This window comes from Electrophorus electricus, chromosome 4, assembly GCF_041902795.1.
Source record: "Electrophorus electricus isolate QZ-2024a chromosome 4, ASM4190279v1, whole genome shotgun sequence".
In the NCBI taxonomy this organism is placed as follows: Eukaryota; Metazoa; Chordata; class Actinopteri; order Gymnotiformes; family Gymnotidae; genus Electrophorus; species Electrophorus electricus.
Window position 1 is genome coordinate 11124798 of NC_137500.1, and position 144179 is coordinate 11268976.

Sequence of the window (144179 nt, forward strand, 5' to 3'; positions counted from 1 at the left end):
TGTATAAAATATTTGTTTTGTCTTTACTATATTTGTAAGGATTCTTTATAAACATTGGTTTATGCGTACACACTTGTATAGACATAATCATGTCCTGCCACATTTTCCGAAGAACAATTAATTCCTTTTATTAGTATTCATTAGTCTTTTCAGGAAAGAAACATTTACGTAGTCTGTATAAACATTGAAATCATCTCCCACTCCTATGAAAACATTGTTTTCCCCGAAACAGCATCTAGTGTCAGTCTTTTGTTCTTTTTCATGTATACTATTCACATTAATGTATAAATAACAGAAATAATACAGATTCTTAAGATATTTATGCAGTATTTCAAAGCAATAAAATGTGACATAGCAGACTGTGGAAGGATAAGTGTGAAATAAGTAGCCTACGGTGAAGCATTAAATTACATTTGCTGAATGGCCACAATGAAATCTAACTATGAATCTGTATGACCTAAAACTTTTTTTTGTAACTATTTGTAATTTGGCTGATTCAGTGAATGCACTAAACCAACAGTATGTCAACTGAGTTAAGAAACAGGACGAGAGTGAGAGTAATGAATGAAATAGGAATGAAAGTGAATTAAATGGAATGTGAGAGTGATGTTGATTATTGATAAAAAAAAAAAAAAAAAAACTAAATTGGTTCACAATGTTTTTGCTTATACTGTAGGTAGTAGCAGCCTTTATTATCCAGTGGCCTTTACTGGAAAATGACATGGGCAGCTCCAGACTATGCACTGTAAATAATATTATTTTCTAATGTTTTCTCATGACATTGAACTGCTTTTAATGCTTTGGTGAGAATGCAGTGTGATTTTATTGTATTTTATCATAATTTTATAGTAATCAGTATTCATTATATTTGTTGGGTTTTTTTTTTCCTCTTTTGGTCTCAATACTTTTAATGTTGTATTGGTATGTAACTTTAATTCTATAACTTTAGTTATAGATGAATTTGTCTTCATTAATTATAACTAAGTTTTTTCATAACAGATTTCAATTATGCAAAACTATACTCCTTTTTAATTGTTGGTATTTCATGATTAGGATAATCAAAACAAATCACATTTTTATATTTCATTTTAGATCTTATCCTGTTCAAGTCTTTGGCTTAAAGCACAGTGTGCACTAAAGTTTGAAACAACATACTTAAACATTTCTTACTCATTCACATGGCCCTTTGAAATTTTAATACTTTTCTTTTGTCACCATTTCAAGACAACCTTTGTCTTCTTATTATGAAAGTGTACTGACCTTTATAATATGAATGCACAACAATTTGATGATTAAATTTCTGAAAGCTGAAAAGATACATTTTGCTCATTATTAAATGTATATTATATATTTAAATGTATTATATATATATATATATATATATATATATATATATATATATATATATATATATATAACACACACACAGCACTGTGAAAAAGTTTTAGGCAGGTGTGAAAAAATGCTGTAAACTAGGAATCCTTTCAAACATACAAATAATAATTTTTTTTATTTTTTATCAATTTCCAAAATGCAAAGTGAGCGAACAAAAGAAAAATCTAAATCAAATCAATATTTGGTGTTATTACCCTTTGCCTTCAAACCAGCATCCATTCTTATAGGTACACTAAATCAGGGATTTTGTAGGATTATAGTCAGGTGTATGATCAACCAATTATACCAAACAGGTGCTAATGATCATCAATTTCACATGTAGGTTGAAACACAGTGATTAACTGAAACATAAACAGCTGTGTATAAGGCTTAAAACTGGGTGAGGAACAGTCAAACTCTGCTACCAAGGTGAAGTTGCGGAAGTCACAGGTCATACACCATGGCTGACTGAGCACAGCAATAAGACACAGAGCCTTGATCTCAACATCATCAAGTCTGTCTGGGATTACATGAAGACACAGAAGGATCTGAGGAAACCTACATCCATTTCTCTTCAGTTCGTTCATTGCATTTTGTTAATTGATAAACTATTAACACTTCCATTTTTGAAAGGATTCTTAATTTAGAGCATTTTTCACACCTAAAAACTTTTGCACAGTACTCTGTGTGTGTGTGTGTGTGTGTGTGTGGGGGGGGGGGGTTCATGTTTTACACTATATGGGGCAGGTCTGGAAGAAGTATTAAATAATACATTCTCAAGGTTGGGAAATTTCTTTTTATTTGTGATTGAAATGTTTAGAGGAGAATTTCATATTAATTCATATTAATGGACCACTTTCTAAATATTGGCAATAACAGGACATTGACTCAGACTGTCTTATCATTAGTCTTTCTCAGGAGAGGGGTTTGTTTCATAAACCTATTAATAATACCTTTAAGGTTATTTGTTTTTATGTTTATTGATTGATTGAATGAAGGGAGACCTATAGTCCAGGCCCTGGAGAGGACATGAAACGTATTTGTTCTTCATGTGTCCATTTCTTCAATGTTCTCATCTGTTGCCCATTTCATCTCTGAATGATTTTTGAATATTTTCTGCAGAAGCATTCTCTTACCACATGCTTCTTTAATTTTTTCAGCTCATTTCCTCTTTTAGTGGCATTTTTTTCAGTGAAACACAAAATGTTAGTGCATAATGTTACAGTGCTAAGGAATCATAATACATCATTTTGTGTTCAACACTTAAGATATACACAGAACACAGTTATACCATTTTCTTCTTTTGTTTTTTTTTAACAGAGAGAGGCAGCATTTTAATTCACTTATTAGGTAGTAGAATATGTGCATATTTGAAGTTTGCCATTAAATTTAGACTAAATTTGGGCTGCCATATCAGATTTTCACTACACGATTTCATGATAAGGATATTATCATGATAGCTATAGAAAATCTGAACAAAATATGTACAAGATGCTTCCCCTTTAAAAGAAACTGAATTGATAAAGCCCTGATTATGCAGCTGCTTGGTGTCTGAGTAACGAGAGAGAGAGCTGCATATGAGCAGGCTACTGCTTCTTTAGCATTAGACTTTTGTGTAGTGCACACATGACCTGTCTGTCTAATATATACTAGTTAAACATCAGTGTAATGTTTATTAGCCTATAATGAGAGATATGATATTAGCCTATGTTGCATGATCTGGTACTGAACGTTCATTACTTGTCTCAGTGTTTCTGGTAGTATTTCCATGTATAGTTGGTTTAGTATTGTTCATAATTGAAACACTTGCTCAGGTCAATTTTGGTGGTATTAGTTATTAAACTCAGTGGCAATCTACTAATCATAGCTTTAATGCTAACCAATCATAAATTATACAATTGTTTTCATCTTTCTTGTATAATTTCAGACCATAATATGGCTCAGTTTTCACTACCATGTATGAAAATCATGCATGGTTTCAAGTCTAGTACATTTTTTTTGTAATGGCCCGAGTGCCGCAGGGGAAGGAGCAGGGCGCACAAACGTCTCTCGATGAAGACAGAAATTTATTTACACTAGCAGAGACATGAAGAAACAATAAATGTTATGGCACTCACATAAAAGAAACAGTGCAGTGTGATACAATCAATGAATGCTAAACAAGCACAAAAACATATGCATGAGCACAAAGCATAAACATGAGCAAGACCATGAACATTGATGCTAACACCTACAATGACCAACAAACTACATACATGTTCTTTTTTGGATATTTGCCTTGCCCTTCTGTACTGCTACCACTATCTGATCCCAGCATTTTTTACCCTCACTTGTCTGACCTCAGATTCCTGCCTCTGGCCCTTGTCTGGTTTGTCTAGTAAAATGTCCTGCACATGTGTCCCTCTTCTGTGTCTGAGTCTAATTCATTACAGAATACTTTGCCTTCTGTGGATCTAGCAGGGCTGCATGAAATGTAACACACTCTTCAGGCACAAGGACTCATTGGTTCTTTTGAGACACATCTCTACCAGCTACACTGTGCTGTGGAAAGCTTGACCAAAGCTTGCAGAATGAGAGCCACTCTCTCTCCTGTCTCACCTGCTGCCACTGCTGCTACCCATTCTGAGTTCTGCAAAGGCATGGATTCACCTTTATGGCTTGCCCTCCCAGATAAGTTTGATTGAACCCATGGCCAATGTAAAGGATTCTTACTTCAGTGCTACCTGTATTTTAGCCACAGCCAAGGAGTGATCCCCATGGACATGTCTAAGATAATCTTCATAATATGACTACTGGTAAGACTCTCACATGGGCCACTGCTATTTGGGAGGCTCAGACTCCAGACACACAAACCTACTCAAGCTTTGAGAGGCTGTTTAGAGTTGTTCCAGCCCTCTCATAATGGTAAAGACCCAGGTGAGCAGTTACTCCATCACAGCCAGTGGACAAAACTGCGGTTTCCAGACCCTGGCTCCCCGAAGTTGGCCTGTAAGGATAATCAAGCTACACTGTCTGATCTTATTAATATGTCCATCCACCTGGATAATCTTATTTGATCAAGAAGAAACCTCTCTAGTCCCGCTGCTTCTCATCTGAAAGAGATGATTCATCACAGCTACCCAGAGGCTATGGAAATAGGCAGAGCTCATTTGACTCCAGAGGAAAGGAATAAGAAATGACAAGACGGACTCTGCCTTTATTATGGTAACCCCAGTTAGTTCTGTTTCAGCTGTCCGTTTAGCTCTAACCCACTGACTTTATTGCAGGTGAGTAGTGCAAGTTTTCCATCTCCGTCTGATAAGTATTTGTCAGTCGTGGTCAGACTATGTTGGGCTAACTCTTCTTTTTTCTTTCAGCCCTAGTCGACTCTGAAGCAGTCAGAAACTTTATTTATTTGGATTTGGCACTATCATAGGGAATCCCTTTAGTCAAACACAAACCTGTCATTTCCGTAAAGGGAATTTATGGTTGACCATTGGGTACAGGAAAAATAACACAATCCACTATCCCACTTACTCTTACAGTGTGCATTTACATTCTGAAACTCCCTGCTGGCAGTTAAGGAACTGTTTTTGCCAATGTTTAGTCACACAATGTTTAGTTCAAGTGACCCATGTAATGTAGTTCTTCCTTGAGTATGATGATTTTAATAAAAGTCAGGCATCCAAACTAAATCCCCACTGTCCTTCTGTTGTGCTATTGACCTCTTTGGAGGTACCACTCCCTCTAGAAGTCAGGTTTACTGTCTATCTCTCCCAAAGATCCAAGCCATGGAGAAATAAGTTCAGGAGACATTAGTGTTTGGTTACATAAGACCCTCAAACTCTCTTTTTCTTAATTGAAAAGAAAGACAAAGGACTTTGTGTCCACGTATAGATTACTGGGGTCTTAATGCCATCACCATTAAAAACATGCTACCCTCTCCCTCTAGTGCCTACTGCAATAGAACAAGTTCATGAAGCTAAATTATTCTCTAAGCTGGATCTTCTCAGTACCCATAACCTGGTATGTGAAGGACATGAATGGAAACCTGCTTTTGTCACCACAGTTGGACACTATGAGTACCAGGTGATTCCATACAGTTCAGTTAACACCCCTCCAATTTCAAGACATTCATTCACATCTTTTTTCCCCATCATTTAGGTATTTGGATGCTGGAGATGAAATTTCAGTCATGCCCCACATTTCCTGATTCTCCAGGGTCTTGTCAGATGAAATGAACTATGAACAATGCATATACATTAAATTACGTTTACATTTATGGCATTTGGCAGATGCTCTTATCCAGAGCAACTTACAAAAGTGCTTTATCATTAACTCATAGCATGTATCATAGCCAGTACAGTAGGTTATAGTTCAAGATACCATTGAACTGGAAAAAGGTTGAAATAGGGATCAATGCTAATGCATACAATTGCAAAACACATATAAACTCTATCTCAGATAATGATAAGTGCAATAACAAACAATACCCTACAATAAATACTAGTGTTTCAGTTACTCAACATGTGCAGGATCAATGATCATTTAATTATTTCACAAATAGATGAGTCTTCAGTCTGCATTTGAAGACCCCAAGGGAACACAAAAGTGGATTGTGTCCTAGACATCTCCAAAGTGCCCAAAAACTTCACAAATGCACAAAAACAAATGCACAAAAAGTCATCAGTCACTATCAAGAGTGTGTTTGTTAAAACATCACAACAATGTCCGACAACTTACAAAAAGACAATATTAGTTTCATTATAGCTTCATTGCTAAAATAGTAAATAATAATAGCTTCATTGCTATTAGCTTAATTGCTAATAGGCTACAAGGTTAAGATAGGGAAAATACTTTAATACTGTAAATTCATTAACACTTTAATACGCCTTCTGTGTTCCAGTCTTTAGTTAATGATGTATTTCTTGAGATGCTGAATAAATGCTAGTTTATATAGATGACAGTTTAGTATAGTCTGAAACCTCTGAGGACCACATTCACCATGTACAGCAAGTGCTCAATAGACTCAAAGAGAGTAATTTTATGTCAAACTCAAAAATGTCCCTTACATTGTACAGGGGTGACGTTCCTGGACTATATGCTGATTGAACACTGTGTCAGTATGAACAATCACAAAATCAAGGCAGTGATCAACTGGCTTCAGCCTCATACTATCAAAGAACTTCAATGGTTTCTTCAATTTTTTTGCCGCTTCATACAGGGATTCAGAACTACAATGGCTTCACAATTTTTTTGCCGCTTCATACAGGGATTCAGCACTTTAGCTGCCCTGCTCAAAAACCTCCTCAAAGAAAAATTGCAATCTATGATGGACATATGCTGCAAACACAGCATTCTCTCAGCTCAAAAAAACATTTCACTACTGCCCCAATCTCTGTCATCCCTTTGTAGTTGAGGGGTATACTTCTAAGGTGGGTGGAGCATTGTTGTTGAAACGATGGGGATCCCCCACTAAGCTCCACCCATGTGCTTTCTATTCCTGTAAACTCACTCCTACAGAGCAAAACTATGACAACAGTGAATTACTTGCCATGAAGACTGTGTTTGAAGAATGGCGGCACTGTTTAGATGGAGCCCAGTTTCCTATTCTGGTTCTCACCGATCACTGAAATTTGGAATATAATATATAAGATACTAAATGGCTTAATCTCAGACAGGCAGAAACAACAAGCTGACTGACACTGGAGATGTACCCCTATGTACCAGCCAGACAAGGAAGTATGGCTCTCCACACAAAATCCTCATTTTTGTTTAAAGAGTGCTTGGAAAAAATAAGTCAAAATAAATAAAATGATTTTTTAAAATAATTAAAATAATACAAAATAATGAAAATATGATCCTTCTGGACATATGCTTTCCAATTATATGTCTATCAAGTCTGTAGACCAATTAGGTGATGAGATTTGTGATGACACAAATCTAAGAAGGCAAAATGTAAACAAGGAGCTTGCCTCAGAAAGATGCATGTGGCTGAAGTAAAGAGACAATGCCAAATTCTATTTGGCAACAGCAAGCCAAACAATAAAATGTAAAATTTTAAAAGTCTTTAAAATCGCTTTCAAACAAGACCAGAAACCAAATAAGAAAGTATTTTATGGTGTTGAAGAGATTCTGGCAGAGTTGGGATGGGGATTTGTTGGAGACGGAGAGCTATGATTGAGCTGAGGAGGATACATTTCTCGACAGAGAGGACCTGTTCTTGTTCAAGTATGTAACATTTTCTTTGAAGCTGATGTTTGTTGACCAACTCATACAAACACATATACACGTATTTTATTAAGCATTTTGATAAAATCAAAAGCTTTGCATTTATTATTGTCACTTATGTAATATCTTTGTATATTCTTGTAGGAATGATTCTGGATCAGATGTGGAGTGGGCGCCTCCAATTCAAACAAAGAATTGCAGATATTCCTTCACCTTTCTGTATCCCCCCCCCGCCCCTAACACCCCTCTACCCCACTCCACCCCCACCCTACCACCTATACAGGACACTTATAGGTGCGTGTCATGAGTTTGTCAAGGAAAGTTTCCATTTGCACTTTTTTTCTGCAGTAAAGTTTGTTATTTATATTTTGTAGAGGTAAGGGGACTTTGAAAACTTTGGAAAAGAGGCAGATTCTCCAAAATGACACTTGGAGAAGCTGCCTGTGCACTGTCTACTCCAGCTTGAATAACTTAAAATCAGTAAAAGCAGACCCATAGCGACACGTTTCAAAAGCAGAAAGTGTTGGGGAACATGAACTCTTCACTTTGTAGTGAACAAAATCTAGTCTCTGAGGTCTAATTTGTTTATGGTATGTTTTAATTTGTCCCATGATTAGACAGGTTTGATTTATGGATGTAATATGCTGACTGGCTATTTGGCAATAAAGGGGATTTGTGCATCTGAAGATTGAGTGGTTGTTGCCCTATCTGAAGCCAGGTAGATAAAATTTTTAAAGTTGTAATGTGTGGCCAAATAGGCATTATTATGAGAAAGACTAAACTATTAATGTATCCACAACCATTTTCTATATTATAGGAACCCAGAAACCTGAACCCCTTACCTTATGGTCAATAATTTTCATATTGATCAGAATGAGAAGTTAGTTATATTCAGTGTCACAAATGTTATGGCAGTGGAGGGGTTTAACAACAAAATATTTACTCATTGTCATGCTCCCTGCCTCAACTCCTTTGTCCATGTGATGGTTGTGGCTATGTTTCTTCTTTCGTTCTGTCTTCTTGTGCATGCCTACATGTGGTCTTTACTTCCACCTTTCCACATATTGCTACGCCCCTCGTTAGCTCTTTCACTTCACCTGTGTCTTGTTTCATTCTCAAAAAAGGATGCAGCGAGTTTGGGAGGATATGGTGAAGCTGAATGTGCTCTAAAAGGGGGCTTTTATAGGGAGCACACACACACATACAGAAGACTTGCTACCAAAATTTACATTAACAGTCTTGGTAGGTAAGGACACGTTTCCTCGTTGTTGTTACAGTGCGCTCAGCACCCAGAAGGAGGGACACTGGACCTGCCCTGGTCCCAATCACCTGATTATTAACACTGTGCACCTGTTCCTAGTTTCTCTACCGCTCTATGTAAGCCTGCAGGTTCTCTCCTCCAGTGCTACACATTGCTATCCACTCTAAGCCATGAGAGTGCCTGTTGCCGCTTTGGACTATGTACTCTGAGTTTCTTTGTTTGTTTTTTCTTTGTCACTCACCTTCTGTGCCTGATGCTATAGAGAATAAAAATTCCTCACAACTGCACACGCTTCTTGCTGCCATTTTGTTCACTAATGTGGTGATTTGTTTGTCCACATCAATTTGTTGCAGATCTTTCATTTCTAAAAGTAGTTGTTGGTGTTTAATTATGAGTTGTTATTATGTATCAATGTTTTTGTAAATAAAAATTAAAAGTGCAAGGCCAATAAAAGCACCATATTATTTGAGGGAAGGGAATTCCATCAAAATCTCTCTTGTAGAATGTGAGGAGACAGGTCCTCCAGTACTCCCTTGTCTTCTTTATCCATTCATGAAGAAGTGCCATGTTTTGCCAAACTCTGTTTACCTCATCAAACACTGCCTTGACATATTTTATGGTTGTTTCCTCATCCCCCACTTCTTAATTTTCACCAAAATCATTGAGTTACATGAATTTACAAAACTGACAATAACAGAAAACTTATTGTGGATCTAAAAAGGATCCACAATAAGTTTGCTCTAACAACGATCTCTTCTCTTAAACTTACAGAAGGCCTTCTCTGTAGATTAAGTGGTATTTGGCCAGAGCCTGGAACCCCAAATTTGCCCTTCATCCTACCCATGTCACGGAACGCTCCGCCCCCCAAGAGTCACGTGGTATGATCCGCCGCGTGCAGGGCGATTCACGTGTCTATTATTTGTAACCACGCCCCCCGGGACTACACGGACCTGAACAGAGTTTAGTGCTGAATGTTTGTCTGTCTATTTAAACCCCTGTCAGTGTGTGCACCCTCGTTGGTCATTGGCGCTACTTTGTGTGATCGTCGATATATGTACACATCGCTGTAGCCGTAACGGCTGTTTGTGTCATCACCATTTTATGTTTGTTGTTAACAATTGAGTATACTGCCAATGTGAATCGTAGCTTGGACTGAACAAAATAAAAATAAATAAATAAACAAATAAAACAACATAGTTACTTTCTTACTAAGCCTGGATTGTTGACAAGGAAACATTTGAAGTTCTGTGATTGTTTCTCTAGCTATCTGTAATGCACGAAGGTAACTAGTGATGAAACAGTATTTTACTAAATACTAGATAAATGTTTACTACATGGGATAACGTTTATAAGCATATGTTAAAAAGACAGTATTTTTTATTATTTTAATGGGTTTTTGTATGCGTTTACGCTTCACTTTTTTTTGTCATCTAATATTTTCATTAATAGTTTAAGGTTTTTTTTTAATTAAATTCATTTGTAGTTTCTCAAACATGCATGTATGAACTTAATATTTTATAAAGATGATTTATATTCTAATAATACCACAAGTTTTAAAATAAAAGTTTAGCTAGTTAACACTTTAAAAAGTAAGCATACAGCCCTAGTTTTGGACAGTGCTAACCCAGCTCAGTACTTGACTTGTAATTGCAAGGTTGCTGGTTCAAGCCTCAGCACTGCCAAGTTGCCACTGTTGGGCCCCTGAGCAAGGCCCTTAATTCCTCAAGTTGTACTATGTCATAATTTTTTTTTTTTTGGATAAAGATGTCAGCTAAATGCCATTAAATATAAAACATTTTTTTTATAGTTTTGCCAACTAGCATTTGTTTTCTCTTCTTGACTACCTCATATGGTTCTCCTGAATTTCCACAACCTGAATTTTTACAGCCTGAATTTTTACAACCAGAACTTTAATGACCTGCATTATTTTACTTACATATTTAATCCATGAATTCCTTATTACCTTATTTTTTAACACACGATTTTTTTTTTACCTGAAATTTTGGTTACCTGACTTTTTTTAAAACTGAAATGTCAAGAACTGAATTTCAAATATCAAAACTTTTGCTGCTAAAATTTTCAATAACACTAAATTTCTCAAATTCTTTTTAAGAACCATGATTTCTGCTTCAGGTTCTGGTGACACTGATTGAAAACCATAACTCTCTCATGCCAGGCATCTTCCATGCAGCAGACTGCCATACCTGCTGAGACACCTGCCCCTTTGGCACTAAGCTCAGTCAATCAGCTCGATGTCTGCAACCCTCTGTCCTCTCTGCTCAAAGCAGAGGAGGAAAAAGTGGATGCGAAGGATCAGTATGAGGGCAGTAGCTCCAAATTTTTCATCTGAGGAAGATGATGAATTCATGGACTTCCTATTGCCCCCCCCCCCCCCCCCCCCACCTCAGTGCAGTGGAAGTCAACAGTAGAGGAGACAGGAGAGGCACCATCCTTCCCGCACTGGAGTGTTGACCCACAAGATGTGCTACCACATGTGTCAGCGGGACTGGAAATTGCGTGGCCTGTGGTGAAAGTTGAGCCTACTGAATCATGCTATGAAGGGAAAAGTCTGCCCAGGGCAAAAAGAGCAGTGATACAATGCTACCTCACCTTCTCTGTTCCCAAAGGTTACCAGTGTTAGAAAGAGATGTTTTTCTAATATCTGTCAGTTCATTGCAAAACAAAATAAAGATCAGTATGTTACAAAACATAGCAATGCCAAGAGTTTAAAGTATCAAAGCACATCAAAACCCTGCCTAAGAGAGTTTTCAAGCTCTCAGGTGAGGTGGACCACACATAAACTTTCACTATGCACACCACTCACACATACACGGTGCAGGACACTCTGCAACCACAGGAGGGGATCAGTGCTTCATGGATAGACATGCTGGAGCACTTGCACTGCATCACGCTAGATACTGAAAACACTGCAGTACAGTTACAGATTGCAGTTTGCCACACGTTCCCCAGATTTCAAAGGGATTATTTATTCCCAGGTGAGGGAAGAATCAGCCTGTCTTTTTCTGGAAGAAACTTATTGCTGGAGAAAGTATCTATAAGAGTGGTTCTGCCCGCGTAAAGCTTGAGTGGCTTCTACTCAAGGTACTTTGTGTTATCCCAAAGAAAGGCTTCCAGGCTGCAGGCCATTCTAGATTTATGCACTCTGAACAAACTTGACAGGAAAAGTTCAGAATGCTTACTCACACATGCAACTGGTTTACGTACAGTGCCCTCTGTTCTTTTATATACACAACCAGAGTGCACTGCTCAGGATAGGTACTTTGGCTCATGAATGGCCTCAGACAATGCTGTATCTTAGCTTATCCATAGCTCTACAACTTTAGTCAGAGAGAGGTTGGAAGGCTTGTCTGTCATGCTCATTAGCTCACAGTGGCCAGGGAAGCACTGGCTGGTAGACATTGTGCAGCTTTTCCATGGCATGCCTTGAACTCTCCTGCTGCAATGGCATCTGCTAACTCAGACACAGGGAGATATTTATCACCCCCATTCAGAGCATATGGTTTTGAGGGCTTGGCCTGTGAATGCTTTAACGTGGGTGTGATGGGCTTAGCTCCTGGTGTGGTGAACACTATTCTATATGGTATAGAGCCTCATCCACTCGTTCACTTTATGTGCATTAGTGGTGGGCTTTTCGATCCTGCAATTTATGTCTGGGGACTTGAAAGTGTTATTACAGGCAAACCCCACGTTCGCTACTGAGTGCTGATTGGTTGGTGAGCTGACGCTGGGATCTCAGAAATATGTCCTATTGCCAAAACCCGTTTGCTGAAAGAAAATAAATATACTATTTTAGTGTAATGCATACATTTACAAAATTAAAGGAAGAGCCTCTAGAAATTCTCTGGTTATGTCTCTACTAGTTCACACAAAACGTAGAATGGGAAAAAAAAATACGCCTACCATGGCGCCACATCCCATGTCGCACTTTCTTAGCTAAACGCTAGTGGTTGACTTCAATTCCTCACTTGTGACGTGTAGACTGTGTGCAAACAAAACAATACTCGACGTACCGAATATTTTTTTAACTTGAAAGGTCCTCATCACTATGTAATTTGTCATGTTGTGACAGGTTATTATAATATTTTTGAATAATGACATTTGGGATATTAAATGTGTAAATCTGTAATATTAAAACATTGCAGTGGTTGGATACATTGACATGTAAACAATTTCGAATTAGCAAAATCTCCCGATAGGTTTGTAATGAGGATCTCTAAAATGCACCAACACAGCTGTCTAGACACGCCCAACGAGTGCGTGGGAGGCGTTTCCCTACTGCCCGAACAGACAGTTTACTGCATCTGCACTGGAAATTGCCCGAAGTAAAGACGCAAAACAACCTCCAGATCTACACGGTTGAATACGACATTAGTTTCAGTTTAACGGTCCTGCAGCCGTGAGCTATACATTAAAAGGTATTTTTTCTCTTCCACTTTCACTTAGAACTTACGAATGTGTAATAGGTCAATTTCTGGACAACCTAACCTTGTCTGTATTGAGTTGTTTTCCTTTTTGCCAACTCTCCAAATATTTCAGTACGTAATTCAGGGTAATTCCACTCTGAATATTGTTTTTGTTTTAGATCCCAATCATAGCTATCGCAGTGTGCAAAATGGTGAACTGTGGCTTGGTGACCAGCAAAAATGAGCCAGGTACGAACTCGAGAATTAAGTTGTCTTCGCTGCTAAAAGATATTTATACTTATTTGTTTTAAAGCCCCAAGGAATAAAAAGGTCAGTGGCGCTCATAGACGTCTGGCAGCAAGAACGTTCATTCTGCCTAGGTGATAGTCAGCGAATTTAGGTGAAGTCAAGCTGAAACTAGCAGTTCTGAAACTGCAATCAAACATGGCCTAATCAGTGGTAGCAATGATTTTCAATGGAAAGTAGCCAAAGCCTTCTCAAACGTCGCTAGATGTGGTTAAATTACGTCATTTTCACGTCAGTTTGCTCATATCATGTTGTTGTTTTTTTCCAGAACTGGGGCCGTCAGAGAGACTAGATTTTTTTTTTCTTCTGTTGGGCATGTATTATATTGACAAGGTCTAGAGCAATTATATGAAATATTACAAAAGTAAATAAAATAAAGTAAAAAAACCCTTTGTACCAATTGTTCGTTAATAATGCAGTCTATTTTTTTATTTTTTATTTTTATCTCCAGCGGCTATTTGGAAAGTGAGCCATCTTTACAAATAATTACAAATTTTAAGTTTGGGAAAAAAAATCATTGTTAATTTGACAAACTTCCCCATGTGTAGTTGCTCTTATTCTTTCAAGAGTAACCCAGAGTAACACTACAAAACATTTGTCATCTAAAACAATCTCTGTCTTAAGTAATTGAATTTCAACTGATTCCTGACCTGCCCATCCTGCTTATCTTGTAGAATGGTTCAAGTTGTCTGCATCAGCTAACTAAGCTGTGTGTGTGTTTCCTTATCAGTCACTCTGAAGAGCATAGAAGTGAATCTGCAGGCTCAGGGGCATGTAGCTACAGTCAGCTCCACCCTGCAGTATGTGAATGAGGAGCAAGGCCCCGTGGAGGCTCTTTTTGTGTTCCCTATGCCTGCAGAGGCTGCTCTGTGCCACTTCAGTGCCAAGATTGCAGACCAGGAGGTTGTGGCTGAGGTGCAGGAGAAAGAGAAGGTGAGTCAGAGAGGATGAGGAATAGAGTGATCAGGGAAACATGGCTGCATTCCTGCACTGATGCATTTTCAAAGCTCATCAGGCCAAAGTGGAGTGAAGAAAATCCTACACAAAACTAGAGCTTCCATTAACATGGGCTGTTGGTTGCTCCTTGTGTTTGGTTAACTTCTGTTTTTTACTGGTTCCAAGGAGGAATTGTGCAAGTCCTGATACGAGATAGTTAATAGATTCTTACAATGTATAGGAAATCAATGAGTTTGCACTTGGACACACTTTAGTTTGAGCGGTTTCTGGCATTACCTTGGATATCTGGGCTTAAGCTATAGTGTAGCACGTGGGAGGTGGAGCGCGAACACACTTGCAAGGTGCCGGCGCCTTGGACATGAAACGGAACTCACTGACATAGGGAAGCTATAATAGAAGGAACAGATGGAATAGAATAACTAAATAATTGTTATTAAACATGACACAGACTAACAAAATAAAACAGAACAAAAACAGGCTAACAGGGTGAGGGTGAGAACTAGGTAACAAGGGAATTAAACACTAAGGAAAGACTAACAAAGAACAATGAAGAGGTATAAAACTAGAACATGCAGGGAGAACACTGAACTGGACTATATGACATAAAGGAAGTAATAAACCACCATTCACAATGGCCTGCTCAGAGTAGAATTTGTCTTCATAACATTCTTCTCATGCTAAAAAGGCATGCAAAATGATAAGGTTGAACTGGTTTTTTAAGGGTGTGTTTTGTCTCCATGGCAGGCGCGAGAGCTGTACGATGATTCTCTGAGCTCAGGCGAGCAGGCCTTCTTATTGGAGGAGAGTGAAGAGAGCGTAGATGTGTTCCGGCTGAGCGTGGGGTGCCTACCTCCGGGCCAGAGTGCTGCAGTCACCTTTGTCTATGTAACCGAGCTCTCCGTGCAGGCTGACCACTCCCTTCGCTTCTGTCTGCCGGTAGTCCTCAACCCCCGCTATTCCCCACCAGGTACCAAACACAAACTCCTCGCTCTGCTTTCAGGTCACATAAATGAATTATGAGATGAGCACATGAACACGTGTAAAATGGGTGTCCTGTATACAGTAGATGATAAGAGTTGTATCTGTTGTCCTTATGTTGTTAAAGAATAGCTGCCAAAATGTTGTCCACAAGTACTCATTTAATTTATAGCCAGTCCTGATCAAAACCCAAACGCATATCATATTGTATGCATTCCTGAATGACACATCTGGTATTGAGCACATGACAAAAGCAATCTCTGCTACACAACTAACTTAATTAAGGTAAGGCCATAGGGTAATTTATAGCACCACATAGTTCCAGTATATAGTAATTTGCCTCAATAATATAATTTCTAATTAATCTGCTCTTTATCATAAATCTCAAAAGCTGACTTTTACCATGGTTTCTCTGGTTTTTCTCTTAGGTGCGAGTGATGGTATAGTGTCAGAGATAACACCAGGATCTGCACAGATTCCTTACTCACTCTCTCTTACTGCACATCTGAGTTCTCCAAATCCAATCGCTAAAGTCGAATCCAAATGTCCTCTTAAGCCCGTGGAGTTCCTCAACGCAGATCACACACAAGCAAAGGTACGTGCGTGTGTGCATGCCTGTGTGTGAGCGTGCGTGTGTGTGTGTGCGCAAGTGAGAAAGTTCATTTTATTAGAGCAAGTACATATCTTGACACAAGTTAACAATAATTTAGGTGTAGCCTGAAAGCTTTACTGACCTATTTATTTACTTAAATGTGGTTGCAAAATAAATGTTCCTCTCACTACTGTTGTGATGTGTTTGTCACACATTCACTCATTACAAGTCCTTGTGAGATGTAGAAATGTGATTGGGGTGAAGGTGGCTTTATTGCCCGTTATTTCATTGTTAGTGTTTTTGTAATAAGTTGCTGTTATATACAGTGTTGGTTACTGTTTTATTATACAGCTTTCAATCTAGTCATTTTCTAAAAGCAAATTACATTTGCTTATAGTGTCGGCAATATGGAGGGAAGGTTTTGATGTTTTTGGTTTTGTCTTCTCTTTGTGCATTTGTGTGCATGGTTGTGTGTGTGTGTTCAGGTAAGCCTGTGTGCAGGTCATAAATTTGACAGAGATGTCGAGCTGTTTCTGTATTATCAGAATACCCATCAGCCCACTGCTATAGTGGAGGCTGGAGTACCCACAGCTCAGCCAGGTACACCTGAACCAATATTTATACAGAAACTAATCCTTTAAAAATGTTTAGTCTCAATGTCAATTAAACAGAAAAGAAGCTGCTTAATTTAGATTTGTTGAATTGTTTTACACAGTATAAAAATTGTTTAAATCTGTGAAACTATGGTCAACAAAATGTTATTTTATTTACATAATTGGTTGTCTTAATTATGTTTTAAAATATTATGCAGAATGTAACATTTCTTACATGAATGTTTTGGGTGGTTTGTCCTCAATATAGTCTTATACATAGAGGAGAAAGCATTTTAGGATCTACCTTAAGCTAAATATCTGAAAGGAGATATCTTTTGAGTTTGTGTATACCAAAGTTACTTTTGGGATACTGTTTGGCAATTGTCATTTAATGTTTTCCTTTAACGCAACAGAGCTATAATCCACATGTAAAACAGTGTAGGAAAATCCTGGTGTTTTATTATTCACAGACTTCTGTCTTCGTCATCGTTTATGTCATTATCTGTCTGTCTACTTACTTATTTCTTGTTTCCTTTCCATAACACTTCTTTCAACTTTTCTTTCTGAAGGGTCTCTTATGGGAGATTCTGTAGTCATGCTAAGTTTGTATCCAGAATTCCCTGAGGCAGTCACATCAATGGTGTCATCTTGTGGCGAGTTTGTGTTTGTAATGGATAGGTCTGGCAGTATGAGCTGCGAGATGCATAACGGGCTAAATGCAGAAGAGCGTATCAAGAGTGCCAGAGTAAGGTTCACCACTGAACTGGTCTGCAAAAAACACTGAGAACGTCAATGTTTTTCATAATTCTTAAGAATTTATAGCTGTTACCTTTGGTCCATAAAATACAATTCAAAACATTTAGGGTTGGATGTACATTTTACTTGATCAGTATTAATAATGGGTGGCTGGATGAATACATTATCTCATGCCTTTAGAACACCCTGCTGCTGCTGCTAAAGAGTCTCCCCATGGGCTGTTACTTCAACATCTATGGCTTCGGTTCACACTATGAGTCCTTCTTCCCGTGAGTACTCACATGTTGAAACCATATACTGCCATGTGTTATAATGTTCCCTCACCTAATGATGGTGTGACGAGTGATTTTGTGCATTTTGTTTCAGGAAGAGTGTGGAGTACAGTCAGGAGACAATGGACCAGGTTGTGCAAAGAGTAAAACAAATGCAGGCCGACATGGGTGGCACTGAGATTCTGCAGCCTCTAAAACACATCTACAGCCAGCCTTGCATCCCTAACCACCCCAGACAGGTAATGTTGTGATTAACATCCATATATGCTGCATTGTCATTATGTCTGAACACATGTCCTTTATATTAAAACAATGCCCCATTTAGTTTTAAATCTATAGTATGTAGGTCATAGAGCTTGTACCTTTCACCTCACACATGGTGGAGTATGTATTTAGTACCAGTGACCACTGCAACTAGAGTAAGTGTAACACACCAGTGGGTGAAGGGTTATGAGAGCACAGACGTTTTACTGAATATACACAGTTAATGTTCTCTAATGTAATGATTGCAGGTATTCATTTTCACTGATGGAGAGGTGGGGAACACCAAGGATGTTCTTCAGCTCGTGAGAAGCAATGCTGATTCCCACAGGCATGTGTTTTTCAAAGCCTGGAAGATTTTTCCAACATAAAAACTTTCTTAGGTGGAGCTTAGGTGTTTAGCTCTAAAATAGAATAGCTACATTTACATCTGCAGCATTTGGTGGATGCTCTGATTCAGAGTATTTTTCAGGATGACAGTTTGTGTGCGCTCTGGGAATCATACCCAAGACAGAATCATACCTTTATGGTAACTAGACCTAGGATGTTTGATTGACCATTGGATTGGAATGTTTGATTACAATTAGAACTACAAGTACACTTTCCTTATGGCCTAGTAGTTGAATTAGGTGATTAATCTAGAGGGCATAAACTATGCTTTAGGCATCTATCTACTGCCGTGCTAATTGTTCTTTCAGAGATTTCGACAGTGTGGAGGAAAAATCAGTCAGACTTGAGCTAGATGTGCGTATAAGCGAGCTTTATCGGTTCTGTCCCTAATGCATCGAGGGAGAAAAGCTTCTCACTTCTTTTCACATGAGTTCATATACCCCCACCATTCCCTGTTGTTCTCTCATGTGCTAATCTTGTGACTCCAGGTGCCAGGCATCTCAACCGTCCTTCAATATTCTTTCCTGCTAAGAACAGTTTGTTACTCCCTGTTGCTGCACCCATGCCCAGCAACAGCTAAGCGATAATTGTCATAGACCGGTTATGTGCACACAAATTAGTCCTGTCCCGTTAAGAAAGTACTCTTAATCTGATCTTGTTATGTGTATAAAAGACACCTGTCACAGAATCGGTCTCTTCCATTCAAACCTCTTGACCACCATGGGTAAGACCAAAGAGCTGTCAAATGATGTCAGGGACAAGATTTTAGACCTGCACAAGGCTGGAATGGGCTATAAGAATGGATGTGATAGATGTGATCAAGTGATAGCCTTGAAACCTTCAGGATTTGGAGCGTGCCCCCTGAGACGTGAGCAAACCTGGTGACCAACTACAAGAAATGTCTGACCTTTGTGTTTGCCAACAACGGTTTCTCCTTGTACTAAATACTAAGTCATGTTTTGCTTGAGGATCAAATACTTATTTTACTTAATCAAATACAAATTAATTTATGACCTTTAATGTTATTTTGGATTTTTTTGTTGATATTATGTCTCTGTGTTTAAAATAGACCTACCATGAAAATTATAGACTGTTCATGTCTTTGTAAGGGGGTAAACGTATAAAATCAGCAGGGGATCAAATAATTATTTTCCCCACTGTATAAGTGTACTTTATAGAGCAGTGAGTGAATGTAGATGCCAGAGGAGTGTTTTTAATGAAGTGGCTGGAAAGTGCATAATCCCCTGCTGATGATGATGATTGAGGTTGTATTGTTTCATGTTGGTTGCACAGGTGCTTCTCATTTGGAATTGGGGAAGGTGCAAGCACTGCGCTCATCACAGGAATGGCCCAAGAGGGATCTGGCCACGCCCAGTTTATCACAGGCGCTGATCGCATGCAGTCCAAAGTAAAATGCGGGGGAGTTTTGTACTACATTCTCTATAGTAATGGATGTAATATTAAGTGCTTAAATGCCAAGAGACAAAACACTGTTTCACTACAACAAATTACTAAGATAACAACAAGAAAATATTTCTATGCTCTACACATTGCATACTCATTCATCACATTTTTCCTTCATCTGTCACACTTATTTTGTACAATATTTTCTTTCTCTGCCCTTCCTAGGTCATGCAGTCTCTCCGTTATGCTTTACAACCAGCTGTGACTGATATTGCAGAAGTGTGGTCAGTCCCAGAGGGCATGTCTGTCACTCTTCTGAGTCCACCCGTGAAAGTACTCTTCAACGGTCAAAGGGCACTAATTTATGCCCAGCTGAAAGGAAAGGTGAGAGATTTTAAGATGTTGTTTATTACTGCTCTCTTAGTGGGATGGATAGCATTACTCTGTCAGTCACAGCAACAGTAGTCAATTGTGGGCATCTGTGTGCTCATACTTGCTGACAAAGGTTGTTGGAGCTTTCCTGTAAGAGTGTTCAGCTGCCCTGTGTTGTAACATAGACAGTAGCTCAAAAAGATTACCTTCATGTTTTTTGGAGGAAGGAGGTGCTCACTGCATCCTCCATGGTCAATAATTGTCATATGGCAGCTTGCATGATGGTGAGTGGATTTTGCCTTAACTACTAAAGTAGGGGTGAAATATGGGCTACAAAATTGCTATAATGTGATCCCTATATTGATCACTACATTAGTATATAGTTATGCATGCATGCTTAGGTATTTCATCAAGGGAAAGAAATACAATGTTAGTGATAGATTGAACAGTTTTTTGAATTGTAACCCTATTTATTTTATGAATTTTTTTTTAATCACAAATCAAATCTGAATTAGATTTATGCTCGCAAGCTATACTTCTTTCTCTCTCTGTAGGCCTGTAAGAGCTCAGATTCTACGGGGACTCTAACAGTGCAGTATCGCCTAGTAGATCAACATGTCACAAACACACTCAGCTTCTCTCTCAATCCTGCAGAGAATACCGGGTAACATGCGCACACACACTTAGATTCCACAGTACAAGTACACACATTCTCCATAACCCCCTCTGGTTTGTTGGAGGACCAGTTTCCCATCGGGGATTATGACCTCTCAATAAGAATAATCCCAACAATAAAACAGGAGTGGGTGCACTGATCTGATTTGAAAGCATTCTTCCCAAGTTTTTGCAACATGTGCCAATGGAAAATATAATGCTAGTACTGTTCTCTCTGGTGCACAGCAGGGACCTTTTGTTAGCTGGATTTGATAATTAGTAGTATATTAAATTTACATTTATGGCATTTAGCAGACGCTCTTATCCAGAGCGACATACATAAGCGCTTTATAATTTACTCATAGAATACAGCCTAGCCAATAGAGTAGGTTAGGGTCCAATATACCAATGATCTAGATTATTGTAGAAATACAGGGATCAATGCTGATGTCTAGAAGCACAAAATACATAAGGTCTATATTAGTAACAGTATGTAGTAAAATTAGCTAAAATGTATCAAAAACCCTCAGCTGGCCTTACTACAATCATGTGGTGTAATGCATGTTTGTGCAGACTGACCATCCACAGGCTGGCTGCACGGTCGCGAATCCGCTCTTTGGAGCAGGAGCAACAGGCGGAGGGTGACGGCAAGGAGGAGCTGAGGGCCAGAGTGGTGGAGCTGAGTGTGCAGGCTGGAGTGAGCAGTTCCCACACAGCCTTCATCGCCATCCACAAGGGCAGCGGAGAGGCTGTGAAAGGGCCCCTGCTGAAGAGGAGACTGCCTGGGTTTTGTCAGTGTTCCTCCCATTCAGACTCTTCCACAGAGTCATTGCTCTTCTGTGCTCTTACGGCACATACACATAGCTGATTTTCTTTCTTTCCTTCTCTCCAGCGATGATGGCTATGCCACATATGCTACGATGTTCTGGAGGAGGGTCACTAATGGCTATGCCAAAGATGAAATTTAGGTCACGAATGCCATGCATGGCTCCAATGGCATCAATGCTACAAATGGCACCGGACTTGAATTTGGATGCTGGTAAGTTATGGAAAATGGTAGTTTCTAAACATTTCTCCCAAATAGAGGGTAATATACTTTGTTTTGCTATTTTGTGTTCACATATGAAACATATTAAACAACCACTGTAAGAGCAAAAACTGAGTGCATGGGCACCTTTTGCTCAAATAAGGAGGCCTAACCTGTGTTAGCCTTTGAAGGAATATGCATAGATCCTTGAAATGCCAACTGTTTGTATTTAAAGCATTTTTACACACTTGGAATAAAACCTAAAAAAAAAAAATCAATACATTTGTAAATATATTACTTAATTGTACATTTATAAATAGATACATGCTTAGAAATGTATTTTTGATCTTTTTGTTTTATCTTTTCTGGGGGCAGAATCAGTAATTAATGTATTCTGCTTTGCCTTTAATTGAACTTACATGTGGACAGCTGAGGTTATTGTTAGTTTCTCAGACTTTAACATTCTGGAATAATGTAGTTACAGTAATCACTTTTGAACATAGACAGCGATCCCATGATATACTTATGGGGTCAGAAAGAACTATTACAGTTATGGACAGCTGTAAAGAGGAACCGGCTGTACAGAATGACTTCTGGAGAGAAGGGAAAGGGGAAAGAAAATGCAATAGAAAGTGAAGGAAAAAGAGGCAAGTTTATATAGTACTTTTCATACATAGAGGTCATTCAGGGTGCTTTACATAGAAATAACAGCAAAGAGTTTAAAAGATATTAAATTGACTAAACATATATAATTTAAAAAGGCAAAAAGAAAAATTGTAAATGAAATTCAGTGGTCAATCTAAAATGCAGCCATGGGTGCAATGCACTGCTTACAAGTTAAATAACAAGCATGGAGAACAAATATTTTCATTGTAGATTAAAGACTCCATTTTACTTACTCCATGTAACTGAGGGCCTGGTGTTTACTATGTAAAACTTGATGGAGATGAAATAATTGAGCTTTGTTTCAGCAGACGGAGGGTGGAGGAGACTGTAGTATGTTACTTTTGCTAATGTCACAGTCCTGACGTTGTGTCAGCACACCCGAAGCTGAAGTTTGAATCTTTGCCTGGTGAATGTTGTGGCTTTTTTGTGTTCTCAAGTCACTCACATTGTCAGCTGTGGGTCGTCATAGGCTGTGACAGAAGAGGCCCTTGGGGTCTGAAATATCCAAATGATCATGTGGTATTTGAACACACACAACTGCGTGGTGTTATGGCTAGATGCACCAGAGCACAGGGAAGATGAGTGGCCAATGGGAAACAAAAATCATTTGTTATTACTCTGACTGCAGATGATTTGGTGAATGTCCTCAGGTGTGTCCCTGACAAAAGATTACCTTTTTGAAGTTTGTTCCTTTTAGTTACAGGAGCTGCACAAGCAGGTAAGACAGCATGCTGTTACCTTAAGCTAAAGGTTTTCCACTGCAGATTGTTTCAGTCTCTGTCTTGTGAAGACGGCACGTAGGCAGCAAAGCCACAGTAACATTTCTGATAGTGGAGTATCATACAAACCACTTGGGTACGGATGGCTTTGTTTTTGGGCAGGAGCGACTGGGTCCTGTGCATCTTCTGACTCTTCCTGAGGAAGAGTGCTTGGAGATTCATTCTTTTGTAATAGTGATAGATTTACCACAACTATCCTAATTTCAAGAACAGTGATCTTTTCTAACAGTTATTAACGGTTTATGCAGTGGTCAAAGCGTGAGGCCAGGGGAGTCATACTTGAGAAGTCCAAGGATTTTGTATCCAGGGAATAGTGCAAAAAACCTCTTCAGCTCAATTAATGAAATGATTGCACATTTATAGCTGTTTGGAATCTCAGCTGTAATAGATTCTAACTTGTTGGACTGAAAAATGTCTATTCAGGATAAAAATTAAAGGTAGATTGGAAAAAGTAATTTAAAGACAAGAACAAGCAGAGAGCATGTGAGTCTAATGCTGCATTAGCTCCTTTTCTTTTGCCATGTTTTTAATGAAGTTAAACAGAACATTGTGGTGGAAAATGTACTGATGCAGAATATAAAGTAGATACTGGATTGTACTCTGTGAATATTAATTCAGAATTTTCTCATCCACTTTGTCAATAAAAATGTAGTCTCCCTACAATTATGTTGGGATTTTGGTGGTTTTTAAAAAAAGAGTTGAATGTTAGAGATTTCAAATATGAGAAAGTAAAGAAGATAGTATTGAAGATATTTGTTTTATAGCACAAATACAGTACTCCACCACTCTTCCTTGTTCCCAGTAGGTGTGACCCCTAATTTCCTCAGGATTTCTGATGACTCTGCATATGATGGTGGAATAAATGGTAACGTTCGCTGCTGATGTGACAAATAAATCTTCTGCTCTCTCCCCCTCTTTACACATATGCAAATACTCAATCAATTGTAGTTGTCTGTTATACTTAGTTTTTAGTTATGTAAAAGGTGTGAGGTATATTTAATAATATATGATACACACATGTATGTGTCTCTGTAGAAGAACCTTCAGACCCCTTGCTCCAGCTCATCTCCCTCCAAGAGGCTTCAGGCTGTTGGAAAATGGAGTCCACACTGGCACAGGTGTTTGGAAAAACAATAGAGGAGGTGACCAAGCAGATGCCTGCAGAGGTTAGTCTGGATAGGCCGTTAAACACTTTAAAAAAATGTTTAAAAGCAGAAACAGTTGCCATGACATTTTTGCCAGAATACCATGTGTAAATGCAGTATAATCCAAAATACTATATGTGAACACTATATAGTCCAAAATGGCATGTGTGAGTTCTGTATAGTCCACATAGCTCCGTGATATTAAACAGGGCACTGTCATAGAATGCCACCTTTTGAAACAAGTTGGTTTGTCAAAATTCTACCCTGCTAGCCTACTGCAATTGCTATTTTTATAAAATGGAAGCATCTAGGAACAAAAAATCAGCTCAGCCACAAAGCAGTAGAGCACGCAAACTCACAGAACAGGGCTGCTGAGAGCTGATGAGTCTGGCAGTAGACAGTAAAACAGTAAAGTTTGTTGTAGGAGAGATAATGGTCTGGGGTTGTTTTTTAAGGTCTGGATTGGCCCATAATTCCAGTGATGGGTAATGTTAATGCAGTAGCAAACAAAGACATTTTAGACCATTATATAGTTCCAACTTTGTGGCTTCAGTTTCAGCTCAGTTACTGTGCCCCTGTGCAGAAAGCAAATGCATTAAAGACATGGTTTAACAAGTTTGGTGTGGAGGAACTTCAGTACTCTGCACAGAGCCTTGACCCCACTGAACGCCTTTTAGCGGAATTGGAATGTCAATTGCCTTCTTGTCCAACATCAGTACCTGACCTCACAAACCTAACTGCATGGACGCAAATTCCCAAAGAGACGGTCTGAAATCTTCTGAAAAGCCTTCCAAAAAGACTGGAGACTGTTACAGCTGTAAAAGAGGGGCCTGCTCCATAATGATGTTCATGGTTTTGGAAAGGAATGTCCAATAAGCTGTAACGGGGTGATTGTCAGGTGTCTACATACTTTGACCATGTAGTGTATAAAGCGATTTTATAACGAATTCAGTGTCACTGTGTCAGGGTGGTTGGCAAAATCTGAATTCCACTTGTTAGATTAATTGAACAGATGATGTCCGATTTGTAGGACACATGTTTGTGATGCCTAAATATCAATTTTCACTTAAAAAGATTAAATGTTAAAAAAAGTAAAAGGACAAATAAGTAAAACATGTAAAAAAGAATAAATTGGGTCCATAAATAATTGTTAATGAGTTTATATGGGAACACACAAACCATTCTGAAATACGTCTATACATCAGATATTCACATTTCAAGTCCTAGATTCAAGTCCACAATGTAAAATACAGGATAACTGGGCAAAATCTCATTAAAATAATCACCCAAAGGAAAATATGAAGGGTTATAAATTCAGGACCATTTGTCTTTTATTTCATTGTGAAAAGTTTTAACTGAGACATTTCTAAACAGTGTAATGTTTGAAATATTGTAGGCCAAATAACCTGATCTGAAAATAATAGTGGTAAAACGTGAATGGATCGTCCAATCTACGAAACAGTACACAAAACGAGCATTTAATACTACTCATGAATAGTGATGTATACCAGCAGCGGTGATGTATTTTAAAAATGTTTTGACATCCGAGGATTATGCGGTTCTGGATTTTAAAAATTTTTTTTAAAGCAGAAACAGTTGCTATGACATTTTTGCCAGAATACCATGTGTAAATGCAGTATAATCCAAAAATACTATGTGAACACTATATAGTCCAAAATGGCATGTGTGAGTTCTGTATAGTCCACAGAGGCAAATGTGCAGTTCCTGCGTCCTCTGAAATATTTGTGTTTTGAAACAAGACCACAATCTATGAGTGAGACTACATGATGATATATATAATTAGATTTTAATTGTCAGTAAATGCTAAAATGGTAAAAAGTGGAGCTTATAGTTTTACACAAAACATTGCATATCAATCACATAAATGCATGTCAAATAAATAAATAAATAAATAAATATTAGGTCTATTTTCTTTATAAACATTTTCTTTCCAATTTGGAAACGTGGTAGTCTTTTATACACAAGTCAGAAGGACCCACATAGCCCCAAACAGATAAACTAATCAAGCTTATTAGGATATAGAATATATTAGAAATTTAATTTCAAGTTGAAAGTATTATAAAACTGGATCTGTGTCAGTGTGATGGTGGCAAACCTGTGAAGTGAATGTAGACCTGACATAAATGTAATGTTAAACCATAAACTTGGGAAAGTTTTACAAATTATAAATAAACTTTATATAATTTTATTGTAAATAACATGCAATTGTTTTGTAAGTCTTCAAACGTATTTCTACATTTTAGAATTTGGATCACACAGTTACTAAACTGGCTAACAAAGAATGTAAATGTTTATACTACTTTTATTGGTGCATAATACAGTAATTTTTCAATATGTTAAGTGCTATTCTAAGGTGGTTCATTGCAAACTGTGCATAGAGATTACATAAAGTGCTTTGCATTTTCATACACTTGACAGTATAAATAGTATATGAAGAATAATATACTGATGCAGGGTGTAGAACCACACACATATTTACTTGGGCCTCTTTCTGAAACGGCCTGCTTCTCTGGAAACCTTGTGCACTTATATATGTGGAGATAAGTATGACCCTGTGTATTACATGCTTTTGTATTCAGGTGGAACCAGGGATCTGGGCTACAGTTCTGGCTCTGATCTGGTTACATGGCTTTAAAATGGATGCTCATGATGAGTGGCAGTTTTTGGCCATAAAAGCAGTTTCATGGATTCGCAGTAGGAAAGGTAAATTCTCCATTTAAGACAACACTCACAGCTCATAATCCAACAGAAATAAACGTAACCAACATTGTATTATATAATTCTAACATTGAAGTTGCATTAAAATAGCATGTTTTATCAGTAAATAATGTCCCAACATTAAGAAATACAAACCAAAAACAGTACTTTCTTATACCGAGCCATGATTGTGCCATTGTAACGAAGATGTTCATTTGTGTGTTTGTTTTGCAGTTGCCAACCTGTCTGAATGTGTACTTGCTGCTAATGCTGTACTGCAGTGTCAGGTTAAAGAAGAGGCTCTTGGTTTCTGAAGCCCTTACCCTCTATATTGGAATTATCAATACAATAATCAGTATGGCCTAATAGCCTGGTAGACTTGTGCTGACAAATTTATTTACTCTATGCTGTTCGTTTAGAAATTATTCAATTTCTAGATTATCATAAATATAGGATCATTTGGCTTCAGTGCATGAATTTATTCACCAGGTCTTTTGCACTGACTGCATACATCATAACATCTGTAACTGTAGTTTTGGATTAATCCATGTTCTATTTTGTGTCTGCCAGTATGTCTAAACAGTCTTCGGTGTCACGAAAGGCCCCTCCTAGTGTCCCGTCTCCTTGGTTCCCTTGTCTTGAGTCTGTTTTGCTTCTGTGTGGCTTTACCTTTGTTTCGTTTTCTCTGCCCATCATTTCTATCACTGATCTCTTGTTTAGTTCTCATCAGTACATGTATGTATACTGTGTGTGTTCTGTCTTGTTGCTGGTCATTTTCAATCCATGTGTCTGTTGGGTGCGCTTTACGTAGTGTTTTTTTCTACCCTGTGTTTTCACGCTGCCTATAATTTTGTACATAGCCTGTTTTCTTGTTTGTAGTTTTCATGTTTTACTTCTTTGTATGTTTTATCATGTTTCCCAGATCCCTCCATGTTGGCTCTTTGACTTTGTATTCTAATGACTCAACGTTCTAATGACATTGTAACGACTCTAATTTGGGATTTGCTCTTAATAACTTTGACTCTTCTCAGCATGTGTCCGCCTCATAATCACTCCACGGAAAGTACTAAATTACAATGTGTTATTACATAGTTATTACAATGTTACATTATTACAATGTGTAACTGCAACATGTTATTGCATTATTATATTATAATACTGTTATTCTGTGTGGCTTGATATCTAATAAAAAGTTAATGTTCAGTCACATTTTCTCAGTCCTCAGCCATGTATGCTTGCACGAATTGACAGAGCTAAACATTGAGACCTGGAAGGCTTGAATGACCTGGAAGGCTTGAATGAAGACAAGTGCCAAAGTAAAGTTTCGTGTTCTTTACTTGTATGTCTTGAGCAACATGAGCTTCCAATATTTCTCTTTTTTCTTGTGAAACTGAATATAAAATGTGTCCTTTACTAATACATCTTGTACTGCTGTATGCAAAACAAAATACATTAGAATGGTTTAAGCAATAAAAACTGACAAATCTCCACTGCATATACAGACACTAAACATGTAATAAAGGATGGCTTAACATTGTAGTCGGTCAAGGAAGCCGTTTGCAAGACAATCATAAACTACAATAATACGAAATGTTAGTTAACAAATTGATGATATAACTCACAGGAAAGCTTCTCCAGGGTAAACATGAAAGAATCAAAATGGATAGAGAATTGCTCTGATGCAGGATTTGCTTCATGTATGCTGTACTGAACTGTGATCTCTAATCATATGACTGGAATCAACCAATACAAATAAATTAAGCCTCTCTGCAGCCCTTAAAAATGCCACAGGAGGGCACCAACAATCATGAATTACATGTAATGTGATTCTAAGATTTGGTGAATATAATGTGACAGACCACACCTTTACTCAATAAACAATTGTACAAAATGTCATTTTAGACATCACACATTTCTATACTATTTTATTAATATATTACACTATGTTTTTGAACCTCTTTGTTACACTTATTTCAAACAACAAAACATTTGGTTCACATGAGTAAAGGTGTTTTCATATGAGATTATATATTTCTAAAATCAGACATATCTTTATATGGTGCTCTAGGTCAAATGGTACCTCATTAGGAAGAGAGCTGAGATTGTTCCAAACATTTTGATGTGAAACATGGGTATCATATAGCTATAACCAAGTACCTTTAAATTGAAATTAAAAATGTACAAAAACAGAGAAAATGTCTTGAAATTTGATAGGGTTAAATAATGTGTTTCACTCAATAGCAGCCAATGTATTTCAGATAGGAAGCATCCCATTTTTATAGGGTGTTTTTCCTAACACGCTAAAAACTGCAGTGGTGAGACCTCTATTTAAAAAAAAACAAACTTGGAAGCAACTGTAATAAGTAATTACAGACTTATTTCAAATGGCTGATTATTGGGAAAATCATTGGGAATATTGTCTTCAAGCAACATATTGATTTTCTATCTGCAAATGGAAATTTGTCTAGATGAATTTCAGTCAGGATTTCAGGCTACTCACAATACTGAGACCGCTCTAATTAAAGTAATTAATGACATTCATTCAGTTCTGTTACTGCTTGATCTTAGTGCAACCTTTGATGCTGTAAACCATAACATTCTAATAGGTAGATTTGAAACATTGGCTTGGACTCTCAATAACAGTTATAAATGGTTCAATACATACCTTGACTAAACCAGTATGAAAGGTTCTATCTAAATAAACTTGTCTTGCCTTCCCTTTACAGTGTGGTATTATATTATTATATTTTTTTTATTGCATATATGCAGTGTTATTACATTGTTACATTGAACTCGTCCCTGTTGTTTTTTTGGAATTTTGCCTTTCCCTTCTGTACTGCTGCCATTCTCTGATCCTGGTATTTTTTACCCTCACTTGTCTGACCTCAGATTCCTGCCTCTGGCCCTTGTCTGGTTTGCCTAATAAAGTATGCTGCACATGGAGCCCTCTTCTGCGTCTGACTCTAATTGGTAACAGAATACTTTTGATGACAAAATCAAAATGGTGACCAACTGGCCTCAGCCTCGTACTATAAAAGAACTTCAAAGCTTTCTGGCCTTCGCACATTTTTACCTCTGCTTCATATGGGGATTCAGCTCTTTAGCTTCCCCACTCACGGACCTCCTCATAGGGAAACACCACAATCTATGGTGGATATCTGTTGCAAACACAGCATTCTCTCAGCTCAAAGAACATTTCACTACTGCTCGAATCTGTCCTCTCTTAGTCGTCCATGTGGACACTTGAGACAGGCACTGGAGCAATGTTGTCGCAATGACAGTTGATCCCTCGCTAAGCTCTGCCCATGTGCTTTCTATTCCCATAAACTCACTCCTACAGAGTGCTACTATTAGAGCTACTAAACAGCTTAATCCCAGATGGGCACTCTTTTTTACGTGCTTTGATTTCACTGTCAGCTACAGACCCGGGTTCAAAAATGGCAAGGCACTGTCACTTTTATATGAAGTTGAACAGAATGGCGTGTGGTCTAGAGGCAAAAACACAAGCTGACTGACACCAGAGACCTACCCCTATCTACCAGCCGGGCCAGGAAGTATGGATCTCCACACATTATCCTCACTTTTGTGTAGAGTATTTGGAAAAAATAAGTCAAAATAAATACAATGATTTTAAAAATTATTAAAATATGATCCTTGTGAACATTTGCTTTCAACCATGTTACCATAAAGATTAGATTCTAAGCTTTCTAATTATAGGTCTATCAAGTCAGTAGACCAAGTTATGATGACACACATCCAAGAAGGCAAAATGTAAACATAAAGGTACATGTGGCTGAAATAAAGAGACAATGCCAAATTTTATTTGGCAACAACAATCCAAACAATAAAATTGGCTTTAAAATGGCTTCCAGACAAGACCAGAAATCAAAGAAGTAAGTATTTTATGGTGTTGGAGAGGATCCGGCAAAGATGTAACAGGGATTTGTTGCAGTCGGAGAGCTATGATTGAGCTGAGGAGGATGTGTTTCTCAATGGAGAGGACCTGTTCTTGACAAGTATGTAACATATTCTTTGAAGCTTGTTTAAGTTTGTTGACCACCTCATACAAACACATATACACTTATTTTATCAAGCATTTTGATAAAATCAAAAGCTTTGCATTTATTATTGTCACTTATGTAATATCTTTGTTTGTATATTCTTATAGCAGTGATTCTGGATCAGATGTGGAGTGGGCGCCTCCAATTCAAACAAAGAAATGTAGATATTCCTTCACCCTTCTGGATCCCCAACCCCCAACTGGGTCAAATATCAAAACTTTTGCTGCTAAAATTTTCAATAACACTAAATTTCTCAAATTCTTTTTAAGAACCATGATTTCTGCTTCAGGTTCTGGTGACACTGATTGAAAACCATAACTCTCTCATGCCAGGCATCTTCCATGCAGCAGACTGCCATACCTGCTGAGACACCTGCCCCTTTGGCACTAAGCTCAGTCAATCAGCTCGATGTCTGCAACCCTCTGTCCTCTCTGCTCAAAGCAGAGGAGGAAAAAGTGGATGCGAAGGATCAGTATGAGGGCAGTAGCTCCAAATTTTTCATCTGAGGAAGATGATGAATTCATGGACTTCCTATTGCCCCCCCCCCCCCCCCACCTCAGTGCAGTGGAAGTCAACAGTAGAGGAGACAGGAGAGGCACCATCCTTCCCGCACTGGAGTGTTGACCCACAAGATGTGCTACCACATGTGTCAGCGGGACTGGAAATTGCGTGGCCTGTGGTGAAAGTTGAGCCTACTGAATCATGCTATGAAGGGAAAAGTCTGCCCAGGGCAAAAAGAGCAGTGATACAATGCTACCTCACCTTCTCTGTTCCCAAAGGTTACCAGTGTTAGAAAGAGATGTTTTTCTAATATCTGTCAGTTCATTGCAAAACAAAATAAAGATCAGTATGTTACAAAACATAGCAATGCCAAGAGTTTAAAGTATCAAAGCACATCAAAACCCTGCCTAAGAGAGTTTTCAAGCTCTCAGGTGAGGTGGACCACACATAAACTTTCACTATGCACACCACTCACACATACACGGTGCAGGACACTCTGCAACCACAGGAGGGGATCAGTGCTTCATGGATAGACATGCTGGAGCACTTGCACTGCATCACGCTAGATACTGAAAACACTGCAGTACAGTTACAGATTGCAGTTTGCCACACGTTCCCCAGATTTCAAAGGGATTATTTATTCCCAGGTGAGGGAAGAATCAGCCTGTCTTTTTCTGGAAGAAACTTATTGCTGGAGAAAGTATCTATAAGAGTGGTTCTGCCCGCGTAAAGCTTGAGTGGCTTCTACTCAAGGTACTTTGTGTTATCCCAAAGAAAGGCTTCCAGGCTGCAGGCCATTCTAGATTTATGCACTCTGAACAAACTTGACAGGAAAAGTTCAGAATGCTTACTCACACATGCAACTGGTTTACGTACAGTGCCCTCTGTTCTTTTATATACACAACCAGAGTGCACTGCTCAGGATAGGTACTTTGGCTCATGAATGGCCTCAGACAATGCTGTATCTTAGCTTATCCATAGCTCTACAACTTTAGTCAGAGAGAGGTTGGAAGGCTTGTCTGTCATGCTCATTAGCTCACAGTGGCCAGGGAAGCACTGGCTGGTAGACATTGTGCAGCTTTTCCATGGCATGCCTTGAACTCTCCTGCTGCAATGGCATCTGCTAACTCAGACACAGGGAGATATTTATCACCCCCATTCAGAGCATATGGTTTTGAGGGCTTGGCCTGTGAATGCTTTAACGTGGGTGTGATGGGCTTAGCTCCTGGTGTGGTGAACACTATTCTATATGGTATAGAGCCTCATCCACTCGTTCACTTTATGTGCATTAGTGGTGGGCTTTTCGATCCTGCAATTTATGTCTGGGGACTTGAAAGTGTTATTACAGGCAAACCCCACGTTCGCTACTGAGTGCTGATTGGTTGGTGAGCTGACGCTGGGATATCAGAAATATGTCCTATTGCCAAAACCCGTTTGCTGAAAGAAAATAAATATACTATTTTAGTGTAATGCATACATTTACAAAATTAAAGGAAGAGCCTCTAGAAATTCTCTGGTTATGTCTCTACTAGTTCACACAAAACGTAGAATGGGAAAAAAAAATACGCCTACCATGGCGCCACATCCCATGTCGCACTTTCTTAGCTAAACGCTAGTGGTTGACTTCAATTCCTCACTTGTGACGTGTAGACTGTGTGCAAACAAAACAATACTCGACGTACCGAATATTTTTTTAACTTGAAAGGTCCTCATCACTATGTAATTTGTCATGTTGTGACAGGTTATTATAATATTTTTGAATAATGACATTTGGGATATTAAATGTGTAAATCTGTAATATTAAAACATTGCAGTGGTTGGATACATTGACATGTAAACAATTTCGAATTAGCAAAATCTCCCGATAGGTTTGTAATGAGGATCTCTAAAATGCACCAACACAGCTGTCTAGACACGCCCAACGAGTGCGTGGGAGGCGTTTCCCTACTGCCCGAACAGACAGTTTACTGCATCTGCACTGGAAATTGCCGGAAGTAAAGACGCAAAACAACCTCCAGATCTACACGGTTGAATACGACATTAGTTTCAGTTTAACGGTCCTGCAGCCGTGAGCTATACATTAAAAGGTATTTTTTCTCTTCCACTTTCACTTAAAACTTACGAATGTGTAATAGGTCAATTTCTGGACAACCTAACCTTGTCTGTATTGAGTTGTTTTCCTTTTTGCCAACTCTCCAAATATTTCAGTACGTAATTCAGGGTAATTCCACTCTGAATATTGTTTTGTTTTAGATCCCAATCATAGCTATCGCAGTGTGCAAAATGGTGAACTGTGGCTTGGTGACCAGCAAAAATGAGCCAGGTACGAACTCGAGAATTAAGTTGTCTTCGCTGCTAAAAGATATTTGTACTTATTTGTTTTAAAGCCCCAAGGAATAAAAAGGTCAGTGGCGCTCATAGACGTCTGGCAGCAAGAACTTTCATTCTGCCTAGGTGATAGTCAGCGAATTTAGGTGAAGTCAAGCTGAAACTAGCAGTTCTGAAACTGCAATCAAACATGGCCTAATCAGTGGTACGAATGATTTTCAATGGAAAGTAGCCAAAGCCTTCTCAAACGTCGCTAGATGTGGTTAGATTACGTCATTTTCACGTCAGTTTGCTCATATCATGTTGTTTTTTTTCCAGAACTGGGGCCGTCAGAGAGACTAAATAATTTTGTTTTCTGTTGGGCATGTATTATATTGACAAGGTCTGGAGCAATTATATGAAATATTGCAAAAGTAAATAAAATAAAGTAAAAAAACCCTTTGTACCAATTGTTCGTTAATAATGCAGTCTATTTTTTTATTTTTTATTTTTGTCTCCAGCGGTTATTTGGAAAGTGAACCATCTTCACAAATAATTACAAATCTATCATGGATAGATTTTAAGTTTGGAAAAAAAAAATCATTGTTAATTTGACAAACTTCCCCATGTACAGTTGCTCTTATTCTTTCAAGAGTAACCCAGAGTAACACTGCAAAACATTTGTCATCTAAAACAATCTCTGTCTTAAGTAATTGAATTTCAACTGATTCCCGACCTGCCCATCCTGCTTATCTTGTAGAATGGTTCAAGTTGTCTGCATCAGATAACTAAGCTATGTGTGTGTTTCCTTATCAGTCCCTCTGAAGAGCATAGAAGTGAATCTGCAGGCTCAGGGGCATGTAGCTACAGTCAGCTCCACCCTGCAGTATGTGAATGAGGAGCAGGGCTCCGTGGAGGCTCTTTTTGTGTTCCCTATGCCTGCAGAGGCTGCTCTGTGCCACTTCAGTGCCAAGATTGCAGACCAGGAGGTTGTGGCTGAGGTGCAGGAGAAAGAGAAGGTGAGTCAGAGAGGATGAGGAATAGAGTGATCAGGGAAACATGGCTCCATTCCTGCACTGATGCATTTTCAAAGCTCATCAGGCCAAAATGGAGTGAAGAAAATCCTACACAAAACTAGAGCTTCCATTAACATGGGCTGTTGGTTGCTCCTTGTGTTTGGTTAACTTCTGTTTTTTACTGGTTCCATGCAAGGAGGAATTGTGCAAGTCCTGATACGAGATAGTTAATAGATTCTTACAATGTATAGGAAATCAATGAGTTTGCACTTGGACACACTTCAGTTTGAGCAGTTTCTGGCATTACCTTGGATATCTGGGCTTAAGCTATAGTGTAGCGCGTGGGAGGTAGAGCGCGAACACACTTGCAAGGTGCCGGCGCCTTGGACATGAAACGGAACTCACTGACATAGGGAAGCTATAATAGAAGGAACAGATGGAATAGAATAACTAAATAATTGTTATTAAACATGACACAGACTAACACAATAAAACAGAACAAAAACAGGCTAACAGGGTAAGGGTGAGAACTAGGTAACAAGGGAATTAAACACTAAGGAAAGACTAACAAAAAACAATGAAGAGGTATAAAACTAGGACATGCAGGGAGAACACTGAACTGGACTATATGACATAAAGGAAGTAATAAACCACCATTCACAATGGCCTGCTCAGAGTAGAATTTGTCTTCATAACATTCTTCTCATGCTAAAAAGGCATGCAAAATGATAAGGTTGAACTGGTTTTTTAAGGGTGTGTTTTGTCTCCATGGCAGGCGCGAGAGCTGTACGATGATTCTCTGAGCTCAGGCGAGCAGGCCTTCTTATTGGAGGAGAGTGAAGAGAGCGTAGATGTGTTCCGGCTGAGCGTGGGGTGCCTACCTCCGGGCCAGAGTGCTGCAGTCACCTTTGTCTATGTAACCGAGCTCTCCGTGCAGGCTGACCACTCCCTTCGCTTCTGTCTGCCGGTAGTCCTCAACCCCCGCTATTCCCCACCAGGTACCAAACACAAACTCCTCGCTCTGCTTTCAGGTCACATAAATGAATTATGAGATGAGCACATGAACACGTGTAAAATGGGTGTCCTGTATACAGTAGATGATAAGAGTTGTATCTGTTGTCCTTATGTTGTTAAAGAATAGCTGCCAAAATGTTGTCCACAAGTACTCATTTAATTTATAGCCAGTCCTGATCAAAACCCAAACGCATATCATATTGTATGCATTCCTGAATGACACATCTGGTATTGAGCACATGACAAAAGCAATCTCTGCTACACAACTAACTTAATTAAGGTAAGGCCATAGGGTAATTTATAGCACCACATAGTTCCAGTATATAGTAATTTGCCTCAATAATATAATTTCTAATTAATCTGCTCTTTATCATAAATCTCAAAAGCTGACTTTTACCATGGTTTCTCTGGTTTTTCTCTTAGGTGCGAGTGATGGTATAGTGTCAGAGATAACACCAGGATCTGCACAGATTCCTTACTCACTCTCTCTTACTGCACATCTGAGTTCTCCAAATCCAATCGCTAAAGTCGAATCCAAATGTCCTCTTAAGCCCGTGGAGTTCCTCAACGCAGATCACACACAAGCAAAGGTACGTGCGTGTGTGCATGCCTGTGTGTGAGCGTGCGTGTGTGTGTGTGCGCAAGTGAGAAAGTTCATTTTATTAGAGCAAGTACATATCTTGACACAAGTTAACAATAATTAAGGTGTAGCCTGAAAGCTTTACTGACCTATTTATTTACTTAAATGTGGTTGCAAAATAAATGTTCCTCTCACTACTGTTGTGATGTGTTTGTCACACATTCACTCATTACAAGTCCTTGTGAGATGTAGAAATGTGATTGGGGTGAAGGTGGCTTTATTGCCCGTCATTTCATTGTTAGTGTTTTTGTAATAAGTTGCTGTTATATACAGTGTTGGTTACTGTTTTATTATACAGCTTTCAATCTAGTCATTTTCTAAAAGCAAATTACATTTGCTTATAGTGTCGGCAATATGGAGGGAAGGTTTTGATGTTTTTGGTTTTGTCTTCTCTTTGTGCATTTGTGTGCATGGTTGTGTGTGTGTGTTCAGGTAAGCCTGTGTGCAGGTCATAAATTTGACAGAGATGTCGAGCTGTTTCTGTATTATCAGAATACCCATCAGCCCACTGCTATAGTGGAGGCTGGAGTACCCACAGCTCAGCCAGGTACACCTGAACCAATATTTATACAGAAACTAATCCTTTAAAAATGTTTAGTCTCAATGTCAATTAAACAGAAAAAAAGCTGCTTAATTTAGATTTGTTGAATTGTTTTAATCTGTAAAACTATGGTCAACAAAATGTTATTTTATTAACATAATTGGTTGTCCTAATTATGTTTTAAAATATTATGCAGAATGTAACATTTCTTACATGAATGTTTTGGGTGGTTTGTCCTCAATATAGTCTTATACATAGAGGAGAAAGCATTTTAGGATCTACCTTAAGCTAAATATCTGAAAGGAGATATCTTTTGAGTTTGTGTATACCAAAGTTACTTTTGGGATACTGTTTGGCAATTGTCATTTAATGTTTTCCTTTAACGCAACAGAGCTATAATCCACATGTAAAACAGTGTAGGAAAATCCTGGTGTTTTATTATTCACAGACTTCTGTCTTCGTCATCGTTTCATCGTGTCATTATCTGTCTGTCTACTTTCTTATTTCTTGTTTCCTTTCCATAACACTTCTTTGAACTTTTCTTTCTGAAGGGTCTCTTATGGGAGATTCTGTAGTCATGCTAAGTTTGTATCCAGAATTCCCTGAGGCAGTCACATCAATGGTGTCATCTTGTGGCGAGTTTGTGTTTGTAATGGATAGGTCTGGCAGTATGAGCTGCGAGATGCATAACGGGCTAAATGCAGAAGAGCGTATCAAGAGTGCCAGAGTAAGGTTCACCACTGAACTGGTCTGCAAAAAACACTGAGAACGTCAATGTTTTTCATAATTCTTAAGAATTTATAGCTGTTACCTTTGGTCCATAAAATACAATTCAAAACATTTAGGGTTGGATGTACATTTTACTTGATCAGTATTAATAATGGGTGGCTGGATGAATACATTATCTCATGCCTTTAGAACACCCTGCTGCTGCTGCTAAAGAGTCTCCCCATGGGCTGTTACTTCAACATCTATGGCTTCGGTTCACACTATGAGTCCTTCTTCCCGTGAGTACTCACATGTTGAAACCATATACTGCCATGTGTTATAATGTTCCCTCACCTAATGATGGTGTGACGAGTGATTTTGTGCATTTTGTTTCAGGAAGAGTGTGGAGTACAGTCAGGAGACAATGGACCAGGTTGTGCAAAGAGTAAAACAAATGCAGGCCGACATGGGTGGCACTGAGATTCTGCAGCCTCTAAAACACATCTACAGCCAGCCTTGCATCCCTAACCACCCCAGACAGGTAATGTTGTGATTAACATCCATATATGCTGCATTGTCATTATGTCTGAACACATGTCCTTTATATTAAAACAATGCCCCATTTAGTTTTAAATCTATAGTATGTAGGTCATAGAGCTTGTACCTTTCACCTCACACATGGTGGAGTATGTATTTAGTACCAGTGACCACTGCAACTAGAGTAAGTGTAACACACCAGTGGGTGAAGGGTTATGAGAGCACAGACGTTTTACTGAATATACACAGTTAATGTTCTCTAATGTAATGATTGCAGGTATTCATTTTCACTGATGGAGAGGTGGGGAACACCAAGGATGTTCTTCAGCTCGTGAGAAGCAATGCTGATTCCCACAGGCATGTGTTTTTCAAAGCCTGGAAGATTTTTCCAACATAAAAACTTTCTTAGGTGGAGCTTAGGTGTTTAGCTCTAAAATAGAATAGCTACATTTACATCTGCAGCATTTGGTGGATGCTCTGATTCAGAGTATTTTTCAGGATGACAGTTTGTGTGCGTTCTGGGAATCATACCCAAGACAGAATCATACCTTTATGGTAACTAGACCTAGGATGTTTGATTGACCATTGGATTGGAATGTTTGATTACAATTAGAACTACAAGTACACTTTCCTTATGGCCTAGTAGTTGAATTAGGTGATTAATCTAGAGGGCATAAACTATGCTTTAGGCATCTATCTACTGCCGTGCTAATTGTTCTTTCAGAGATTTCGACAGTGTGGAGGAAGAATCAGTCAGACTTGAGCTAGATGTGCGTATAAGCGAGCTTTATCAGTTCTGTCCCTAATGCATTGAGGGAGAAAAGCTTCTCACTTCTTTTCACATGAGTTCATATACCCCCACCATTCCCTGTTGTTCTCTCATGTGCTAATCTTGTGACTCCAGGTGCCAGGCATCTCAACCGTCCTTCAATATTCTTTCCTGCTAAGAACAGTTTGTTACTCCCTGTTGCTGCACCCATGCCCAGCAACAGCTAAGCGATAACTGTCATACTCCATCACTTCTCTATTCGCCTTTCTTGCAGATTGGTCAAGACAAGGGCAAAGGTCACATATTTCTTACTTCCTGTTTTAAACAAGCATTAAGGATTTTCCCTCACAGACAGCTTATTTATTATCCCTGATGAGGGATAGTGAAACCGAATTGAAATTCAAACATCAAAGCCATTTTGGCATATGTGCATGCATGGAGGTTCCACACTCCTTATTCTACAACTAAGTGTTTGGATAACATGGTAAAAGCAGCAATATTGTACCTGAAGTAGTTCATGGTGGCTAAGTTACACTTCAGAGTGTGACGATTCGAGGCGTAACAGGATGCGGAGAAGGGGCACCTTCAAACACGTTTTTATTAACACACAGACGACACATCTAACACTAAACACCTTTCAAACACCAACAACATGTAATACAACACAGGAGACTTTTATTTATATATATATATATATATATATATATATATATATATATATATATATATATATAAACACACACGAGGTTTACACCTAATACAGAACAGGTGGACGACACGAAAGGACGTGGCAACACGGACGAACACACACGCGCACACACACACACACACCAAGACGTTTGAGGAGGGGTCGGGGCCGTAACGTGACACGGAGTGTTTAAGGAGACTGCAATATTAGGAGCCATAAATGAGTAGCGTATTGAAAATGTGTTGAGAAGATTATAAGAAACCCAAGCCCACAAATGTTTCAAAGTAAATTACAGATTTAATGGTTATTTGCTGGTTAAATGTTTCATAGTTGAATAGTTCATGAGAAATCTACATTACTACTTATAACGCTTTATGAGAAATATCTTGTATGTGTATAGTTCGAGTGCATTGTTATGTACAGTTTGTCTTAGCCTCCCTCCATGACTGACACAATATTACTTGGGTGGTGAACCATTCTCAACACACCATCAACATTGTGCATACACAGATTTGGGTGATAATATATTACAAATGTATTAGGCACAGCAGAGTGGTTGGGTTTTTTTACACATCAGTCTCACTGATGGAATAAGTGCTGTCCACAAATTGGCTCCAGTTTGTAGTAGTACACTTATAAAATCACCTAAAGTGGGGGAAATAATTATTTGGTCCCCTGCTGATTTTGTAAGTTCACCCCCTTACAAAGACATGAACAGTCTATAATTTTCATGGTATGTTTATTTTAACAGAGAGAGACAGAATATCAACAAAATATATTTTTTAAAAAAATCAAAGGTTATAAATTAATTTGTATGTGATTAAGTGAAGTATTTGATCCAACCAGCAAGAAATCTGACCCCCATAGACCGGTTATGTGCACACAAATTAGTCCTGTCCCGTTAAGAAAGTACTCTTAATCTGATCTTGTTATGTGTATAAAAGACACCTGTCACAGAATCGGTCTCTTCCATTCAAACCTCTTGACCACCATGGGTAAGACCAAAGAGCTGTCAAATGATGTCAGGGACAAGATTTTAGACCTGCACAAGGCTGGAATGGGCTATAAGAATGGATGTGATAGATGTGATCAAGTGATAGCCTTGAAACCTTCAGGATTTGGAGCGTGCCCCCTGAGACGTGAGCAAACCTGGTGACCAACTACAAGAAATGTCTGACCTTTGTGTTTGCCAACAACGGTTTCTCCTTGTACTAAATACTAAGTCATGTTTTGCTTGAGGATCAAATACTTATTTTACTTAATCAAATACAAATTAATTTATGACCTTTAATGTTATTTTGGATTTTTTTGTTGATATTATGTCTCTGTGTTTAAAATAGACCTACCATGAAAATTATAGACTGTTCATGTCTTTGTAAGGGGGTAAACGTATAAAATCAGCAGGGGATCAAATAATTATTTTCCCCACTGTATAAGTGTACTTTATAGAGCAGTGAGTGAATGTAGATGCCAGAGGAGTGTTTTTAATGAAGTGGCTGGAAAGTGCATAATCCCCTGCTGATGATGATGATTGAGGTTGTATTGTTTCATGTTGGTTGCACAGGTGCTTCTCATTTGGAATTGGGGAAGGTGCAAGCACTGCGCTCATCACAGGAATGGCCCAAGAGGGATCTGGCCACGCCCAGTTTATCACAGGCGCTGATCGCATGCAGTCCAAAGTAAAATGCGGGGGAGTTTTGTACTACATTCTCTATAGTAATGGATGTAATATTAAGTGCTTAAATGCCAAGAGACAAAACACTGTTTCACTACAACAAATTACTAAGATAACAACAAGAAAATATTTCTATGCTCTACACATTGCATACTCATTCATCACATTTTTCCTTCATCTGTCACACTTATTTTGTACAATATTTTCTTTCTCTGCCCTTCCTAGGTCATGCAGTCTCTCCGTTATGCTTTACAACCAGCTGTGACTGATATTGCAGAAGTGTGGTCAGTCCCAGAGGGCATGTCTGTCACTCTTCTGAGTCCACCCGTGAAAGTACTCTTCAACGGTCAAAGGGCACTAATTTATGCCCAGCTGAAAGGAAAGGTGAGAGATTTTAAGATGTTGTTTATTACTGCTCTCTTAGTGGGATGGATAGCATTACTCTGTCAGTCACAGCAACAGTAGTCAATTGTGGACATCTGTGTGCTCATACTTGCTGACAAAGGTTGTTGGAGCTTTCCTGTAAGAGAGTTCAGCTGCCCTGTGTTGTAACATAGACAGTAGCTCAAAAAGATTACCTTCATGTTTTTTGGAGGAAGGAGGTGCTCACTGCATCCTCCATGGTCAATAATTGTCATATGGCAGCTTGCATGATGGTGAGTGGATTTTGCCTTAACTACTAAAGTAGGGGTGAAATATGGGCTACAAAATTGCTATAATGTGATCCCTATATTGATCACTACATTAGTATATAGTTATGCATGCATGCTTAGGTATTTCATCAAGGGAAAGAAATACAATGTTAGTGATAGATTGAACAGTTTTTTGAATTGTAACCCTATTTATTTTATGAATTTTTTTTTAAATCACAAATCAAATCTGAATTAGATTTATGCTCGCAAGCTATACTTCTTTCTCTCTCTGTAGGCCTGTAAGAGCTCAGATTCTACGGGGACTCTAACAGTGCAGTATCGCCTAGTAGATCAACATGTCACAAACACACTCAGCTTCTCTCTCAATCCTGCAGAGAATACCGGGTAACATGCGCACACACACTTAGATTCCACAGTACAAGTACACACATTCTCCATAACCCCCTCTGGTTTGTTGGAGGACCAGTTTCCCATCGGGGATTATGACCTCTCAATAAGAATAATCCCAACAATAAAACAGGAGTGGGTGCACTGATCTGATTTGAAAGCATTCTTCCCAAGTTTTTGCAACATGTGCCAATGGAAAATATAATGCTAGTACTGTTCTCTCTGGTGCACAGCAGGGACCTTTTGTTAGCTGGATTTGATAATTAGTAGTATATTAAATTTACATTTATGGCATTTAGCAGACGCTCTTATCCAGAGCGACATACATAAGCGCTTTATAATTTACTCATAGAATACAGCCTAGCCAATAGAGTAGGTTAGGGTCCAATATACCAATGATCTAGATTACTGTAGAAATACAGGGATCAATGCTGATGTCTAGAAGCACAAAATACATAAGGTCTATATTAGTAACAGTATGTAGTAAAATTAGCTAAAATGTATCAAAAACCCTCAGCTGGCCTTACTACAATCATGTGGTGTAATGCATGTTTGTGCAGACTGACCATCCACAGGCTGGCTGCACGGTCGCGAATCCGCTCTTTGGAGCAGGAGCAACAGGCGGAGGGTGACGGCAAGGAGGAGCTGAGGGCCAGAGTGGTGGAGCTGAGTGTGCAGGCTGGAGTGAGCAGTTCCCACACAGCCTTCATCGCCATCCACAAGGGCAGCGGAGAGGCTGTGAAAGGGCCCCTGCTGAAGAGGAGACTGCCTGGGTTTTGTCAGTGTTCCTCCCATTCAGACTCTTCCACAGAGTCATTGCTCTTCTGTGCTCTTACGGCACATACACATAGCTGATTTTCTTTCTTTCCTTCTCTCCAGCGATGATGGCTATGCCACGTATGCAAACATGTTGTGCAGCAGCGCCACTAATGGCTATGCCAAAGATGAAATGTGGGTCACGAAGGCTATGCATGGCTCCAATGGCATCAATGCCAAACATGGCACAAATGGCACCGGACTTGAATTTGGATTCTGGTAAGTTATGGAAAATGGTAGTTTCTAAACATTTCTCCCAAATAGAGGGTAATATACTTTGTTTTGCTATTTTCACATATGAAACAACCACTCTAAGAGTGCATGGGCACCTTTTGCTCAAATAAGGAGGCCTAACCTGTGTTAGCCTTTGAAGGAATATGCATAGATCCTTGAAATGCCAACTGTTTGTATTTAAAGCATTTTTACACACTTGGAATAAAACCTAAAAAAAAAAAATCAATACATTTGTAAATATATTACTTAATTGTACATTTATAAATAGATACATGCTTAGAAATGTATTTTTGATCTTTTTGTTTTATCTTTTCTGGGGGCAGAATCAGTAATTAATGTATTCTGCTTTGCCTTTAATTGAACTTACATGTGGACAGCTGAGGTTATTGTTAGTTTCTCAGACTTTAACATTCTGGAATAATGTAGTTACAGTAATCACTTTTGAACATAGACAGCGATCCCATGATATACTTATGGGGTCAGAAAGAACTATTACAGTTATGGACAGCTGTAAAGAGGAACCGGCTGTACAGAATGACTTCTGGAGAGAAGGGAAAGGGGAAAGAAAATGCAATAGAAAGTGAAGGAAAAAGAGGCAAGTTTATATAGTACTTTTCATACATAGAGGTCATTCAGGGTGCTTTACATAGAAATAACAGCAAAGAGTTTAAAAGATATTAAATTGACTAAACATATATAATTTAAAAAGGCAAAAAGAAAAATTGTAAATGAAATTCAGTGGTCAATCTAAAATGCAGCCATGGGTGCAATGCACTGCTTACAAGTTAAATAACAAGCATGGAGAACAAATATTTTCATTGTAGATTAAAGACTCCATTTTACTTACTCCATGTAACTGAGGGCCTGGTGTTTACTATGTAAAACTTGATGGAGATGAAATAATTGAGCTTTGTTTCAGCAGACGGAGGGTGGAGGAGACTGTAGTATGTTACTTTTGCTAATGTCACAGTCCTGACGTTGTGTCAGCACACCCGAAGCTGAAGTTTGAATCTTTGCCTGGTGAATGTTGTGGCTTTTTTGTGTTCTCAAGTCACTCACATTGTCAGCTGTGGGTCGTCATAGGCTGTGACAGAAGAGGCCCTTGGGGTCTGAAATATCCAAATGATCATGTGGTATTTGAACACACACAACTGCGTGGTGTTATGGCTAGATGCACCAGAGCACAGGGAAGATGAGTGGCCAATGGGAAACAAAAATCATTTGTTATTACTCTGACTGCAGATGATTTGGTGAATGTCCTCAGGTGTGTCCCTGACAAAAGATTACCTTTTTGAAGTTTGTTCCTTTTAGTTACAGGAGCTGCACAAGCAGGTAAGACAGCATGCTGTTACCTTAAGCTAAAGGTTTTCCACTGCAGATTGTTTCAGTCTCTGTCTTGTGAAGACGGCACGTAGGCAGCAAAGCCACAGTAACATTTCTGATAGTGGAGTATCATACAAACCACTTGGGTACGGATGGCTTTGTTTTTGGGCAGGAGCGACTGGGTCCTGTGCATCTTCTGACTCTTCCTGAGGAAGAGTGCTTGGAGATTCATTCTTTTGTAATAGTGATAGATTTACCACAACTATCCTAATTTCAAGAACAGTGATCTTTTCTAACAGTTATTAACGGTTTATGCAGTGGTCAAAGCGTGAGGCCAGGGGAGTCATACTTGAGAAGTCCAAGGATTTTGTATCCAGGGAATAGTGCAAAAAACCTCTTCAGCTCAATTAATGAAATGATTGCACATTTATAGCTGTTTGGAATCTCAACTGTAATAGATTCTAACTTGTTGGACTGAAAAATGTCTATTCAGGATAAAAATTAAAGGTAGATTGGAAAAAGTAATTTAAAGACAAGAACAAGCAGAGAGCATGTGAGTCTAATGCTGCATTAGCTCCTTTTCTTTTGCCATGTTTTTAATGAAGTTAAACAGAACATTGTGGTGGAAAATGTACTGATGCAGAATATAAAGTAGATACTGGATTGTACTCTGTGAATATTAATTCAGAATTTTCTCATCCACTTTGTCAATAAAAATGTAGTCTCCCTACAATTATGTTGGGATTTTGGTGGTTTTTAAAAAAAGAGTTGAATGTTAGAGATTTCAAATATGAGAAAGTAAAGAAGATAGTATTGAAGATATTTGTTTTATAGCACAAATACAGTACTCCACCACTCTTCCTTGTTCCCAGTAGGTGTGACCCCTAATTTCCTCAGGATTTCTGATGACTCTGCATATGATGGTGGAATAAATGGTAACGTTCGCTGCTGATGTGACAAATAAATCTTCTGCTCTCTCCCCCTCTTTACACATATGCAAATACTCAATCAATTGTAGTTGTCTGTTATACTTAGTTTTTAGTTATGTAAAAGGTGTGAGGTATATTTAATAATATATGATACACACATGTATGTGTCTCTGTAGAAGAACCTTCAGACCCCTTGCTCCAGCTCATCTCCCTCCAAGAGGCTTCAGGCTGTTGGAAAATGGAGTCCACACTGGCACAGGTGTTTGGAAAAACAATAGAGGAGGTGACCAAGCAGATGCCTGCAGAGGTTAGTCTGGATAGGCCGTTAAACACTTTAAAAAAATGTTTAAAAGCAGAAACAGTTGCCATGACATTTTTGCCAGAATACCATGTGTAAATGCAGTATAATCCAAAATACTATATGTGAACACTATATAGTCCAAAATGGCATGTGTGAGTTCTGTATAGTCCACATAGCTCCGTGATATTAAACAGGGCACTGTCATAGAATGCCACCTTTTGAAACAAGTTGGTTTGTCAAAATTCTACCCTGCTAGCCTACTGCAATTGCTATTTTTATAAAATGGAAGCATCTAGGAACAAAAAATCAGCTCAGCCACAAAGCAGTAGAGCACGCAAACTCACAGAACAGGGCTGCTGAGAGCTGATGAGTCTGGCAGTAGACAGTAAAACAGTAAAGTTTGTTGTAGGAGAGATAATGGTCTGGGGTTGTTTTTTAAGGTCTGGATTGGCCCATAATTCCAGTGATGGGTAATGTTAATGCAGTAGCAAACAAAGACATTTTAGACCATTATATAGTTCCAACTTTGTGGCTTCAGTTTCAGCTCAGTTACTGTGCCCCTGTGCAGAAAGCAAATGCATTAAAGACATGGTTTAACAAGTTTGGTGTGGAGGAACTTCAGTACTCTGCACAGAGCCTTGACCCCACTGAACGCCTTTTAGCGGAATTGGAATGTCAATTGCCTTCTTGTCCAACATCAGTACCTGACCTCACAAACCTAACTGCATGGACGCAAATTCCCAAAGAGACGGTCTGAAATCTTCTGAAAAGCCTTCCAAAAAGACTGGAGACTGTTACAGCTGTAAAAGAGGGGCCTGCTCCATAATGATGTTCATGGTTTTGGAAAGGAATGTCCAATAAGCTGTAACGGGGTGATTGTCAGGTGTCTACATACTTTGACCATGTAGTGTATAAAGCGATTTTATAACGAATTCAGTGTCACTGTGTCAGGGTGGTTGGCAAAATCTGAATTCCACTTGTTAGATTAATTGAACAGATGATGTCCGATTTGTAGGACACATGTTTGTGATGCCTAAATATCAATTTTCACTTAAAAAGATTAAATGTTAAAAAAAGTAAAAGGACAAATAAGTAAAACATGTAAAAAAGAATAAATTGGGTCCATAAATAATTGTTAATGAGTTTATATGGGAACACACAAACCATTCTGAAATACGTCTATACATCAGATATTCACATTTCAAGTCCTAGATTCAAGTCCACAATGTAAAATACAGGATAACTGGGCAAAATCTCATTAAAATAATCACCCAAAGGAAAATATGAAGGGTTATAAATTCAGGACCATTTGTCTTTTATTTCATTGTGAAAAGTTTTAACTGAGACATTTCTAAACAGTGTAATGTTTGAAATATTGTAGGCCAAATAACCTGATCTGAAAATAATAGTGGTAAAACGTGAATGGATCGTCCAATCTACGAAACAGTACACAAAACGAGCATTTAATACTACTCATGAATAGTGATGTATACCAGCAGCGGTGATGTATTTTAAAAATGTTTTGACATCCGAGGATTATGCGGTTCTGGATTTTAAAAATTTTTTTTAAAGCAGAAACAGTTGCTATGACATTTTTGCCAGAATACCATGTGTAAATGCAGTATAATCCAAAAATACTATGTGAACACTATATAGTCCAAAATGGCATGTGTGAGTTCTGTATAGTCCACAGAGGCAAATGTGCAGTTCCTGCGTCCTCTGAAATATTTGTGTTTTGAAACAAGACCACAATCTATGAGTGAGACTACATGATGATATATATAATTAGATTTTAATTGTCAGTAAATGCTAAAATGGTAAAAAGTGGAGCTTATAGTTTTACACAAAACATTGCATATCAATCACATAAATGCATGTCAAATAAATAAATAAATAAATAAATATTAGGTCTATTTTCTTTATAAACATTTTCTTTCCAATTTGGAAACGTGGTAGTCTTTTATACACAAGTCAGAAGGACCCACATAGCCCCAAACAGATAAACTAATCAAGCTTATTAGGATATAGAATATATTAGAAATTTAATTTCATGTTGAAAGTATTATAAAACTGGATCTGTGTCAGTGTGATGGTGGCAAACCTGTGAAGTGAATGTAGACCTGACATAAATGTAATGTTAAACCATAAACTTGGGAAAGTTTTACAAATTATAAATAAACTTTATATAATTTTATTGAAAATAACATGCAATTGTTTTGTAAGTCTTCAAACGTATTTCTACATTTTAGAATTTGGATCACACAGTTACTAAACTGGCTAACAAAGAATGTAAATGTTTATACTACTTTTATTGGTGCATAATACAGTAATTTTTCAATATGTTAAGTGCTATTCTAAGGTGGTTCATTGCAAACTGTGCATAGAGATTACATAAAGTGCTTTGCATTTTCATACACTTGACAGTATAAATAGTATATGAAGAATAATATACTGATGCAGGGTGTAGAACCACACACATATTTACTTGGGCCTCTTTCTGAAACGGCCTGCTTCTCTGGAAACCTTGTGCACTTATATATGTGGAGATAAGTATGACCCTGTGTATTACATGCTTTTGTATTCAGGTGGAACCAGGGATCTGGGCTACAGTTCTGGCTCTGATCTGGTTACATGGCTTTAAAATGGATGCTCATGATGAGTGGCAGTTTTTGGCCATAAAAGCAGTTTCATGGATTCGCAGTAGGAAAGGTAAATTCTCCATTTAAGACAACACTCACAGCTCATAATCCAACAGAAATAAACGTAACCAACATTGTATTATATAATTCTAACATTGAACTTGCATTAAAATAGCATGTTTTATCAGTAAATAATGTCCCAACATTAAGAAATACAAACCAAAAACAGTACTTTCTTATACCGAGCCATGATTGTGCCATTGTAACGAAGATGTTCATTTGTGTGTTTGTTTTGCAGTTGCCAACCTGTCTGAATGTGTACTTGCTGCTAATGCTGTACTGCAGTGTCAGGTTAAAGAAGAGGCTCTTGGTTTCTGAAGCCCTTACCCTCTATATTTCTGTTTGATGTCTCTTAAATTCTAAATAATGTAATGAAGGGGTTTCAGAGGGTGGAATTATCAGTACAATAACCAGAAAGGCCTTATAGTCCATTAGACTTCTGCTGACAATTTAATTTACTCTATGCTGTTAATTCAGAAATTCTTCAATTTTTAGATTATCATAAATGTTAGATCATTTGGCTTCAATTCATTTATTTATTCACCAGGTCTTTTGCACTGACTGCATGCTTGTTATAACATCTGTAACTATGTAGTTTTGGGTTCATCCATTTTCTTTTTTTATGTCTGTCAGTATGTCTGAACAATCTTCAGAAACATCTGTAGTCCAGTTAAAGTTATTACAGTCTTTTACTGTAATAACTAAATAATTACTAATTACTATTGTTGAAAACACAACCATTTCTAATTTTACAAGTGTATCATGTGAACGAAATTTTAAAAAGAAATGACTGTTAAAGGAATTGTTCAGGAATTAAATTATGATTATGCACAATAGAAAGTTATGTAACTACCTATACGGATTTATATTATATATAGCTGCCAGTGAAATCACAAATAACCTTAGTGCATGAATGGAGGTTTTATTACTCAATGTTTGTGGAGGAGTTTGAAAGTCAAAGGTTGCACCATAAGATGTCACCCTATCAATAACCTGTAAATAACAAGGTGAAAATGTGTCAACAAAATACTATCTAAAACAATAAAGAAAAATAATGATTGTCTGAGGAATACCACTTTATCTGTGAAATGAAGCAAATGTGTCAGCATTCATGGCTTCTGCATCTAAGCTACCCTAATCATAAGTGAACAGTTATTTTACCAACAGACTATTTAGAGTTAAATATTTTCACAGTTAAACATTTTCTCTAAATACAACAAAATTCCTAAATTGCAAGAAGCCAGTATTGTAAAACCCACTGTCGGTGTACATTCATCAGGAGTACATTATATAAATTAGTCTTGGGATTTAAATCCAACCAAGCAGGCATTTGACCTGTTGACAGCGAAACAGGTCGGATGCCATATTAAATAAAAAAACAACCAGTTGAAACTGCTGCTGACAAAAGATTCCAGAAGACAAGATAAAGAATTTGGTAATGTGTGTAGGTCACACTGGTGCAGTTATTGTTATAGATTTTAAGCACATTGATGCTTCGATTTTAAGTAAAATGCATGAATTATGCTTACTAATGATGGGAAATTACATTAATATCCAGTAAGATAAAGTAACCCCCTTTGCCCTGTTTTCTTTTTAGCTCAATCAAATATAAGGTTTGAGTAAATTAATTTGTAACCTTGACTTCACCATCCTAACGTATAATGGTTTTTAACTTGAGGTTGTGTTGCAGTCGACAAGCGTGTATGTGAACGGTACCGCCACTAGATGGAGGCAATTCACCAGTTCATATGATTAACAGGCTGGTCGCATAATTGCTTATCCTTGATTCCTTGTCTCATTTCCTCTCGTCTCATCTGCTCCCTTCGAGGAAACAAGGAAGAGACGCGAGGATGTAGGAATCAACAGGTTTGTTCGAATTGAGCTGCGCACCGCTTGGTCGGTTACAGGCGACATATGATGAGCAGAGCGGCGACGAGCCGGACACTTACCTGCCGCACCCCTCGTGAGCTGGCAATTCTCGCTGGATTCTTGCAAATATATAAAATTTGTTTGAAACTTATAAAATAGAATGTCACGTGTAAGCATATATAAAAGCGTAATACGCATGTAAACCTTTGCAGTATTAGTTTGTGGGTACATGCTGTCAGCGAATATTATAAAAGTGGCTTTTAAGAGTAATTTTCAAGTGTAAAAAGAGATCAATCCAGAAATATAAAAAAATACACAGTAGAAGAATAAGATTCTGTGGCCCTTTTAAAAACTCACATCAACAAATTTACAGATTTATGAGATAATAGCTGCCTTATAAAATAATCGTTACATTTCTTATGTACTATATGAACCCCATTAACAGAAATCACATTTTAATAAAATGATAATTATCATCAAGTAACTGATGATAACAAAACATTATTAAACCACAAATGTGAGAACAGTGATCTTCCCTATAGGTAATGTGCTCGTTCCAAAGTAAAGACTAATGGGGTGAAAATTATTTTTGTAAATTAATAACCAATTTAACAAAGCTTGTCTGTGAAAGTCTGAATTTTATGGGCATCTTATTAATAATGTAAGGCCACATAAGCAAAAAATTCCAATTTACTAACTTTTCTGACGAGAAAATTCGGTTACACATACTCGCATGATTTTTGAGGAGTCTTCTAATCCAGTTAATTTTAATACTTTGTTTGAATGTGGTAAAATCTACAACGTTAAATCCGGCATCTGCTGTTCTATCTGTTAGTTTTTGTCCAATTTTTGTCGGCGACATATTCCGATATAATCTCAATTTCAAAGCCGTATCTTGATGACGACATAACTTAGTCCGTATTAGTTAGATAAACATGTACCCACAAACTGTAATTAATCCTGGATGCAAGATATTAAAAATATTTATTGTGTTGATAGTGTGCCCACATGCGTAATTTGATTGTATATTATTGTTTGAATCCCGCGAGAGCTGGCAGCTCACATCGGGTGCGGCAGGTAAAACAGTCCGGCTTGACGGCTCTCTGCTTAGCGCCTCCCGCGAGTGTTGGTTGATTCGTCCATCCTCGCAGCTTTTTCTTCTTTCCTCAGATTGAGGAAAGACGCAAGGAAAGGAGATAAGGAAAATAAAAGAAGATGAACGTTATGAAAGTTGAGGTCCACCCAAACTTTGTTCTCAAAGAAGAAACAAGATGTCTGCGACCTAAAGGAAACTTTAACTAGCTAATGCGCGATTTCCACATTTGATGTCAAATCAATTTTGGAATTTCCCTGATTATTTAATAGCCTAAATAATTAAACTTTATACGAATAAGATTTTTTTCCACTTTAGCACAGAAGACCAAAGATGTCTGGTTCGGCTTTAATCTATGATAAAGAAATGACCCGGTACAAACTTCTCTGGACTGAGTAAGTTCACTTCGAATTAAGGTGATTTTTTTATGTTTGTAACAGTTTGCTGCAAAGTGAGTCTTTGTTTGATCTGCCTAGCCCGGTTTGTGAGATCGAGACACCTGAGCGGCTGATGGTTAGTTACGAAGCCTTAAAAAGCAAAGGGTTGGAGCAACGCTGTGAGTCCTTTCCCATCCGTGAAGCAACCGAGGAAGAAATTCTTCTAGCTCATAGGTGGGTTTGTACAGAGATAGCAGAAAATTGGTTTTATAAAATATGTTAAACTTTTATATCCGTTTTTTTTTTATTACACACACACACACACACACACACACACACACACAAAAATATAATATATATATATATATATATATATATATATATATATATATATATATATATATATATATATAATCGATATTTCACTTCCTCTTAACACATTCAACTGTTATATATTGTGTATTGTAGTTTTAAACAAAATGAGGAGAATATTACTCTCAGTTGAAAACCTTACAGCCCAACTGTATACCAAAATGTCAAACAGCTCACCTGAGTAAATAATATTTTAGTAATGTTGGCAGTTGCTAAGAATCTAGGTCTTTAATATATTGTTTGTGTTTTGTATGATCTGTGCAGCAAAGAGTACCTTGAAGCAGTCAAACAGACCCCTCACTTGAGCTTGGAGGAGCTGAGGACCTTCACCCAGCAGTATAGCGATGTCTATTTCCATCCTGTAAGTGCCACTGTAGGTGGCCATTAAAGCAGGCCAATGACTTTAACCAATTAGATTTCTTTTTGGTATGTAAAATATTACCTAAACACCCCTTGTCTAGCCCTGCATTCCTGTCTTTTGTAGAATATTTACCATTGCGCTAAGATGGCTGTTGGGGCCACAATCCAGCTAGTCGATAATGTGATGACAGGGAAAGTGAGGAATGGAATGGCTCTTGTAAGGTGAACATCAAGCATCTAATTCTGCTTTAAATCAAATATGCATTGACTTATTTGTAAGTGTGACTAGAGCCTGTTGCTTTTAATTCATTCATAGCAGTTGCCCATAGAACCATCACCTTGTACACTGAATACTGATGCTTAATTAAAGTGTTATTTTAAAATGTGTATGTTTACTTTTTCATTTTTGTTATAAATTGTGCATTATATTTGTTTGGCCTGTTGCTCTCTCTTTCTTGCTTTTTCTCTGTGCTGTCTTCAGGCCCCCTGGCCATCACAGCCAGCGGAACGCAGCAAATGGTTTCTGTGTGTTCAACAATGTGGCCATTGCTGCTGTCCATGCCAAGAATCACTACAACCTCAGCAGGTAAAGAGTGGAGTGTGTCATAAGAGATGAGATGGAGTGCACATTGTCCAGTGGAATGGAGCTAATTTTCACAATTTAAGGTGCTTTTTGTGTGTTCAGGATATTGATTGTGGATTGGGATATTCACCATGGACAAGGGGTGCAGTACTGCTTTGAAGAGGATCCAAGGTGAGCATGTTTCCTCCAATCAGGCATCTAAACCTAAGTAAGCATTGTGCAAATATGTTTTTTTTTTTTTTCCATTCATCCAACCGAACAGCTTTTTTACTTTTTGCCTTTCCTATATTTCCCACTCACTCCATCTGTCTGGCTCTTAGTGTGCTCTATTTCTCATGGCATCGTTATGAGCACCGGAGTTTCTGGCCCTACCTTGCTGAGTCTGACTTTGATGGAGTGGGTAAGGGAAAAGGAGCTGGCTTCAACATCAACCTGCCATGGAACAAGGTATTTCTCTCTAACTTTGAACGCATCCCAAAAATTAACCATTGTTTTCTTTAGCATGGTTAATTTCTCAATCACTGACTGGTTGCAGTCATATAAAAGGCATGCTTTTTGAATACAGCTTAGCCTAACATTGGACTTGGAGTAAAAGGGAATGTTGTTCATGGTGTAGAAATTTAGTCCAATGAAAGGTTTATTCTGTGACTAGAAAAACAGCCCTTTGGGTTTAGTTTTGGGGTTTTCATAACTGAAACCAAAATACAATTAACAAGCCTTAAAACAAGATGGAACTGAAAAGGGCTGCATTACAGAGCATCATCAGGGAAGATGCACAGTATCTGGGTTGCAAACTTCAAAATTGTTTCCCAAATACTAAACATGACAGTTTTATTTAAGATTTCATTAATTTGTCCAGAAACAATTAAGCAACCAATTATTTATTAACCTGTGGTCCTCTGGGCAAACTATGTATAAAAATTTTCACCCACTGAATTAGAGTTGACGTAGTCATTGGTCCATGTCTTCTTGTTCTGTGCTCACATGCTTGACAATATAAATAACAGGAAGAAGGGAGGACTCCTTTCTCCATTATGCAGACTGAGATGTTACACGTTTGGTCCCAAAACAGTGTGCATGGCCCATTTTTCTCTCTCCTTGCTGACAGTCTTTTGCCAGAACAACACAAATTGTCACTGTACACTGTATTTCATTTAGAAACGAGTTAATCAGATAGTCTTTTTTATTTGAACACTGAGCTTGTGTTTTGTTGATTGCAGGCCTTCATTTTTGTAAACAGAAAAATTAGCAAGCTCAACAAGGTTTTTCAATACCTATTTTTCAATACCTATGCAGGTGGGAATGACCAACAGCGACTACCTCTATGCCTTTTTCCAAGTCCTTTTACCTGTGGCCTATGAGGTAAATATGACAGGAGGGGTCTAGTTACTGATTTATTGCCAGACATTGTAGTAGGCCTGTAAGGATGTGCCAGTGTGACTGCTGACATTCCCTCCTATTGTCCTAGTTTGATCCTGAGCTGGTGCTGATCTGTGCAGGTTTTGATTCTGCCATAGGAGACCCAGAGGTGGGAGACTGATATTTCTAAATCCAGATTTTCAGGCATATTTTTATAATTTGCTAACAGATTTATGGTTTTCTGGTAAAAGTTTTTTTTTCTTGAGTATCCCCATTGATTGTATTTCAGTTAGTCTTGTTCACGGAACTCCTCTTCTGTTTTTATAGTTTAAGAAAGCTCAGATGTGTTTCTTCTGGTAATTTTTAATGAGCATATTTCTAAGGAACATGTAAAAAAAAACGCACAAAAAATGTGAATATCCATATTAGAATGACATTGGTTAAGGTGCCTTTTCTACAGGGTCACATGTGTGCTTCTCCAGAGATTTTTGGACACCTTACACATCTGCTGATGTCTCTAGCCAAGGGCAGACTGTGTGTCGTCCTAGAGGTGTGATGGTTCACATGTTTGTAAGTCCTTATACATGCATGTGTTCAGCATTTATTTAAAAATAATTAATCATCTTTCTCTTAGGGTGGGTACAACATGTCTTCTCTTGCTCAGTCAGTTTGCCAAACAGTGCAGACTCTGCTTGGAGATCCCACACCTGTATTGGCCAGTGTTGGATCCCCTTGTCACAGGTGGGGTTAAAAGCAAATTAGACTGCCCAGTTGTCTGTGTAATTACTTCTGTGTAGATAGCAGTAAATGGCTGTGTGAGGGAAAGCCTTGTCTAAAATATTAGAGTGATTATAGGAAACCCAGTAAAATGGATGTTTTGTTCAAACCCATTCAGTTTAGTAACTGTTAGCATGTGTTCCTAAAAATATGCATTTTCCACATTTGGCTTTTGCCTAAGATATAGTAACCCTCTTTAGTGCTCTGGAGTCTGTTCAGAATGTTCGAGCTGTTCACCAGAACTACTGGAACTGTTTCAAACACATAGGTGAGCAAGAATTGTTGCTTTATTTTATCCTCTTTCTTTTCTTTCCTTAAAACCTTATTGATTTACTAAGGAAAAAGAATTAGTAAAGAATTGTAGTCCTTTTGAGGTCTAATGCATTTTTTTTCTTTAAGTGACAGTTGCATCTTAATCCAGCATTTGATTAGTCAAACAAACTCCAAAAAAACTGGGATTGTACTTGGTGTGAATTGTTGGGTTGGGTTAATATATAAATGGCTTCGGTCACGTTTTTGTCCTCAAGAAAATGACTTTCTTTCAGATGCTGGTCATGATCAGCATTTGCTCATTTAGTTTAGCCTGAATTATTGATGTTCCTCCTCAGATAGGACTGTAGTTAGTCTTAACACTGTAGGATCTCACTCACGACCAAAAGGTAAACAGAAAGTACTCTGAAAGTGGTTTCCACAGATCAACAGTTCAAGCTAACGTTTACTAATGGCTTCAATCTGTCAAACGGCATCCTCAGTGTCGGAGCCCATAACCAAGTGTTGCAGAATGGAGGACAGAGATGGAGATGAGAACAATGAGACAAAGGACCAAACTGAGGATATAGTGTGGCCTGAACCTTTACTGAGACCTGCACCTCCTGTGCGCATGGCTGCAGTGGTTTCTACAGAACTGAAGGACTGTTTGCCAGAGGGTTGTCAGCAGCTGGGTGAAATATCACAAATGTATATTGAGGAGGCAAAGAAAATAAGGTTAGTTGTGTGTGTGGTTTTTTTGTTTGTTTGTTTTTTTTTGTTGTTGTTTGTTTGTTTTTTAATTATTTTTTTTATTTGAAGTAGGTTTATACACTTTGCTGTTAACAATTACTTTGTAGCTACATAGAGCATTTGTCCATTTGCACAGGAAATTATATTAAAATAATTGGGTTTGCTCTCCCTAAACTTGACTAGAAAACATATATTGTGGTGTGTAGGTATGCATAGGAAGCTTCTAAATGCATATTAACTAGTATTGCTTTTCATGATTTCACACTGGGTACTGGTAAGAATGACTCGCACTGTTAGTATCCCTCCTAAACATGACAATTCAAACACCGTTTGAAACCGTTGCCAATCCTAAAATGATGCAAAAAAAGAAAAAGTAGGCTATTATGTAAAGCTACTATAGATTAAACTCTTACCTGCCTCACCTTCTGAATCTGCTGGTAATTACTTATTTGCTTTCTCAGTAATATATTAATATCATGGTGACTATCCTTGGTTCTGTAACTAAGCAAAATTAAATTGTTAGTGTGGCCTGGCTTTATTAAATAATAAAAAATCAGAAGGTGGTTCTGCATGTTGGTCAATTAATATGTGTGTATGTGCCACACACAGAAGGTTAAGCTAGCACTAAGTGTGTAGGTATTTGAAGGGAGAGGTGTGGCTAAGTCTGGCAGAAGTTAACAAGAACTGCAGAATCGAGTATTGAAGATTTAAGACTAAGTTGATGCTTCTGAACCGGATTTTATCTAGTAATCTTGTGTCATTGTGAACACTATTGCATTCTGTAGTCTAAGTAGCTCTTAGAGTTAAATTTGATCTCATGCTTCAAGATACTAAAAATGACATGCACTGACATGCACCTTTTGATTTGACATGTAATCTACTTTTCAAGTATTTATATTATTATAATCTAGCAATGAAATTCCTTCTTGTCCCATTTAAGTTGTTCTAGGTTAACATTTAATATGTTATAAAAAGCTGCATGTTTATAAAGTCTTCTGTGTCTTCAGGAATAATCATGCACAAGGGATGACAGATGAGAAGTCATTACAGTGTCTCCAGAATGTTGTTTCAGTTTTGGAGAAGATCAAGAACAAAGAGGTATGGCTGTTGTGATAATTGTTCATTCTGAAATGTTGAACTGTTTCACTTATGTAGATTCTGTTTACATGGTCTCCAATCCGGGCATGCCAATGAGTAACTGGAATTTTATCATTAAACCACATACATTTTGCAGTGCGAATATCTTGAATCTTCGTGGTGTCCTGAAGTGAATTTTTTTTCAGTCCATTATACTGCTTTACATAAGGTTATCAGGACAACAAAAAAGTACCTTGAGTATCCTGACATGGGGCATAGGGCATTTTTCTCTTACAATTATTATTGTGGTGACTGTTGTTGGCCAGAGGAGGATGCCCCCCCTCCCCCACCCCCTTTGAGTTTTGGTTCCTCTCAAGGTTTCTTCCTCATTTTGTAGGGAGATCAACCGTGACTGTCTTGTTCGTCCAACTGACCAATCCTGCTTTTGACTGAGATTAAGTCTGCCCACCCAGTTAATATGCAGCCACATTAATTAATTAATTAATTAATTGTGAAAATGCAGAGATAAATGTAGAAATACAGAAATGGCCAAACTTTATGAATGCATTAATTGTATTATGTCAGTTTCATGACATATATTTAAGTATTTATTTGTTTATTTATTTGTGCGTTTATTTATCTACACTTATTTCATTTTTCATCCAGACATAGTATAATGATTAGAGCTGAACCATGCAATAAAGAGTTTTGCTCATCTACTGAAAACATGCCTCCTGTAATGGCAATATTTGAGATATTATGTAACTAAATTACAATAGTTTGCGTGTACATATAGTATTTGTAAATAATGCCAGTGCTAACTGCCTGCTGCAGGTGCGTAATGGCTTGGTGTTGGTTCCTGATGTGTTTGTGTTTGTGAGCTGTGCTGTGCAGCATACCTTAAGCTCCTACTGTGATCGGTATGAACTTTATTCCATATCTTTTACTGGATTCTCTATTAATTAGCATGTTTGTTTACTTAAGATGTCATACTTTTATGGTGCTGCATGCATTTGTCTAATGTGATTTATTTCAGGGTTCTGGTGGTGTATGTGGGGGATGACACTGTTCCTCTAGATACTCAAGATGGGTGTGTATTTAGACCATTTCATGTGTCTCTGCTGAGAACACAGTCTAAAGGTGATGTGAAGTATTTGAATTAGGCAAACGTGATAAACCACTACACTAGAGAAACTGATTTACAGTCATCAGGCCAGTCACACAGAGGCGCACACTGATGCAATCAACCAGCCACACAGAGGCACACACGCACGCAGACAGCCAGCCACACAGAGGCATGCACACACGCAGACAGCCACACAGAGGCATGCATGCACGCAGACAGCCAGCCACACAGAGGCACACACCCGTACATACCTTCGTTTCATTCATTTTTGTTTTGACATATCCCTACAGAAGAGTGCTTTTGGTGCAGATCTGCAGTAAGGAGCCTGAAGGGGAAAAGTCTCACTACCATGTGCCTTTGTGTCTGAGCAAGGTTTGTTTATTCTCCTCTAAGCAGATTGAGTTTGTATGGAAGTTGTATTACTGAGGTTCATTGCAATTGGTTATAACATAACAAGGGTAGTGTAACTGGTGATGATATAAGTAATCTCATATCTTTAGATATAGTCAGAGTACAGTATATGCTCTCAGCCCTCCCTGTTAACTCACTGAGTGAACCAAGGAATAAAGAACACAATCTCAATTAAACAAAAATAGTAAATAGGGTCCTGAGAGAGTTTGATACTCATTTTAAAGCCTCTGCAAAAATTTCCCTATACTTATGGTCATACATATATGGTAATCTGTTTGATTACAAAATGGTGGAATCGTGATATGCTACATTTGAAGTACAGCAATATTAGGGAGTAGATGAGAAACTACTATACATTGTGTTCAGCCTTTTATTATAAAACTAACATTTGAGCCTTTGGTATAAAACACTAGTGTTGCCTGATCCATTCAGAGGAGCTTCTGTGCTGCATATGTAGCACCGATGAAAAGCAGTGCTTTGTAATGTAACAGACATATTCACATTTGCTTGTTTATGATAATCAGCTTTTTGTGCAACACTTTTCACTACTCTGTAGAATGTATTATTCAGATCACGACTAAGAGGCTTTCATTCTGTCACCATGACGTGACATCCAAACCTCCTTTCTGCTAGGGTGTCTCACACTGCTGCTGGGGCCTAATGTGTCTCGAAGGAAGCATGCACTGCACATCACTCCTTTCAAACTGACAGTCTCGTTTCAAACTATACAGTACAATATAATGTACAGTCACTCCCCTATTCTTTATAACGGGATCGTTCTCTTTGCACATCAGGTTATTCATGATGTGATTTCTTAATCACATTTTTCTGAAATTTGAGAGAATTGTTTTGATGTGCTGTGTAGTGCACATGGCTGTTAGTAGGTCAGGTTAGTGTTGTTGGTTGGCTGTTTTTTTTTTTTTATACAAATTTTTTTGGTAGGCTTATTTCAGCCCCCACATAAAAAGGCTGTTTTCCCAGATGGCTTTTCCTGCTTAAAAAATCAATAAGTAAAATGAACTCAATTCAGTTTTGTCTGTCACAGCCTCATCATACTTGCATTGCCTTCAGTTATCTACCACACTGTACATTATATAGTGACTTGATTAGTTTGATATGTATAACAGATGTGTAAGATCGCTGTCTTTTTTACACTTCCCTCAGGGTCTGCATGACAGGGCAAGTGTCATGCAGGCTGTGCTGTGTCTGCTTCTGCCCATGGCATATGAGTTTGACCCAGGCCTAGTGGTCCAGGTGCTGGGAAAGTGCAACAGCAAGCAGGAGGTGCCCATCTGGGCGCAGCTCACCAGCCTGCTGCAGGGGCTGGCACAGGGCAAGACACTTGCCCTCCTCCAGGTCAGTACTGATATGGCAAGAGCAGGCCTGTGTTTCTAGCATGTTTCTTCTTGCCTTATAGTCTTGTCTAATAGGAACAATGGGGACCATATAATGATAATGTGCTTTGCATAATCCATCTTTATTCGCAATTCACTGTCTAACACATTATAGAGAAGATGCATAACGGCTTTTTTTTTGGGTAGTGTGATATTTACATTTTCTTTGTAAAGCGAGGCTGTGATCCGGAGATGGTGAATGCTACAGGGGCATCTCTGTCTGGCTCCCCTGGCCCTTCTCTTGGGCCCCTGGGCACCCCTTTGGCTGAGAATATGGAGGCTTTAGAGGCACAGAGACAGAGACTGAAGAGCCAATGGGGTCTCCTGCTAAAAACAGGTGTTTCCTCCATTTTCAATGATTTTGCTAAACCTTGAGAGCAGTAACAGTTAATCATGGGTTAGCCATGAGTCATGTTTGAGAAATTGAGTGTATACCCAAAAGGGTGTGTGTGTGTGGGTGTGGGTGTGGGTGTGTGTGCGTGCGCATGCATGCATGCATGCATGCATGTGCTTTTAATTTCAGAAAGCAGAACACAGTGTCAGGACAAATGAACTCTCTGCCACACGCTTGTGTGAATTCCAGAATACTCTACTTTTATATGTTCTTCTTTTCTAAAGTGACTACATGATTACTTTTTTTAGATGTTTTTAGTATTTGTATTTTGGTGCATGTGTAAACTGGCTTTAAAGATGATTCAAGTTGTGTGTATTTTTATTATAACTCATGATGACCCTGATGATGAACCTCACCCATTATTGCCACATGAAAATTGTGAAATACTGACTTAGTGTAATCCTGATTTGGGCTTAATAAGGAACATGGACATAGTGAACGTTTTCATTGCATTTTATGGTGTAATTTACTATGTTTAATAAAATGTTTTACTCTTTTCACTGAAATAGCTGTTCATGTTAATTTTTTTTTGTACTGGGACAAAAGATTTTTCCATTATAGCAGTAATGTCTTTACTAAAGTAAAGTATGATGTAATATTTAGGACAGGTATTTTTTTCTCTCTCATTTAATTCTTTATTTTTGGAAATGAAAGCACTCAAATGCAGCCACTGATCACAACACTCATAACACAATCACAGTACATTTGACTGCCACTGATTTTAAATGAGTAATGCATGTAGCCTGCTCTTTCTAATTTAAAAAGGTGTCTGGGTTGTAACTGCATGCATTTGAAACTATTAAACAGGTATCAAGAAAATGAGAAGCTCACTGCGGTCTATCACTTCATAGCTTGTCTTGGGCATAGCCGTGTAAAGGATGTTACAATGCTTAAAGTGCGAGCTGATGTCCTCTTGACCTACTCCCAGCCATGGACAGGCGCTGTGGGAGGAGACATTTACCGAACCGCTTCTATTAAACGAGTGACACGGTTCCATTCGTTCTAATTTAGGCACACTCCAGCTGTCCATTGTTCCGCTGCCGTTTTAAGGTTTTAAAAATTTTTCTGTCCTTTTCCTGAAAGCCGACTACCGGGTACGCGTGCTAGTGAACAGATTTCAGATTTAAGGCTCCGCTGCGGATACAAAATTAGAGATGTACGCAAGTTCAACGAAATCAACAGGACCGCCGGGCAGGATGAAAAAGGACGAATCGCTTCTCGGAAAGCTTGGTGGTACACTAGTTCGCAAGAAGAAGGCAAAAGAAGGTAAAATCGTATGAACAGTTGATGTTTCAGGGCATTACACTGTAACGTCGGTATTGTCATTAGAAACAATTGATTTCATATTAAATCAAAGCAGCGTGATTGTTTCTCTTCTCTGTCAAGGGGGGGATGACATGACATTGCAAAGAAACAATTGGCTGTCAATTTATCCTCTTTAAACATAAAGTCTATATACACAGACCATTTGCTAACATTGTTAATTTATGATATTTCTTAGACCTTTGATGACCACAGTTCTCATAAATCTGAGACTCATGTTAAAACGCAAGTCACAAACGAAATCAATGTCATCTCCACGAGACACAAGATTTCTGAGAAAATCTGGCATATTTTTTGATGGTATGACTATAAATAGATGCCACCTATGCTGGGAATGCAAGGTTAAGACGAGACATAAACTGGTTTACATTGACTTGTTAAATATCAACAAGTTTAACTGTTTTGAAAAACAATCTTAGTACGCTGCTGAGGTTCTATAATTATTTAAGTACTTAGTTTAATAGCTGTTATGCAAACAGCTGCAAAGTGTGCATGCGCGCGCGTCATTCATGGGCCCTGTAAGAAACCGTAAAGTGGGCTGCTTTATTTGCTTTAGCACTTGGTAGTTAAAAACTATCAGGGCCTCTCTTTACACAAACATGGACTGGTTTATTTTAGAATTCTTTGGATGGATTAAGCCTTGTCTTGGACTAAATTGTAATGTCAGTGGTGATTCACTACTGTAAGACTTTTAGTCATATTTCCAAACTACTATGCTGGACTGGCTTCTTACTTTACATTACATGAGCTTGGGTTTTACTTGATTGGTATTTTTCAACTCAAGTATAGTTGAAAGGAAATGAAACTTAGCTATATTAGGCTAAGTGGGTACTTACACTTTGCCACTTAAATTCACTTAGTTATATTAGGATACTCTGTCCATCTCTGGTGAAGACTGGAGAGCCCAGTTCAAGAGGTCATAAGGAAGAGTTGCAGTGGTCATTGTGGTTAAAGGCAGGTAGAAGTAATCCTTATTATTCAGGTCTGTTGTCTTTCTCCAGTATGAATATTATGTTCAAAAAATGGACCATGCTTTAATATGATCGAAAGTCTTTAAATCAGTAGAATAGATAAGCTCATGGAGTATTAAAAACTATTGTGCAAGTGGATGCCATGTTCCTCTCAGATAAGCAAGAAGGAAGTCTGTGACTATGATCTGTCAGAATGTTTGCTCAAATGTCACTTACTGACTAGCTTAAATGCAAGTCATGATCTTGCATATTTTCAGTTACACTCTCCAAACAAGTTGTAATGTAAAACTAAAAAAACTCTATATTGCCACTTGATAAGTCCAAGGAAAGTAAGTAATTTATATTTTGTAACTTTGGCTTCCTTAAACTATTAGAATTAAGGATATGCTTTTTATTGTGGAACCTATTCTGTGCAAAATATGCTCGTATGTCTTAATTATCTTACCTTATATTTTGTTAATATCCTGTTTTTATTAATGATAGTGTAGGCTTTTCAAAATGTTTATGCCTATGGTGCATATAAATTCATGTGGATGTGTCTTTACTCAGGTTTTTAGTACAGATTTTAAAATGCTATTTAAAACAGTTTGTTAAAATCATAATTAGTCACAAATAAGTGAGAGAATAAAAGGAGTCAGCAGGATTTAAACTTAAATAGCAGCAGAGAATGATAATTACAGGGGTGTGGATCTTTGGCCAATATTTCACAGCACCACTATGGTTGTTGTTTATAAAGCACATTTAAAAGATAAGTTTTAAAAATGTCTGAAATAAGTAACATGGTCTCTGCATTTTTGATTGTGAAGTAAGTATAGGATGACATTAGTTTGTCTGTAGCCTGTTGCCCATTTGTAAGTTGCTTCCAAACTACTTCAGGGCACTCCAGAAATAACCAGCTAAATTTAAAGTGACACCAATCTGCATCCAGGCTCAAATGCTATTTAGTTTGTCTTAAAATTAGTTTTTCAAAAAATAGCTTTCCATACAAATATTTCAAATGTAGTTCTGTCTTGAAGGGGCATGTCTGTTTTGCGGAGAGTTAAATTTGGCTTTTTAGCTGTTTAATCCTGTGTTCATGTAAAACCCTTAAAGCTTTAAGTAACTTAATCATAGCCCTAATCCTAACCAATGTGCTTACAATAACAAGATGTGAGCAAAACTGTATGCACACTAAATTGTACTTGTAATTACCACATACTTTAATCCAGGACTAAGTCTATATGCATATCCTGGCCTTTGATCAAATAAGCTGCCCGTGTATGTAAACTTGTTCATTAGGATATGAAAAACTGATCCTGGGTCAGCACTTTGAGATAACTTTCTCCTTGCATGAATTGCTGAAATTGTATTGATCTATAGTGTCTGTAAGTGCTGCTCTGTGTATGCCCGCAAAAGTGTAGTTCTGCAGTTCTGCTGCAGTCATCTTTCTGCTGCACTTTGCTAATGGACCTGAGTATGAAAGTGGCTTCAGAAGATTATGCCTGCAGTGCTTTGAGCAGATTTATAGCACCCTAGTAAAGGCCTGAAGATTAATTGAAGTGTTAAATTAATTAGTGCAGTATGTCACAAAACACACAGCTAAACAAAGAATCCATTTCGAGAAGAAATATTCCAATATTCTAATATTTTAGTGGTGACTCCTTAAAGGAAAGAATGAATCACATTTGTGAGTTCTATTAACAGCCTTGGTGGAAAATGCCACTGCCATTGCCATCTATATAAGAAAATCCCTATTTGTTTTCCTTATCATGTAATCTGTGCTCATGCATATCATCCCATAAATGAGTGGCATTATTGAGAATGTACACACTCTACCTCTGTGGAGCTGTCTCATCGCTGAGTGTGCTGCTGTGTCCTGGAGGCTCCGGGCATGCGTTGTTCTGCTATTTCTCCCCAGCAGCTACTCTCCCCTCCTCTTTGCCTCCCCCTTGTGAAACAGGAGTAGAGAAGGGTGGGGTGTTCTGACATGGACAGAAATAACACCTACTGACGCCAGCTGCACTGCCATTATGCCGTCGACAGTAACCTGCTGCATCCACACACACGTACACACGCGCACACACACACACAATCGCACACACTCTCATGCCATTTCTTTCTGCACTTTCCTGAGGGAACCTGCTGGATCCTGGACTGGGTTTTGTAATATGGCTGGGCTACTATGTGGGACTAAGAAAAGGAAGCAAGGTAGTGTTGTGGCAAAAGGAAGAACTGGTTTATATTCCAGTTTATATGCTGGTGTAATGTTATTTACTGAATGTCATTAAGGAGGAACATTCCTGCATTATTAGTGAAAATGTATCTCTTTGGATATGTTTGGTATAGATGAGTGGACATCAGCATGATGAGTAAACTAATGGTTTGGCACAGGATATTTGACATCTTATTCTGTGTATAATTACAAACAATTATCTTTATTTAGTTTTACTACAAGATTTGACATTAACTGTCCCCTGTTCAAAAAAGTCATGTTTGTTTGAATGTTCCTTTATTTCTAACAAGCCTTAAATTCCCATGATTGTCTGTTATATTTAAAATCTGTTTATACACAGTGCTCAAAGATCCAGGGGTATTTAGGCAGTATTACAATCGTTTTGAGAGGAAATAGTGTAATTACGATGAATCACAAGGCTATAATTAAGGAAATGCTGATTTAGCACAAGATACATCTTATGTAGACTGTGTACTATAAGACTCTGGGTCGATGGGAATTGTTTAAGGGAAACAAAGGAAGACTATATTTGTGGAACTGACTTGAGATTCTCAAAATTTAAATGAAAGAAAAAGCTGATTTTGCTTCTTGGCTACACTGGCCTATCTTATGCACTTGATCTTATAGCAGCATATTTTGGAAAATGAAGTGGAAATGAACTTTTTTTTTTTTTTGTCTATATTATGTTGGAAACTGTGCTCAGTTGTATTCTGTGACTTGAAGTTGCATGAATGGCATAATGTATGTAATGCCTGGCCTCTGATGTCACAGTGTCAGAGAGGCAGTGGGTGTGTGTTTGAGTGGTAATGAGTGTGCCTACATTCTCTGATGTCTAACTGATACTTGAATCTCTGTCTCCGCCTATTCTGACAGAGGATATCGTGGCAGTAGTGAAAATCTGTGCTCAATGTATTAAACCAAAGAGAAAATGAGAAATTACGTTCATGTCATTGTGATTGGTTGTCAGTGAACCACAGAGAGAAGGGGAAAGAAAGGTGGGGTATGGAATAGCAGAGAATATTGTAACTGGCTTTCTGAATCATGCATACATTTTGGCTGGATTCAATTGTGGCAGACTTCTATTACTCACATTTGTTTTCTCTGTCTCTTTAGTGAGTGACCTCCAGGAAGAAGGTAAAAATGCCATCAACGCTCCACTACTGCCTTCTTCAGCTGACCTGCTCCCAGAGGAACTGTTGCTGGGTAACAGACTCCTTCCCTATGAATACCACACTCCATTTAATGTCTCAATGCCCATTACTGAGAGACCTCCAGTCAAATAATTCTTGGTGTAGTCAAGGTTTAGCTTGGCTTGGACTGAATAAGATATTCTTCTGGAGCTCTGCACTGATATACTGTTTCAGTACATGTTTTTTCATTATAATTTTTAAATACATTTTTAAAACATATATGATACTCATGAGATTCCACTGAGCTTGTTTTGATGAAAAATTCACCATTAGTTAGGGCAGGGCAGTAGCCCTCTGTGGTTAATTTATTCATAATCAGAAGGTTACCAGTTTAAGACCGATCACTGCCAAGGTACCACTGCTGGGCCCCTGAGCAAGGCCCTTAACTCTCAGTACTCAAAGTTGTACTCAGCCATGATTGTAAGTTGCTTTTAATAAAAGCATCAGCTAAATGCCATAAATGTAGCAACTTCCCACGATACTTTTGTTACCTGTGGCCTGAGTCTTTAAAACTTCATAGAAAGTAATACAAAAATGGGTGTGATGTCTTAGATACTGATGATGGTTTTGGGATAAAGTTTTGACATACAACATTTCTAAAGCTTTTTCACCATGTTATTGGTAACCAATATGTTTAATAATTAAGACACTTGTAGCTACACTGGTAGTTTGGATAGCAAAAAAACAACAACCAAACAAAATTAAAACCCTTTGGAAATGTCCTTCTTTTCTTTCTTAAGTTCTCTGTGAGTGGATTTTTTTAATTTAGTGGAAGCCCCCTTTACACTTAGAGGTAGCTCAGAGGTCATGGGGCTGTTTTTAAAATGGGAAATGTTCTTGATTGGAACTGTATCTGCTAAGCATAACAAAATACAGTTGAATTAAAGTGGAGGAAAAAAACAAGCATGGAATAAAACCAACAGGAACAAACCCATTCATTACTGCCGTGGCTACACCCAGATTTGGAATAAAGTCATAGTACATCGGAAAGATTCGTTTGTGTATATTCAGCGAAATTAGCTCAAGGATTGATGCAATGTTAAACTTATTTTGGGTAAGAAGTGGGAGGAGTGAGAGAATATATTCTGTACATATGTGTATGGATGTGTTTGTGTTTGGTGTAACCACTCAAGGGCCACAGGGCAAGGAGTAGAACGCACAGACTCCCCTGACATAGACAGACATTTATTGACACACAATTTGAACGTCTAACATGGACACAACTATGACTACAACTAGAATTAATGACCAACATTGTGCTACTCAAACACAAGGGTTTGAATACAAAACTAAACGAAACACAGAATAAGGTGCAGGTGTGAAGCAAAAAGGTGGCGTGGTCACCAACAAGACAAGTCACAAGAAACAGTCAATGTTAAACTCCCACTGCATGCAGTGGACCGTACCACATGATCAGTGGGAAAAGGATCGTTCCGTGATATTTGGGTATGCTTTCTTAATTCTCACTCCTCTTGTAGATGAGAGTGCTGAGAAGACTATGTTAGATCCCACCTCTAGAGAGAATCCTAAATTTAAAGAGCTACAGAAGGTAAGATAATTCCATTTTTCTTTTGGGAAAAATCAAATGTCAAACAACTTACCCTGAGAAAAGTACTTCTGTGAGGCTTCCAAATGTCTGCCGTACATGTCTGTGTTGAAGGTTAAAATACTTCAACAAAATGAATCTCTGACACCTGTCGAATGTTTGATTGCTTTCTGAGCAGAGTGCTGAGACCATAAGAGGCACAGGTTCTTATAATAATTATGAAGTTTGTAACCAGGTCCTAATTGACTGGATTAATAATGAACTGGAAGAGGAGAGGATCATTGTAAAAGATCTAGAGGAGGATCTCTATGATGGGCAGGTGCTGCAGAAACTGTTTGGTAAGAGTCATTGCAAGTAAAGATTTGAGAGGTATTTCATTCTCCAAGTCTCAATAGTCTGAATCACAGATTAATAATCTTAAATTTGGAGCTTCTTATTGGTATTTTACCCATATAGTTAGATGAGCTTCCAGTTCAACATTACAGTAGTTTAGGAACTAGAATATGTTTCCAGTTCAGTGTTCCTGTAAGTCTGTGTTTTCTTTGACAGAGAAGCTGTCGGGCCGTAAGCTGAATGTAGCTGAGGTGACCCAGTCTGAGATTGGTCAGAAACAGAAGCTTCAGACTGTACTGGAGGCAGTGAATGACCTGCTCCGCCCTCAGGGCTGGACAATAGAGTGGGGAGTGGATTGTGAGTATATATGACTGTGCACTTACATGCCTAAGACATTTGCGTTTATCATGGTGAGGTTAATTGTCCAGTCCTGGTTCTTATCCCTTCAGTGATCCATTGTAAGAACCTGGTGGCCATTGTATACCTGCTGGTGGCTCTGGCCATGCACTTCTTGGCCCCCATCCGGCTACCTGAGCATGTCTCTGTGCAGGTAGTGGTGGTCAAGGTGTGTAAGCCTCTCAAAAGTACAGGTGCTGTATTCAGTTCATGCATTGCACATGTGTAAGATGTAAAAAAAATTAAAAAGGTCCCTGGTGTTCTCTATATTTTGCACAGAAACGGGAGGGCATCTTACAAACCTCCCATGTAACCAAAGAACTTACAACCACGACAGAGTAAGTGATATTTGACTAGTGCTTATGCGTCATCTAATGTTCAGAACACTTGTGATAGTCATGATACCCTTCCTGTTCTTCTACAGGATGATGATGGGAAGATTTGGTGAGTATATAATGTGGTGGTAAGCTTACTAGTCTAAGTTACCTCTTCTTGCCTGCTCTGAATATGCACCACATCTTTCAATTTTAAGTAGTTAAGTAGTTAGTCAATATAGCTAAAATATGATCATCATAATATTAAAATAGGAATATACAGTACAGTATATTTATAAGATATACACATTGTACATTTGCAGAGAGAGATGCCTTTGACACTTTACTGGACCATGCCCCTGACAAGCTTAACGTGGTCAAAACGGTAAAATTATATTTCACCAAATAGTTTTTGCAGTACATCTCTGTTAAGTGATTTCCTGTAGGGTAAGGATTGACAAGAATCATTTATTGTGGTTTTTAGTCACTGATCACTTTTGTAAATAAGCATCTGAACAAGCTGAACCTGGAAGTAACTGAGCTGGAGTCACAGGTGAGCCAGGCTGCAAAAGTGTTACACTTCTTGGAAAAATAATCACTGAATGTTAATAGTAATGCAAATTTCTGATAACTTAGTACAGTGTCCTAGCATGGTAACCTAAGTGTCTTGGCCTGTGTTAATGTAGCTCAGACATTTGTACATGTATTTGTGTGCAATTCGTGGTGTGCATGTTTGTAGTTTGCAGATGGTGTGTATCTGGTACTGCTCATGGGTTTGTTGGAGGACTATTTCGTGCCTCTCTATAACTTTTACCTCACACCAGAGAGCTTTGAACAGAAGGTAAATGAAAGTATAAAAAGGGGTGACATTACATTACTCTTACTTCTGCTAGTTTTTCATGTTAAAAGCCATTTGAATTGTGAAGAATGAAATTTATTTGTGTGTCAATTAGGTGCATAATGTAGCATTTGCCTTTGAGCTGATGCAGGATGGAGGCCTGAAGAAACCCAAAGCTCGACCAGAAGGTACAGAACACTAGATCATTCAGGGCAGACAAGAATAATTGCCACAGGATAGATCATTCAGATTGATGTTTGTATATACAAACATTTATGATGTTTGTAACATTTATAGAACTTGTGAACAGTATACTGACAATGGGGAAAAAATGCTTACAGTAGAGCACATAAAATACAGATTACTCTCTAAAATGCCTGGATTGTAGTATCTAGTTTGTTCACTAGATGGCGACATTTGCTTTGTCATCATGTAACCTATATTCAATGGTGTTGCATTTTTCAGAACTTGTAGGATATTTTAAATCTGGCTAATACTATAATCATACTTTTTATACATCATAGGCCAAACAGTCTGTTGTCAGGCTTACGAGTTGTCAGCTGTTTGTGAGGATTCTTAAAGTAGACTTTAAAATCTGAGTTAGTCAACTCAAATGGTTTAAGGAAATCAGTTGCTATCTGTGTGTCGGTTATTACCTAAATCGAGTATGAACAGCACACAAAATTGTTGGGTAAACTTAAGGAAACCAAATGAATTGCATTAACTCCAGTCATTGTTCTAAATTTAGAATTATTGGGTAGTAGGCTTATTTGGGGTAAATCAAATGTAAGTAAATGTAACAAATGGAAATTTTTAGGCTAAGAATTTCATTTGGCTCACTTATTACCACAAAGTGACCTCTATGGTCCTTCTAACATCCTTCTCACATAACTTATATTATACTCTACACTCCATCCATCCATCCATCCAAATTAATAAATAAACACACATGACAGGTGAACACAGGTTCAGACAGACTATGGTTCGTTGGATGACTCTGCTCCAATATGCAAATAACTGATGTAGTAAGGCAGCTGCATGGCTACACTGTGAAAGAAACTGGCCATAAAAGAGCTTGTTTCTTAGTGCAGAGCTTAATACATTCAGTGATATTAGTTTTTACATTATATACTTAGTTTTATTCTGTTATATAAAATACATCTATTTAACTGTGCTGCATGCTGTAAAAGACTTATGAATGGGTGTCTAGCATTGGAAAAGTACTTTGAGAACATCGTTAAGCATTATATTTAGCATCACATGTAGCAATTAGCACTGCTGATGAATATTGGGTAAATATTGGATAAATATTTGTAATAATTGTAGTTTCTCCCAAAATTATTGCACAAACTATGCCTACTTAAAATATTGTGGGCTACTTGGTCCACTGATGTAAAAAACAGTCTGAGCTGAATAACACTAAATCTAAACGGTCTTGAACAATCTTGAACAAAACCATTACTGGCCTATGAATTGAAGATTTTTTTTATTTTGCAATAGCCCATAAAGTACAAGGTAGATCAAATAAATGAATACATATTAATAAATTCCTTTTTCTCAAATATTCTTTCATTAAGATTTCCTGTTAGGTTTTACAGTCTTCTGGGTTAATTTTTAGTTTCTAAAAATAATAGTTAAATGACTGTTTATTACAAACATTCTAACATGTCATTGTTGAATACTAAAACTGGTTGTGTTCATTGTAGATGTTGTGAATTTGAATCTGAAGTCTACCTTGAGGGTCCTGTATAATCTCTTCACCAACTACAAAAGTGCAGAATGATGTGGGAAAGGCCTTGCACCTTACTAATAACACATGCACACTGCTTGTAATGAAGAATTCAGCCTGTTGTGTGGTCTGTTTCTTTAAAGTTTTGAGATTCTCTGCAGAAACCATTAACAGAGGCTCCAACACTTTACTGTGCACAGTTTATGCAAACACCGCCCACTGCTGTTTACAATACTGTATTGGATTAATAATGTTTTATAACCTTTATATGCTGTGTAATATTTAAAGTATGATGTCTGTTATTAAAATAATTCCTAAGAAACACTTTTATATTAATTGTTTTTGAATGTAATTTAATTACTTGTTCAACATTTATTTCCCCCACCTACATGCAGCTCAATCTTATAAACTATATATGGGAAATTGGATTAAAAAATAAAAAGCTAAACATGAGTATTTTGTATTTGTGCAGAACTGTAAACCAAAATCACTGGTTTAATCTAATCTTTTTTCAAAAACAGATGTTTAGTCTGTATTTTTAAGATACCATCATCATATTCTTTAGGTGTATTCTATTTGTTTTTTTACAGGTTTCATTGTAAACACTGGTTTCTTTCCAGTTCTAAAGTGATGTTTATTTGAGAGCTTAATCGTATCTTGTCTATTTGCCAAGTTACCATGGTAACCTCCCTGCCCAAATTACTGCTGGTTCCTTGTGACAGAGACTCTAACTCTGCTCTCATGACATAAAGAGAGAGAGTGAGACAAAGAGAATGAGAATATGTACTGTATTCTGTTATCTTTCTAAGGAGGGGATGGGTAGGGAAAACAATCTCAGTGGGAACATTCTCTAAATATTGTGGAAAACCTCAAAAAATCCAGAGGCAATAGTACACATGAAACTGTAATATAGAGAGAATAAAACCTGGTTGCTAGGGAAGCAGAGAATATTCAAGCACTGCCACATTTAAGGAACTCAGCCTCTTGTGCTGCAATAATAAAACTGAAGATACTTTTTCATATATCAATTTGTGCTTTCACCTACTGTGCTGAATGGTTGCGCTTTAGGTGACAAATTATTTCAGTGTTCCGCCTATGCGCCAGCTGTAAACAGGAAGCACCATTTCTTCATTGACACTTCCTCTTCTTGGTCAAGTGCATTTTCAATTGTTAAACATTCACTTGTCTTTAAAATATTAGGTGGAAAACCTTTCACACTGCTGACTGGAATGTGATGTCTTCGAATGTGTATGGATCTGTTTGTGCTGTGGGAGTTTGATCACTGAAGTGTTGACTTGCAAAGGCACACAAAAGGGACAGCTTGGGGCACAGGGCAAGGCCTGCATCTTCATGCTACAGCAGCTTTCCTGAAGGTAGGACTGTTTACTCAGATATTTGAGTGATGGAGCAAAGGCCCATGTCACCTAGCAGCACATTGGCCTGACAACCATCAGCATGCACAAACAAACATTTCTCTTGGGTTTTCTTTCAAGCTCTCTTGTGCTGTCGCTTTTTCTTTTCACTCTAAGAGCACGGTTTTCATTGTTTCAGAGAGTGATGTTTTATTTGTCAGTATGTATCGTGTTAGTTGGCATGTGTGATCTTGGAGAATATAGTTGAGAAGTAAAAGTATTGCAGTGTGTGTTTGTTTTTAGAGGTTCATTTTAGACAGAGATGTCAGGGCTCACTGCTCTGTAAGGGGAGCTAAGTCAAGTTTCATTTGCATTCTGGATGTGAAATCATAATATTCCTACAGTTTAACATTAAACAAACAACAGATCATAAAAACATCGGCTTAATAAATTTTTCTTTCAAGCTGAGTATCATATTCAAGTTATGTCAGTCAGCAAAATACTTGGTAACTCTCAAGGGGGAAGAACATGCAAAAAGGAAGGAAGCAAACAAGTTTCCAACCGAAGAATTTAATTAAATGAAACTGAACATAAGCATGCACAAAACTACAACTACGGAAAGCCAGCGTAATGTTAATTACTAACAACTGTCCATACAACACAAAGGGGTTATAAATGACGTAATGACGCACAGGTGACATGTCGAAAGAGACTATATAATGACATAATGACACACAGGTGACACATTGAATGAGACTATATAATGACAGGGGACACGCTGAATGGGAGTAGACATGTGCCACCTGAGGCATGGTGCAAAACTAAAACATACGCATGTGCAACAGAAAAGCAACTTAAAAAAGAGGCCACATGGCCAACGGACGGAGGCAGGGAGGCATGTCACAGTAATATTATTGCTATATTGTTGCTATAATGAGAGTCACAAAAGTCTTATAATTAATTTGTTTTATGACCCAGGCTCTGGTGACTTTAGTTATTATAAATAATAATTGAATTATTTAAATTATTTGACTTATTAGCTGTTATTGATTATTTGTCTATGTATGTGCTCTCAACAGCGTACATAAAAAGCAGACATAAAAAAGTGGGAAAAAATGGAAGAGTTAATACAAGGCACTGACACGTCTGCTTCTTTTGTAGGTGAGTACTTTACTGTGTGAAGGTTGATTTTATTCACTGTTTTATCAACATATGTGAAGTCCAGAGAGCCTGCATTATACTGGGTACCCGATATGGAATTTGTTTTTTTTCTTTCAGCTACAGATATGCAAAATGTGATGAAACTAACCATAATAATGCTCATTATGCAGGGGAAAGAAGGAAGACCATCCAGCCTGTGTCTTTAATTGACCCTAAACTGGCAAAGCTTAAAGAGGTGAGATCTTGAAGAATAGTTTTTTTGTGCCCTTCTCTTTAAAGCTATGATGTGGTCCAATATGTCTTTATCTGACCTCTATGTTCACCCCTGAACTGCTCTTTGTGTGGCAGATACTGATAGATTGGATCAATAGCACTCTGAAATCAGAGCATATTGTGGTGCAGTTACTGGAGGAAGACCTGTATGATGGACTTGTGCTCCATCACCTGCTGAGTAAGAACCGATATTCTCCCGCAGTGTCTGTGTGCATATCAGCGGATCTCAGACAAATTCTCTTGTTTGTTAGTCTCCATGCACAAAACACTTCAGAGCATTCCTTACCTGTGTGCTCTGACTTTAGGCAAGTTAGGAGGACTGCACCTAGAGGTGGAAGAGATCGCAGTGAACAGTGCAGCTCAGGTGCGCAAACTGGAGGCAATCCTGCAGGCCCTAAATCAGGACCTTGGGATTGGGCCTGAGACAGACACTGAAGCAAAATGGAATGTGAAACGTGAGTAACGGCATGCTCATTAAATGCATGGTCCCACCATTTACTAACTTCTATGACGATATCTAATGTGTATGAGTGTCATCTCTGCTGGTCAGTCATTCACAACCGAGACTTGCTGGCGACTCTTCATCTTCTGGTTGCCATGGTGAAGCGTTACCAGCCTGACTTAGCACTACCCCAAAATGTCAGTGTGGAAGTTGTTTTACTTGAGGTGAGCATAATTACTATGCTAATGTATGCATATTAAAAATAAATGTACATATTGAAATGATTCAAAGATTTCATTTTTCCTAAATTGACTCATTAACTTTTCATACACCAACTCCATTTTAAATCAAGGTTAACAAAGGTGGCATCAAATCTGACAAACAGATAGAATGCATTACATCACAAAGGTATGAACATCAAATCATACTATATTTTAATATAAACTGTGAATATTTGTGATGAATATTAAGAAAGGTACAGTACCCGTCTACTATTTCTTCCATGATTTCAGTAAGATTGCAGGTGGAGCATCTCACAGTAAGTCAAGTGATTTTTAAGTGTGATTATAATTGTTGTTGAAACATGAAAACATTAAAAAAAAAAAGAGCTTTGCCACTTTCCTTCACTTTTGTCTTTCTCTTAAAAGATGATGACCCCATAGATGAGGTGCTCAAACTTGATGAACATAAAATTGCCACAGTAAAGAAGGTAGCACCCTACTCACTGCAGTTACCATTCAAACAGGTCAGAAATATTTTAGGTATACAGTAAACTGACTGCAGATATGGTTCTATACCTACAGGCTCTCTTACACTTTGTCAATAAGAACATATCTCCATTGAGGCTGCAGGTGGCTGACATCGAGAAACAGGTAAATAAAAATACCTGATCATCTCACCAAATAAGGCAACAAACTTTGGATAATATGTCAGAACTATACAAATGGAGAATGTATGCATCTTTTTCATATCTATGTATTATGTGTATGTATTACATACTGATGTCATCAGTTTGCAGATGGTGTGATCCTCCTTCTGTTGATTGGTGAATTGGAGGGCTTCTTCATTCCACTCTATGAGTTTTACCTCTCTCCCACCACCCATTCAGAAATGGTATGACCTATTTGGTCATTGTATAAGGAGCAATGCATTTATAAAGGATAATTTCTGTTTTTTACTATGATAATGTTTGAAATGCTACCACCCCTATGCCACCAGATTTTGCTATTATTTCAGACCAAAACACCAATACTATAGACTCTATAGACATTATTGATTTTAATGGAATTATCGATAGTACACTAACACCATACAATTTGATACAATAAATTTCAGTGTTTTGATTTGCATTTTTTTTTTTTTTTGTTCAGAGTAAACTTTTCATTATAGACATGTGGTTAGATAATGCTGTTATGTGCAAAGCACACATATGAAGGCACCTTCCAACGATTTAATTTTATCAACTTTGCCTGTTATTATAATTAAGTTATAAATAAGTATTGCCCCTGAGCGTGCAAAATTAAGACACCATGAAAAGTTTAATGCTGCATTTTCATTGCTGTAAACTACATTTCACTACAATGGTGCTGGTAACCACCATCATACCCTAAACATTTATGGATTTGGTTAGTTCTGTCCATTTCACATGAAAGTCTAATACAAAATGCAAAAACGCAATCACAATTTATGAAAAATAAACTTTAAAAGTAGGCCTATGGTTAAAAAAGAGCAAGCAATATTAAAAATGAGCTTATTGCAAAGCATGGTGAATAGCACTTCCTGAAGATGACCAATCTTCCTAATTATATACAATGATAATATTTTGGACATATAAAATGATTCAAATGGCTTTGTTTGATTACCACCACTTCTGAAATACACAATGAAAAATAACACTAAGCTAGGTTATATATAAAACACAAAGCTTTAATTACAATTGAATGCATCAAAAAGCCTTGACGTTGTGGTGCAGTAACCCTTAGTAGAAGCACTCTGTTGGAAGGATTGTAGTGCTGTGTGCACAAAAAATACATTGTACAATAAATATAGAGAGAAATGTAGCCACCACACCCTGAAAATGACAGGCTAAAAGTAAGTTAGCAAAAATCCAAGATAAAGAAGTAAAAACTACCTTGAGTAACAAAAGGTTGGAAAGTATCTCTTCTGTAGTGGTGAAAAATGGGCCAATAGATTGATCACTTCTGTAAAAAAGAAAAAAAAAACCTGGCAAATCATTCTTTGTTAGTGTCAATACCAACTGAGTAAATGGTGAATTAACCTTTTGGTAAACCTTTAAACACAATTCATAAAAATAACATGGCATCATCATTTTCTGAACTGTATCCAACCCAGTTTTGCCAAGTTACTCAGAACCCCCATAGCATGCCTACTGTCTTTTGTTCATTTAGAATGATTAATCTTCACCCACTCATAACAGTGCTGAACACAGGATGTGGGTTGAGATGACAGATGTCAGACCTAGCTGTGACTACAAATATTCATTTAGTCCAAATGGACTGGCATCTGCACAGTATAACAGAATGGCTAATCTGTTATTCGTTCATTTCAGAAAAAAAGAGTACATCACATTCTTGCCATTCAATTATAATTAAATATAAATATGCATAACTTATGAAGGACACAAAATATGCATTTCTTATTTGCTTACTTCCAGCTTCACAATGCAACCCTGGCTTTGGATATCCTCAGTGACAGAGATATGCCAGTATTAAATGTGGAACCAGAAGGTGAGCTACAGTATATAAACTACACCACATAAACATATCAGAAAAGCATTTATACATATACTATACTATGACATATTCTATGACAACTGTAAAGTTCAGCAGAAACCCTATGAACAAACAAACCACCAGATCATGCTAATGTCTTCAAAACCTATGGGCCATGCACAATTTGTGCTATATCTCTTCATCAATAGTTTATGACCATAGGCTTTATGTTGAGTGGATATTTTTGCCATTACAGACCATTTTCAATGCAGCAGTGACACTGCTGCGCCTTATACACTTATACCAACACAATACTACTATCCCACTACCATATTACTGTCACAGGTTAAGAAGGGGCTACCACCAAAATGACATACAGTCAGCAGTAGTCCTGTCATCAGAAACTGACTAGTAATGAATTAGGGTAGAGGATGACCAATTAATTGGATATGACAACAGACCGTACAGTTACACTTTCAAGAAAAAAAGTTTGGAATTAGCTGGATTTCTGCATGAATGGACCATATAAATTGAACTAATTTTTAATGCACTTTTTGTGAATGCTGTGTCTAGTTCACCAAAAAGAAATCTCAGTGCAGGATTCAGTGATGTCTTCTCTTTTTCTGCTCTGACAGATATTGTGTCCCAAGATGTGGCTGCTACACTCAAAGTGTTGTATGCCTTGTTCCAGAAGCACAAGTACAAATAATTCCAGCCAAATCTACACCTTCTATAAATGTCTGGCATAAGCTAACCTTCCTGTCAGCTTAGAGTACCACATTAACTCTGATGTTCTTTTGTCATTGTGACTGGCGAGGCAGTTGTTCAGACAGCTTCATTCCTGCCAGCCTTAATGAAAGTGAGAGCGCATTTGACCGCACTGCTCATCATGCAGATTGGATTTGGATGCTGACAGCATTGTTTCACGCCATCTTTCCACTCTCTAGCCCTGCCTCTCCCTCTCTTCCACCCTCCCACACATTCTCCTTCTGGGCTGCTGCCCTTGGCCCCCTTGCTGGTCTTGATGGAATAAATGCACTAGTGATACACTAGCTCTCATGGGTTCCTCTTTTTCCTGCTTACAAATAAGCATCTCTGATCTGTAAGATCTGGAGTGCAGTGTCCTTCCTTCACTCTGCTATCTGGTCAGTTAGCTTCAGACTGATGATCAGTAAGAGTATGTGGAAAAAGAAAATACAGTAAGATCTATAGTTCCAATATAGGTATGTTGCCCCTCTCTTAACAAAACCTTGGCAAATGCAGTTTTAACCAAGTCAGCTAAAGTTTCATGACATTAAGATGCAATTTTGAACCTTTGAAGATCACTAAGTTGTGATGTCTGAGACCATCAGCATTAGATTTATCTTGAAAAAACCTCCTGTAATAATATTTGTGAGTTGTGACAGGTTGGAGTGCCGTTAACACAGCAATACTATCAAAATGGAAAAGGCAAACTAATCTTAGAACATATTATAATAAACTTTTCATCAAACTTGACAAAAAATTTCAAAACACTAATTATAGTGGGAAAAACACCATTAACAAACCAGTTCTGGTATATTTTTGGGACACTTTTAGTGGTTATGTCAGTGCATATATGTTTTAGAGACAGGGTCTTAATAATTTAGCATTTCCATTTTTTCTTTTTTTTGTATTTTTATATGGTTTTGTGTATGTTTAGTATAAACATCAAAATACTACAAAATTTAAGCACTGGTGTTCGTTATTTTATGAAATTAAATTAAAATAAATTAAATAAAAGGACAAGTTTTCTAAAAAAAAAAACTTTTGACAATATTTCGATGGGATTTACTATGTTTTCAGTGTGGCATAAAAGGTTTTGTTAAGACAACAGATATTTCAAAGTGTTTGAGGGGCTTAAATATTGCTTTAATATTTACATAACTCATTAAACCTGTATTGCAAAGCAGTCTGTCATGCATTTTTAACATTTATTTTAGTAGTTCAGGCAAAAAAACAAATAAACAAAATTACTTTAATGCATAAAGGGCTAAAACTGATGCAGTGAAAGAATAATAATTTAATACTGGTAGTAACACTAGTAGTATGTTCAATTTTAATGTCATTTGTACCACAGAGGTATTTTGGATAATTGAGAGGACAGTTAAAAGGAAATAGAGCCAAAAGCAAAGATTAATGGAGATCTTATATCTACTCTGATCATCTTTATCACCCTATTTTATTCTATAAAAGAAAGAAGGAATATGAGAGAGCAAGAGCAAAATGGGGTGTAACTCAAATGTAATCTTTTAGGTAAAGTGCAGTTGCCATGATGAGTCAGAAGAGTGCTCCTTAAGGCACTTAAAGAATGCTCAAACAAACCTGAGCAGTCAGAAAAACCCTGTCTGTGTGTTTCTAATTCTACAACCCCTTTAGGAAGCCTGTTGTATGCCTTAATGATGTCTCTCACAACTCCAGGAGGGCATGTGAAGGTAGTGGCCAGACTGAAATCTGGACTGATGGATCAGCTGCTACTGTCGAGCTGATTCAAAACATCAGAGAGAAAGACAGACTAGAGTGACTTTGTGTTGACCTCTTAACAGTGTGGGACACTAAATAACCCAATGAAAAAAACAATGGTTATTATAATTCATCGTAACACCATTAGCTTCTGAAACACCAGTCACACAAATTACATTGAACATGAACTACATTTAAACACAATTGGAAAGATATATCTTTATTTCTCCCAACTGCAACAGTACAAAGTTAACAATTTCAAGTACACTTGAAATAATGACTATACATTCTACCTAATAGGAAAACACTAGCTCACAGAGTGTGTGCCTCTTTGTTTGTTTGTGTGTGTGTCTGTGTGTCTGTGTGTGTGTGTTGGATTGTATGTGAATGTGCAAACACTTACAAACATATATGCATGGTGTACAAGTGTGTGTGTGAACAAACCACTTGCTTTAAGGTACCAGAAGCTACAAAGCTGCTGTCTACAGGTTTAGAGTTACTAAGGCAACTGTTACCAGGACAACCCAAATAAAAAAAAGGGTGACTGGTCATTATTTTATTGTGGAACATCAAGGACTGTAATATTTTTCTATTTGAATTATTGTATTTATTTCCTTGTTTGACCAGGCATCCAAGATTTTGCCCTAGGGTTTTCTGACATTTTGATAATTCATATCTAAATATCAACTGCTATTTGTAGATTAAATAGCAATCTTTGTGCTAGAGCACATCTAATTTGAACATTCCATTTTCAATCAAATTACTATTTTGCAGCAGATGGGCTAAAAATTGTCTTCTTACTTTCTTCATCCCACACTGTCCGTTCTTTAGGAGCTGTGAGTCTAATTCCCTACCTCTCACTTATACTCCTGTCTGACCAATTATTGCAGAGTAGGGAATGTCAAGCTCTACCAAGAAATGTGATCTTAATGTTTCAATCACCTAATTGAACATTAGCTGCATTTTCAAAGGTAACCACTTGCAATAAATCCATAGGCCATGCTTGAAGCTTACTGATCATAAATAGGGATTACAGCTTTACAGTCATTGTTCTTGTCTAATGTGAAGCGACACATCTGACAAAATCTCACAGTAAGCATACAGGGAGCATACATTTATGTACTGTTAACAGTAACAGTGTGATGCTTATGCAGGGAGGGAGGTGGTAATCTAAGCAACCACATTGTGCAGAGGTGGGGAGCAGTCATGAGGTCTTGGAGCATTTCTCAGCCTTGGATCAGCAGAATGCAGTGTATGTTTCAGAATATGCATATTCCACTGAGTAGAGAGTTGGGTGTTCCTGAAATAATGCTCCTGGCATTTGAAAATACTCCTTGATAGTTTAAAAAAGTTTCGCTGCGATATTTAATCAATTACATTAAAAAAAAAATTGTTTTCCAGTTAGAGTTACAAACTATAATGGATTGCTCATAGATCGCCAAATTGTATTTTTCATTTCTGGAGAAATACCACACAATGTTTGTTATGGTGTAGTTTTCTATAGGTATGCTTATGTAATATATATTTCAGTCATGATAATTTGACCAATTCACTGATAAAACCACACTAAAAAATAAATTATAAAGAAGAGTAAATAGTAAAACTAAATCTGAATTCAGGAGACTTCCACTACATTAAATACAGTACATCACAATTAAAATCAACTAAACTAACATAATGTCACTTATAGTGACACCTATGACAAAGTATGATCTCCAGTTTTATGTTATTGTGTAATATTAACAAAAATCCTCTGTTACTTCATCTTTGGAAACACAATCATAAATGGTTCAAAATCTCAAATTTTTACCATATTACACTTGAGCATTTCAAAATGTAAGAATTTTCATTATGTGTGCTGTGAATCTCAGAGTCTCAGACATGTTCTGTGAATATACAGTCATGTAATGGCTTCACTCAGAATAATCTCCAAATAGTCCCTCCATGGACTTATAATAGTCGAGCTGTTGTCAGAAACATTTCTCTCCAGCCTAAAACCTCAAGAGGTTAAAATTTTCTATGAAATATATTTTTGTTTTCACTGTAACACATTGGCAGAGTGGATTTCAAATAGCCAAAACCAATTTCCTTAATTCAATAACCTTGTATGCATCTCTAAACAAGCATACCCCAGCAAAATATCTAAATGTTATATGAAAATACGCCCACCAGCCACTCCTACAGGATACCAATAAACCACACTCACTGACTACAGCATTAGTTTCCTTTGATTACAGTATTAATTTCCTCCTGTCCTGAAAACTTCATTATTTTAGAGGTGCTTTTTATAAGTGTACAAATATAGAATACAGCTCATCTGTTGGCAAATTCCAGTGCTGAGGCCAACACAGTTGGTAAATGACCTGCTCAAACACAGGTACAACAACTAGCAATTAGATGAGCAGTTAAATGAGTCAAACAGGTGAGCTTGAGCAAGGAAATCATAAGGCAGTGCTGGATTCTTGCTGCTCAGGACTGTAAATTGAAACCCTGTTCATCACTGGTCAGTTTCTGACAACAGAACCACTGAAGTTTTATTAATGTTAATAATGAAATGGCTGGTGAGTGTAAACCTGCTGTACTGTTGTGAGGACATAATTCAACACAAAACAAAACAACTCTACTTCCTGTTTGAAAACATTACTTAGTTTCCATAGTTTTCAGGTGCTACTAGTTACAAATAGCAACAAGAAATTAAAAATATAAACAACCACATAGCATGGGTCCCAGGAGGCTAAAGCCCAAATCATCCATCCCTATAACTTCCAGACCATTTTTACTATGGTACTGAAACAGTCCTCTGGATGACAGCAGCACACCCACTATAAAGAACAAGACGAACATTTAACTTCCTCATTGTTCAGTAAACTTGAAGCTAGTCCTTGTGTAGCCAATGGCATTGTCTCAGTGATTTCTGATTGCAGCTTTAAGCATTTGCTTCTCAATATTCCCTGACTAGTATACATAAACAATATACAAATAAATACTCCTACTGCTGCACAATTATAGTAATTTGTCCATATTAGGTCACAAAGCAGTGCAAACCCTATAAATATATCCTCAAATGTGTTCACAAATCTTTACCATGAATTAGTACTGGTTGTAGAAAGCTACTCTTGTTCCTTTGCTTGGAAAGACTGTAACACTTATTCTGGAGCTCTGTTCTATCCCAGTTCACTTCTCTCTTATCTTGTTCCAGTAACTTAAAGATCCAAGCTATAGGTCTATTAATTACCTGGTTCTGCTGGGTCTGTAAATGCCTCAAGCATATCAGTGATTCTCCAAGGTTTTTCAGACATGGCTGTGAAGGGTGATCCTTACAGAGGAACTGAAGGGATGCACAGTCCTCCCCAAAAAGGTTTTGGTCTGAGGACTGGGGCAACAATCACATCTTCTTAAATTTTTTTTCCTTGTTCTCCTGAAGTCTTGACCTCTTGAACACAGAAACAGAGACAATCAGTAAAATGCAAATTTCTTGTCAGCCTTGGAGCTTTTATACAAATTCATAGAAAGTTTATTTTTAATTAACTAAATTTTAGTAATTCATCTTGAAATAGTTGTTGATATTTACAAGTAACTTGGCTCTGATTAGACTAACTGAACTAAAGTTAAACACAGTGAGCTATGACGACTGTACCACCTGTTGGCGAGGAAAGCATTCTAATTATTTTATTACTTCTTCTTCTTCAGTCATCATCATCATCATCATCATATTCTTCTTCTTATTATTATTATTCATACAGTTTACTACCATTCATACAGTTTGTTTTGGGATTAAGGCTATTCCACTCAGTACAAAGAAAGCAGTAGAAAATAAATAGAAATAAGAAAAGAAAAGTAGGACCACCTTCATTCATTCATAATAAAACATTAAAACTGACAATAAAAACATTGTACCAATCACACAACAATAGTATACAAAAATGTACAGCCTTTGGTACCTATTGTGCTGATCTTTGTTTTTTTTTTTACCTGCCTCTAGGAAATTATGTCTCACAACTACTTTCCACAGTGCATAGAACAAGATTGCACAATAGTAGTGACACCATATTCTCCAGTAGGTGTGCGTTTATTGTAAGCACTCATAAAGAACACAATGCCTGTAAGCAGAATGCAGTTTACTGCTCTGCTCTCATTTGAAAATTGTGGGTTGAGAATTTGAACTTCAGCATGTAAACCAGCTGGAAATGTTATTTATAGGAAACAAGTAACTGAAATGACTACAGTCAGAATACTAGCTGTCAAGTTAAATAACAACTGATGCCTTAGAAATTCAGTAACACTCATTCATAATTCCTATAATATACAAATGTCCAATATAATGTACTGAATCATTGAACTCAGCTGCATACAAGACCATTTTGAACTCAAAGGTGGTGTAGGACATGATTAAATATGATCATGAAGGGAATATGTAATGGCAGTACACTTTAAATCCTACTTGAATTTTATCAGTAAGCAGCAAATTTCTTCTAGATCTTGAAACTGACAAACTATTCCAGATTGTCTTTCTCTGTTCCATGAATTACAGTATGCCAAGCACAGTTTATATATAGTCGGCTTTCATGATTATTCCAGTTTACCTCACAGTATGACTCAAATTAGTCAAAGTAATTTAATTTAGCAACCTATAGACAAGCACAGATGTGAACTGCGACCATCTACATCTTTCTTGTAATTGTGTGATTTGTTTAACATTAGTTAAAGGAAGGTTGGAGTAAGGTTAGTGTAGAAAAAGTAAGGTTGTAATAAGAAGGGGGAAAGAAATTGATTAGGAATCAAGGAACAGACTTATGTAGTTCAGTGTCATCTCAGATCTTTAAACCTCATACATCCGCAGCACCCTCCCAACCAAACTCAATGACTCGTCTTTATATATATATATATATATATATATAATGTTTGCCTTTTTCCTTTCCCTTACATTCACCTCTGATTTCATCATTCCACAAGGTTCCTTGTGGACAAAGCTGGTATGTGCATGCACCATCTAACTTAAAGTTCTCTTTCTCTAAAATCTACTTATAAGTTCTTTTAATATCCTTGACACTGCTGCTGTGATAGTGTGCTCTTTCAGTATCAGTGCTGTGGCCTTTTGTCTCTCCACTGCTTGGTGGTTTGATAATGTAACAGAGCAAGCTGTTTCCATGCATCACTAACCCACACAGACCATTCTCTATTTTTTCTTCTCTTCTTAATACTTTGGTTTAAGAAGGTTGGAGGGGTTAGGAGTTTCTTAGATGGCAGGGGATGTTGGCTATTGGGTGAATGAATGTTTACATCTGAAATCTTGAAAGCTGATTCTGCTGGATGTTTTTTTGCTAAACACTTATGAGCTTATTTGAAAGTGAATGCAGTGATGCCTGGAGAAATGACAATTATGTACTATTAAGCACATAATTTGGAGGACTTTGGTGGAGGATCCAGCAGGATCCATTTTAGGAAAGAGAGGAAAGAGAGTGAAGGTGGGAAGCAAAGTGCTTTGTGGTTTGCTCCAAGACATCAGTCAAGCTGGAATGTGCATAAGAGTGAATAACAAGATGGAGAGTGTGTAAGAATGAGTAACTAGATGAAGTGTGCTGAGACACAAGCATTCTCTCTTCTCCAGAAAATACTGTCCACTGAAATCCAGCTACTTCAGAGTAAGTTAATATTTTAGAGTGAAGGAATACCCTTGAGTAAACTTTTAAACTTGAGTAAACGGTGGCAGTTAGCTCAAAGCCTTTTCACTGTCAGATCATGTGAAATATAAAAACACACAAGCACTTGCATTGGAATCATTGGTCCAAATTAGATTAGATTTCTTTTGCCATGTACTGTCATATTTATAGTTAAGGGACCAAATGATGTTTCTCTCCTTGTACTCCAAAGAGTGTAATGAATTTTTTTTTTTTTATAATAAAGGAGATAAAGGAAGGCTAGCAGCCATCAATTAGCATTGCTAGTGGCTGAAAGTATTGACATTATTAAAAAGGTTACCTTTTTATTCCAACTATATTATTAAGGTCAATGGCAGAATAAAATTACCATTCTCAGGAACATAGCATGAAGAGTACCATTTAGCAAGTAATTTAGTTTGCATTACCTAGAGTCAGCTGTCACACATTCATATAGTTTGCTTTTTCAGTAATCTGAAGGCATTGTAATGCTGAGCCACAGCAAAACACACCACAAATGTTTTTTTCTTTTCACACATATTAAAACAGATATTCGTGTAGCCTGTATTACTCATAACTGTTCTGATTTTATTTATTTAAGTAAGCTGTGGAGAATTGATGGAAAAAAAATATTATCATGATTTAAAGGGAAGATTAAAAATGATTGCCCACCCATTAGATTGCAATAATGTAATAAACTACTGCCCATACAATTCTAGTATCACCACAACGTCAGGGACCTGATGCAACTAGCTTCCTTGTAGCCCAGCACTACAGAAAGAAACTAAGCTAATTTTGGTCAAAAGTTCTTGAAGCTTTATGTATTTACATAATCCACTTACAAAATTAATATTTTAATAAATGTATTTATAACATTTAAATACTTTAACCCATTTAAATGAACTTATACAAACATATCAAACAAGTCTTTGTCAGAGCAATTGTAACATCGGTTTCCTGAGCTAAGGTATGTGCATCCATCTTAAAATGCTTATTATGCTTGTAACCAGACTTTTTTATGCTTTTGTAAATGTATTACAATTATTTGCAGAAAATCAGAGTTCTTGTGAAGATTTTGAACCATACTCATAGAAGATAATTTCACCATTCCCTATTCAATCATTGTTGTTGTTTTGTTAAAAAAATGAAAACCTGGTGATCTCATAGAGAGGAGATAAAAGAGTTGAGATGACTCTGGGGCATACTGAGCATGCTGATGATGGTCCTGATCTTTCATATTGAGTAGGGTTATTTATGTGTTGCACCTTCACATCAGTACAGTCACAGTTGTTTTGAAAAATAAATCATTTTCAACATCTCTAGCAACTACATATACATGTATTGTAATTAAGATAAATTATCAGGCTTTTACAACTTTAAACATTATCTAGTTACACATTTTACACGGTTACTGTGGAGTTTCACTGTTTCAGACAGACTGTCAGTTCAACAGCCTAAATGTCAGTATTTTTTGTACAAGTATGCATGGATCAGTACATCCTATGTAATATTGATGAGAACAGTAATTGAGAATGTTAAGAACATGCAATAAAACGCTCTTTGTACCCCCAGTGATTATTTAACCAAGATAGCAATATGTGAGACTAGCACCTTCACATCATTGGACCTATATCATTTATGTGAAGAAGGAGGAACCCTTAGATGTTTTGGAGAACAAGTCAACAACACTTCAGATGATCAGTGTGAGTTGTGTTAGGTTTTTGATGGGTTTTTGATTTTAATTCAGTTATACTGTACTAATACAGTGTTACTAATACAGTGTCAGCAAAAACTGTGAGCACATGAGGATTAAGACACAGAAAACAGGAAACATGTTTGGTGACCTGAATTCACAATGTTGCAGAAATTGCAAATGAACACCCTTTGAAAATTTGTAATACTTTGCACAAATACATAATTATTTTTCTTCATATTAGGAACCAAAATATCCCTATATTAGCATATCTGTATAAGCACAATAAAAAAAAAAACATTAGCTAAAAAAAACACCATTATTTTATCCTCTGCGACTTGTCTAAACATATGGTCCAGCCTCTAATGAGGTGTGGAAAGGAGTGGAGTGGATATCTGAAGCAGCACAAACTGTTCAAAAGTTCAAAGTGATTTTCATTCCTTTTAACACTAGCGCAACTAAAAAGACTTGTGTTTTTATTTTTTACCTGAACTTCTCAAAGTGAAAAGGCTTTGAGCCAATTGACATGATTCATTAAAGCTTAAACCTTATTTCTCTATTTGTACATTGTCATGACTGGCTCAGTTCGTTCTATGATGTTTTTGTGGCTAGGACCCTTAGTATTTACTTTAGATATAATCATCACTATCATAACTGAAATAACGTCTTATTCTTCTGCATTCTACTTCCTGAACAGTAATTGTAAGTAATTGTGTCCAGAAGGAACACACCTAGTGCCTTTTCTTTTTCTTTTCTTATATTTTTAGTTGGGGTGGCAGCATGTCTAGAGTTCTGACTGCATCCTCTTCTTCAGCTCAATTATATCCACTTTCCTTAACCCTCTCTTTGTGTGTGTCTCCCTGGGTTCTGGGGTTTTTGTAAGTCAAGCCAACATATTTGGCTCTTTCGCTTCAGCTGGCCTACAGGACCTGCCCTGAAGGGACTGCTGTCTGCATGGGCACTGCCAAAGACTAGCACTATTTCCAGCACAGGCTTCTTTGCCTTTCACATTTACAAAGCACCACATGCAACACATGCAAAGTGCTTATATTTTTGTCACCGACAAATCAGGTGTTCAGCTCCTTCAGTTTGTTCCATTTACGTCTGTGAACACAAATTATTACTGATTGCCCTCCCAGTGAATTTATTTTTGAACCATTACTTCCAACAACAAAGAATTTTGATTTTTAAAGGAGAATTGTAGACTGAAACAGACAGAGAATTAAAGCTTTCACTTCAGGCATGCAGATTCATGTCGACTTTCTTTTATACTTCAACAATAGCATTGCAATAGCAGCCCTAATACTGAATCCAGGTCATCTCTCTGGTGCATAATGTACATGCACATCCTCAGCCCAGCCCATCTCCTACCAGACAAGGTTAGTCAATTTTCTCCAAGAATGATTTCTGACTTAGCACCTCCCCATTGCAATTATATTTATTAGCATATGAAAGAACTGATTGTAGACCCAAATTCAATGATGGTAGTCATGGCTCAGAGTAACCGACAGCCAGTGAGGGACAAGGCTAAATTTAGGCACATCTATTTCCATGTATGATGTGGCAGGTTGTTGAATAAAGCAGTACAAAACACTTTAGAGCAGAATGTTTAAAGAACCCTGCAGCAGCACAGGTTGTTCTGCACTGGGAAGTGAGCTGCTAAGAGTGTGTATGATGTCAAAAATGTTTTGCTTAACTACCCAGGTTGTCAGAGTATATATGAATTTGAGAAAATGTACTGCTCACAAAGACACAGATATCATTGTGTTTCAAAAATATTCAGCATATACATTGGAACACAGGACGGCACAGTTACCATTGTTTCACTTTATAGGAGATAGGAAGGAGACAATACAAGCACTGTAATAAGCCCATACTCGCAGTTTGTGCTTTCAGTTCTCATGCATTTTATTTCTGACTGGGCCACGTATTGAGGGGGCACACAGCAACTAACCAAAAGCAGAATAATGCTGCTTCCTGTCAGCCTTCCCAAGGACTGGCTCTTCTCTTGTACTCCCAATTACACAATACAACAGCAGCTTGCCATGTAAAGCTATTCTTGGTGTTTTCCCAGGACATACCCATGACAGGAAAAGAGAAATGGCACAAGGCACTAATGGTATGATGGCATGGCATAGTCTTGTACATTGAAACTGCATGCTTCAATTCCCAAGTAGACAATAAGCAATAATATGGAGCCTTAGGTTGTATTTCAATCAATGACCTCCGTCACAAGTCCTGACCCCCTCCAGCAAATGTTTTCTTGAGAATGCGGCCCAGTTCACTTTATTCCCATAATGCTCCCTGAGGAAAGAGTTTGGCTTTCTCTGATGACCCAAGCAAGACAGTTTGATTCAAGGCTCTGTGACGACATACTGTGTGTGCCTGTAACGGACAGTGACAAAAATGAATAGATCTCTGTATGCCATGACCTGTGTGTATTTATAAATATAATAATAATAACAAGAACAAGAACAAGAACAACAATAATAATAATAATAAATAAACAAATACATACATAATCAGCATGAAATTCTCAAAACATTACTCTTTGAAAAGCCCCTCTTTGACAAACACTACCAAAAAAAACCCCCAATAATAATAATGCAGAGAAGAAACACCTGAAAACAATCTAATCACATCAGTCACCGCTACATTGTTTTCAATAGTCTTGCATCTCAGAGTTTGAAAGATATTTTAAAATGCTGGGCTAATATGGTGAATAAATAACATATCTTCAGCAAGCTGTAACAGGGTCTTCTATCCACAAGCCTTATCCATATGATGTACCAAATTCTGAATGTGCTCTGTTTACAATTACACTGTACCGGTGACAATGATTGCAAATTCAAATTTGGTCTTGAAGATAAAAACAACTGCCAAAAATTATTTACTCAACAAGGTAGCTCATTATAATGTAGGAGCTACCCTGATGCAACCCTGAAGTCTCTAATCCTTTCAGCGGATTAGAGGCGGGTGATTCTCCAACTGTGGTGCAATAACCCAAAGCATCTATGAGTCAATGCAAAGGGTTCAAAGCAAAATAGTTTTTACTGATATTCTTCAATGTATATATAAATGCTTTTTTAAATAGGTGTCAACAATATTATTAAATGGTTATATACCAAATTACTAATTTGTAAACCTTTACTTGTAAACATTCAAAATGCACTAAACATTTAAAATGCTCTCAAAAAAAATCTGATTAAACAGTTAATGCAGAATCCAGAAACCTTGGATATGATACCAGTAACGTGTCTTTGTGTTGTGTATATTTAATAAGGAGATGGCTAGGTAGAAAAACACAGAGTAAAATATTTTTAATACTCCCCCAGTGTTTGTTGATTCATGTGTCTAGTCTACATAAAGTAACACTAAATTTGGGATATTTACATATTTAATCTTTTTTATTTTTTAATTTGTGGTCTCAGCCACATGCATTTTGGGGCTTTTATTTTATATAAATAAAAGTGGATATTTTAGATACAAAAACATGAATGTACATGAATTGTTTTCTGTTTGATTTGTTTCTTAATCTTGCTATATATTATAATATAAAGTCATACATTATAATAATTATGGTGAAAAGTTATGGCAACCATAGGTGGGCAAGGTGGGGAAAGAGAAAAGAGGAAAAAAGACACTTCTATTACAGGTTTCTGCTCCTGTTATTACCTATTACCCCATGTGCCATTAAACTCACAGTGATGACAAGTCAGCGCACAAGAATATGCACAAGAAAAGCAGGATGGAAGCTCTGGAGGTTGGCATTGATATTGCAATATTCTCAATGATTTCTCCACTGGAACTGATTGAAAGGATGACTATCTACTTTGAAGTATTTTCTGGGCAATATTTTTTGCTGTTTGGATTTGGCAGAGCTTGAAATAGACAGCTTCAAAACTATTCTATGCTGTGCTTTTTGATGAGGTTCATAGGCACAAACAGTTCACTCTTCGGAGAATTCTAGTCTGAATTCCCCAAACAAAAACAGTGTGAAGGTTTTGGTCTTTGGTAGTCAGAACACTTTTCTGAATAAAATATATTTGAACTAAGCTCCTTTAAATGCTAAGTAAACATTGAGACTTTAGAAAAGTGTTGGCTTGAGTAAGGCATCTGAATGATTCTGACAAAATAAAGACAAAAATACTCACATTCAGTAGTTTTCCAGAAAGTACAGGAACTATGATCTATGACTTGACAATGACATTATCTAAGGTTATAATGGTGTGTTTAATGAGGGGTTCCAGCAGGCAAGCTTAATTAGATTAATATTCACTGGCACTACAGAATTCTTGGAACATCTGACAAGGCTACCTTGTCAAGTGTGTAAGTGTGGGCATGTGCATGTTTTCAGTCTTTAGCTTTGAGTATGGATGTGTTCAGCTCATAGTGCTGTTTGTCAAAGCCTTCCTAACATTCATTTATTACAGCGCTCCATCAGAGCAAGCTGACAGGCAGGAGCAGGACTGAAGTGCTCGGAGGTGACCTGCCCAACTAGCACAGAGAGACATGCCGTCTCCATAATAAGACTTTAATTAATAATGTGTTTGTGCTGAACAGCCCTAAGTCATTCAGCGCCTTTAATATCTTTTCAGAAAACCCTTCTTGTGTTGCATAGAATAAACCATATCCAGGTACTGAACAAAAATAAAATGATCAATGGCTCTGGACTCCAGAACCTCAAGAGACGAATCATATTTTAGAACATATCCAGTTCACTGTATTTTTTAAAATAAATATTCTTGAAAAACAGTATAACCCAACAGTTAAATTATTCAGGTTATATAGTCAGGTTATATTATGATTTAAGGAACCTTTAGAATGAAAAGGAAACCATAAATAACCCTCCGACACATCTTAGTTCTACTAACCTATGCATATACTTAAGAATGAAAATAGAACATTTATAATGATGGGTTGTCATGGTTGGCCGGTCATCCAGACGGGAGGACATGCCCACTCCTGCTAGAGATAGCACAACATACCTGCCTCGTTCCCAATTCCCTGCCTATTAATCACCTACACCTGGTCCTTCTTCTCTTCCTCTATATAAACTCACAGGTCCCGAGTGAAGGCACTGCACATTAGTGAAAAGCCGGACTGCTCTCTTCCACATTGTAGATTGCTACACCACGTAGTGGATCAAGCATTGTCTCATCATTGCTGTGGTTTCTGTCTAGTTAAAATAATGGAGAATAAAGAGCACTTTGGCTCACCCTTGCCTCCTGCTTCCTCTGTGGCGCTACTGTCACAGAATGTGCAGCCACCTGGAAGCGAGGCAAGCAGCCCTGATTGGTCTCAACTGCTTTCTGTCCAGATGGTTGCCCTGGAGCAGCAGAAGCAGGAGATTGGAGAAATCTGCTCGCTAGTCCAGAGTCTCGGGCAGTGTATCAACTGCCTGACCATGGGTCCCAAGCAGCGAGCAACCCCTTGCGTCACCCCACCTGTTCTGGAGGGGATACGATATTTCATTGCTACCCCTAAGGCGTACAGGGGAGACCCAGAAGCTGTGAGGGCTTTGTAGTTCAATGCAAACTTTTTTTGGGGTATCAAACCCGTTTGCCTGACCATGCCAAGGTGTCATTTGTGATATCTAGACTTACAGGAAAGGGACGCACCTAGGGAGCTGCACTCGTGGCCAACTCTTTCCCGTTGATGAATGACTACCGCAGCTTCATTCATGAATTGAAAGCGGTATTTTTCCATCCATGGCAGGGGAGACTCTGCAGACAAGTCCTGCTAAGACTAAGGCAGGGATTCCGAACCACAGCAGATTACGCTATGGGGTTTAGAACACTTGCTGCAGGCTCACACTGGGACAAACCTGCCTTGATATACATTTTCCTAAGCGGACTGAGGGCTGATCTACAGGTGGAATTAGCATGTAAACAGGAGGCTACCACACTCAATGAGGTTGTTCACCTTGCCATTACATACGACCACCTCCGGCAGGAGCAAAGACGCTACCTTCAATGAGGGTTGCTACTGCAAGAGGGAACTCTGGTGACTGGGCAGACCGAAGCTCCAGAGGAGCCGATAGAACTGGGAGTGGCATGGGTAAGGCGCAAGCCTGAGAACCAGCAGAGATGCAATAATCTGGTGAGTTGCTCCCTGACCCTTTCTATGTTTAAATTACTGGTGAGGGTATTCCACCAGGGACGTCGGCTTGCTGCATCTGTGCTAGTCGACGCTGGCACAGCAGGCAACATTATGGACTGGGGTTTTGCAAAGAGGTTAGGAATAAAAGCCATCACCCTGCCCTCCCCTTTAAATGTGCAAGTGCTTGACGGAGGACCAGTGGGCTCGGGTTAAATCACGCATTTCACTCCTCATGTTAACCTTGAAACTAACGGGGAGCATATTGAGCATATTGCCTTCTACCTCCTTTCCTCTCTCTTTCACCCCATTACACTAGGTCTACCATGGTTGTGTGCTCACAATCCTCACCTGCAGTGGAACAAAAACCATATCCTTAAGTGGGCACCCTCCTGCAACTGAATATGTTTAACCACCCGGGTTATCCCACTCCAAACGACGTCTGTAGAGAGTCCTGGGGCAGAAAAACACTAAACCATTCCTGAGGAGTATTGAGACCTGGTGCAAGCGTTCAGCCCTACCAAAGCCACGCAACTTCCCCCTCATCGTGAGTTGGATTGTGCCATCACCCTCAAGAAGGGATCAGTTCCTCCCAGGTGTAGAATATGTCCTCTCTCTCAGGAGGAGAAAACCATAGAGCAATACATAACAGAGGCCCTAAGGTAAGGATATATCCATCCCTCTAAGTGGCCAGGCTCTGCTACCATTTTTTTTGTAAAAAAAAAAAAAGAAAAAAAAAAAGACGGCGGCTTAAGGCCATGTGTGGACTATAGAGGTCTTAACCAGCTGCTAGTGCAGTACCACTATCCCCTGCCCTTGGTCCCTTTGGTGCTTGAGCAGTTAAGGGGAGCCAGGTTTTTCACCAAATTAGACTCGCGCAGTGCATACAACCTCATAAGGATTAGAGAGGGCGACGAATGGAAGACTGCCTTCAGCACATCTTCAGGGCATTACGAATATTTAGTACTGCCTTACAGTCTGTCCATGGTGCACTCTATCTTCCAAGCGTACATCAACAAGGTCTTAAGGGAGTTCTTGGGTAGCTCCATCTTGATGTATTCCTCCATCTGGGACCAACATGTGCGAGACATAAGGGCTGTTCTCCGTACCTTATTGCGAAACGCCCTCTACTTTAAGGCGGAGAAGTGTGAATTCCACCGCAGAGAGGTAACCTTCTTGGGTTACATCATTAAGGAGGGCAGCGTGCGTATGCAACCCAGCAAGGTGGAAGCTGTGATGGCCTGGCTAAGACTGCAGACTTGTAAGGAGTTACAGCACTTCCTTGGATTTGCGAATTTCTATAGGAGATTTATTAAATCCTTTAGCATGCTGGCTAAACCTCTCACCGACCTACTAAGGGGACAAGCCCAAAGGGTAAAATGGAACCCTGAAGCAGAGAGTTCATTCAAGGGGCTCAGGACCGCCTTCTCTACCGCTCCGGTGCTACAGCAACCAGACCCACAGAAACCCTTTATGGTGGAGGTGGATGCATCAGATGTGGGAGCAGGTGCAGTGCTCTTGTAATACGCAGGAAAGGTAGAGAAACTGAGGCCCATAACCTACTTTTCACGAAAACTGAGCCCGGCAGAGAGGAATTACGGAGACCGAGAACTCCTTGGCTAGTAAGAGCACAACACTCCTTTATGGTGATCACAGACAACAAAAACCTGGAGTACAGGCAAAGTGGTCACTCTTCTTCTCCAGTTTCATTTTCTGGGCCAAGTACAGATCGGGGGAAAAAAAAGCTAAGGGCTGACGCACTCTCCCGACAACATCACGCAGTGGCTCAGTCAACCAGTTCGGACCTGGTTCTTTCTCCCTCTTGTTTCCTGGGGTCCTTGAGTTGGGATTTTAACCAGCTAATAGCTGCGCTCAATCCACATCTGCACTGTCCACCCAACGTGCCTCCCAGACATGTTCGTGCCCTTATCACATGGGCACACGGCTCATTAGGGACAGGGCATCCGGGGTCTATCACAGCGCAGCTGATGAGCACACGGTACTGGTGGCCCGCCATGAACAAAGAGGTGGTGAGTTACGTGACTTCATGCTCGGACTGCGCACACAGCAAGACACCCCGCACCCCTCCCGCAGGTAAACCGCTTCTGTTGCCTACTCCTCTGCGCCTGTGGTCACACATCGCAGTGGATGTTATAACCAACTTACCTGTCTCTGAGGGTAACACGGTCATCATTGTGATTGTTGATCGGTTTTCTAAGATGGTCTGGTTTATTCCTTTAACAGGACTGCCTACGGCCTTAGAAACAGCTGATCTACTCTTCCATCATATCTTCAGGCAATTCAGACTACCGGTGGACATCGTTTCCAACAGGGGACCTCAATTCACTTTGAGTGTATGGAAGGAACTCCTTGGAAAACTCAATATTACAGTCAGCCAGACTTCCCGATACCAACCCCAAGCTAATGGTCAGGTAGAAAGGATCAATCAGGAATTAGGTAAGTTCCTGCGACTGTATAGTCAACGACACCCCAAAACCTGGTGCACTTACCTTTCCTGGGCCAAATATGCGCAAAACTTGCTGCGTCACACTGGGACTGGTTTAACGTGTTTTGAGTGTGTTTTAGGATACCAGCTGCCACTCTACCCCTAGAACACCCCTGCATCAGACCAACCAGCAGTAGAGAGTTGGTGTCGATGCAGGTCTGGGAGGAAACACATCAGCAGCTATACAATTGCGGAATACAAGAGGAAAGCTGACAGGAAATGTGGAGAGACCCCTTCTTATGATATAGGACAAAGGGTGTGGGTGACAATGAAGGACAGCTGTGCAGGGTCTAAGGGCAAGCTAGCAGATAGATATGAAGGTGCATATGCCATCACCAAGCGGATCAATGAGGTCACCTATCGGGTAGGCCTACCCGGGGACTGCCGGACATCAAGGGCATTTTATGTTTCAGCACTGAAGCCTGTGGCGGAAGGTCACCTTGTGGAAGAAACTGGTTCCTTGCCCATAGACCTGAAAGGGGGACCAGCTTATAGGGTATGAGGCCTGCTTGATTCCCGGAGATGAGGTAACGGGTTACAGTACCTAGTGGACTGGGAGGGGTACGGCCCGGAGGAACGCAGCTGGATACCAGCCTCCCAGATATTAGACCCCGACCTCACCCCCGAAAGCCTGCTCCTTGCTCTGGGAGGCTGGCAGGGTCTTAGCGGAGGTGGGAGGGTTCTGTTACGGTTGACCAGTCATCCAGAAGGGAGGACACGCCCACTCCTGATAGAGATCACATGACATACCTGCCTCGTTCCCAATCTCCTGCCTATTAATCACCTACACCTGTTTCTTGTTCTCTCCCTCCATATAAACTCAGGTCCCGAGTGAAGGCTCTGCACATTAGTGAAAAGCCAGACTGCTCTCTTCCACGTTGTAGAGCACTTTGGCTTGACCTTGCCTCCCACTTCCTCTGTGCCGCTACCGTCACATGGGTCAGATCTTGCATAATGCTGCTGTATGTTTGTTCCGTGTGTGTGTGTGTGTGTAAAATTTTAATGGGGTAGAGATCATAAAAAATGTAAAATAAAAAAGAAAATACAGTAACAGATGTAAACAAGCACCTCAAATAAATTTTAGTGCTCAACAAAAGTCACGTGTGCTTCAACTCACCAGGCAACTGATGTGTTGTAAGCAGCGTGTGTTGGGCTCTGGGTCTCTGCCTTTAGGCTGTGTCTGGGCTGGTTGTGACAGTGCTGCTGTGGGCAGTGTGGCAGTCCTGCTGGTGCTCCAGGCTGAGGAGGCTGGCCCTGGCTCTCCTCTAGCTCTGCCCTGTGCCACTGACTGCGCGCTTGTTTCAGCCAACGGCCCCCTAGCCCCCACTTCTCCAGGTACACTCGGCACACCTCGTAGTTCATGGCTGAGTAGTAGAGAAAGTCCAGCGCCAGCAGCACCATGACGAAAAATCCATAGATCCACACCCCAACCAGAGCCGTGTAGTTACTGAGAGAAAACACAGGAGTTATGATGCATCATTATTTTTCCGCGTTTACATTTTACAGTGGCAATGCATCAACATTTTCAAGGTATACCAATATATTTCCTTAAGTTAGATGAATAGAGGGAGATTATTTTGTTCACTCTTTTAAGCCTCCTCCTTATAAATAATTATAATACTTGTGTAGTCGAATAATACAACATATGCTGTATTATTTTACCATAAAGCATAAAAAAAATAAATACATGTAAATGTGAAGACAAACACTTGTTTACCCAACAGCGGCACAAATTTTCAAAAAGTGATATTGTGTTACATTGCAATGAAAACAATTATCTGCTGTTTAGGCTCACCATATTATACATTATAGCTACTTTTTAATCTTGTTAACCTTTGGAATTGGTAATAACTTCTGTTTTCGATTTACACTGTCTGGACATTTACTTACTATTTTAAAACTTTAAGGCTTTGCAGCACTTAAACTGCTCTAGGCTGGGGTTTCCCAAAAGCATTGTAAAATAAAGATCATCTTTAAACAATAGAGCTAGTATTACACTGAAAACTCTTTCTCTCATTTAAAATGATCTGAACATTAAGTTGACTATGGCAAATGAGGCCCTGTTCTTTAAGTTTTAAGCTTTATTAAACTTTGCTACAATTATCTTCATTCCCATTTCTGCTAATGTGAATAGTTTTTGTTTTCTTTTATTAATATTAGTGCCTTTATTAAAACCCAGGGTTGCGTTGCAGTTGATCAAAGAAATACAAATCCTATGCTTTAGAGGGAGATGGAAAACATTAGTGCTGAATCAAGAAGAACGAGTAAGGTCTTCAGCTGAGTTTTGCAAAAAGAAACTGAAGAGCAACTGCAGCCAGAATTGGGTAGTGAACTGCAGAGTTTGGGGACTCAAGCACTGAACAACCTGCCAGCCACTGAAGAGAGTCTGGTGTGTGGTCTTGCAAGCAGTAAGTCTGCTGCTACAGGACCTGAAAGTATGAGGGGTGATATAATAATGCTGGACCTCTGTGAGATAAGTGAGGATGAGACAAGTGTGGGCTTTATAAGTAGTAAGCAGAATTCTAAACCTCATGCAAGAATAGGCTGGTAACCAGTGTATCTGATAAGGAAAGGGTGATATGCAGGGTTTTTTTTTTACTGTGTGTGAGAACCCTAGCAGCTGTGTTTTGCATGAACACTGTTCAGGATTTTGTCAGGAATAGCAAAGAAGATAGCATGACACTGATCAATCTGGAAGCTAATAAGGGTATTGACCCTTGTTTTATTATCGATAATTCTGAGAATGTGAAGGCATGTAATGTTAATAATGTGAAAAAAACTTGTTTTGGTGAGAGAACTGGAATAAAGTTCAAGTGAAAACAAATAATAAAGTATGACACCATTCTAACAAACTGGTAGACTTAACAAACATTCTGTATATTTCAACAGAAAGGTTGGACACCCTAAATACCAGAGATTTAGGATCCCCCAGCAAGGTTTGGTTTGTTTGTGTTCAAACTGAGGAAGTTACTATTCCTTGGTTTGTATCAGAACTACACACTCTCAAATCCTAGGATGGAGGAGAAGTGGTGAAATTAGTGCTTATGAATAGCTGAATAGCTGTGAAAGACGAAACCTTGGCTACTGATTATTTCCAATTACTGGACCAGCAAAGTAGACAACAGAAAGCTGTCTGTATTAGTTAGAGAAGGGAGTTGAATGGAAGCCAGTGGACTGAAAAGGCCACGGGAGTTGGCCATTTTACCTTTATCAGGACTCAGAGTTAATCAGAAGCTTGTCATTTCTGGTATGGAGACTACTAGGCTAGTAAGAGAAATGAGGAGAAGCAGCTACCACTGACTGGTAGACAAGTAATTGTTTCAGTTGAGGCAAAAAACTGTCGTATAAACTGTAATGGGCCAGTTTTCACGCTGTCCCAATGCATAACATGTCAGTTCTGACTTTTAGATACATAATTGTTAATTATATACTAGTGTTTAGATCAAATCTCTTTGTGACTAAAAGGTTTGTCCTTTCAATATTGTTTGTACATGATTATATGTGGCATAGCTTTGACTGAGCCCCATATCTCCACTGCTGAGTGATTGTGAGCAGCACTGCGGGAACTTCAACCTGAAGGCAGTGGTAAATATCACTGTCTACGTCCTGCTGACCACAAATGTGAATGAAATGGCTTCTCACCAGGTTGTCCTTCTTCACACAAAACTCTTTTAATACCCAAGAGAAGTGTAACTGAGTACAGTCCAGTGTGACCATTAGTGTTGGACCTGTGCTGAGCAGGAGACCACAAAAGCATTGAAACATTTCTGTTACTAGACAAAGCAGCAACATGATTCTGTCCTGCTTTTTAAACCAGTTATCCAGTGTAGGCAATCTGTTCTGGTCAATTTATATTTTTATATTTGTGTGTGTGTATGTGTGTGTATATATTGGAACTAGAGCATTGTTTTCTAATATTATTCAGATGGAAAAACAGGGGGATGTGATACATTAATCTAGATGAATCTACATAAAATTTACATTTACATTTATTCACTTGGCTATTTTTTTTTTCAGAGTGACTCACAGAGGAGAAGTACAATCCAAACATAACATTTATACAGTAGTCGATTTAATTTCAGCGCTATTAGAAAAAGTAATTATTTTCATGGACAAATGTATCTTCAAAACACTTTGTGTAATGCACTTGGTATTATTCAGTAGATACAATTTGCAGCCTCATTTATATCAAAACTGTTATATAGGGATGCTGTTCTAAGATTAGTATAAGATGCCATCTTCACATGAGGTACAGATTTATCTTTTTATCATGCTTTGCTATCTGCATTGTGAGGGATGCATTTGGTGGGAGTCAAGCTATTAATCCCACAAGCTTCAACATATGCATCCTAATGTCATTTGTTGAAGTAGATTAAAATAGGCAATATAGGCCCTCCAACCATCTGGAGTTTACATATGTCTGGATGGCTATTTGCTTTTTTCTTAATAGGAAGGTGTAAACATAACAGAACTGCCTGTCCAGCCACCAGCTGGAAAATATGTAGTAGCATAAAATATGCATCAACAGGTGTTAATTTGTGCCCTGTAAACCTACGGCTTAATATAGAGTAATTTGCTGTGATCCGGATATAAGGAATATCAAAAGCATGTAAAAATGACATTAAAATATATTTACTTTGAATGATGTGGATCCTTTAGAAACAGATATTTACAAATATACACAACAGAGACACATACATTGTCTGTCTGTCTATCTATCTATCTATCTATCTATCTATCTATCTATCTATCTATCTATCTATCTATATATATATATATATATATATATATATATATATATATATATATATATATATATATATATATATAAGTAATTTTAAATAAGATAACATAAGTGATAAAATATTGTCTTGTGGCTAGTTGAAAGTAAATATCTGAAATTTGTTCTCACATGAAATGACTTACTTGTGTGCGAAACCATCCAGAGTGGTTGTAAGGTTGACCTGCATGACAGCTTGAAAGTCTGTATCATTGCAGCAGTATTTGAAGGCGGTGTTGTTGTGGTGACAGCAGAACATATAGGTTTTGTTGTCAGAGAGACGAGGACAATGGAATCCAAAATGATAACGCCCTTTGTGATCAGTGTAGGGCTCACACACCCGAAAATGAGCAGAAAGAGCTGCAGGAAAAAGTACAATACAGTAAAAAAAAAAAACAAACAAACAAAAAGCCCCCACTATTTATTATCAGATTATTTTAATATTTATTAAGCAGTCTGTATATCACCAAATTCACTTATGAGAATTGTGGTAAATTCTAAGAAGTCTCGATTAACTAGAATAGTGAATATACTCATTATATAGTCACTAGATACAAATATGGATTAAATAAATATTACATACAAGTATACATTTGTCAATCGTGGAGTGTAAATTCATTTTTGAAGCAATATTTTTGAGTGGCCAGAGAATACTGGATAAAATCCTCCAAACTCTATTCACTGTTAAGAATCAGATATTAAGGTAGAATGCTCACAATGCTCTTTTAGTGCCTGAGATTCCCTGAAGAAATGAAGAGTGTGAATCAGTTATCATGCTTTTAAGAATTGTCTGACAGCGTGATCAGCACAGTGCTCTGGATCTTATATAGCTCTTTCATGTCTGACCAAAATTTAACCTCTAACGCTGAACTAAAGAAACAGGTTGAACCCCCTTTGAGTAGTAAAGTCCAAACATAGACAACTGTGTCAAAATCTAGAGTTGATCATTTCTATGATTCAATTATCTGAAAGGCACCAGTTCAGAAAGCAGGAAAACCTCAGGTCATTACCCCTCAGATGAAAGTAAGGCAACAGCTGGTGTCTTTGATGTGCTGTATTTGAGATGACTCAAAAGAAAATTCATGGATACTAAAAGAGGGGTCATGAAGAGAGGCTCTGTGCTGCCACAGTGGTTTGCTTCAACCTTAATTTTACAAGAAACTGAAAAATGAAAAAAAGTAGCTGCTATTTCCACCTCTTCAAATAAACTAGGAAAACCTTCTTTGATGAAGCAAATCATGTGGATTTAAAAGACCATTTGTCATTTAATCTACATATTTTCATACAAACTTGGTCCATTTGTAATACTTGCTGTGGTACTTTATTAATAAATCAAAGCCTCAACATTTACCATAAAAGGGAAAACTGATCACTATACTTATACATTATATGCACATAAGTTTCCATAAATATATCATATTGTTGGTTCAGTGTGTTTCTCTGACTTCAAGTGCAGCCATAGTGTTCACCTGAAGGCCCATCATATTTCTTGGTTTAAAAATGGAAGTGGAATAGTGGTTTGATTAGGCTTTAACTATGTTACCTGATTTTGTGAATCCTGTAGACTGATTATCATCAAATACATGGACACTTGTTTATTTTATTACATAATAATCATAGTAAAATATAACCTTTTTTCAGCCTTAACTGCTTGGTAGTCACCAGTTTGTGATTTGATAGTTTAAAAATTATATCATGAAATCATGGAGCAAAGAACTCAAACCAAGATTTGGTTCATTCCAAGAGGCCAAATCCCAAGCAAAAGAAAACATGCATCCGTACAAATACTATAAACATTTCACACTTTTTGTAGTGCCAAGCCAAGACTCTTGCCTGTTGTAGAAAGCAGGAACAATATGATGGCCAGGATGTTGAAGGACTGATGGTTAGTGACACTCATCTTCTTGTCCTCCCTCAGAGGAGGAGGGAGGAAGAAGGATAGACAGCTTCAGATGAGCTCAGACATCCTGTTTCATCTCTGGTTCATTCTGGTCATGGCTGCAGCAACCTGACAGGCCACCTGTTCGATTTAGAGATCAGTTATGGAGCTAGAGTTAGAAATCTGTTCATTTTTGTTCTATAAACTATGCATTTGTTTATTTGTGCCAAGTTCTCTGAATGTGATCAACATGAAAAAATACTATTGCCCAAATTTTATATATATATTACAGCTTTAACAATGCACTAAAACTCTAAATGCACTAAAACTCTTTTATAAGGTGCATTTCTAGTGTGTAAAATTATCTAGAATGAAAGTGTGATCCATTTACACAAACACATTAAAAGAGAAAAGCTGTAATTCAAAGTGTCTACCTTACACTGCTATTATGCCTGGTAATTTCCCATGGGTATTAAGGGTCACCAAAGCTGGTAAATTCATCAAAGAGTTCACAACGATTCAGATAGCTGAATATCTCCCTTACAGTAATTGCTTGTAACAATACAGAAGCAAGCTGTAATACAGAATAACTACAAATAATATAGAGAAGATTATTAAATACACTTAAAACAACCACATTTCTGCTTTGACATTCACACTACTAATTAGTCACAAAAGGAAGTCTAAGTCTCACTGCTTTTTGCATCTTTAACAATGGAGGCCCAAGGTGTAGTCCGCATTTTCCCAGTTCATGATGTTTTTGTTGTCTGAACATCAGCTTGACCCCTTAGAGGTCTCACAAATAACGGGGGCCATAACTGCAGCTTCTGTGTGTGTGATGAATATAAACAGCCTACTGTTTTTGCTGTGGCTCAATCAATGAAAGGACTTTCCAAGAAAATTGCTCTTTTTACTGTGTCATTTCAAAGCCATCCTTCTCTCTCTGGCAGTTTGTCATGTAGTACTTCTTGGTAGACTTCTGTTTTTAACACAGACTTTTTACAACATTACAACAGACGACACAAATTTATTGCAGTGTGTTTTGTGATGTATACAGAAGTCATTTGATTTAACTTGGTATTAGGTTGCCTCCTGCAGTGGTGTCCCCTTTTTGTTCTTTTAAAAGCCTGTACTTATGGAGTATTTGAGGAATTCCACTTCAGTGGAGAAACTGCCTGCATGTAACAAAATCCATGTAATGAGGCAGCAAAGCAGCAGAGTACAGGAACATAAGAGAGCTGCACCTGTTCCTCAGTCAGCGTCTCCAGTTTTCCTTGTGTTAACAGTCACTGCTGCTGTTCTGTGGATGACAGAACATTTACATAACCTCTGTGCAAAGTGCAAAAAACATGTTTCTGGGTTTTGTTCTCCAGATTTATGTGTACATTTGCTAGTTTCTTCATTAGGGACAGGAGCATAGTGTTTTCTCCTGAGTTCTCTGAGGCCTTTACTGGTTTCCATCAGCTGCAACATAAAGTTCTCTCTCATCAGTGTAGCATTTGGCCTTCATTTGTCCATTTATTCATGTCTAGGAATATCCCAGGAATCTTTACAATGAGACATTAGATTTTAGAGGCAGCACAGTGTCTTGGTGGTCGGCACACTTGCCTCTCATTGTTAGAATCTTGGGTTTGAATCCTTATCTGTTTGAAGTTTCCATGTTCTCCCTGTGTCTGTGTGAGTCTCCTCCTACAGTCCAAAAACATTGGATGCTGGTCTCACCAGCATGTGACTGGATGTAAAAGCTGTGTGTGTAAAGTGACCTTGGATTCCTTGAAAGTAGCTATATAAATTCATTCATTCATACATTCAAACAAAACGTATCCTTCAGATTCTCTTCTATAAGCACAGTGTTGTCTGTTAAAAATACAGTTAGGATAATGCAATGGACCTACTGAAGATGAACTCACAAATATGCACACACACAGTGTGAGAAAGAGAAATCCCTCACAGATGAAGTACTCTATGTTGTAATCAAGTGACAGATGTGACAGGAAGACAAGTCAAAGGAATGTATACCCATGTGTAAAGGAGAAAAACAAGAGTGAGTAGTAGTCTCTGAAGTAGTATGGGCTGTTTTCCATTCAAACTGATGGAAGGGTTTTCACCATCTCTTCATGAGTACTATTGCATCTACTGGCCAGCATTTAATAAGACCCACAGAAAGTAATTAATGTAAAATATATGCTATCAAATTTTTTTAGGCACTGTCATTACAGTGGTTTCATGTCTCCTTAGACATACCTGACAAATGATAAACTGCTAAAATGGTGAGTGCATGCTGAATGGTAAAAATCATGTTTTGGTTTCATGTAAGGCTACCTTCATCACTGAAAAATGTTAAACGAATACCACTGTGGCAATCAACTTGTTATTTTCTGAGTGCAGACCACACTGATGTGATGTCTGAGATGGGGCTTGATGGTGGACAATTAGGAGAGACAGAACTGTGAATTTTCACTGGAAACCTACACTGCTTCCTCTCAAACAGAAATGCTGGATGTCCTAGCAAAAGGACAGAACAGATATAAGCACAGAGGATACACAGAAGAGACAACGGGGGAAGATATGGTGCAGGGTGGGTGTGCATATGTAAGGAAGGAAGAAAGTATGAAGGTGTAAATAGCTCACCATGGGCAATCTGTGTACATTATGGTTCATGCTTCCTTTGGAAGAAAATGAATGGTAATATGTCCATTCATTTACAGTTGGAGAGAATGGGAATTTTAAAAGAAAAATAGTCTAAGAAAGGAGATTATATCTTGACACTACCCATTAGGCCAATTATTACTAAGTAGATTACATATAATGAGAAACTAAACATGACAGCACTGATGACATGCCCGTCAATGACCCAATCTAATGGCCAATGAAGGAAACAATCAGTCTTTAATTACCTACCTCCAACTCCTGAGTATTTAATAATTGACGTAGATCTCGGATTCTATAATTACATGTTCAATGTGACCTATATGTGCCACATACCTTCTTATTTTTAATGACAGGTTTATGCTTAGGCCTGTCAGTGAGTGAGGTACAATTCTTATTCTATATGTCTCTATGACAAAACACACCAAGGTCAGAGGTGAAAACACTTCCTGGCAGCCTGCAAGTCTTTTTAATCTACTCCACATTTTTAACCCCCACTCCATTCACTCTTTCTCCACTCTGCTCTGGTCTCTGTGCTTAGGTTCAAAATCTTACTGTGTAGCTAGGTTTATGTTGGACTGGCTAACTGAAGATTGCCAACTGCTGAGAATGCTGATCTGAAGGTAGTACAAGCGCACAAATAAACAAAAAATATGAAGAAAAATTCAGTCTCCTGGTTTATGTTAGACAAGTTTCTAATACTGGAGATCTCCAATCCCAACATTTACTGTACAATGAACTTAACAGTCATCAGGTAACAGCTCTAAGTGATGACAGAGTTTAAATGTTTGTGTTTGACTTCAGATATGATTGATTTATAGGCAGCTTGGTAAACGTTATTGCTATTCGACTGCCTAAGGGAGTGTGGAAATGTGCTCCTGTATTTCATCTGATAGAGCAAGGTGCTAAAACCAAGGTTCAATTCCCAGGGAGCACACAGCCACTCTGGAGAAGATCATCTGCCAAATGCCGAAAATGGGGACTGAAATATTGATATATATCGAGGTTCGTTAGCAGTGGGCAGAGTTGTCAAAATTACATTCACAAGATACAATTCTGTTACTTTCTAATGAGTCCCCTCTCCTGAAGCCATAGGACATTTTGGAGGGGTAAGGCAGTTGTTCAATTCTAGATTTCTTTATAAGTTTGATGAGTAGGTAAAAACAGAAAAAAACCTTTTTAGAATTTTGTGTGTTTCTAAACACTGGAAAGTGAGTTCCTTTCCAGATGTACTCCTCCTTCTACATGTTGTTTTCCTGTGAAATGACACATTCAACTTCAAAACGATGCCTTGACTATCAGGCAATGTCTTTCTCCCAAACTTCAGTTAAATTAGGCTAATCAAATAACCACATGTTCACAAAATAAAGGTTTTTCAATTTCTTTGAAACATTGTATAAAAGGAAAGTAAATAAGGGAAAATTGAATTTGAAATTGATCCTGGACAGAATATGAGATTTTTTCTTTTGAATAAATGGGTATTAGATCTCTATTATTTACTTTGAAGGAAGGTCAAATTCTATACCATGTCTGAGACTAAATTTCTCTTAACACTGATCTGAACTTGATCTCAAAGTAAGACCAGTTCAAGCAAAGTTTATTGTTTCTCTTTCATTGATTATACTAATATTTGAGGTTTTTTAAGCCATTTTTGTTCACTCAACTGGATATTGTTGGTAAAAGTGATGCTGTGACACTATGCTTTTCAAATGCTAAAGATGGCATCAAAGCAAATATTTGGTTTAAAAATGGCATTTTATTCTTCAAGCACCTCTGCATTCCAGGGTTCACAATTTCATTACATTTTATAATTTCTTTTTGATTGTTCTATTGAATATGATTTTGACCGGGTGCTAGTCTTCCAACGCTTTATTCTTGGTAATGATAGACTGTTCCTGTTACTGGCTTGGCTTTATATTTCCTTAATTATTACCTTGGCAGCATGGTTCATTCAAATACATTTTTACATAATACAGTTCTTCTTTACTGCTCTTTGCTCTGTATTTCCCCAATTACCTCTGTGGCACATACACAATACAAAGCATTGCTAGCGCTCCTCTTAAATGGTTTTGAATATTTCTATCAAAATAATGTATTGGTGTTGTTTCATGTTAAATTTAAAGCCTAGTTAAAGCTTAATGGCTTAGACTTTTGTTGTTTCCAATTTCATCTTGTACTAGATATGTGATGTAAATATTTTTGATGCACTGAATGTAACCTCCTATCCTCCAAAAGAATTAATCACACAGCTTGACTATTTCTACTAACGCCACCTTGCAAATTATGTTCCAATAACAGCAATGGAATCTCAGACTTCCACATATGAAAATGTATTATTTATAGCTACTTTATTTTTGGTTTCTGTTTTAGCAGTATACTACAAAAGTAAGCTAACATACTTACATATAACATTAAGGTAAGTTACAGAAATCAAGAGGATTGTATTTTCAGTTGCATTCAGTGTTCGTTATTAAACACATTAGTTAGCTAGGTAACTAGATCAGTTAGATCTGATTCAGATCATTCATTCAGATGGGTTATATCCTGTCAGTGATTGTAGAATGCAAGTAATTTTGGGGATTGACATTACCATAGCTAGCTAGCTAGCTAGCTATGTGATGGCTTACTCACTGGGATAATTAGGCTGTGAGGTTAATTTCATTGTCTGGCTGGCTAGATAAATCTGTGAATAAGAATAGCATTTAAATTAGCATTTATTTTAGATTTAAAATCTACTAAAGCATCACTCCCATAGCTATCGTTAGTAGACTAATTTATGATTAAACACCATTTCAGTTGTTATAATAAGTTGACCTGATTATATGGACAGTGAGTGTAGTTACAATGTAGGTATAAATATTAAGCTGCTAATGTCATATGTCTTTGTGTATACAATTTCAGATTGTAGAGACCATGTTGAAACACACAACCCCGAACAAGCTGTCATTTATGTAGGTTGAATAATGTCCTGTCCTCTAAATTTTACTTTCTTCAACAAAACACATTTTATTACACCTTCAGACCAAGTGATTAATGTGTTGCAGTTGTTTATTTGTAAATTATGGAACACATCACCACAATTTCTTCACTTTCTTCACTTTCTATCACCCTTCAAAGTTCAACTCAAACCTACCTCTATTCTTTCATTCTTCTGCTCACTGATTTTTCCCACCTGCACTCTTGTAAAGCAACCTTAAAAAAGCAACCTAAAGCGAACTTAGTATATGAACTGCAAATGGTAAAAGGCATGTTCTTTGGAACATTATTTAAGTTTTAAATAGCATCAGCCATTATTTTCACACTGCATAAAATAAAATTTTACTTAGTTTGCATAGTGTAATATTTCTATGCACACATATGCACACTTGATATAAATAACAATAGCATTCTATTTACACTTTGAAACTGCAGTTACTATGTACACTTAGTGTAGACAGAGCTATGCTGTAATTTACACTTTAGTGTAAATAGCATCTGCCTATAATTATCTTCTATATGCTACTTAAAATAAATGTGTTTTTGTTGCATTCACTGACGTTTGGGGTAATATTTCATGATATTCACCAGGCCTCAATTTTGCATTTCTGTCCTTTTTGTCTGCAGCTCTGAATGTCATGTCTGGACAGCAGTGTCTGTGTTTGCACACAGTATCTGCCTCTGATGCTTGTATCCTCATTATCCTGTACAGCCTAAAAACAAATCACAACATGTCAATCAGACAGCAGCCCTGTTCTAGCCAAGTCCACCCAAGGGAATGAGGATGGAGGGGGTGTTGTTTGGGAAGAATCGGGGCTGAAACACATACACACACACACAAGAGCTCTTTCTCACTGTCTCTCTGCTTTCTCTTATTTGCCACCACATAATAATAACTCTATGTCTGTGACCTTCTTAATAGTCCGATTAGATTTTAGCTGACTTATAATAGAGATTTTATTATTTTGTTAAACCAGGCAGTCATCCGTAGGAACTACAGCCAGGTTTTGATAGGGATGGTACAGAGACACTAATGACACTCATTGACATGCAAGCTTCTGGGAGATGGTGTGTGGTTCAATAAGCATGGTGGCCAAATGAGGTTAGTAACATGGAGAGTGGATGGAAGGAAATGATTTGGTTATGTGCTTCTGCTGTGTTTTATGCTTTGTTTTCTGTTAAATCATATCTCACTGGTGGAGAGGACAAGCAGAGGTTTTCTCTCATTTGTCTGCATGGTGACTACAATACAGACAAATGATAGAAAGGATATCTTTAGTAGATACTACATTTGACTATATTCTAAAATCAGTAAACTATAACTGGTGGATTGTTGACAAAAGCCGAAAAATGAAATGTCAGCAGTATTACAAGCAATGAAATTCCTGCATACTAATAAAACACTGAAGTAGGTTTATAACTACCAGGTTTAAAATCGATTATATGTGTCTTAGCCAGATTTCACATGGGATTCATTATGTAAAAAAAGAAAGTGTGCTTGCCTAGACTCAAAAATATCCCTTTGGGGATAAATAAAGTACTCTCTCCATCTATCCATCTGTGTGATTGGTAACCATCCTTCTAGTCAGTCTGCATTACAAAATATATTTACATGGATCCTACACCTCTGTGGCAATTTTAATAAAATAAACTAAAAATAAGTAGCATTAACAAATGAATTGTTATTAAATTATACTTATTTGTGTGTAACCTCCTTTCCAAAAACCCAACAGACTCATTTTCATTGGAAACAGCAATCCTGGCATAATCAGGTTATCGGTCATATCTCATGCATCAAGAGGGCTAGCCAACAGCGAGCTTTGGAAATGGAAAATAGCATTTGTGATGATCTTTTCTTGTTATGTGGTTTAAAGGGCATAATGTTGTTTTGTAGTTTTTAAAAAAAAGTTTGATATGTGGTCGAACATATAGATTGACGCACTGTGAATGTTCAGTTGACACCTCCAATCCTCCCACAGATCTGCTGAGTTTTTATGGTTGCAACACTTCATTGTACTACGGTTATCATACTAAGCCTAGTTCTTTTGAGCTCTGAAGGTGGAGTACTTGGAGCATTGTTTCCTCTATATATTCCAGGAACTTTTCCCTCCATGTCCACTCTCTGGATCACCTCACCCTTGGCTTGCAGTGGTGATTATTTGACAGAGGTGGAACGATCAGTTGTTTCCTGCTGGGTCATACATGCAATTTGTGAATTTGTTTTTTTTTATTTTTTAGAAAAAGAAATCCCTGTATTATTTCATTATTAGAACTGCAATCCATTATGTTCTGTCTCATATTTACCATATTGAGAGCGGGGATCAAATGTGAGGATAATGTAAAATCAGGAGGTCCAGATGCAGAACATAATATTTTGGCTGTGGATAATTAAATCCTAATGTCCTGTTTAGGTCAGCATCACTAACGTTCTGAAAAGTTAAAAATTCATTCTACTGTCTTGAGCTTCCAGAATTGGCACCATAATAAGAACATTCATCTTAAACAAGTTAGTAGTGATGTTCAAGGATCTGTTTTTTTATGAGTATAGCTCTTTTGTACAGTGGAGTTATGTAAATGCCACTATAAGTAAACCACACTATAAGTAAACCACATTATTGTTCAACTTTGTTCTGCACCCCACAAACATATACATACTTACACCCTTTCACTTGTCTTGTACCCTAAAAACACATATATACTGTACTTCGCCCTTTCAGTGAGACACTCTCATGCTAGTTGCTGTTTTACCAAAGTGAGGTTTGGAAAATAATCTGGGGAAACAACAGTAGAACTAACAGTGCTTTTAATTTAAACTTTGAACTAGAAATGGCCCAGAGGATTATGTCAGACTGATATTCTAAGATGAAGGCCTGTTATTGAAACCTGACTTCATACAGAAAGTAGATGATATAATAGAAATAATACATACAGAAAAATCTTAGAGATTCTCTTAAAGGAGAATATAGACCCAAACACTGAAGATTCCCTTATTCTTATGAATTTCCTGTTGTGAGAAAAAAATTATTGTCCCCAAATGACAAATAACATCTGTTCATGGAGTTACAGTAATTTGATTAAATCTGTAAAAGCATGCATAGACTCTCAGGGGCTATCGTGTCTATACCTGACACCACCCAAAGGACTCACTTGTTATCGTTTAACAAGCTGAATTATTATATAATCAGGGAGCAGAGAGAGAGAATGTGAACATATTGTCCCAGAGCCTTAGAAGCTAAATTCAAGGGCTAAATTCAAACTCTCCTAAACCATCCTAAATTAAACTCTCCCACTGCAACTAATAGACAATGTAGATTAGTATCTTGAGTAACAGAGGATTCCTACCAGGGCAAGGTGTTTGCAAACTGAAAATTAACTAGGATTCCTTGAATATTTTACAAAGTATTTAAGGGTGCTGATCAGGTTTGTTCTTCTTGCTTTGCTGTCACTGACTACATATGAACTATAAATATTTAACAAAGTTGGTCTGCAAACACACTGAGATTGCAAAACGAACACAAGGAACGCCATTGTAGGTATTGAAGGTATTGTGGGCTTTTTTCTTGTCCATGGCTGTAAATAATTCAGATAAATGGAAATGACCCAAAGAGCTTACATATCATCTTGGGAATGCATACCATCTTGGGAATTTCTTGTTATAAAAAGTGACAAAGCACAAAACCAAATGCTGCCTTAAATGAAACATGGCTAGGGTACACTGAAAGCATTGCAGAAGGCAATGTTTTACTCCAACACTTTACCACCCATCACTTTAAAACATTTATAGAGATGTGTTATTTAGCACTTATTACACTTATTACATTTATAGTTTTCCTATTTTTATTGATAAATCCTATTTAGACATAAAAATGAAAGATAATGTGAACTGGAATAGCGTTTTGGATCAAGTGATAGGAAATTATTACTCAGTATGTGTGTGTGTGTGTGTGTGTGTGTGTGTGTGTGTGTGTGTGTGTGTGTATAGCTGTGATTATTCACAAGCCCTATTTTTAAAAAAGCAATTGCTTTCTCTGAAAACTGGACATATGTCATCTGAAATAGATATTTTTTTGCCTATTATTACAGTAATTAATTCTACAGCTTGATTCTGTTTCCATAGAAACAAAGGTATTTATCTACATGCTTATGCATTTAATTGATATAGGCAAAATGAAGACCTCCTTATAATCCTTCTCCTTCTTTGTGACACCACTTCAAAATTATATTGTGAATAAGAACTGCGACAACTCAGATCTGATATGCTAGAAGCATAAAAATACTGTGTACCTGTTCCACTGAATTAAAATATATCTACCCAAAAGGAGCAGTGTAAATGATTACAGTAGATATGCTGCCTTTCTGTCAGATACACTTCTATGGATAGAATCATTAGCAATGGTTGTGGCAGTCATAATATGTTTTCTATACATAATTCTTTTTCTATACATAATTCTTTTTTCATGTTAAACTGATAAAGGATCAGTGTAGGACTCTTATGCTTAAGGTCAGTCTATCTGCCTGATTCTCCTAGGATCTTCCACAGTTAAACTCATCTGAGATCAACATGGCGATCATATTACTGTCCATTAGGCAGGAAACAATTAGATACCAGAAAGTTATCAGAACTTCTTTAGTGAGTGGTTGGTGGGGGGTTACAGTACAGCTGTCTCATTGCAACAATGCTTTTAGGAGGAAATGGAAAGATAAGTGGATGCAAGGAAAGCATTAAATACCATTACCCATATAGGAAATAAATGAGACTCAACCACCTTTCAAAACAACAACTGGTGATATAAAACCACAAATAGTATTGAAAATATCATGTTCTGCATTGATTTATGCACTAAACAAGTACCATCAAGAATCATCCTTGTCTCATGTATTAACTCATGTATTCATTGAGGAAAATTAACTCATGCACAGCACTTGCTCATGCACCATAGAGAAGCAACATGTATTGTGCATAATTTAAGATGATCAAAATACGTTCTTGAATACATATGCAGTGTCTTCTAATTAAGGGATTTTATGTGTCATTATTCAAGTATGGGTCACCCTAAACTAATGGGCTCACAAGAGTTAAAGAACTGTCTCCTCTGAGTTGTGGATGTACTGCAGGAAAAAGTGAAAACCCTACCCTTACTTGGTCATTTAATGTCAGATTGTGGTTAGCATGCTTTTGGCAAAAGAGTTGCAATTCCTCCTTAACGAAAAATGTCAAAGTGGTAGGTGGACTGATCCAGCCGATAAGTGGCTTCCACCCACTCGTTTGGAGCTTTATAATGGTGCTTATCAGTGTGCTGGCTGTGGATGGATCAGAGATGAGAGACCGACCCCTAGACCACTGTCACACTTGGAAGAGCACTGCTGCGTCTGGTGTACAGGGCTTCAAGAACAGGGCAATTAAAAGAGAATTTGTTAAACCCTCAGTGCCACTTTATTATAAACACATAGCTTGCACATACACCTACTGGTAACTCTTAGGTATATCAGGTGCTACTGGTCCACATTTTTTACATCTGTTGCAATGCACAATTTGTCCACATTCAATCCTGTATCACTGTTTGTTTGTTTTTTTCCATCAACAGTAACAGTCCTGTTTACAGCACCTGACATTGCTGAAGGGCGAGAGGAGAGACCCTACCCTATGAAAGGTGTTTCTAATTAAAAATGTTTATAAAAAATTGGTTGTTGAGTGTGAGGTAGTCACAGATGGATCTGGGAACAAAGCAGCAGAGGAATATTCCAGTATACTACCACACAGATTTTAGAGCACAGCTAATGAAAGAAACTTCACTGCAGTGTACTTCACTCCATTATATATATATATATAAAATTGGACTCTATCTCATTTCCTGTGGCTGGACACTAGTGGATTCAGATGCACGTACTGTATACATCTTCATTAGAGGTCAGTGACTCACGCAGGATTTCCTGCTATTCCTAATTAGATGTCCATGCCCCATATGTACCCCCCACCCCCCACCCCCCAGCCAGCTCACTTTTGTCCTATCATCTTTATCACCATTAATGTGTATTATTACAAAGAAATTCATTATGCATTATGGGCCTAACTGAAAATGATCAAATATTTGGATGTTTTGTTTTGTCATTCTGTCAGGTTTAATGTTAAAGTGTTTTGCTGATGTGTCCTTTGCTGTTGTAAATGGGTAATTGCAATGCATTTTGTCTGTTTATTTTCCTTTGTTGTAATTTTTGTTGGAATGTTCTTCATAGCTGAAGTGACTAGTGATACTTCAAGATGTAACATAACATTCTATTCCACAAGTTTTCAATCTTTGCAAAATCTACATAAACATTTCCACGGAATAACAATGGGACTGTTTTTAAAGATAAGCTGTCCCTGTAATGTTATTTTGAGATTAATTAATAGGAGGAAATGTTGAGTCATTTATTAGGTAGAGCCCTATTTGGAACTAACTGAAAACTTCACTGCTCATCACATTCATTTCAGAAAAAAAGGACACATACAGACAATAAAATATATGTCTAAAGATATATTTAAGTGAACTTTCTGTCTACAGATTTTTTTGCTCCTTTTTTCTTTGTTAGATATTATTGATAAGCTGCAATGCATAAAACAGGAAATATGCTTATACTGTGCTGGTTTTTGTTGAGAGTAAATATAGTAGGTAATAACATGAGTCATTCATGATGTGTTAATTTCAAAATGTAGCACTTCAAAAAATTATGCTTCCAAGTTCGGTGCAGTGCAGTAATGCGTGTTATTATCAAAGGACATGTTAATTGTTTTAAAACAGAATCCTTTCCCTGCATACATTTGGGATGCTTGTTAGCACCCTCTTATCTCTGTCAGTTTATGTGTTTTTCTCCTTCTCAGACATGCACACAACTCACGAGAGAATTTCTAACAGAAAATAAATAATAAATAATAAGAATGCCTGCAAGTGCATTAATGATAGGGTTATATGTGTAGCTCTGGTGTGTTTGTGTGTGCATGTCGCTGCCTGTGTACATGTATATGTGCTCCAGTGAGCTCTCCGACATGTCTGTTTCTAAGTTACCACCACAGCTCTGTGTGCCAATCCAGCCTAATTAGTGCAGCCAAAGGAAAGCGGAACAGCACACACGCACAGTGCACCAGAGATCGGGGGGAAGAACAAAAGCATGCACACACAACACACCTTTTGGAACACAAAGACTCACAGAAAACTATTTGCTTCAACATATGAAAGTAAAAAGAAAATACTGTGGGGAGGGACAGAGAGTGAGAAAGAGAGATACAGAGAGTTTATCTATGGCAGATAAAAAATGCGGGGAGAGTAGTATACACTTGGCTAAGAATAAGAATAAACTAAATGGATATGTCAGAGTTCAGCTACTGACCTTCCTGATCACTGCATGACAAACTGGTCTAAAATAAAATGTACAAATTTCACGCATCTCCATGTACTCGATACAGTACTCTACACAAACTATGCTCTCTTCTCTAATGCTGATAATATGTGCACTTCAAACTGGGTTAAAACAGGTTATACACTTTGCTTCAGATTTTTTTTGTTTTATTAAAAGCAGCAGACTGTGCTTACCGCTGTCTCTTTGGTTTACTCCGAACACAGGGGAATCCCTCTTCCTGTCTCTCCTGCTCTCTTTCCTCTCTTTGTCTTGGTCAGTTATTCCTCTGTTGCTCCTCATTCTCAAGTCCAGCGTTGTGGAGTGCCATTTAGAGTGGAGACAGAGGATTCTCCTGGAGAACAGGTTAATATGAGACGTTCTTAAGGGAGACAGGTAGCAGAGAGAGAAGCCTGCCAAGTCCTCAGAGCTCTGTCCAAGTGGAATGGAGTGTGTGAGTGAGAGGGGGTGAGAGAGAAACACATAAAGCTAATACTGAGCACACCAGAGACAGTGGAGAGAGAAAGAGCGTGAGAGAGAGAGAGAGAGAGAGAGAGAGAGAGATAGAAGAAGGGTGACAGGGTGGGAGGGGGAGGTGTGAAAGAGCTTGACTTCACCGTGTGTGTGTCTTCCAGCTCCTTAATGCAAAATCTATATGTATCTATATATGTATGTAGGGTTTTTATTCTTTGTAAATCCGTTTACCCAGCCATCAGTACTATATATGCCCACTCTTTCATGTGTTACTGTTACAATAAAACAGATGAGTAACACATGCATGTGTGATTCTAAGTATAATACACTTGACTGACTATAATTTACAAATGGGAACTAGCTACTGAAAATAACTAGCTGGTTGTAGCTCTCTGACATGTTTAGCCAGGCACCACATGTTTTTGAGCTGCCATTCAAACATCATCATAGGACAGCTGAACATGTCTGTTGAGAGTGCCAACTGCCCATGTTCTCATGTGGACATAAGATCATGGATGGCTGTTACTGAGAGTTGAACTCAGCTCAACTGAGTTCAGTCATGTCACATGGCAAAACAGTATAAAGAAAAACATTCTTCAAAATATCAGCACTTTCACTTTTTTCTCAGGTGCACTGATCATAGCTACAACAGTCATGGACTTGGTTCCAGCCAGAGCTGGATAGCCATCATTAATTGCTGAAATCCACTGTGTGATACAAATCAATATATGTTTTTTACAACAGATAGGTACTGTCACTATGTGCGAAATGACAGCCAGTAGGCACAAAAACAATGCAGTGAAGCCTAAGTCTCTAAGTGGGACTGTCTCTGTGAAATGGTAGCTTTCCTTGTAAACATCTTTCACCAGCTGCATTAACTACTGTAGTTGATCATTTATCCATACCTATTTTTGTACACTACTTGTTGATTGTGCCTTAATGAAATGCAAATTAAATGCTTTAGCAATCTAGTTCATGAACCATATTTTACATATGACCCATGCACCATTAATCTTGATTCCATTTTTCAGTGGACACTAAAGGGTGACAGGGCTATTAATTCATATATTCTCTTTTTGTGCAATTAATTAATTTGGAAGTTAAATTTTAAACTCAACATTAATTATTGGGCTATACTAGATTTTCTTGGGGAAGGGGACACTGCTGCTAAACAGTATCTAACACACCCCTCCCCCACTCCCCGAATGTCACTGCCTCTGTTTGCATATATGGGTCTATGCTTTATATAGGGACATATGGCATAATGCTAATATGGCCCACTCGAGTGGCCACAGGAATAGTGAATAGCATGCTAAAATAATAGGCCTTCTGTTTCTGCAGATGGGACTGGGGATGATTCTGCAGCTAGGTAATGAACATCCTTTTACTGCCCCAGTTTGTATTTTTACAGCATCCTCTTAGTAATTAAAGTGCAAAAACACTAACTGCAGTGAACATATTTAAAATGATATAAAAAGCTTTAACTGTGAGACGATGCATTTTGGTGGCAGAAAAATATTTACAGTCTAAGCTTTTGAAAAGATATGCTTAGCACTTATCTCTTGGAATGAGATTACTGAAGCAACACTGTGCAGTTCTTTCAAGAAAAGCATTCCCAGTCAGAGAGAAAGCTCTCTGCTATTGCTCTTACTCACACATCTCAAAACAAATTTAGGTCATATTGTTCACATTTTCTTATAGTTCATGAAATATTGAAAATTGTCTAGGAGCCTTGTCTAGGAAAACTCACTTAATGGTTTTGCCACTGACGAAAGAGAGCAAGGCATGGAGGGATTCTAATTCATAACCAGGAGGAATGAATACAAACACAGAGATCATGTGCCTATAACTGCAGTGATAAGTTGCAAGAGGATCAAATTTGAGATGTAGATTTATATTTATCCAAGATTCTAATGTGACCATTAAGTACTCTGAGAAGTTTTAGGATCCTGGAATTAGGCGTAACGCTATCATCAGATTAAAAAACTATATAGATTAGAGGTTATGGCCTCTCTTCTTACACAGTGACTCTCAGTGTGTTAGTCTGCATGTCTTTAATTAATATCTAAGCAGTTCTATCAAACATTTCAGTTATGAAGGAAAACCAAAATTTTGGCAGTCTAAGGCTAAGTATCTTTATATGTGATCTGCATATTATGCATATTATGCTGATCTATAATTTTATGTAATGTCCAATGGTCAGTACCCTCTAACTATTTATACTGGAAGAAAGAGTGAAACAACACATCATTTTCAAATCTTAATGCGTGTATGAAATTTAGACCACTAATAATGTTCAAATTCAAAATCAACAGTAGGTATACCACTATTGTGATCCTTTACTTATCATAACTGTCACAGTACGCTCCCCTTTCCACTGGTTTGGCCCACCGTATGCACGCCCCTGTTGTCAGCACACACCTGCACATGGTTTAGTGTTGGGATGTCTGTGTGTATTTAAACCACTGTTGGTGTTTGCATCTTTGTCAGTAATTACATTTGTTGCCTATGTTAGTGTTCATGTTTCTATTCACAATGTTCCATGTTATTTGTATTTGTGTTCACTGTTTTTGTGTGTCGTTGTCTTGCACGTATGTTAATAAACATACCATCACCATTTAGGGAGTCTGTACATCCTGCTCCTTGCCCTGTGGCACTCGGACCGTTACAGTAACTTACCATGATAACACATATTCCTTACCGATGACCAGGTCTGTTTTAACATAACATCTGCCACACATGAAACACCTGCTCTCACGTCTGTCTCTCAAAGTTCATATCTGGCAATCACTGATCCTTACTCAAACTTTACAGTGAAAAATATGATTAGATCAACATATGTTGTTAAAGCTCAACATAACTAAACTAAAATTTAAATCTTCCTTGAGACGAAATAGTGCAATGAATGTATTTTGTCAAGATGGGAAATATTGTTAGTTGGAATAACTCCAGCCAAATACTATTCTCCAAAAAAAGTATTTCCTATTAACTTGGTATAATGTCTTTAACACGAAGCCCTGAACCAGAAACTAAAACATCAGGATTGTTTTTGTTGAACACCTGAAGACTAGTATAGAAATTTTCTTTTGCAAAAATGCAACATACATGATCTACACTTACCTGATGGTTTTATCCAAAGTGACTTACAATTATGACTGAGTACAACTTAAGGGTTAAGGGCCTTGCTGAGGGGCCCAACAGTGGCAAATTGACAGTGGTGGGGCTTGAACCAGCAAATTACAAGGCAAGTAGCTTATCCACTGAGCTACCACTGGCATTGGTTATAGCTGTATTTATGTAAAGAGATGTTTAATTGTGTCATATCAGAGATGACCTGGAAAGTATCACATTTAATGAATAATAAAAAGTCTTTATTTTAGTATATCTCCTTGGGCAAAGGTTCACACAAATTATTACTGCTTGTCCATGCTGCATCACACCAAACATATATAAATGTCTGCTAAGACAATATTTTCAACATGATATTAAAAGATTCATAACAATGGCTATGACTTGCATGTGTCTTAGGGTCTTGAAATCCTCCAGCAGTTGTATACTTTATTCACTGGCTAGGTCTAAATGTGTGTGTATATTTTTGCAAAGAATCATGCTCAGACTTTTCATTTCAGAGTCAATACTTGTAGGGTATGCAGAAGCTGACCACATTGTGTCAGGTTGTCATGATGTTTGAGGTCTGGAGACCTCATTATCCCTACAACTCCTCCAATCAGTCTGTCCCTTTTTATGTTTAAATAAAATATCTGACACTGATTTAAAATTTATTGCACATTTTACCTATGGAAGGGATTTGTACCATATAATTTTGGAGAGAGTCAGATGGTCAGGATGAGCTTTATGAGTATTTGACCAAGTTCAAATATGAAAACTATATTATATTACCATTTGTACTGGCAGCACCACAGGCTGTTAAGGAGTAACACTAGCTACAAATCAAGGAGGAGAATGGTTTTGTTTTGTCTGCTGAAGATAAATGTAATCCACCTGGTATTCTGGCCCTGCCAACATTGTGTTTCCCAGAATGCCTCCTCAACAGAATTCTTGCTGAGAAGTAATAGACAGAGTACACTCTCCCTTGAATATGACCATGCAAATCACCATTTCTAATAGGTTTCTCAAATTGGGACACAATGAGTAGAGTCTTGGCTTAACTCTTTTTAGGTAATGATTGTTTAAGTTGCCTATCAGTCACTGATGTGCTTTTTTATATATCTATTCCTGCCTTCGGTAACTGTCACACAGTGTCTGAATGGATCCAGCAAAACTGAATAATGTCATCTGATTATAATATCAATTTAATTTGATTATCAGGCACTAACTGTGTTTTGCCATGTTTTGATGTCAGTAGGTGTGTTTTAGAAACATGACTAAATATTACTGCACTGTTGTTAAGCTTCCATATATCATAGTAATGTAACTAAATAATAATGCACTATTGTTAAGCTTCTATAATATAATAATGTGAATAAATACCAATTTGCTCTATATTATAGTAATAGTAATGTGTTGTACTTATAGATCCATGTTTTAATAATGTGAGTAAATGCACGTAATGCACCGTTATGGTTCTCTTAAATCCTCAATATCACATATCCATGAGAACTTATGTTCTTTTCTGCATAACCTTGACTGCTCTTACACCAACCGCAGGATTGTTTGTTGACCAAGAGTCCTATTTAGGTGCCTTTTGATCATAGAACCTTGCTCCAGTCAGGTTTCTGTCTAACTTTTGGTTTAGTAAACTCTAGGCAATTAAGTTGTGGTGTGAGAACAGCAGACAGAGGCTTTCCTTTGCTTATCCTTTCAGTGGAGTGTCTAATGGTGTCTAAGATTTTATAACACCAAGATCCAACCATCTTTGCCCATCCATAGCCCTTTGCTTCCTGAGCCATAACCTTTTCAGCCAAAGATCCACCAACTACAACTACAACTACAGCCCCACAGTCTGCTAATCCTGCTTCTGTTTCCTATGATGCTTTTTATTTCTATTCTTGCTGCTGGCACCACTTCCAACACCTTTTTGCCTGCTTTGTTTCTGTTCTTGAACTTTTCATTAAAGTAGACTTTTTGTTACATCCACCACATCTCGCTCTGTCTGCAACATGTCTCACCTTTGCTTCCTGACTCATTCTCACTGTGCACAGGGCAAGATACTAAAGTACCCTCTTCTGGGCAGGTTAAGCATATTTGCAGTTGTTTTGCCTGATTTAGAACTTCACCATGCTGTTGACTAATTCAGTGACCAAAACCATAAAAAATGGTAATGCTAAATAGTGTTTCAAATGCATCTTAAGGGAGTTTGGACTGGATGTCACTTCATATTTATAACTGAGTGAAACATGGATGACCTCTCAAAAGTCCCTGAAGATCATATACATTACAAGACAACCTACAGAACCTGTTTCCTATTTTTTGTGGTGCCAGAATGGTGGAATCTGCAATTTTCCTAAAAATGTCAATATAACACGATGAAGAATCAATTATTGGCGAGCTGCTATTTGCTGTTTTTGTTAATATGGAAAATAAATCAATGGCAAATTTCTTTTTTTGATAAAAATGTCATTATAAATCTGCTTCAAAGATTCTTTTATTTGAATAAAATATGATCAAAGCTGATAAATAACAAAGACTTTATCAAAGCCTTTTTTGCTATCTTTACCAAGGGTGTCTAATTCTGGGGAACACTGTATATTCAGCCACCTTGGACCTCCCATGCGTTACATCTAAATTAGACTGTGTTAATTTAAAATACCATATGATTGTAGTTTCTAAGTGGTGAAGAAGCTCAATTCAGAGCTTCTTCTAGCCTTATACATATTAATGACACTGCAGATGATTTAATGTACTCCACTTGTTTGTACTCTAAGACCTGTCAATCAAACCCCAGTTAGAGGAGAGGGTCAGATCAACATAAGACCTTTTCTTCATGATAAGAACGATAGAGCAGAGTGTGTGTTGGCCAAATGAGAGAATTAATAACTTGTTCCAGGCTTAATCGAATGACCATAATGCTTCAGTCTGCCTCCTGTGGAACAACATCATATAAATATATATCCTAATTAAATTAACTTTGTCAGTGTGTTTCATCAATATGCGAGGTTGCCAGCAGAAACTGTATATATACTTTAAGGTCAAACAGAATGTTTTACCTTTATATAGGTATTTTAACTCAATGTGTGTGAGCGGAAGGGGGTGGGGGTGACAATGAAGATCAAGAACAGAGAAATTAAAGCCATTTGAAAAAAATAAAAATGATGTGTTGACCAGTGGTAATAAATTATCTGTCCTTGCAGGCAGGGGGACCTGTAAGACTGAAGTACTGTATGTGCACAATTTGTCTATATAAAATGTATGTGCTTACCAATAATAACATAATTATGTTATTGTCTGATTGTAGGTGTTTACTCAAGGCATGTCTGAAAAGACCATTTTAAACCCTGTAAGCTGCAGTGGAACATTCTGGACTCCAGAGAGTTGGGGCTATTAGCACAAAAGCACCTGACTAAGCACAACAAGAGCAGGTGGGAATGTTACTTCTATCTTGAGAGAAATGTATAGTCTATGCAGCTTTACAGCCAACAGACATTATTTTTGGAGTGACTACTTAAAGACTATTGGTCTTTGACAGATGACATCAACCGAAGTGTATTTTGAGTTTAACCTCCATTTGGGAGGAATTCTGTGGTCAAGGCTCTCTGATGTTTACTCAACTCTGAGAATGTTCTCTGCGATCACTTCCATTTATTGGTGACATGGTATGCTTGTGTTGTGTGAAAAGCTGCAATAATAAGTCCCATGACAGAAGCGTCTACATGACAAGATATTTTAGGTTTCCAACTTGGATAAAAAGGCTATGGACAGCCAGTAGAGGAGATGAATTGCTCAAATTAATTGCAGCATCGAAATGCAAAAAACTTTTATTCATATTTGTTTGCTCTCTGGATTTCCATAAAGAGTTCCTTGAAGAGTGCTGTTTTTCTTTCTTTTAAAGTAGTAAATGTTATATCCATGCATTGGTTGGTTTCTTGTCTAGTAAACAAAAGACACCCAGAGAGGGCTGCAGAAATGAGTTAGTCTGGTCTTGTTAAAAATGTTACATTGTGTGCATTTTCCTGTTTGCCACTTTTCCTTCTGTAAATATGTACACTACAATGACATTTTCATTAATGTTATTCTTGACTGTTTCCTTGTTATCATAAGCTAAATGAAGTTAGCTAGCTATCTTGGAAACCAAATGTCATGCACACAAGGTAAGGTTTAATTGTGGTGTTTTTTGTTTTGTTTTGTTTTTTTGCTTATTTTTTTTACAGTGTTGACAACTACTTCTAAAGTTTGTCTCAGTATGGTATACTTCTCCAGTTTGATTATTTAATTAGTTACTTATGTGAAAACTAGTGTCTGAACTTGTGTTTACTGTACCGCTCACTGTAGGCATACCTCTAAAATGGTGACTCAGTATTCACAGATGTCTCAAACACATTACTGACAAAAACTGATTGGCTACTGAGAGTCACTTTGAGTAGTTTAGTACTCAGTTTGTAGACCACTGGACATTAAAAAAAAATCATATTTTCTTTACTTTTCACTTGTAATGGAGCATGTTTGTTAAATAAACCTTGTTTACACAACTGGAACCTGGGAGAATATCTTCAATCTGCTGTGGGTGAGCTTCCATTACAATTTTACACCTACACCATACACTATCAAAACCCCACATTGCCATCAAAATAGAGAATCATATTCAACATATACATTCACTTTAAGCATTGTAAAATGTGTTTGCCACTTTCAAGTAATTTAATCCTAGTAGTGTAAACAACAATTTATTAAAATTAGCAAAAGATTGAACAAATGCCTTATATACCTTCAACCAAATAAAGATTTAAATATATAACCTTTATCCATAATCTAGTTAGTTGCTCAGTGAATTATTATATTTGGTAGGTACACTAACTTTGGCCAAACTGACTCTTTGTTTCCATTCATCTTATTTCTTCTAAGTAATGAGTGGAAGACACATATATAATGAGTGGAAGATTGAATAATATTGTAAAAAAAACTACAACATTGCTATACAAAACTGAATAATAAAATTGGATTCATGTGGCTTCACACTTTAGTTTTGCATTAATTTATTCATTTGCTTATAATTAAGCAGTTTGGAGAATATTTGCAAAAATTTAGAACAAGTAAAATGTTTAGTTTAGTCATGTGTCCTTGTCAGTATGTGAATCTCATTTTAATTTAGTCTGTGTACTCCTGAGGATATATGTATGACTGTGTGTGTGTATGTATGAGAGAGCGGGAGAGAAGGGGGGGAGCAATGCCAAGGTGCACAGTGGGAAAATTAAGTGAGGCTCTGGAAAGGCACACACTGAATTAAATTTGTCTTACCTTAAGAGAGTACATCACACACTCATAAAAAAGAGATACAAAGGATTAAAAGAATGCTGAAAAATGATAGGAATTACACAAAAAAACAACACAGAATTGAATTTGGTTCATGCAAATTTGCTTCAACATGCTGCAACATATATTTTATGTCTTTTTGTATATTTTATGCATTTTTGTGTATTCTTGTGAGAGTGTATATAAATATATAAATATATGCTACATCCACATCCGTGTCTCACTGATGGTTGATTTTGTGCAAAACATAATTAGAGCCTGGAAAGCCTGGCTCTTTGATGTTAATAAAAGAAATGTTTGAAGACAGTGGGTTGTGTCATCAGAGCAGTCTAGTTGCCATGGCTAGTCTGACGTCACAGGGACCAGGGAAATTATTCACTCACTTACTGTTATTTTGAGCTCACTTTGTTTCATTGGTAATTGGGTGGCCATGCCTCCACTTGCAGACTCTCTGATCTGGTATGATGTGACTGATTACTGGGCCAGGTTACTACACTGGACGCAATTTACCACTGTCCTGCACTTTACCTCTAACTACTAGCATGTTATTTGCTTACAATTCAGTCAAGGAGTCAGAAAGGAGCATTTTATTTCATTCTTATAATGAATATGAAATCATTTTATGTTCCTTTGTGGTGGGAATAGAGAAGGTAGGGAACTAGTTCAATTTCATTTTTTTGATCTATTGTCAAGATTCCACTGCTGTTTGCAGAACCAGTTAAGCTGCTTTGAAGATTGAGTTGTATGTTTTGATGGGTCCAACTTTTGAAGACTGCTAAGAACCTAATTAATAAGAAACTAAGACAAAAAAAAACAAAACAAAATAAAAACAGAATGTCTTTCCTTTGATTAATGGCAAAATTATCTGACCCTCTCTTCAAATCTTCAAAAATGCAACAAAATTAAAAGTGAAAGTGTTAGCTAGCTATCTTATGACTAGGATGTCACTTATACATCATTTAAAGATCTATCTACCATACACCCTAAAAACTGTATGTTACTTATAGTATGCGCTATTCTCTGAGTCTACACTTATCTCCCACTTCATCAGGTTCACCCATTTATAAAGGAGCACAATTACATAATGTCGCCTATATGCAACACAATTTGCCATGCACAATTTGCACATCACTGTCTATTCCAGTTGTTAATGGTCAATTTCTGACCACAAGACCAGTACTAAACTGGATATTATTTGGGTGATGGACCATTCTTAATGCAGAAGAGAGACTGACATGGCAAAGTGTGCTATGTGAGTGCATTGGGCACAGCAGTGTTGTCTTTCAAGCACAGCAGTTTTTATGTGTCAGTGAAACTGAGAAGAGATTTTTCACAGGTGTCCTGTGATCAGAAACTGACTGAATTGTTCAGGTTTGGCTACATGAAACTGTGCATGGCAAAAGGTAGTAGATACAATGTGTTTATAATAAATAATTGTTGGCAATGAAGTGAGCACTGAATGTTAATTGGTCAAGACTTTCTATTGTGTTGTTACAATGTTGTGGCAGAGTCTAAAGGGCAATTTCTTTTTTTCAAATATTGGACACAACCAGAGAGGATGAAAAAATCCTGTTCTTGTGTCTCTCCACATTGAGGACTCAGACATCAATTAGTCCTAAAATAGCCCGGACAGTAGAGGTGTTGGGTTGAATGTGAAAGGAAAATGCAGACACCTGTAGACATCAAAGAGAGTCACTAACAGGAATGGGATCTGTGGGATCCGAGCTGAGAAAATGATGGGTTACACAAGCAGTGTCATGATCCATGATTTCAGTAATGGACAAAAATATATCACATCTTAAATTACAGCATGGATGAAACACTTATTTCCTCAACCTGGTGACAATCATATTATTTGGTCCATGCTACAGGAAAAGAGTGAGATCTTCATTATCGCCTCAGTAGAAATCCACATTACTCATTTTAGTCTGTCTAAGCTGAAATGACCAACATATACCCAGGGGAAAGAGAGGAGGGATAGGGAGGTCAGAGGCGAAAGCACTGGGTCAGGTAGCCATTCAAAGTGGAATGTATATGTGTAGCAGCTGTGTGAGCTCTGATCGCAGATTTGTAGAAAGCAATTTGTATATTTTCATTCTTAATAACAGGCCTGCAGGCCTTGCTCAATATGTGGACAAGCATGCTGTAGCCAGAATCAGGCAAACAAATTTTCAAATACAGATTTAGGAAGAAAAACAAGACTGCTTAAACAATTTTGTACTGGACACATTAACTTTTCATTAGGGTTATGATGAGTTCAAAATAAAGAAAGAAACTGATTAGAAATGCCGTGACAAATACTTTCCAAATTTACTAAAAATCTGTTAAAATTATATATTACGTGGGGGAAATTTCTAGAGGAAAGTCTGTGGATGTACTGTAAGTCTGTATGGCATAATCTTGTAGAACATCTTCATATTTCTGTCAAAATGGAAAAAAGTCATGTTATATTTTAAAGAATTTTATGGGTTTCCAGATATTTTCAGCTCCATTTGGTGATAAACCTTCCCCTTCCTATCAGTCCAGGCTGTTTCCATAGCAACATGATTGCCATCAGCTCCCAACTGCCTACAGTAAGGTAGTAAAGTAGAGCAAGTTGAAAGAATTTTGTCAAATCCGAACTGTTGTCTCATAGGCAGCCAATGACACTAACTTCGGAACGATGTCATTTCATTTTTCACTTTTTAGAGTGACTAATGTTGACCACACTGATGAGCTCACCTAATATCAGAATATTCAAAACAGCGTAGCTTTTCATGTGGAAAAGTACTGATTTTCATGTGTTCAAGGATTTGTTTCTTTAATGTATGTTTTTAAACAGGTAATTGTTTTCCCCTTCAGTTTTAGTGTTCTAACAAAGTGATCTGTTTCTTGGGCTACACCTTCAATGATTTTGAGTTGGTTTTGTCATAAAGACCTAGCAACCATGTTCAAAACTAATATTGTAAACTTTGTTCTATTAAATAAATAAATAAATAATAAAATAACAAAAATAAAAAAAACTGATTAAAAGGGAAATACCTTAGGGCCAAAACTGTCAGCATAAGCCATGTCACATGCTACCATTCTAAATAGTAAAAACACTGTCAGGTTACAGACACATTGCAAAATACAGTATATTGAAAAGCTATACAAGACTCTCAGAAATGTTCATATGTTCTTGGGACATCTAGTTATGTGCATGTAGCCCTAGTCAGGTTATAGTAACTATCAAATGAGTCTCTGGCGAACACACTGTAAATGACTTTCTATCTGTTTAAACAGAAGAGAAGAGGGGAAAGAGCCAAACTTGGAGCGAAGATAGTGACTGTGTAAGTCATGTTATCATGTTACTATCCCCACAACTCCCACACATAGTGCAGACAGTCTGGTGCCGCCGGCCAGAGATGTTAGTCATTTAACAGCCAGTAAGGTGCCTCTAATGTGCTGTTATCTGAAGTTTCAGAATGTCCTGCTAGGCCTGTGGTCTGGCACCTACATTAAAGCTTGCTATCAGGATCAATGCTGCTTGGGACCACATCATATCTGGACCATTAACTCATTATATATATATATATATATATATATATATATATATATATATATATATATATATATATATATATATATATATATATGAATGAGAGAGACAGACAGAGAGAGAGAGAGAAATATAATGGGGCTAAATTTTCATATTTTCAGCTCCAACTCAGCTCCACAAAAGAGGCTAAATAATTATTATGGTAGCCTTTAGACTTATAGAAATGTGAAGGAAATGTGTCTTTTCCAGAAGTGCCAACAAATTCTTTCTAACTTATTATTTCTGCTGAATTTTAGTAATTCTAAGTAATGTCCTTCTATTGCTCAGATAAGTAAGATAAAATTTAGTAATGCTTATACAAAAAGCAATAATTATGCCTCCAGTAATACAAGGCCAAATAATCTTTTGAGACATAGTGAAAAATGAAAAAGATTAACATAACGAAAGACTCCCTTGCTTCATCTCATCGGGATATCTAAGACATTGCCATGGCAACAGGCATGTGGCGGGAGGTTCGGCATTGTTAGGTGAGAGCTCACACTTCAAGCTGGGAGGGTTTCCCATTCTTGTTCATTGTGGCCATGGAATATCACAAGACTCATATCTCCTTAATGATTCATCATGGGTTCACACAAGGCATGTACATACTAACACCAGTAATTCACACCTACAACAGAGATACAGTTCATGGCTGTAGATGTCATCCAATATCATACAATTCACATACATGAGGCAAAAAGCCTCTATCAGTAATTTATACCAATAGCAGAGATACAGCTCATCAGCTCATGGATGAAGTGGATGTTATTATAGCTTTTTATCAGCTGTGCAAGCAAAGTGCTTGATAAATATATATATATATATATATATATATATATATATATATATATATATATATATATATATATATATATATATATATATATATATATATATATGTGTGTGTGTGTGTGTGTGTGTGTGTGTGTTGAACATCTATTTTATATATTTATATTTCACTTGGCTTGAGATTCCTTACAGTTTGTTAGTAGTAGTTTTAAGGATAGTATGCTTTTAAAGCTAACAACACAATCATCCTCTGTTAAGTGAATACTTTATGATGCTATTCTTGTCTTTCTTTCTTCTTTTGTGACACGGTTGTTGAAATGGGCATGGCAGGACCTCTGACCTCTAAATGCTATGTCTGCCACTGCCTGGTGCAGAATAGCAGCTGTGTAGCTCCTCTTTTCTTCTCCACAATAAAACTGATCCCTTGCTTCCACCATCCTGCAGGCACACTGGCTGGCACTGCCTGCCATGGTGGAGGCTTAGTGCAGCATGTATGTGACAAAAACTCATTGTTTTGGGTTATAAATTCACCTAGATGCTACAGGCACTAACGACTGGTCATTTTGCCATGAAACCCTGAAACCTTTGCACTGTTGACTGGTTTCATTACTAGTAGGTTATACACAGTAGGTTTTGAGAGGAAAAAAACAGAAAATAAAAATAGTCTGATTTGATTTAACATACAATTTGTTTTTCAATGACACAAAAAATATTACTGAGGTAATCATGTTATTTGAGGTACTTCTCTCGTTCATCGAAGTAAATAATGAACATGATAATGAAACACTGCTAGGATTTAAATTCTGTGTCATTACAGTTATTTGTTAGTTTTCTGTATGCCTCCATATTGTGTTTGTAAACAAAGAGTCTGCACCCACCCTATTGCATAATCTCAGCCAGCCTCTGTTTAGTCTCTGTAGTCAAATAGGAAATGGCCCACTGGGTATATATTAGCTGCCATCCTTCAGCACAGTTTGAACATTTCATATCTGGAGCAAACCACCCAAATTAATATATATATATATATATATTTATATATATATATATAATCTGTTTATTTGTATGGCTGGGTGTTGGTAATTAACGTTATGTTGGCTTTTTTTTTAGTTCCTTTTTGTGTATTGTTATGTTCCATTTAATTCAATTGAACTCTTCAACTGGAGACTAATCTTCTTTTTATATTCTACGCCCATGACCTGTAAGACTGTAAGTCACCCTCTGATCAAATAGAGACCGATGCTAGGCATCACCAGCATAGTAGTTGATAACTTTTTTTTTAATAAAAATGAAAAATTAACTCTGTTAATACAAGCCAGCATTAAAACCAATAACATATCACATATTATATTTGACATTTTACACAGCTGTTTTTATTATCTGTCAAATTACTCCAAATTACAATCCTCAGTTTTCACAGAAGAACATGAATGACTTCACTAGTTACTCTAAGACCTGAATTATTTTAAAGAGCCAAACAATCCTATGCAAATGTAATATAGTTCTAAATGGACTGTATAGATAACCCTGTCACCACTGTGCAACATATTGATATTGTTAATTCAGAAAAGCTAACAGCATCATCAGAGTACTGTACAGGTACTTTTGACAAAATGACTAAATAAAAAAGATACCTACCTGAGAATATTGCCTTAGAGAAAATTATTCAAAAACAAATGAGTTCCACTTAGCACGGTGACATTTAGTTGGAAATAGAGGATATTCAGGAGGCAGACTGCCACAGTGAATGACCTTTTGCTGAGAGTCATCTTTTGCCTATTTATACTGTAGACTGCAGATTATGAATGTTAATTCCTGGATAAAGGAATGAGTTGACCTTTACACATAACCTGTCAGCAGAAGGTTCCCTTCTTTGGGAGAAAACAAGCCATCTGCAAATAAGCAAGTATTTGTACTACACACCCAAAAAGCCAAGTCTGCCATATGTAGCGTCAGCATAAGGAAGGTGGGCACAGTGGAGGTTCTGGAACATTTCCATAAAATCAAGCTCAGAAAAAAAAAACTGTAGAGCTCTAACCTCATTGAACTTTGATTGTCTCCAAAAACACCATCTGCTATCTGAAGCTGCTACCCAACCAATACTGCAATACTTGCCTCAACCCCAAAACCCAACCACTGCTCACACTTGGAGACAGCCCTAAATGCTGAGCTCTCATGTCAACTCCAAGACTGCTTGCACTACAATCCTACCCTCAACCCTTTGTAACAAATGCCCAATCCTGCTTAGACAAATGCTAACCTTGCATCATGTCTGAATCCCTGCTATGCATCTCCACCTCTGCACTGACTGTTTTTAGGTTGTTCCCTCAGTTCTTTTGTGCTGTTTCCATTTTTTTTTCACAAAGGCACAGGAACAATAGCCTCATAACTATCCAATCTAAATAACTATTAAGTATAGAAACAGCCTAATCAGAAATATCACTATACACAACAACTTTTTTCCTTCAAAAATACATAGCAATGATAAAAAGAAAGACATTGCCCTACAACTGAAAGTAAAATCGAGAAATAAATTGGCAGCCATTTGATAATGATAATGACAAATTAGATAAAGCTACACCATTAGCATGTATGCATGTGCATGTGTAAACGTAATAATAATAATAATAATAATAATAATAATGATAAGCACACAAAGTAATCCTTGTACTAAAATGGTAGTTAGTTCAGTTTGAATATGTGTAATCTATAACTGTCCATTTTGCAGACCTAGATCTTAATTACTAGTAGGTTCTTCAACTAAGTATGAATAGAGAACCTCTAACTCTCACCTCTAACTCTGCTTTATTGGAATATCTATTTTTTCCCTCTGGAATTCCTCCCTTCCATTCACCTATTACTTGCCTTATATTGGCTTGTTAGCCCAGCACCTTCATGAATTTGGGTGTGTTTAATGCAAATTTAGGGATTGCCCTTTGCAAATTATATGTACATGAAGCATCAGTGTGCTGACTCTTGTTTTCATGCAGCTGAAGTGGAATCATCAGTTGTCCTAAAATCAGCATCATTTTTGACCCGGTATAGATTGTACTTCATTTGGGGTGGTGAAAATCTGCAGATTTTGGGATGGTTTTGGTGTGGATTTTGGTGTGGTCAAAACTATGTAGTTTCTACACCGGTTTGAAGAATAAGGACTTTTAATTACACATTTGCACAGAATTGTCTATTATAGAGTTACATATCTTACTACAGTTACAAATACTAAGGCAATTACATATCCTTTTACAATAACAAAGTACTAAATCTTAATACGTTGATGTTAATAAACTCAGAGGACTTCGTGAGATTTATTTTCTTTTTATGTAAAATCTAAAATATGGTACTCAAATGCTGATTCTTTTTAAAATAAATTTTATTTGTAGTTTTATGATTATAAATACAGAAAAGAGTAGGAATGCTCTCACCCACTCTTCCAGCAAATCCAGTCCAGAGTACATGCACATAATGGTAGGATTAATAGCCCCCCTCTGCACTCCACATATCCTTTCATGAGATTGGAGAGCAATAGATAAAGGTTTGATTACTAAATTCAATAGAAATGGAGAAAAGCTTCAACCTTGTTTTGTCCCTTTGTTTAGAGGGAAATGACTTGACATGATATTGTTAGTGCAAACAAATGTTGTAGGAGAGGAATACAAAATTTTATTCCAGAATATTGCACCAAGCTCTTTTTTTATATAACAAATAAATAAGCCCACCCTGTCAAGGCCATTTTGGCAGCTAAAGATACAATCAAAAGTGGTCTGAGCTCAAAAAGTTTAAACAGCACATATTATAATATTGTTTTTCCGATATGCATCCTGTCTGATGTGTGTTGATATTATTTGTAATCACAGCCTCTAGGCACTTAGATAAGACTTTGATCAGGATCTTATAGGAAGAGCACAGCAGACAAATTGGTTGGCAAGAACCTACATCTAAATAGTTTTGTCTTTTTTCAACAGCATTGAAATGGTAACCTATATAAATGTTTGAGATAGACATTTCTTTTGAAAAATAAACCTCATCATAGAGTGACTTGAGAATAGGGGTTAACTTAAAGGAGTAAATCTTAAATTAAATGGAAAAGCTATCAGATGTATTAGATAGATGCATTAAATACCCTTCTTAATGAATATGGTTGCTCCCCTTGGAATGTAATTGAAGAATGGAAGCATTGTGTGACATTGGTGACACTGGGAGTGGGGAAGGGGATGTGTAATGCAACAGGCTGTGCATGTGTGAGTAGGCAAGTCCCTTTGGCTGGGTGCAGACCAAACTGTAACACACTAGTCTGAATACATGAACAGGTTGAATCAACTATACAATTAGAATAGTACAAAAATATCTTACAAATAGTCTACTGATCACTAATTAAGTCCAAACCCTAGTGCACTAAGGAGTTTAAATGAATAGAACAAGGCCCATTAAAAAAACCAAAAAAAACAAAAAAAAACAACAACCCACCCTATGAATTACATGAACATACTCAACAAATCAGCATCCTGAACAAATTAACATACCGAACAAAAGGTTTCAAGTCCTAAGAGGACCCATAATCACAGGTTTCAGAGCAGACACATGAAAGGCCCAGCTGCACTCAGGTAGGTTGACCCACTATGTGACCTCCTTGAGGCGCCTTTGAGTGGGGTAAAGACCAACATACCTCAGGCGCAATTTACCAGTTGGCCCCATTCTGCCATCTCTGGTGGCTACCCACACACAGTCCCCTAGCTGGTAGGTTGGAGTCTCTCCTCACCATTGGTCCATCTTCCTCTTGAAGGATGCTATGGTACATCCCCTCCTAGTAGTCCTCTGGTAGTCCAAACTAGCAGATGATGTGATGGAAGAGCAGGCCTGTCGTCTGTAATACGGTGGGGAGTACAAAGTGGACCATCTTGGAGAAGCGATCCAGAACAGTGAGGAAATGGTGTTCCCCTCCAAAGCTGGAAGATTAATGAAGGAATCAATGGACAAGTGAGACTATGGTCTTTGGGGTGTGGGTAGTGGTAGCAGCTTTCCAGTGGGGGGAATGTGCAGTGTCTTGCTCTGTGCCCACACTACACAGGACGCAACATTCCTCACCACTTCTCATTGCATTGTCAGTCACCAGTAGTGCATTAAGAGGTGCTAGCCCATTTACATCGACTCTGGTTTGCTGATTACGAGAGAGGTGTGTGCCCAGGGTATGAGAGGAGAGTGTCATCACAGGGGCACATAAATCTTGTTGGACAGACAGTGGAATGGTGGTGTAGCCCTTGTGATGGCTCAATCCAGGTCGGGACAGGAGACCCTCATGTCAGAGGCGCCTACGTCCATTATGAAGGGCCTAGAGGAGTCAAGATGATGGTAAAGGCCACTTTTAGGGAGGTGAATGTCTTCTAGGAAACTGGAGGCTACCTTGCCCTGAAGTAGATCAGGGGCCTAGCTATGGTGCTGTTAGGGGCCTAGCTATGGTGCTAAAGCATCTGATGAATCTGAAGAAATGCTTAAGCTTCCAACATGTATGGGGTCAGGGCCATTAAGGCACCAGCTTCACTTTGCTTTGCTGCATTTGTACACAGGCCTCCTTGATGATGTAACCAAGGAAGTTCACCTCATGGGTGTGAACCACACACTTCTTCCATTTGCAATACAGGTTGTTGCATATGAGAGTGCAGAGGACCTGACACCTGTTATATACATGTCGGTCTACGGATGGCGAATAGATCAATGTAGGTGATGATGGAGCTATCCAGAAATTCCTGTAAAACCTCTTTGATGAATGTCTGGTACATGGAAAGTGCCACGGCTAGGTCATATGGAAGAACCAGGTACTTTCAGCTGTGCTGAAAGTAGTCTTCCACTTGTCACCCTCCTTAATTGTAATGAGGTTGTAGGCGCTGTGTAGATCGAGCCTGCGTAGATGAAGTACTAAACCCCTGCAGCTGCTCTAGAGGTGGGTTGTAGGGAGTAAGGGCATATTCTAGAAGAAGATGCTAGCAAGAGGAAGACAGCAATATTTGTTTTAAGACATCTGTTTAATAGTGTATGTAGTTTGCCATTGTATATTTGCTTATACTCCACTTTGTTCCTTTTGTTCTGTGTTCACTGGTAAGTAGGGAGTGATTGCCATTTTGGTTGGGGTGTGAGTTTGATCTGTGTTTTCCACTTAGGGAGTAAGTGTAGTGTGTGTATATATTCTTTTACCTGTGTAGGTTTGTTGAGTTTCTTTTTGTTTCTAGTGTGGATTTGTTTGTTATTTTGGCCTGGGTCACTCCTGATGTTATATTCCAATATCACACGGTCTCTTGTAGAATACACTGGCTATCATTGAACAACTTTGGTCTGTTGTAATCTTATTTCATTTCCACTACACACTTGTTTAGCCATTTTCTTCCCACTTTCTGTTGTGCTCATAGATGAGGTCATAACAATTGCTGCATTACTTTTTCTTCCCCTTGGGATGTAGGGTAGACCCAGTTCCTTATGGACTGGCATTCTCTACCAGGGTGATGGCACAGTCTGTAGTTTGATGAGAAGAGACTTGACCTTAGTGGGGCTGAACACCTCAGCTAAACCCTGGTAAGGAGCAGGAATTGGAATGCTATTGGGGACTTTCTATGGAGGCTAGAGGCAGTGTTTGTAGTAGATTGGCAACCACATGACCTGAGGTGTTCTCTGTGTGCAGGCTACTGGTGTGTAGCTATATGTGGTCCTTGCCCACAGGACCTCCATCCAGCACTTGTATAGCCAGAGGAGTGGGAAACAGCATGGAACTGATGCTGAGCTTCCTCACAAGGCTCTGGTTCATTAGGCTGCCTGCTGCTACTGAGTTGACCAAGGCTGAACAAACAGGAGCCACCACTGTGAATAACTGTCACAGGGAGATGGAACTCAGAACTAGAGGAGGGAGTTGCACTCACCTTGCACCATATCTTTTAATAGTGGAGAAGTTGAAACCTGTGGAGGGGACCTGCGCACGAGTGAGCAATGTTTCTCCTCCAGGATGAGGTTGTATGAAACTGCCAGGTGGAAGATTGAAGCTCTTTGCATCTCATAGATCTCAGAGGTGTCAATGTGATACGGAATGCCACCTGATGCTGAGGGAAATGACCGCTCACAAGCTTTGATAACACAGCTCACAGAGAGAGCCTCCATGCAGCTGATAAGATGGTCCACTGTGGACCAAAGCTCATAGATCTGCTGCAAGTGGTGCTTTGCCAAGTCAACACCTGACCTGGACTGCAGGTTCATTAGGTCGTAATAGGTACAAAACTCTGAAGATGTCCTCAACAGAATATAAAGAAAGAAGAAAATGTGTCTTGGTTTGGATGGTGCTGTAAGGAAACATTATGACCATATTTTGTATATTTTATGCCTTGTTGAGGAGCTCAAGAAAACGTTTCTTCACATTTCACTGCAGTCTCTAGCCTCTCATTATCTTTGTTTTAGGTTTCATTTAATAAGATTATTAAAGTTGCTTTTAATGATTTTAAAACATTGCTAAAGTTATAAATTTCAGCATGTGGCAGAAAAACCTTTCTATGTATTTATGAGAAACAGATTTTGATTACCATGTTTTGTGTAATGGGATCCCCAACAAAATGAAGTAAAATAAAGAATCTTAACAAAAACAAAATAGAGTACCTATTACCTGTCTTGAAAGAAATACGCTGGTTACCTTTATTGTCCACAGTACCTCTCTCTCGCTCTCTCTCATATATATATATATATATATATATATATATATATATATATATATATATATATATATATATATATATATATAAAGGTTTTTACTTTTTTGTAAGGACTTAATTGTGTATCACCTATGTATCTTTGTGTCCATATATATTTCAACACTGTTGAATGCAGATCTGCAAATACTGAACTTTAACAAATACTTGATGCTAAATACAGAAAAGGCAGTCCTAATGACATTTAAAAACATATTTTGACTTTGCGTTTAACTAAACTAAGTTCTGTTCTTGATATCTTTATACTTATTTATTTCTAATTACCTTTTTTTGTTACTTGTTACTTTTATTGCCGTCATGCCTTCTACCATCACTGTCATTTTACTCACTGGCCACACCCCTCACCTGTTTCCTATCTTACTGATCACAGGCCATACCCCTCACTATCATCTATGCCTCATAATTAATCCCTGCTATATCTGTTATCTTTTTTTCTTTGTCACCTAAGTACTGATGCTTTTACCTGTGTTTTCTACTCTTCTGTTGCTGCTGTTATTTTCCCTGCAATATTGTTTGCCAATCACCTGACTCTCTGTCATCCTAGAAAAACTATACAATGTGTATCTGGTAACTGACATTTTTTTGTGAAAACCATACCAGAGAGAGGTGACGGTGCTCTAAAGTTGCCCGATTAAGAAGACATTTTTTTTTATGTTTAGGTGATGATTGAGAATGAGTTCCTAATCTGTATAAACTACAGAAAGAAAAGAAGCAGGAATTCTGAGGCTGATAATGGCTGCTATACCACAGTACAAAGCTCCTTTGTGGCAATTATCTACTATGAATGAAATTCAAAACCTATTCAAGAAAAGCTAAGGTTAGATGGACTGTACATGGTCTGCAGCAATCACTGGTCTTTAGACAAGCAGTGGTGAGTTAGTCAACTATATATTAACTTCAATATCCAATAGCTCACCCTTGACCAAAAACTGGAATCAAACTGCCTTGATACACAGTTCTTTAGAAAAAGATCACTCTTATATCATATAATTCTTTGATATAAAAAGGAAGATCTGGAGTGTGCAACTACAGATAATACTACATCTATAAGGTTTTTGAAGGCTTCACAAACCTAAGACTTAGGTGGTCTGGCCATCGTCTGAACCTGGCAACTTCAAAGGAAAATTTAGAGAGCCTTCATAATGATGAAAGTCTGCCATCAATTGGTACAGAACTTCTCACAGAGCTGGAGGAGAAGGAAAGGGAAAGTACTCTTAACATTCCACAAAAGGTTGTGATCCATGATGTTGAGACCCAAAAGGAATTCACATATACTTCAGCAGCTTCTGAATCAAGATCAGGCAGCTTGCACCACACTGGATGGTGAAAGAGGAGCATGGCATCAGATGCCCAAGAGTGCTGAAATAAGTGTTGTGGAACAACTCTGCCAGCACCTTCAACCTCTGAGTATGTATGCACATACACTTGACTCAGAGAAACTAGTGACACTCTAAGCAACCTCATCTGGCCTGGTCCACATAACCATTGACATTCTGGAGGAAAATGATACAGTCAAAAGTAATTACAAGACTATTAACAGATCTTTGATTAAGTTTGTTTCATTGACTCCAGTTTGCAAGCTGTAGGAGGCCTTGAAGCTATTACCTCCCTGGAAAGAACCACAATGCACCAGCAGCATCTCAACCACCACACCCCTATGGATGCATTGTAGACCTGTCTATGCTGCTGGGAAAGATCAATTCAGAAAGGCAGCAGACAGACTAAAAGCAGAAATCAAGGATTATCCGTCTCAACTATGAACTGAAGCAGAAGATGATCCACTGATGTGGTGGAAGGGCCATGCATCTCAGATGCTTCACCTTGCCATGATTTCCATGGAGCTTTTATGCATACCAGCAAGTGGTGAGCCTTTGAAAAGATTGCTCAGGGCCAGCAGGTACATTTTTAATCTGTAAAATTGCATATTTAATTTGCTCACATATATTTGTGTTTAATGTAATGTATGTTTAATGTATTGTGTGCAGTTTTATTGTATTTAATGTTTATAATCATTTCATTCAGTTATATTTATTCATGTATATAGTTACATTTTTAGTTAAAATATTGTAATAATTTTACATTTCAAGAGTTTTTGAGCTCATAAATACAACAGGTTTGGTTCAATTCTCTCAATATTATATCTATGAGATGTTTCTAACGTATTAACTTTTAAAAATATTTTTAGTATATTTAAACAATATTGCCATAATACTGAGAACTGCAGATATATTTATATATTTATTTTTTGTTAATGGTACCTTGACAGGTGATTTCTATTTCCCTTAATATTCATATTCTATATTCTTATATTTGTTCACTAATTAAACTAATCTTGTAAGCGGAAGGTTGTGGGTTCAAGCCCCACCACTGCCAAGTTGCCACTGTTGGGCCCCTGAGCAAGGCCCTTAACCCTCAGTTGCTTAAATTGTACTCAGTCATAATTGTAAGTTTTTTTGGATAAAAGCATCAGGTAAATGTAAATGGGAAACTGTCAGCCCTCTGATTCATTAGCTGATTAAAAAAGCTGTTTTTGTCACCTGGCACTTTTATGAAATGGTGAACATTTCTCAATATTTGAGCTTCTATATAGTTTGTAGCCATTTCCCATATGGTTCCCTAAAAGGCAGTCATAACAGTACTCTGCTATGCTATTTATGTACAAGGCCTTTGATCTCTCCTCTCCTTTGCAGTGCTGCCCAATGCCCTCTGAAGTCATCTTTTTGTACTGAGATAAGATGATTACAAGTATGTTTAAAAGAATGTCAAAAATGTCCAATGTCCATTCAGTTAGACTTTCATGTATACAGGTGGCTCACCATCTCAAAATCAATAGCTGACATAAGCACACTAACAACCCATGAATCAATTACCTGCTTTCAGGTCATACTAGCTACCTTTGCTACTTAGCCAACACATTAGCTGGCTAATTTTCTAGATATCATGGGCATAATTTAGTTGTCATTTTTTTAGTTTAAAATGAATTAAACTGCTTCAACACTGCTTCAACACTGCTTCTCTTGATTTGTGTTTAATACAAGGGTAGTGGTTCAGCAGGCATGCTCTGATCATGAACCTACATTCCCTAGGCTTGTGCAGCCTGAACTAGCTCCATATGGAGGATATTATAATTTAATTCAGACAACACACACTGCTCTAGCTCAGGGGACACAGTCAGTCAGAGAGAGAGAGAGTGAGTGAGTGAGTGTGTGTTGGAGGCTATAGAACATGTCTTGCTGTGCCTTCAATAGTAAGGAGATCTTTCCCAGACTGTTTTCTGTATGGCGGGGGGGGGGGGGGGGGGGGGGGGGGGGGGGGTTTAACAACCCTTTTTTGTACCAACAGTGGTAGACAATGAAATTGTGAGCAATGCAAGTGTACATTTTTAGTGTTCATTTTAAGCACAGCAATATATGACATCAATCCTTTTATTATTTTTTTAAAAAAGAAATAACATTTTTGCATAACTATAACATTAACTTTTTTGTCAGTGCCATCGATGCCATTTATACTGGTTATTATGAGTGTGTTTATGTGGAGGTGTGTCTTCTGGTCTTTTTTCCATCAGGAAGCAGGTGCTTGACTCCTTAGTTGAGCCTGAGGGCAGGAAAGCAGCACATTTCTCTGCTCTCCCTCTTAATTAGCACAGTGGATTAATTTTTATTGACTATTACTTTTTTCACAAGGACTTACAGAATCTACACAAGTCAACTATTCCCAGAAGGTGTTCAAGTAAAGCAGTGTTCTTAAATGTAATATGAGGCTTTTAGAAACCTTTATAGTTAAACATTGCTCCTTCAGCTGCATTAGGGGGCATTCTGAAAACCTCAAGTCAGTAACCCCCACAACAGGAAGCAAACCTTTGCCTAATGTGTTAAAAGCAGTATGGTTTAATGCGCTATGTCTGTGTATTGGTATAAATTCCTTTAAAGTATATATATATATATATATATATATATATATATATGAGCACTAATCCAGAGACACTCCATTATGAATAAATAGTGTAGACTATAACTTTATAGAAGACCAAGTTCTTTGCTGCTTTAGGGGTTGTTGCTATGATCTATAACAGAAAGGTCTCAGTGTACCAGGTTTATATTGAGACAAATCAGTTGGTGGGTGTTACGCCCCTCTTTATCTTCCTTTAAGAGCTAGCATTCTGGGGAGGGAGGAGATGATGACCGAAGGACCCTACCCACCTTAACAAATCGACACAACTGAAGCTAAACTGCAGTGCTGGATACCAGTCTGCTTTCTGGACCAGAGAGAGACTCTTTTGACTGTTTCAATCCTGTTTTATTTTTCTTATGCATGTTACATTTTTTATGTTTGTAGTTTCTTTGTCTTGACTTCCCTTTTTTCTTTAGTTAGTTTAGTCAGAGTAGTTTATTTAGATGGTAAAAAAAAAAACTTTATTTCAGGACTGTCTTGTTTTCTTTTGGTAGAAGGATATATTTGCTTTTGTAAAGGTAGATGGAGATAGAAAAACGGAAGTCTGTGTTTGATCTTGTGTTTTATTTTTGTTTTGTTTCCTAAAGAGTTGTCTGGCTCTTTGGCTTCCAAATGGCCTTTCCTAATAAACCCGTTATTATTGAAAGATGTCTGGGGCCTTTCTGTTTTGAGTCTCTTCCCTGGCTTAATGGTGGAAATAAATACAATAAAAACATTGTATGTGTCCAGATAGTTTCTTCTTAGAAATGAAAAAAATTAATAGTATATTACAAATTTGCTCACTCAAATGCTTTTTGTCTTGTGTGTGGATGAAATTTAAATATAGTAATGAATTCCCCACTCACCCTCCTCCAAGTGGTCTTTTTCCTTAAAGTTTGGGTTCTTTACCTTAGGCCTGGGAGCTTGAAGGACCTGCGTAGTATCTTAGTTGTTCTCAGGACTGCACACTTCTCGACAGAGATCTTGGATGTAGTTCCTGTGATCTGCAGGAGCCATTCTCCCATTTTGGGGGTTACAGCCCCTAGTGCTCCAATTATCATGGGAACCACTGTTGTCTTCACCTTCCACATCATTTCTAGTTCTTTCAGCCCTTGGTATTTCTCGAGCATTTCATGTTCCTTGTTCTTGATGTTGCTATCACTTGAGATCACTACATCTATCACTACGGCAATCTTCTGCTGTTTACTCACCACTACTATGTCTGGTTGGTTAGCCATTACCATCTTGTCTGTCTGTATCTGGAAGTCCCACAGGACCTTAGCATAGTCATTTTCCACAACCTTTGGGGGTGTATCACACTTTCACCTTGGATCTTCCAGCTTGTAGCCAGCACAGATGTTTCTGTATACTATACCATTCATTTGGTTATGGTGTTCCATGTATGCTCTGCCTGATAGCATCTTGCATCCCACTATTATGTGCTGGATTGTCTCAGGGGCATCTTTGCACAGCCTGCATCTGGTTTCCTGCCTGGTGTGGTAGATACCAGCCTCTATTGATCTTGTATTCAGAGCTTGTTCCTATGCTGCCATGATTAGTGCCTCTGTGCTGTCTTTCAACCCAGCTTTTTCCAGCCATTGGTAGGATTTCTCCATATCACCCACTTCCACTATTTTCTGGTAACACATACCATGCAGGGTATCTTCTCATGATGGACGCTGCTCCTCATCATTTCCATCCTCCTCGGGTTTCTGTTGTCTGAGGCATTCACTAAGCACCTCATCACTTGGCGCCATCATCCTGGTGTACTGCTGGATCTGGGTTGTCTCATCCTGGATAGTGGCTTTGATGCTCACTAGTCCTCAGCCCCCCTCCTTCTGCTTAGTGTACAGTCTCAGAGTGCTGGATTTGAGATGAAACCTTGCATTGTGAGGAGTTTCCTTGTTTTGTTATCAGTGGCTTCTACCTCCTCCTTAGCCCACTGGGATATGTAGTGACTAGCAGAGCAAAGGTGTTGACAACCCGGATCTTGTTCCTCCCATTCAGCTAACTTCTCAGAACTCGCCTCACTCTTTCTAGGTATTTAGCTGTAGCTGCTTTCCTTGTGGCCTCTTCATGATTCCCATATGCCTGTGGGATTCCAAGGTAGTTGTTGCTCCCCTCGAAATCTGTTATGTTACCTTCTGGTAGTATGATCCCCTCTATTCTAGCTACCTTCCCTCTCTTTGTAACTATCCAACTACAATCTGACTGACATTCTGATGTCATTGCTCCAAGTCCTGATGAGGTGGATTAGTTGGCTGATATCTTGCTCACTTCTGGCATACACCTTAATGTCATCCATGTAGAGGAGTTAGCTGATGGTTGGTCCATGCCATAGCTGGTATCCACAGCCACTCTTGTTGATGATTTCACTGAAGGGGTTCATGCCTATGCAGAACAGCAGTGGGGATGGGGCATCTCCTTGGTAAACCCTGAACTTGATATTGACTCACGCTTCCTGCTTGAAGTTGGATTCTAGGGTTGTCTTCCACAGCCCCATTGAGTTCTTGATGAAGGCTCTTAGAGTCCTGTTGATGTTATATAGCCTCAAGCATTCCAGGATCCATCTTTGGGGCACTGAATCATAGGCTTTCTTGTGTAGTCAATCTAGGCAGTGCACAGGTTGGTCTGTCTGGTCTGACAGTCTCAAGTTTTAAACACTCAAGTGAGTGTTTTATCCACTGGCAGCTGATGCCTATCTTTTCTGGTGTTTTTCCCAATGCCTTTTTGGGCCACGCTCATGTATTGAGCCATGTGCTTAATCATCTTGACTAGACTAATGTCTGACAGGAACATCATGTTGTGCAGAGAAAGGTTATGAGCCAGTTAATTTGTGCTACCAGGTGCTCAAGGAGTGCCGTCAGCTTCTTCACCATGTCAGTGTCTGGGGATGTCCAGTTCTTCATAAGTGAGACCTTTTCTTGGATATCTGCTAGTGTGATGGTTACTACATCCTATTCAGGCAGGTTGCTGTGGTCTGTTCTAACCACTCTAAGGCTATTAGTCTGTTCTTATGCTATTACCTTGCCAACTCTGCCAGTCTGATCTTATGCAATTACCTGCCTCCATGAGCACACTGTGGATGGAACATCCTGTTTAATTCTCCTGGCTTCTACTTCTCTGCTCTTCAGGCGAGCAGTCAGAGCTGTTCATCTTTGCTTGGTAGTGTCCAAGGTTTTAGATATGAACAGCTTTTTGTACTTTTTAGGTACCTTCACACCTTTCTGCA

General features: G+C 37.9%; 7 protein-coding genes and 1 long non-coding RNA gene across 26 annotated transcripts in view; 6 read left to right on the plus strand and 2 right to left on the minus strand.

Moving 5' to 3' along the window:
* The window catches only part of myrf (myelin regulatory factor), a 24212-nt gene extending 22898 nt beyond the window's left edge, over positions 1 to 1314 (plus strand). For all 9 annotated transcript variants that reach the window (XM_035523834.2, XM_027033224.3, XM_081712365.1 and 6 more), the window contains one exon: positions 1 to 1314. This exon is cut by the window's left edge and continues 1305 nt beyond it. The gene's annotated coding sequence lies outside the window, so the exon portion shown is untranslated.
* Positions 1315 to 13124: 11810 nt separating this feature from the next.
* On the plus strand, positions 13125 to 28346 carry LOC113569153 (von Willebrand factor A domain-containing protein 5A-like). Of its 3 annotated transcripts, none has more exons than XM_035520832.2 (19): positions 13125 to 13281; positions 13449 to 13518; positions 14306 to 14508; positions 15277 to 15499; positions 15939 to 16105; positions 16588 to 16702; positions 17265 to 17440; positions 17632 to 17720; positions 17818 to 17962; positions 18236 to 18315; positions 19668 to 19782; positions 20004 to 20162; positions 20705 to 20814; positions 21378 to 21595; positions 21697 to 21843; positions 24079 to 24141; positions 24312 to 24442; positions 27022 to 27145; positions 27374 to 28346. In XM_035520832.2, exons 2-19 carry the CDS (start codon positions 13479 to 13481, stop codon positions 27451 to 27453), a joined length of 2385 nt encoding a protein of 794 aa, XP_035376725.1. In that variant the 5' UTR covers positions 13125 to 13281; positions 13449 to 13478; the 3' UTR covers positions 27454 to 28346. The 3 variants fall into 3 exon arrangements, with proteins under 3 accessions (XP_035376725.1, XP_035376729.1, XP_081568494.1); XM_035520836.2 differs by having other exon boundaries at positions 24082 to 24141; XM_081712368.1 differs by having other exon boundaries at positions 14435 to 14508.
* Positions 28347 to 33633: 5287 nt separating this feature from the next.
* LOC113589925 (von Willebrand factor A domain-containing protein 5A) lies at positions 33634 to 50001 on the plus strand. Of its 3 annotated transcripts, none has more exons than XM_035520821.2 (19): positions 33634 to 33788; positions 33955 to 34024; positions 34825 to 35027; positions 35800 to 36022; positions 36462 to 36628; positions 37111 to 37225; positions 37771 to 37946; positions 38138 to 38226; positions 38324 to 38468; positions 38742 to 38821; positions 41486 to 41600; positions 41822 to 41980; positions 42524 to 42633; positions 43197 to 43414; positions 43516 to 43671; positions 45882 to 45944; positions 46115 to 46245; positions 48825 to 48948; positions 49177 to 50001. In XM_035520821.2, exons 2-19 carry the CDS (start codon positions 33985 to 33987, stop codon positions 49254 to 49256), a joined length of 2394 nt encoding a protein of 797 aa, XP_035376714.1. In that variant the 5' UTR covers positions 33634 to 33788; positions 33955 to 33984; the 3' UTR covers positions 49257 to 50001. The 3 variants fall into 3 exon arrangements, 2 of the variants coding, with proteins under 2 accessions (XP_035376714.1, XP_035376722.1); XM_035520829.2 differs by having other exon boundaries at positions 45885 to 45944; XR_014123163.1 differs by lacking the exons at positions 48825 to 48948; positions 49177 to 50001 and having other exon boundaries at positions 44138 to 45944; positions 46115 to 46149.
* Positions 50002 to 51562: 1561 nt separating this feature from the next.
* Positions 51563 to 61652, plus strand: LOC113589929 (polyamine deacetylase HDAC10). 4 transcript variants are annotated; one of them, XM_027029803.3, is made up of 20 exons: positions 51816 to 52295; positions 52377 to 52511; positions 52914 to 53010; positions 53134 to 53231; positions 53491 to 53595; positions 53695 to 53763; positions 53913 to 54039; positions 54889 to 54954; positions 55061 to 55120; positions 55412 to 55501; positions 55586 to 55692; positions 55929 to 55996; positions 56481 to 56712; positions 57735 to 57825; positions 58639 to 58724; positions 58841 to 58894; positions 59221 to 59302; positions 60506 to 60697; positions 60910 to 61072; positions 61259 to 61652. In XM_027029803.3, exons 1-20 carry the CDS (start codon positions 52234 to 52236, stop codon positions 61285 to 61287), a joined length of 2013 nt encoding a protein of 670 aa, XP_026885604.2. In that variant the 5' UTR covers positions 51816 to 52233; the 3' UTR covers positions 61288 to 61652. The 4 variants fall into 4 exon arrangements, with proteins under 4 accessions (XP_081568495.1, XP_026885604.2, XP_026885603.2 ...); XM_027029802.3 differs by having other exon boundaries at positions 51860 to 52295; positions 60910 to 61652; XM_081712369.1 differs by lacking the exons at positions 60910 to 61072; positions 61259 to 61652 and having other exon boundaries at positions 51563 to 52295; positions 58841 to 58944; positions 60506 to 60644.
* A 446-nt stretch (positions 61653 to 62098) lies between these two features.
* On the plus strand, positions 62099 to 72311 carry parvb (parvin, beta). Of its 4 annotated transcripts, none has more exons than XM_027029794.3 (13): positions 62099 to 62395; positions 66749 to 66838; positions 68304 to 68374; positions 68607 to 68709; positions 68921 to 69061; positions 69154 to 69269; positions 69380 to 69438; positions 69525 to 69544; positions 69738 to 69799; positions 69899 to 69967; positions 70154 to 70255; positions 70368 to 70440; positions 71959 to 72311. In XM_027029794.3, the coding sequence occupies exons 1-13, from the start codon at positions 62284 to 62286 to the stop codon at positions 72033 to 72035; spliced, it is 1095 nt and encodes a 364-aa protein (XP_026885595.2). In that variant the 5' UTR covers positions 62099 to 62283; the 3' UTR covers positions 72036 to 72311. The 4 variants fall into 4 exon arrangements, with proteins under 4 accessions (XP_026885595.2, XP_026885597.2, XP_035378201.2 ...); XM_027029796.3 differs by lacking the exon at positions 62099 to 62395 and adding an exon at positions 63626 to 63752; XM_035522308.2 differs by lacking the exon at positions 62099 to 62395 and adding an exon at positions 65306 to 65610.
* Positions 72312 to 72542: 231 nt separating this feature from the next.
* Positions 72543 to 78993, plus strand: parvg (parvin, gamma). Its single transcript, XM_027029797.3, has 13 exons — positions 72543 to 73354; positions 74413 to 74494; positions 74665 to 74729; positions 74843 to 74945; positions 75073 to 75222; positions 75318 to 75433; positions 75562 to 75617; positions 75722 to 75747; positions 75857 to 75918; positions 76013 to 76081; positions 76221 to 76322; positions 77884 to 77956; positions 78577 to 78993. Exons 2-13 carry the CDS (start codon positions 74449 to 74451, stop codon positions 78648 to 78650), a joined length of 942 nt encoding a protein of 313 aa, XP_026885598.2. The 5' UTR covers positions 72543 to 73354; positions 74413 to 74448; the 3' UTR covers positions 78651 to 78993.
* Positions 78994 to 97490: 18497 nt separating this feature from the next.
* Positions 97491 to 103098, minus strand: shisal1b (shisa like 1b). Its single transcript, XM_027029798.3, has 3 exons — positions 102991 to 103098; positions 101304 to 101517; positions 97491 to 97824 (listed from the first exon to the last, which is right to left on the minus strand). The coding sequence occupies exons 1-3, from the start codon at positions 103055 to 103057 to the stop codon at positions 97491 to 97493; spliced, it is 615 nt and encodes a 204-aa protein (XP_026885599.1). The 5' UTR covers positions 103058 to 103098.
* A 67-nt stretch (positions 103099 to 103165) lies between these two features.
* Positions 103166 to 116499, minus strand: LOC145657476 (uncharacterized). Its single transcript, XR_014123164.1, has 3 exons — positions 116230 to 116499; positions 109250 to 109374; positions 103166 to 103177 (listed from the first exon to the last, which is right to left on the minus strand). It is a non-coding gene; the product is annotated as an uncharacterized LOC145657476 (long non-coding RNA).
* Positions 116500 to 144179: the final 27680 nt, after the last annotated feature.

What these genes read in the sequence shown, in the direction of transcription:
- LOC113569153 (XM_035520832.2), top strand. Translation starts at nt 13,479, where the DNA reads ATGGTGAACTGTGGCTTGGTGACCAGCAAAAATGAGCCAG. An exon ending in AGGTGCAGGAGAAAGAGAAG is followed by an intron (nt 14,509 to 15,276) that starts GTGAGTCAGAGA and finishes TCTCCATGGCAG; the next exon opens with GCGCGAGAGCTGTACGATGA. An exon ending in AATCCTGCAGAGAATACCGG is followed by an intron (nt 20,815 to 21,377) that starts GTAACATGCGCA and finishes ATGTTTGTGCAG; the next exon opens with ACTGACCATCCACAGGCTGG.
- LOC113589925 (XM_035520821.2), top strand. Translation starts at nt 33,985, where the DNA reads ATGGTGAACTGTGGCTTGGTGACCAGCAAAAATGAGCCAG. An exon ending in AGGTGCAGGAGAAAGAGAAG is followed by an intron (nt 35,028 to 35,799) that starts GTGAGTCAGAGA and finishes TCTCCATGGCAG; the next exon opens with GCGCGAGAGCTGTACGATGA. An exon ending in AATCCTGCAGAGAATACCGG is followed by an intron (nt 42,634 to 43,196) that starts GTAACATGCGCA and finishes ATGTTTGTGCAG; the next exon opens with ACTGACCATCCACAGGCTGG.
- LOC113589929 (XM_027029802.3), top strand. Translation starts at nt 52,234, where the DNA reads ATGTCTGGTTCGGCTTTAATCTATGATAAAGAAATGACCCGGTACAAA. An exon ending in AATCACTACAACCTCAGCAG is followed by an intron (nt 53,596 to 53,694) that starts GTAAAGAGTGGA and finishes TTGTGTGTTCAG; the next exon opens with GATATTGATTGTGGATTGGG. An exon ending in TTAAGCTCCTACTGTGATCG is followed by an intron (nt 58,725 to 58,840) that starts GTATGAACTTTA and finishes GATTTATTTCAG; the next exon opens with GGTTCTGGTGGTGTATGTGG.
- parvb (XM_035522308.2), top strand. Translation starts at nt 65,433, where the DNA reads ATGCCGTCGACAGTAACCTGCTGCATCCACACACACGTACACACGCGC. An exon ending in GGTGCTGCAGAAACTGTTTG is followed by an intron (nt 68,710 to 68,920) that starts GTAAGAGTCATT and finishes TTTCTTTGACAG; the next exon opens with AGAAGCTGTCGGGCCGTAAG. An exon ending in AATAGAGTGGGGAGTGGATT is followed by an intron (nt 69,062 to 69,153) that starts GTGAGTATATAT and finishes TTATCCCTTCAG; the next exon opens with TGATCCATTGTAAGAACCTG.
- parvg (XM_027029797.3), top strand. Translation starts at nt 74,449, where the DNA reads ATGGAAGAGTTAATACAAGGCACTGACACGTCTGCTTCTTTTGTAG. An exon ending in TGTGCTCCATCACCTGCTGA is followed by an intron (nt 74,946 to 75,072) that starts GTAAGAACCGAT and finishes CTCTGACTTTAG; the next exon opens with GCAAGTTAGGAGGACTGCAC. An exon ending in TGGAAGTTGTTTTACTTGAG is followed by an intron (nt 75,434 to 75,561) that starts GTGAGCATAATT and finishes TTTTAAATCAAG; the next exon opens with GTTAACAAAGGTGGCATCAA.
- shisal1b (XM_027029798.3), bottom strand. Translation starts at nt 103,057, where the DNA reads ATGAGTGTCACTAACCATCAGTCCTTCAACATCCTGGCCATCATATTG. An exon ending in GTTCCTGCTTTCTACAACAG is followed by an intron (nt 101,518 to 102,990) that starts GCAAGAGTCTTG and finishes TTTTTCCTGCAG; the next exon opens with CTCTTTCTGCTCATTTTCGG. An exon ending in CTGGATGGTTTCGCACACAA is followed by an intron (nt 97,825 to 101,303) that starts GTAAGTCATTTC and finishes GTTTTCTCTCAG; the next exon opens with TAACTACACGGCTCTGGTTG.